The following is a 126773-nucleotide window of genomic DNA, read 5'->3' as shown; positions in this document are numbered from 1 at the left end:
TTATCTAGAAAGAAGGAACTCAGAAAGTGCTTTGGAAATGGCCTGTAGGCAAGGCTGTAGGACGTTTTCTAGAATAATGGCTGATGTAGGAGTGTCTACTCCAGTGCTACCTCTGGACAGAGAGTCCTGGAGCACATGAGAAGTCAAGCGGAGAAAAGCATGGGGAACACACCTATAACGAGTGCTCCTCCGTGGTTTCTGCTTAATTTCTTGCCTCCAGGCTCCTGACTTGAGTCCCTGCTGACTTTCCTATGGGATGGGGTTTGACCTAAGAGCTGTAAGCTGAACTAAACCCTTTCCGTTGTGGTGTTCATAAAAGCAGTAGAAACCCGACTAACACAGACAGTGACGCTGCTTCTACAGACACTGACCTCCAGTGAGACAGGATGAATCCAAGGCTGTCCTGTCCTTATATCTTGGGGAATCACTTCCTGTCACAGGGATGACCTGTGGCCAACAAACCAGCTCATCAAAAGATGCTTCCCTAGAAATGATTAAAAACTAAGCTATATTGCATTTGAAAAGACGTTAAAATAGTTTTTCAGTGAAAATATGAGGACATCCAGAATTATCCATCTTTTGTATCTAGTATTTATTTGTCTGACATTCTGTGCATTAAATATATAACTCCCTTTGTGTTACACACTTTTGAAGTGTGTCTGTTTTACTTTACCTCTCTTTGCTCTTATTTACACATTGCCCACCCTCTTTATGCAAATGTGGGTCATTTATACAATCAGTAATGCAAAATCTGGGTTCAAACACAATGCAGCCATGGGTCTCATCATGTGCTTGGTGAGGAGAACTACCCATGAGAGAAGACAAATGCAGAGCCCTCTTCCCAAACACAAACTGAAGAGAGGCATTTAGTGAAGGCAGAAAAACAAGAACACATTAATTGGCAAGAAATACACGAAGTTTCAAAGGAGAACACTTCTAAAAACTCATGCAATCTGAATAATTCAACCCTTTGGTCTCCCATTCTTATATACTTGCATTTACATGTGTTCCTCGGAATCTCTAGCCGATTGGTTATAGAACCCCACAGATAGCAAACTTCACACATTTCTAAGTCATTCACAGAGACACTGTAGTATTTGCATATAGCCTGGGCACAGGTCCCCTTTTACTTCAAGTCATCTGTATATTCACCATGAAACCTAAAAAAAAAAAAAATAGTTGCATTAGGATATGTTGACAAAATGTCTGTGTGTGTTCAGTAGAAAAAAATTAATTAAAGAAAGGTTCTTTCAATCTCTGATTGGTCACGTCTGTCTGTGACTGTAGAACTCATCAATGGGGTGACTGGATATAGAGGACAGGGATGAAAGGGCATCTCTGGGATATACCTACGTCAGGCAGCTCAGCCTGGACTTGTAAATGTAAAATGGCAGGCTAAATTCCGCCACTAGTGGGAAACCTTTCCAAGTTAAGACAGCTGTCAGGACAGAATGCTAAAGCTAGTAAAAATGACTTGTTTTACTTTTACCCTATTTCTCACCCTCTTTTTAAATCACATTAATAGCCAAAATAAAGAGAGTCAAGATAGAGAGAACACTGAGATGCCCGAAGGTGCCCCCCTCCCCATTGACAGGGACCTGCTGGCTCTGAATGAGGCAATCATGACTGTTTCTGTGGAGTCGAGCTCTTAGAAGTATGAGATTTTATCATAATATTGGGTAAAACATAAAGAAAATGAACTATCAAATTGCTGTGCAACATGACACACTTACGAAGCATGTATGATTAGCCGTACTAAGACCGAAGCTGGCGAGGTAGCTCAGCAGTTAAAGGTACTGGCTGCTCTGCTAGAGGACTTGTTCTTGGCATCACAGGATGGCTCACAGTCATCTGGGTCTCCAGGTCCAGGTGACCCTCTGTGGATACCAGGCATACATGTGGTACAGAGATACACATCAAGGAAAAGCACTTATACACATAAAATATTTTAAAAAGTAATGAATGAGCTCACTAATACTCTATATGACCACCATGGTGAGGATGACAAAGAAAGCACCTTTACGAGGAAAATGTTAGCATTGTGAAGCACCTTGAGTGGCAGGCAGCTGTGACAATCCTGCAGAAAGACTGGAGAACTCCCAGCCTGTTGTGAACAATGCGATTTCTCCTGACTTTCAGGACTCATTACCCAGCCACGGCTGCAGAGCTGAAGGGTCCCTGTTAAGTCCCAGCTGCAGCTGCTATAGCCCATTACACTAAGCCAAGGTGCAAGCAGGACCAGCTTGCCTCACTCAGCATCTTCTGCTAAGTGTCCCCAAGTGGCAGAAGAAAAGGCAGGCTCTAAGAGTGTGACAGGAAGCTAGAGAAAAGCAATCTCTCTAAAGTATGGTGTACATTCAGATATGAGAGACTGAATCGAAATTGAAGAGTTTATGGATAATTAATAACAATTATGCCAACTTTGGTAAAGGTGCAATGAGGGATAAAACAGGGTAACTTAAAGCCAATACAGCAAGCTTGTCCAAAATTTTAAAAATGACTTCCTACTAGTGACACCATGCTTACATTTTTCAGTAAAATATCATCATTAATCCACAAATCCCTTGTCTCGGTAACGACAGCATCCTCTGAGATACTGTCCTCCCATTCTCATGTGTGTGGAGGAAAAGGAAGACAGGAAGCCAAGAAATGACAGGCAGTAAGAGAATTCAGTGAGCATCCTTCTAACATTGAAACTGTCCTTTAATGGTTATTATCCAGGTGAGAGGGGAAATGGGGTCCAGATCTGAACTCGGGTCCTCATCCTTGCTCCGCACTCTACCAATGGACCCAGTCCCCTAGCCCACAGGCATGGACTTCGAAACACCAGTTTCTTCACTTCAGAGGGGTGAGCGGGGCATCCCATGTTGAATCAGCATGTCCATTGTTGTGACTGAAAGTTGTCTCTGTGCGATACACAGTATATAAATAAGGGTTAAAGAACTCTCCCACCCTCTTGGACTTAAACTTTTTTTGCATGAAGTCTCTTTAGTGAGTCAAATCTATTTGTGTGAAATCGATTGCCAGTCATATGTCAGACAATAGAATAGGGAGTGAGAGAAACTCTGGTAACAGGAGGCCAGAATGGTATATCAGACACGTCCTAGTTAGCTTTGGGTGGTGTCAGATAAGGTAGAGTTATCTGGGAAGAGGAACCTCAGCTGAGAAAATACTTCCATTACATTGCCTGTAGGGACGTCTGCGGGGGCATTTTTTTTTTATTAATGATTGATGTGGGAGAACCCAGTTTGCCATGGTCCTGTAGCCCTGGGCAAGCGTCTTGGTTGTTATAAGAAAATGGACAGGCCATGGGGAACAAGCCAGTAAGTGCCATTCTTCCATGTCCTCTCCTTTAGTTCCTGTCTTACCTCCCATGGGTGATAGATTGATATTGGCATGTGTAAGCCAAATAAGCCCTTCCCTCCCCATGTTGCTTTTGGTCATGTTCTTTAACATATCAACAATAGCAAAGTAGGACAGGACATATGGACAGAATTGGTGGACAGGACATATGGACAGAATTGGTGGACAGGACATATGGACAGAATTGGTGGACAGGACATATGGACAGAATTGGCAGACAGGACATGTACACAGAATTGTCTCAGAGGAAGTCAGTTTTGTGCATGGTAAGTAGTAAAGGTATGGATTGAAATGTAAGAAAGAATTTACCAAGAAGAAAGGGCCCAGAGATGCCCTGCAAAGGTGTGAGCGCTCGTGTCAGGGTGTGGAGTTCACTGAGTCACAGGGGCCTTATGCTGCCATTGTGAGAGCCGCAGCCCCAGAACCGTTCAGGCCAGCAGAGATCAGGCTGAATGCAGGAGAGGTCAATGGAGAAATGGAAGAGCCAAAGATGGCAAAGCTCTCCTAGCGGGCTTGGAGGGGATGACTCCTTACTAACGCAATGTAATTGCTAAGAAGATGAAAAGGAGATGATAATTTTGAGAAGCATTTAGGGAATTAAATTAGTAGGGCCTGTAGCTTGAATGAATTTGGAAGTTAGGATGGATGAAGAGCCTGGAATTACTTTAAGATGATGCTTGGGTAACCAGAAAGAAAACTCAGGGAAATAATGAGGGCTTTGCTTAGAACATAAAGAGCTCTGGCTTTGGAAGACTGTATATGCAGCACCGGTGACATTCTCTATTGTGTATGTGATGTGGGGGAGAAGGGTGAGTGTTTGAATCCAGGGACATGAACACGGGTATCCGAGGCTGGAGCTGGTGAGACAACTCTGAAGGCGCTGCAGAGACAGTGACAGAGCAGAGAAGACAGATAAGGAATGGAAGTGAATAAACAGAGGAGCAAAGCCCTGAGAAGAGAGATTCCAGTGAAGATAAGCAGTCAACGGGAGAGAGAAGGTAAGTAACATACCGACACATAGGAAGTCACTCAGTGCCCAGCATTGTCTGCAATTTACATTAGGGTTTACATCTGACCATTACAGAAGAAAGGAGATAATGAAACTGAATGAAATGTGAGCGTGACTTTCAAGTTCTCTCTTGAAGGAAGTCTCACAACAGGGCAAGCAGGGCTGTCAAGCTTCCCCTATCCTCAGGGACTAGAAGTTGTTCCTCATTTTTTATTACTACTGTGGGAATGGGAAAGCCCACCTGGAAATGATAGTCACTGCTCAGCCCTGGAGGTGAGGAACGCTCTTGCTCTGCTAGAGAAGGCTTCAGGTTCTCTGGTTGTGCACTGGACTTTCAGGGCTAGGACTGGGCACAATGGAGCAGCTTTCCTGTTTGCCCAAAGCTGTGCTTATTCCACATGAAGCCATTGGCTTGAATGTAGCTGGAGGCATTTCACTTTTTGGGTTTCTAGCTCAGAGTTTAAGTAATAATGTTTCCTTATGTCTCTTAAGGACCCATTTCTGCCCCATCCTTGAATAGCTCAGGAGAATGTGAAGAACTTCAAAAGGATACTCAAGCAGCCAGTGGATGACAGACCTTCCCATTCAGCTTTCTGCTGGTACGAAAATCTCAGTGAAGGCAGTGGTCCACACTGCCCACTCTACAAAGGGAAGGCTTCATATTACATGGCCAGTCCTTCTCCCAATCCTAAAACAACTGGTCACCCAGTACTTGGCATATCTACGGTAGATTTTGTGGACATTCTTAAACTCATCATCCCTCTTTTCTTGTATGTAAAGAATGAATAGTATTTTAACTTAATAAATGCTCATATTGATGCTGATTACTTATGTTTCCCAAACAGCTTCTGACATCTACAAAAGATATATGAGGAGATTATATATATATAGATTATATATATATATAATATAAGAATGACTTGAGGATAGTAATAGGTAATATGTTACATCTCATAGTGAAGAAGTGAATGGCAGTGAATGGGACCAGAAATGGTTCTCAGAGATTATTAGCATGTGTCTGGAAAGTGGCATTACCCTGAGATAGCGGTTACATTGAGTTTACCAACTTGGTAGTGTTTCCCTTTTCTTTTGTTATATACATACACATACATATGTAATCATAAAACAAGCTTATGACCAGTGATGGAACTTAAGAGTTAGTAACCCAAGAGAAAACAAGTGAGTGGGTTTCTCAAATCCTATACAGTACTTTGTACATGTTTTAAGACCAATAAATTCACTGAGCTTAACAGAACTTAGGATCTCAGGACTCCAGAGCAGTCATATTCAGTAACTATAATCTGAAGGCAGTGCTTGTCCAAAATATTACTTATTTTGCAACAAATTTCTTTATTATTCAGTTAATACCCAAAGTCTAGAAGCAAAAATCTTCCTGAGTGGAGGATCCTGTTTCTGGTGCATCTGTAAGGTCATTCTGACTGATTCTCACGAGAAAAAGAACTCTTCCAATTTCTAGTATTTTAGCACATGTGCCATTTAACACTAACGCTGTAGCCCACACCCACAGTGGTTATTTTAAAGGATCATAGCACAGTTCTGCAAACTTAAAAAAAATATTTGAATAGGCTAGCAGCAAAAAGAAGGAAGGGGAGAGAAGGAGGGAGGAACTGAGGAAGCAGGGAAAGGGGGAAGAGGGGAGGAATGGAGGGAAGAAGAGAACTTACAAGAGCTTCTTGGCTGAGGCAGGAGCTTTATTCCTGTTGTTTTTTTTTCTTTGTTTTAACAAAAGTGCAAACAGGGACATGTGAATAGCAGAAGGAGTAGGCACTATAAAATAATACTTTTGGCAAAGAGATAAAAGAAAAAGCAGATAGAACTGACAAAAGTACTCTCAATAACTCAGGAAAACCTGAACCCAGTTTCACTTTAAAGATAACCTTTGTTCTAAATCTATGTAGCATATTAAATCACCTCTTTGTGGCCATGGTACAAAGAATATCATCAATTTCTAAAAGCCTTTGATTTTATCAAAGCTCTTCCTATAACAATAACACATTTGGTCCTAATATCTCCCTGTTCTTCATGCAGAAAAACCCTACTTCGTTTTTATGAACAGTAGACTACAAGAGGTCAAGACACACAGCCATGGCCATTTAGTAAGTGGAGGAAGGAGAAATAGAAACTGTCTTTGACGTCCCAACCCAGCAACTTTTTCATCTTCCCAGATTGCAAGAAATAGTTATTTCTAATGAAAATAGAGTGCCCATAGGAGTACAATTAAAACCTGAGGCGAAGGCCAAGTGTGTGCAGTAACATGAAGCTGGGCTGGGCCCCGGATTCTGTTGAGAAAAACTTAGTTATACTTGTGAATCAGAAACAGATAGCAACACGAAAGCCATTTCCACAAGTTGTGTTAAAGATAAGCACCACCATCAACGGAATCCATTTAGACAACTAAGTAAGGCCAGGAATGAATGACCAATTCTGGTCATTTAGAGGGAAAGTGTTGAACATGTGAATACTGGAGTGTGTTTATTTGGGGTGGAAACAATGACCATGAACAGGATTGTGTAGCCTGTATAAAAGTCACATGTAAAATTCTAAGTGTGATAGCACTTATGAAGCTTAGATAGTAACCATTCAGAAAAGGTCCTTTATAGCTAAGAATAGGCAAAGCCTTCTTGTTACTGTTATAAAAAGAATAGTTATCTTGGTGGTACATTCCCATGAACCCCAAATTAACTCTTACAGAAACTGAGAAGTTCAGCACCCTCTCCTTCCATTGTTATGCTCTCATATCTCCATGCGATGTAAGTAAGCAATTTGGGGTTTCAGATACACACGCTTTTTGATGCAAACAACCCAACTCTTCTCTGTATTTTCATCATGAGAATATCCATTAGTTGCATGTGTTGTGCATGTACAAAAGCAGAGAGATTCCTGCAATAGGACCCGATCTTTCTCTCCACTTTAAACTTAGCTACCTTCTTCAGAATTTTCCTTTTTATGTGACCAGTCCTTCAGAAATGAAAATATGGGCTGTGTCTGAGCCTTGAGAAACTAAAACAGAAGGATCAAGAGGGAGGCCAGGCTGGGCTACACTTTGCCTCAAAACCATGAGAACTGAAGAAATAAAAAGCTGCACTAGTTTGTCTGCTCCTATGTGATACAAATCTGTGTGTGTGTGTCTCAAGCATATCTTTTAGACAAAATCCAAGAGGCAGGATGGTTTAAATAAAGTAGATAAAGTGGTATATTGGAATCACTCATTAAATTTTGGGGCACCTTTGAATTATTTCTAAAAACTGGCACCACTAAAAATTTGTTTTTCTGTTTATTTCATGTTTTTCTTTCCGTTTTTTTGTTTGATTGTTTAATTTTTGTTTATTTTAATACAGTGTCTCTCTCTATGTAGTCCTGGATATCCTAGAACTCACTCTGTAGTCCAGGATGACCTTGAACTTAGTGATCACATGCCTCTGCCTTCTGAGTGCTGGAATTAAAGTCAGTTTACTGTATACTTGATATGTGACATAATTGAGCAGCTAAACTCTCCTCCATAAGTGAGTATCCTATGTCTTCCTGGGTTTTCACAGGTTTTGCTTCATAAACATACTACATCATTTTGTAGGTTTTGAGTAATTGAATACACTGTATCATTTTGTTGTTGGCTATTCATAGCTGTTCCATCTTTCATATGAGAGAGATGCAAGACTCAGACTCAGAGCTTGGAGAGACGCATTCTGATGGTGGGGGGAGGGTCATAGATTAAGGAATAAAAGATGTTGAAAAAGGCAAGGAAGTTAATTCTTCCTCTTACAACCACAGCCCTGTCAACACCCTGACCTTAACACAGTGAAACTGATGCTGTACATCTGACCAGAAAGAGTCTCAGAACGCAAATTTGTGTGGTTTTAGGTCACTAAATTTCTAGAAGTTTGTTACACCAGCATTATTAAATTAAATAAATAAGATAAAATTAAACTGTCTCTATCTCCCTTCACTGCTCACTTTTCTTCAAGAAAATTGTATTTCTCTCACATCTACAGTACAGAGCCAGGCAGCATCTGTTCCAAAAGAGCTCTGTGGGGTCAGGTTGTGTCCTAGAGCACCTAGAAGCTCTAGACAAGGGTGAGCCACACAGTGGTGCTCCTGAAGCTTAAGACCAGGAGAAGAAGCAAGTAGGGTCCAAGTCCTCTTCCCTAGGTCGCTCTCCAGTTTTGCCTGCTTAGCTCACGGAGTTTCCCCTGAGCAGTCAAGTCCCTTGACATTTGTAAGAGCTTGGTCTTCACAGTAGGTGGATGTTCTTCTCTGCAAAGTGTGAACTGTGGTGGAAATGGTTGACTTCTGCACTCTGGCCCTGCCTTCTCTCTCAGTCCCATTCTGGGTGACCCATGCCACAGGTCTAATGGTGCTGTATATACATATATATATGCATATGTACATATACATAAACGTATATAAGCAAATATAAGTATATATACATGAAAGAGAGAGGGAGACTGAGAGAATATACTGGAAAAAAGAAAGAAGAAAGAAAACCATGTCAGAGGCAGAAAAAGTATTTTCAACAAAATAATAGAAGAAATGTTCCCTAACCCAAAGAAGAAGATGCCTAGCAAGGCACGAGAAGCATACAGAACACAAAAGAGATTGGACCAGAAAAATAATTCCCCACAACACATAATAATCAAAACATTAAATGTACAGAACAAAGAAAAGTTATTCAAAGCAGCAATGGATAAAGATCGGTGTAAGACATGTTCACTGACAACTCTGAAGCACTGTTGGGGAAAAGGAAAGACCATCAGAGTATAGAGAATATTCCTCACTCGGAAGGGTGATCTTCACTCTCCTTCCGGTCATGTCTCACTCTCATCCCAGCCCTATAACAGACCCTACAAAGGCTTGCCCTTCCTCTCTGCCTCCATTCCTGGAAACTCTTTCCTATGAGTGAATCTGTAAGAGTTTTGTTAAGTGACAACTTTAGCTTACAGCAAAGCACAATGATGGATGATAAACAGATCTCACTGGAATTAAAAACACTACTGCTAAATGTTACACAGAGGAAAAATGAAAAGAAAACTCACTGATGAATAGAAGCCATTTGTAACTCATGTGTGTTGAGAGTCATGGCCAAAATCTATAAGGAACTCTTAACAATTCAATAACAATGTTTTAAGTTCAATAATAAGTGGTCATAAGATCTAAAATAGGCAGATCCCCAAACAAAATGCAAATCAGTGACCAAGACACATATGCAAAGAGGTTCAACCTCATTAATAAATGATAATGCACGCCAAAGCCATGACGAGATACCCTTTAACACACATGTGTAATTGAAAATATGACAAGTGTTAGAGAACATACAGAAGAGATGAACTTTTTGGTGAGAATGTAGCATCATCATTCCACTTTGGACAAGAGTTTGGGAATGTAAAATAAATAATCATTAACATTTTACCTCGATCTTCTACTCCCATGTGCATGGCAAGTGGAACATGTAGCTCAGTAGTCAAGCATTTGTCTGGCTGGTCAGTGAAAGGCACTGCGTTCAGTCTCTAATATCACAAATATACATACTGTGTACTGAAAAAGATGGCATTAATAATAGCTGGAAAAGCAGAAGTAACTGAAGTCTGTGCAAGTAAGTGAGTAGAAAAATAAATTTTATATCTGTACAATGCAATATTATTCAACCAAAAAGTGAAAGAAAAATGTCTTAATATCTAATATACAATATTGTCTTGACAATTCTTGAAGACACCTCAATAAGTGAAAGAAGTTGATACAAAAAAACTACACACTGCATGATTCTGGGAATATAGAATGCACAGCATAAGCAAATCTAGTTAGACAGATCACACTGGCTGCTGGCTAGACCCAGAAAGTGCAGATTATCTCTCTCAGGAGCGAGGAAAATACTTTAGAAGCAAATCATAATTGTGACTGCTAACTCAGCAAATATACCAAAAACATTGTATTTGATATGGTAAGTGGTCTGGTTTTAATTTCATGACAATTACATTTCAGTAAGTGTGTTGCAAAAGAAAAATGGTGGAGATGTAGGGAGCAGGAGAGCCCTTGCCTCATGGAGCAAGCTTTTTATTCTATCGTTCCCTGGATCCTTTCCTGCGGGCAGATGGCCCTGATCACTCTCAGAAGATAATGTCACCTGTATTACAGTTTAATATCTCATTATAAACAACAACTCTAATCTTAGTGACCAGAGTCATGATTATGAGATAAGCACTGACAATTATTCCTTAATATATTTCTGGACTCTTAAAGCTAATGAACAGACCTGGAATCATAATCAAACTTGGACCTTGCAGACGCAAACCATATGATTGCTGCTTTTTCCATTTTCATTTTGCAACCAATCTACAACAACTGAATTCCTGGATAACAGCTGTTAGGAATTGATTACCTGTATCAAATAAGAGAATACTTTAGATTCTAAATGCTGGGTCCTACTAAAAGTAGGCATCAGCTGGGTGGTGGTGGCGCACGCCTTTAATCCCAGCACTTGGGAGGCAGAGGCAGGCGGATCTCTGTGAGTTTGAGGCCAGCCTGGTCTACAAGAGCTAGTTCCAGGACAGGCTCCAAAACCACAGAGAAACCCTGTCTCGAAAAAGCAAAAATAAATAAATAAATAAATAAATAAATAAATAAATAAATAAAAGTAGGCATCAAGCAGCACTTAAAGGATTTTTAAGAGATATTACGTCGACTGAGGAGATAGATCCATGGTTAAAAGTACTCACCTCCCCATTAGAGAACAGAGCTCAGGCCCCATCATGCACAGGCACCTGCAATTCCAACCTCAATCTCAAGAGGTCTGAGACCTTCTGACTTCCATAGGGTCATGTGGGTCTTTACACACATCACATACACACACATACACACACACACCACCACCACCACCACCACCACCACCACACCAGAAATGCAGATTGAGAGGAGTCTCAAGAGCTGTTTAAACACTTCCTCTTTTCCCCTGTCAGCCTGAATTTGTCTAATCATTAATTTTCATTTCAGACCCAGGCCCAAGCAGCAGTTCTGTGTATTGTCTCTTACAATACACCTGCAATGGTGCATCTGGCAGTGTGAAAGAGAGAATTTCGGACAACTTATTTCTCCCTATTATTTGAATTTGATTTTATACTATAAAAAAATCTACTGCCATTACTCCAAAAATTAATCACAGGTCCCAAGTCCTATACACAAAGCTCTCACATCCTTGTGGTTTAGGATTTAGTATTTTTTCAAAATTTACAAAACCAATAAAGTATACAGCCTATTCTACATAACTTCCTCATTAAGACCTTAATCAGAAATATTATAATCCAATGTTATTGTAATCAATGTATTATTAGCATCCCACCAGAGTGAAATAAAGACTCATTCACTTCAGGCCAGATTCTCGTTTCATTCTCTGCAAACATCTGGAAAAAAATTCTTTAGAGGTATTTTGCATTTTTGAATCACAAATGAGTGTCTTTAAATATGCAATTCAAATAACTAAGGCACATTTTAAAAGGAACTTATAAATATGTCTTGGATGAAAAATAATAAACTAAAGAAAAAGAAAAGACTCAATTCTTCAGGTCTAAATGAAATACCACCCCTAACTCTCAGTATTGCATCCAGCAGGGCGGGGTACTTTGCACACACTACAGCTCCTTAGATTGACATCGCGCATTGAAAACAGGAGTGCCAGGAACCCGTTCCGTCTCTCTTTCCTGAGGAGCAGGATTTTCCCCACAGTATTGACCAGTGAGCCCTCCAGAGGAGAGAGGATGTGATGGGAAGAGGGGTGAACATGAGTGAGGAGGGGATAGAGGCCTGGAGTGATTATGGGAAGGGGTGACTAGAGGGGAGGAGTTGCTGTGACGGAGGAATTGATGAGGAGTTTTTATGATCTTAAATTACTATCTTTGACAAAGAAAGAGAGGTAAGTTGGAGAGATGGAGAGGAGAAAGGGAAGGAGAGGAACACAAAGAAGTAACTGGATAATACCACCTCGATGTTAATAAAAGATGCTGATGGAGTGAATGCGGGGACTGAGACAAGGGAGAGATGGGATGTGCCTAGTTTTTTGCTGTGTTGGAATAACTGGGAAGTTAGGGATGGCAGTGACTGGTGAAGATAGGCTCATAAAACTTCAGGGTCAAACATCAGCACTGCTGCCTTAGATTACTCTTAATCATCCAAATGAAAGTGTTCGACTGGTCAGTGGTGTGGACAGAGCTAGAGGTACTAACTTAAGAGGCACTGACATTTCAATGGGTACTGGAAAGCCACCTGCAATTAGCTTGCTTGGCTTATATAGGAAGGTTCAACATTAAGAATTCATATGTGAAGGACATACAGAGCACCTGAAATAGATATCTCCAATCTGAGAGTCTTCTATCGGTACACAGGAAAGCACTGATTAAAGGGACATTGTGTTAAGTAGGCAGATAAGGATCAGTAGCCTGGGAGGCAACTGAAGATCTCTTTTTCAGGGTAATCTTTACTCCAACTTCCATCTCTGGTAACACTAGAATAGGTCATTCCAGAACATGTTACTAGAATAGTAACATGACAACTGCCCCTATTTAGGGTTTAAAACACCATAAGAAAAGGGGAGAGATCAGACTTTAAGCTATTTCCTTCAGGTCAGACGAAGGGGATCTGAGTTCTGTCCTTGGCTCTGGGTGGAGAAAAGACATCTGATATTTCCTAAAGATCAGAATGGTACATGCAATTGTCACCTCTCTTGAGAGTTAATCCAGTTGGACCTGTCAACTACATGAAGGTCACTCACAGGAAAACTGATTCACCTGAAGACATGCTAAGGATGGGGGAGGAAAAATTATCCCCTTAATGAAATAATGTACTTATATATCCAAAGCATGTGATTCTAAACCAGCCTGCTCTTCTGCGTTCTTAATGAAAGTAACTCTTCTTCCTTTCTGTCTTTCTGATACCAGCCGAAAACTTCAGTATGTTTCCCCTGGCATTCTGTGCTCTCTCTTTCTTAGAAACTCGCTTCCCCTCTGCCATACAATTTCTTCCTGATCTCCGTTGATGAATATGACGGCATGTCGAAAGGCTCTCTTGGACCCTAACTCAGATGGCACAGCTATCTCTCTTCCTCTTACTGCTGTCTCTATTCAGGACTTGAAAGATTTTGAGCTTGTCAGCCCCGTTGTTTTTCTTTCAAACACCAATAAAATCATCTTCCGCTTCTTTCTGAGTATGTTTTTATAAGATTCTTTTGTTAGTGAGACTAAGAACTCACAAGAGCAAATCCCTCCTTCTCCAGTACCAGAATTGATCATTTTCACGAGGGAACTTCATCAGCATTGCTGATCGGGCTGTCTTTATCACTTTTCTTCTTCCTCTCTCATTTGCAGCTGTTTCTGATCTCCTCGGGACTTCCATTTGTCCCTGACAATGTTCTGCCAATTTTCCAGATTGATTCCTCTCTCCTTTCCCTTCCTCTCCCTCTGAACTGCGGGGTCACAGCTTTTGCTCATGTCCCATTTCTTGTTGACAGTCTTGTTTTCTCCCTTCTTACTTGTCTTTCAGCCACCCTTGGGTATGTATAAAATTGATCTGCCTTCCTGTTCGCTGGCATTGTCATTTGCCTTGTCCACTGTGCTGCTGATCAATCCATGCTGTGAATGCTTACTTAAAATATTAGTTAAGGTTTCAGAAATATTCATTCCATTTGAGACAGAAGATACACAGAAATTAAGCAGTAAGGAACTGGTCCCAACGAGGATTTATTATCTGGGCAAACTCTCATGACATCAGCTACGGATGTTCATGGATTCGAGCCCCTTCTGCTTGATAACATTTAGATTACTGTATTAGTTTAAGACCAAGCTTTAGCACTGAAAGACAACAGTCATTTTGTGCAGCAAGAGAAGAGAGGTCACCTTTATCCCACCCTGTTGCTTGGGCAGTGTCCTCTCGTACAGCTCTGCTACCAGCCAGAGTACCTTTTTTCCTTTCTTCCTGAGACACATGTTTCTTTCTTTCTAATGTGTAGATTTTATTGTTCCTCATTCCTAAGACATGATCCTGAGTTCACAAACCAGAATGATTACAGTTTGGGGCTTTATCGGGGATCCACAAAATACCAAAATACCTGAGTATGTTATCTACCTTGGGTCATCCATCTCTCTGTCTTTGAGGGAAACTCTAGAAGTCATTTATAGAAAGTCTTCCTTATCATCTCGGAAAACTTAAAGACAATTTCATTCAGACAAAATTAAGAAAAGATAAAACAAAACCCGAGCATAATTCCCAGGAGTTCTGATCTTGGGCAGTTTGCTGATAATATAGCAGCATTCATACAAATGGAAAGTTTAACCTAGCCCAGGAATTAGGGTCACCTTTCTCCCTTTGCTGTTTTACAGATGGACAAACTCGGAGTCAAAGACCATCTGTGTTTCTTCTCCTCGGGGATACACCACCCTTAAACACTAAAATGAGTTCGACCCACAAACCCTGAAAAGTACAGGAAGATGTTTTCCTGCCAGCAGACTTGGCCAGCATGCCAGCTGAGAGATGAAGAAAGATGGCCCCGGAGGGAAGTATTAATCATCATGCTATATTGCAGTTAGACTTCTTTCACTGGGAGCAAGAAAAATGGTCTGATGTGCCATGCGTAAGAGCTTCTTTGGTTTTAGAGATAAGCGCAGTTTACATAAAAAAATGCCAAGAAGACTCATAAATCCTAGCCATGATGTGGCCAAGCCCACAAATCCTTTAAATACACCCTCTGGAGAGAAAGAGAATTTTAAAAAGCCTCCATCTAGGGTGGGACAGCTACAGTGACACTTCTCTGCCCACCCTAGGCAGGGGAGCCCAAACTCTAAACCCCCATAAACCTACCTGTTTTGTGCTTGATAGATGCACACCCAGAGACTGGTGGAAGAACTGGGTCTATGTTGTTTTTCTCTTTAAGACTTAAGACATAATATAACTGATGGGGGAATTCTAGGAGAATCTTGATAAGCATGTTAGAGATATTTTGAAGCTAGGCCCAGTGATAAGATTTAGCATGGAAAATATACTAACTAACTAAAAGAGATACAGGAAAGACCACAAGCTACAGAGCTATATGGGAACAACATATTTAAGATGAATCAAGAGGGAGGCTTACTGAAATTATCACCCTCCTGGTGAGCAAGCATTTCCCCTAAGTGACACTGAATGGTATTACAACTGCCCTTGTGGAGATGGAGAAAAGCATTATCACTATATCTTAAAAGTCTTTAAAGGACCCACACTGAACCCTTAAATAACTTCAAGCTTTTTCAAGTAATTCATGAAGCACTGTAACTTTCTTAGAAAGACTCGAGGAAGCTCTGGTCAAATGTATCGTTGTGCGCCGATAGAGAAGCTTATGATTATAACTCAGTCTGTCCCTGAGGTCAGGTGAAAACTACAAAAGGTTCCTCTGGGCCTAACAAAACCCTAAAACATGTGCTCAAGACCACTACCCAGGTGTTCTGAGGTCAAGACCAAGAAGAAACTAAGGAGAGCAATGCAATTTTCAAAAGGTCACCTTGCTTTCAGTCACCCTGAGAGCCATCAAGATCCTGAGTATTTCTGTGCTTAGACTCTCTTAGAAATGTGGGAGGTAGGGCATTTCAAAAGGGGAGGCCCAAATAGGAAGTGAGGACTGCCACCTGGGCCCTGTCTTAATTGCCAACCAAACCATTAGAATGCAGAGTATACTTGGGGCAAGGCTCATGGTAATCAAACAGAAGCCTAACCCGGTCCAGGAAGAAGATGACTGACAGGACAGAGAGAGCTGTGCGAATAAAGCCACTTGTCAACAAGCCTAACCACCTGAGGTAAGTCCACAGGAACCACGTGGTAGAAGAAAAAGACACATTTCTGAAAGTTGTCCTCTGACATCCGCAAACGTACATACCAGACACATGTGCACACTCAGACATAAATACATAAAGTTAAAAAAATACGATCAGGACTGGCAGAGTCTAGGGTCATCCTAAAATACCTTTACTCAACATCAAACATCTCTGTGTGAGCCCTAGGTTTCTCTGATGGCAGAGTAATAAGACAAACTTCCTACTAGATTCAGCTGCTTCCATTTTAGGTTTGCTTGCTCACTCTTTTTTTCTTTTGTCTACCTGGAACAAGCCTTGACATACTGGGAAGAGAGACTATCAGCTGAGGAACTGCCTCCATCAACTTGACTTGTAGGCAAGTATGTGGGCAAAATAATTTAATCTCCATTGTATCTGGAGACCTCAATCCTTTGAGAAAGCAATGAGCTGTTAAAGGGACATCTGAGGAAACTGAGCCAAGAAGTGAGCCTCCTATGAATTTCTTTATTATTTTCGACCCATGAGAGGCTACACGGAAGGTCCTTTCTCACCAATATTTTTTTAATAAAAGATTTATTAAAACATATCTAAGAGTCTCTCTCTCTCTCTCTCGTGTGTGTGTGTGTGTGTGTGTGTGTGTGTGTGTGTGTGTGTGTGTGTGAATATTCACACCCAGAAAGGCCACAGACCTTAGATCCCTCTGGAGCTGGATTATAGGAAGTTGTAGGCTGCCCAATCCAGGTGCTAGAAGTCAAGTCAGGTCCTCTGAAGAGCAATCTATGCATTTAATTTCTCAACCATTTTTTCAGTTTCACTAAACACTTCTTAATAGATAAAAGTCCAACATAGATGGGATAGATCATCTCCAGGCTCCATTCTTTACTACCAAGGTAAACTGTCCCAATGCTCTTATTAAAAAGACCATTTGCATTGGGCTACTGGCGGCCCTGCTTAGTTGCTGAGGAATCTCATCAGGACGGGTGAGTGTGTGCTATCCAGGGGCCGACTGTCCCGGAAGAGGGCACAAACCCCCTCCCCCAGCTCCTTCTGCAGGGCTGTCTCTCTTTCCCACGATCCAGCCCCCCCTGCACCCCTCCCCAACCCTGCCCTGCTGTATGCTAGGACCAGTGCTCAAGTACAGTTTTAAGCTCCTAAACTAAGGCGACCCACCCAGAGCGGTGAGTGCCTGCCTACCGGGCAGACCTCAGGGTCCCCTGTAAGGGAGCCGGGCACCTTCAGCTCTGGCGCCAGGCTTCCTGCGCGCTCCTGGATACCATCCCCCCTTGCTCCATTCATCCTGTTGGCCCTGGATCATTGGGCTACTGGCGGCCCTGTTTAGTTGCTGAGGAACCCCATCAGGACGGGTGAGTGTGTGCTATCCAGGGGCGGTCTGTCCCGGAAGAGGGCACAAACCCCCTCCCCCAGCTCCTTCTGCAGGGCTGTCTCTCTTTCCCACGATCCAGCCCCCCCCTGCACCCCTCCCCAACCCTGCCCTGCTGTATGCTAGGACCAGTGCTCAAGTACAGTTTTAAGCTCCTAAACTAAGGCGACCCACCCAGAGCGGTGAGTGCCTGCCTACCGGGCAGACCTCAGGGTCCCCTGTAAGGGAGCCGGGCACCTTCAGCTCTGGCGCCAGGCTTCCTGCGCGCTCCTGGATACCATCCCCCCTTGCTCCATTCATCCTGTTGGCCCTGGATCATTGGGCTACTGGCGGCCCTGTTTAGTTGCTGAGGAACCCCATCAGGACGGGTGAGTGTGTGCTATCCAGGGGCGGGAACGGTTCCTACTTCTACATTGAAGAGATATACCCAGAGAGTCAATCACAACAAAGACTGGACCAAGAGACCAGGCCTCTCCTGGCCCCATTTGAAGGAAGAGATGGGAAGGTGCCAATACAAGAATTCCTCCAACAACCTGAAAGGCAACATGACACCACCAGAAACCAGGGATCCCGAAATAAGAAGAATTGTACACCCTACTCCTGAAGAAATAGAAGAAATCGACTCAAAAGTTAACTATATGAAAATAATAGAGGACCTTAAACAGGAGGTGAAAAACTGCTATAAACAATTAGAGATTACAAACAAAAAGGTAGAGGAAATGAATAAATCGCTCAAAGACACGCAAGAAAACCAAGAGAAACAAGAAAAAGCAATCAAACAGGTTAGGGAAGCGGTTCAAGACATGAAGAATGAAATGGAAGCATTGAAGAAAGCACAAACCGAGGGAAGAATGGAGATGGAAAATCTGGGTAAACGAACAGGAACGACAGAGACAGGTACTAACAACAGATTACAAGAGATAGAAGAGAGAATATCAGACACTGAAGATACCATAGAGAAAATAAACACACTGATCAAAGAAAACAGCAAAACCAACAAATTCTCATCACAAAACATTCAGGAAATTTGGGACACAATAAAAAGACCAAACCTAAGAATAATTGGAGTAGAAGAAGGAGAAGAAGTGCAGCTCAACGGTACAGAAAATATACTTAATAAAATTATAGAAGAAAACTTTCCCAACCTGAAGAAAGAGGTACCTATGAAGGTTCAAGAAGCATACAGAACACCAAATAGGCTGGATCAAAAGAAAACATCCCCTCGCCATATAATAATCAAAACACAAAATATACAGAATAAAGAAAGAATATTAAGAGCCGCAAAGGAAAAAGGCCAAGTTACTTATAAAGGTAAACCTATCAGACTTACACCTGACTTCTCTATGGAAACCATGAAAGCCAGAAGGTCCTGGATAGATGTACTGCAAAAATTAAGAGATCATGGATGCAAGCCCAGACTACTATATCCAGCCAAGCTTTCGTTCACTATAAATGGAGAAAACAAAATTTTCCAGGATAAAAACAAATTTAAACAATACGTAGCCACAAATCCAGCCTTACAGAAAATTATAGAAGGAAAATCACTAACCAAGGAGTCCAACAATGCCCACAATAACTCAGTCATCTAGAGACCTTTCACCAGCGCATCTCAAAGAAGGGAAACACACAAACCCTACTACTAAAAAAGTGACCGGAGTTAACAACCACTGGTCATTAATATCACTTAATGTCAATGGGCTCAACTCACCTATAAAAAGGCACAGACTAAGGGATTGGATTCGAAAACAGGATCCAACATTCTGCTGTCTACAAGAAACACACCTCAACCACAAAGACAGGCACCTACTCAGAGTAAAGGGCTGGGAAAAGGCCTATCAAGCAAATGGACCTAAGAAACAAGCAGGTGTGGCCATACTAATTTCTAACAAAGTGGACTTCAAACTTAAATCAATCAGAAGAGATGGAGAGGGACATTTTATACTCATAACAGGAACAATTCATCAGGATGAAGTCTCAATTCTGAATATCTACGCCCCTAATATAAAAGCACCCACGTATGTAAAAGAAACATTACTAAAACTCAAGGCAGCCATCAAACCACACACACTAATAGTAGGAGACTTCAACACTCCTCTCTCACCAATGGACAGGTCAATCAAACAGAAACCTAACAGAGAAATTAGAGAATTAATGGAGGTAATGAAGCAAATGGACTTAACAGACATCTATAGATTATTCCACCCGAACAGGAAAGAATATACCTTCTTCTCTGCAGCTCATGGAACCTTCTCGAAAATTGACCACATACTCGGTAGCAAAGCTAACTTACACAGTTACAAAAAAATATTAGTAACCACCTGCGTCTTATCAGATCACCATGGATTAAAGTTAGAATTCAACAACAATGCTACCCCCAGAAAGCCTACAAACTCATGGAAACTGAACAGTCAACTACTGAACCATACCTGGATTAAGGAAGAAATAAAGAAAGAAATTAAAGTCTTCCTTGAATTCAATGAAAATAAAGAAACAACATACTCGAACTTATGGGACACTATGAAAGCAGTGCTAAGAGGAAAGTTCATCGCACTAAGTGCCCACTTAAAGAAAACAGAGAAAGCACATATTGAAGACTTAACAGCCCACCTAAAAGCTCTAGAAAAAAAAGAAGCAGACTCACATAGGAGGAGTAGAAGATTGGAAATAATCAAACTGAGGGCTGAAATCAACAAAATAGAAACACAGAAAACAGTCCAAAGAATCAATGAAACAAAAAGCTGGTTCCTGGAGAAAATCAACAAGATTGATAAACCCCTATCCAAACTAATCAAACGGCAGAGAGAGAACACGCAAATTAATAAGATCAGGAATGAAAAGGGGGACATAACCACAAACACAGAGGAAATTCAGAGAGTCATTAGATCTTACTACAAAAGCCTGTATGCCACTAAACTGGAAAATGTAAAAGAAATGGACACTTTTTTAGATAAATACCATTTACCAAAATTAAACCAGGACCAGGTGAACAATCTAAACAGACCTGTAAGTCGCGAAGAATTAGAAGCTGTTATCAAAAACCTCCCTACCAAAAAAAGCCCAGGGCCAGATGGGTTCAATGCGGAATTCTACCAGAACTTCCAAGAAGACCTAATTCCTATTCTCCTCAATGTATTCCACAATATAGAAACAGAAGGGTCACTACCAAATTCCTTTTATGAAGCTACAGTTACTCTGATACCAAAACCACACAAAGACTCAACCAGGAAAGAGAATTACAGGCCGATCTCACTCATGAACATCGACGCAAAAATCCTCAACAAAATACTGGCAAACCGAATCCAAGAACACATCCGAAAAATTATACATTATGATCAAGTAGGCTTCATTCCTGAGATGCAGGGCTGGTTCAACATACGAAAATCTATCAATGTAATCCAGCATATAAACAAACTGAAAGAAAAAAACCATATGATCATTTCATTAGATGCTGAAAAAGCATTTGACAAAATTCAACATCCATTTATGTTAAAAGTCTTGGAGAGATTAGGGATACAAGGGTCATACCTAAATATAATAAAAGCTATATACAGCAAACCGACAGCTAACATCAAATTAAACGGAGAGAAACTCAAAGCCATCCCGCTTAACTCAGGAACACGACAAGGCTGTCCACTTTCACCATACCTCTTCAATATAGTGCTTGAAGTTCTAGCAATAGCAATAAGACAACATAATGGGATCAAGGGGATTCGAATTGGAAAGGAAGAAGTTAAACTTTCGTTATTTGCAGATGATATGATAGTGTACATAAGCGACCCCCAAAACTCCACCAAAGAACTTTTACAGCTGATAAACAGCTTTAGTAATGTGGCAGGATACAAGATCAACTCCAAAAAATCAGTCGCCCTCTTATACACAAAGGATATGGAAGCAGAGAGGGAAATCAGAGAAGCTTCTCCATTCACGATAGCCACAAACAGCATAAAATATCTTGGGGTAAATCTAACCAAGGAAGTGAAAGATCTATTTGATAAGAACTTTAAGGCATTGAAGAAAGAAATTGAGGAGGATACCAAAAAATGGATGGACATCCCTTGCTCTTGGATTGGGAGGATCAACATAGTAAAAATGGCAATTCTACCAAAGGCAATTTATAGATTCAATGCAATCCCCATCAAGATCCCATCAAAATTCTTCACAGATATGGAGAGGACAATAATCAACTTTATATGGAAAAACAAAAAACCCAGGATAGCCAAAACAATCCTATACAATAAAGGATTGTCTGGAGGCATTACCATCCCTGACTTCAAACTCTATTACAGAGCTACAGTAATGAAAACAGGGTGGTACTGGCATAAAAACAGAGAAGTCGACCAATGGAATCGTATAGAAGACCCGGATTTAATCCCACAAACCTATGAACACCTCATATTCGATAAAGGAGCTAAAAGTATACAATGGAAGAAAGAAAACATCTTCAACAAATGGTGCTGGCACAACTGGATGTCAACCTGTAGAAGAATGAAAATAGACCCATATCTATCACCGTGCACAAAACTCAAGTCCAAATGGATTAAAGACCTCAATATCAGCCCGATAACACTGAACCTGATAGAAGAGAAAGTGGGAAATACCCTACAACAGATGGGCACAGGTGATCGCTTCTTAGGTATAACCCCAGAAGCACAGACATTAAGGGCAACATTGAATAAATGGGACCTACTAAAACTGAGAAGCTTCTGTAAAGCAAAGGACACTGTCACTAAGACACAAAGGCAACCTACTGACTGGGAGAAGATCTTCACCAACCCCACAACAGACAAAGGTCTGATCTCCAAAATATATAGAGAACTCAAGAAACTAGACTTTAAAAGGCTAATTAACCCAATTAAAAAATGGGGCACTGAACTGAACAGAGAATTTTCAACAGAAGAAGTTCAAATGGCCAAAAGACACTTAAGGTCATGTTCAACCTCCTTAGCGATCAGGGAAATGCAAATCAAAACAACTTTGAGATATCATCTTACACCTGTCAGAATGGCTAAAGTCAAAAACACCAAGGATAGCCTTTGCTGGAGAGGCTGTGGAGGAAGGGGTACTCTCATCCATTGCTGGTGGGAATGCAATCTTGTGCAACCACTGTGGAAGTCAGTGTTTCGGTTTCTCAGGAAATTCGGGATCAACCTACCCCTCGACCCAGCAATACCACTCTTGGGAATTTACCCAAGAGATGCTCTATTATATGTCAAAAGCATTTGTTCAACTATGTTCATAGCAGTATTATTTGTAATAGCCAGAACCTGGAAACAACCTAGATGCCCTTCAATGGAAGAATGGATGAAGAAAGTATGGAATATATACACATTAGAGTACTACGCTGCTGTAAAAAACAATGACTTCTCGAATTTTGCATGCAAATGGATGGAAATAGAAAACACTATCCTGAGTGAGGTATCCCAGACCCAAAAAGATGAACATGGGATGTACTCACTCATAATTGGTTTCTAGCCATAAATAGGGACCACGGAGTCTACAATAGGCGAATCTAAAGAAGCTAAGTAAGAAGGTGAACCCAAGGAAAAACATATAGTTATCCTCTTGGATAAGGGAAGTATACAAAATTGCCGGGGAGAAAAGTGGGATGTTGGGGGTGGGGTGGGATGGGGGTAAGGGGAGATGGGGAGAGAAAAGGTAGAAGGAAAGGAGGGGGGACTTGGGGAAACAGGAGGATCGGGATAAAGGAAGGTTTAATAGGGGAGCACGGAACCACAATTCTTAGTTAAGGGACCCACTTTAGGGTGGGCAGGAGAATTGACATTAGAGGGGCTCCCAGGTGCCCAAGCTGAGGTCCCCAGTTAGTTCCTTGGGCAGCTGAGGATAGGGAACCTGAAATGACCCTATCCTAGAGCAATACTGACGAATATCTTGCATATCATCCTAGAACTTTCATCTGGCGATGGATGGAGATAGAGACAAAGACCCACACTGGAGCACTGGACTGAGCTCCCAAGGTCCCAAGGAGGAGCAGAAGGAGGGAGAACATGAGCAAAGAAGTCGGGACCACGAGGGGTGCACCCACCCACTGAGACAGTGGAGCTGATCTACTGGGAGCTCACCAAGGCCAGCTGGACTGTTACCAAAAAAAGCATGGGATAAAACTGGACTCTCTGAACATGACGAACAATGAGGGCTGATGAGACGCCAAGGACAATGGCACGCGGTTTTGATCCAACGTAATGTGCTGGCTTTGTGGGAGCCTAGCCAGTTTGGATGTTCACCTTCCTAGATATGGACGGAGGGGGGAGGACCTAGGACTTACCACAGGGCAGGGAACCCTGACTGCTCTTTGGACTGGAGAGGGAGGGGGAGAATAGTGGGGGGAAGGGGAGAGGGGTGGGAGGAGGGGGAGAAGAATGGGAGGAGGGGGAGGGAAATGGGAGGCTGGGAGGATAAAAGAAGAAAATAAAAGAAAATAAATAAATAAAAAAAAAGACCATTTGCTTCTGGGAAAACAATATACATTTAATACAAAATATATTTTGAAATTAAAAGTAACATAAAAATGTTAAATGGTAGGGATAAAATTTCATGACTGGGCCAGGGTCCTTTCTATCATATATCATAAATTCCCTAATATGGCTAATTTTAATTTGTAATTTGGGTCCTTGATTATTTAATATTCCAGTTTGCTTTGTTTCCTCCTTGTTTGGAATTCCTCAAACTCCAGATGTTCATGCAGCCTAAGATGGGTCTTCTAGCTGACTTCTACCATGGGTCATTAGATAGACTTCTGAGCACGGACCCTGACCGCCATCAATCTTCAGCATCCCTCTTCAGCCATTCGTAGTAAAAAGGGTCCTGGTCCTGCTCCTGACTAGCAGTCATCTTCTCTGAGGGAGCAGGAGAGAAAGAACAAAAGCAGTTAGGTGCAAGACCAAGTAAGACTGGCCATCTGTAAAAACTCTGAAGGGATCAGTTCAGACGCTCCATGAATCTTCAGCTTGTGACCTTTAGATAAGTATATTAGTTCATGATTAGACCCCAGGCTAGGAAGATGACAGTCACCTCATGCAGCAGAGAAGATGAGTCACCCTTGGTCCTTACCCACTATTATTCACTTTCCTCTAAGTTGACTTAAAAGCACAGGGTTCTTGCTCCTTGGGCAGTATCCTCTCTTAACCTCTTCTGCTTCCGGAGTTTCTTGAAACTTTCTAATAAATATGCTGGTTGAACTCACGGACTGTATTTATTGTCATCTGTAGGACACGATCCCCATGGGTTCCCAACTATTGCACATGTTATTTTATAAACCCTAATTCTTTGTTGAAATATTTATAAGTCTGTTCTTCTTGAGCACTGGCATATTGATTGTCAGCAGAGGTGCAGTTGAAGATACATCCCAGAACTGTCTCCAGCAGCCCAAGGAATTTACCCAGCTTTTAGCGACCTCCACTAAAGTGACACCAGTTTTGTTTTGTTTTACTTCACTGTAGAAAAAAAGTTTAGAATCAGAGTTAGAGTTTATAAAAAGTGGATCTTTAATGCAGATTGAAGAAAGAAGACATACCTCAGGGATGGTTATAGGTTTCTTAAAGGAAAGTCATATTAAGTGTTTTACCAATTGCCAGATGCGGTGGTTTTAATGAAAATGTCCTTCATAGGCTCGTATGTTTGAATGTTTGGTTCCCAGTTAGTGTAACTTCTTGAGAAGTACTAAGTGTGGTCTTGTCAGAGGAGGTTTGTTACTATGAGTGGGTTTTGAGTTTGCAAAAGCCTACTCCATTCTGTTCACACACACTCTCTCTTCCTTTTGCACATACTGGTAAATCAGATGCAAGCTTTCAGCTCCCTCTCCAGGGACATGTCTGCCTACTGCTGTGTTCCCCATCTCAGTGGCCATGGCCTCTAACCCTCTGGAACTGTGGGCCCCAAGCTAAATGCTTTTTTAAACAAGCTACCTTTGGCATGGTATCTCTTTACAGGAATCAAAAAGTAACTAAGATAAAATTTGGAAGCAGGGATAAACTATGGTTGTAACAGGCCTGACCATTCTGATACATCTTAGAGGAATCTAGAAGACATTAGGACTCTCAACTAACAAACAGGATGAAGGTTGTTAAGTGGGGTGTAATTTGCAATTATAATAGGATCGTGAAAGATAATAATGTTGAGAACAATGTGGATTTTGTACTCCCAGTTCAAGTAGGTTCAGAAGAGAACAGTAATTATCGGTTGGGCAAGAGACCATTCTTGAGATACTTTGGCAAAGAATGGGATTAAAGTTTGCCCTCTCCTAAGAATCTGCCTGAAGCTAAATGGAAGAGTTTTGGACAAACATCATTGGCAAAGGAGATTTTAAGGCAACTTTGTATCGACTGTGTCCATGGTTGTCAGTGATTATTCCTATCTGGGTCTACATTGAAAAAGTGCAAGCAGGGTACGAAGTACAAAATGTGCATTTGAGAAGAAAAGGAGCACTAGGAAATTTAATGTTGGAGCTATGGTGACATGGTTTATGCTGAAAGAGATAAAAGAAAAATGAAATAAAATGAGTGGTACCTGCAGGGCAAAACCTCATTCAGCTAATCCTGCAACTTATAAAAAGAAAAGGCCTAGGAGTTATTATCTTATCCTAAAAAACAATAACAAGTCAAAGTTTATGCAAATATAATTCAAAGAGGATGCAAGGTCCCATTCCAAGTAGCCAACAGAACTTGGCAGTTCAGCATGTATTTCTGGCTTTATAGTCATAAAAGATATGAGAATAAAGGAGTTATGGAATCTTCCACTGTTTGGGAGAGTCACTGAGGCCAGGTATGGGACAGAAGAGTCCCTGCATAGAGATCTGGAACATCACTGCATGAAGTGGTAAAAGTGATGTTTTGGATTGCCTTGGAAATCCCAAGATGCTGGAGGTGCCAGAGCTATGGGACATCTGCCAAAGAGAGCTTTAGACAGGGAGTGAAAACAGCCCAGGAGACTGATGTGTTTTGCTGGAAGGGAAGTCCTTCCATTTAAGCCCCTTGATACCCACAGAGCTACAGGACTTTGAGTTTGCTTTCATTATATATATGTGTGTGTGTGTGTGTGTGTGTGTGTGTGTGTGTGTGTGTGTGTGTGTGTACATATACGTATATAATGCTTTAGACCATCTCAAGACAGAAAGACTATGGGGACTTTTCAAAAGTGGACTAAATGCATTTTGGTTTTTTTTGTTTTTTATTATTATTATTATTACAAATTTTTACCTCCTCCCATTTCCCTCGCCCTCCCTCTCCAGTCCAAAGAGCAGTCAGGGTTCCCTGCCCTGTGGTAAGACCAAGGACCTCCCCCCTCCATCCAGGTCTAGGAAGGTGAGGATCCAAACAGACTAGGTCCCCACAAAGCCAGTACATGGGATAGAATCGAAACCCAATGCCTTTGTCCTTGGCTTCTCAGTCAGCCCTCATTGTCAGCCACATTCAGGGAGTCCGGTTTGATCACATGCTCCACCAGTCCCAGTCTAGCTGGCCTTGGTGAGCTCCCAATAGATCAGCCCCACCGTCACAGTGGGTGGGCGTACCCCTCGCAGTCCTGACTTCCTTGCTCATATTCTCTGTCCTTCTGCTCCTCATTTGGACCTTAGGAGCTCAGTCCAGTGCTCCAATGTGGGTCTCTGTCTCTATCTCCGTCCATCACCAGATGAAGGTTTTATGGTGATATGCAAGATATTCATCAGAGTGGCTATAGTATAGGGCCAGTTCAGGCGCCCTCTCCTCAGCTGCTCAAGGAACAAGCTGGGGACATCTCCTTGGACACCTGGGAACCCCCCCTAGAGTCCAGTCTCTTGCCGACCCTCAAATGGCTCCCTTAATTAAGATATATACTTCCCTGCTCCCATATCCACTCCTCCTCTATCCCAACTGTCCCATTCCCCCAAGCTCTCCCCATCCTCCCCTTCTCACTTCTCTCTCCCCATCTCTCCTTACCCCCGTCCCACCCCCACCCCCAAGCTCTCAGTTTTTGCCTGGAAATCTTGTACACTTCCAATATCCAGGAGGATAACTACATATTTTTTTCCCTTTGGGTTCACCCTCTTAGTTAGCTTCTCTAGGATCACCAACTACAGGCTCAATGTTTTTTATTTATGGCTAGAATCCACTAATGAGTGAGTACATACCATATTTATCTTTTTGGGTCTGGGTTACCTCGCTCAGGATAGTGTTCTCTATATCCATCCATTTGCATGCAAAATTCAAGATGTCATTGTTTTTTACCACTGAGTAGTACTCTAATGCGTATATATTCCACACATTCTTTATCCATTCTTCCATTGAGGGGCATCTAGGTTGTTTCCAGGTTCTGGCTATTACAAATAATGCTGCTATGAACATAGTTGAACAAATGCTTTTGTAGTATGATAGGGCGTCTCTTGGGTATATTCCCAAGAGTGGTATTGCTGGATCTTGGGGTAGGTTAATCCCGAATTTCCTGAGAAACTGCCACACTGATTTCCAAAGTGGTTGCACAAGTTTGCATTCCCACCAGCAATGGATGAGTGTTCCCCTGTTCAAATTCCTAAATATTTCATTTCCTGGATTTTTCTTTTTTAATTCCTAAAACTTTAGTCCTATCATTTTGTCAAATGTGCCTCTTCAGATTGGTTATCTTGTTTCCTGTTCATATTTCATTCCCTTCTTCATTTATTAAAGATTCTGGGAAAGGAAAGCAATGATGCAGGGGGAATGGGAGTCTTGGTTGGGAAGAACATGGAACACTGAACTTGGACTCCGACGGAGTTCTGCTCAGCTTCACTTCTCTCTGCTCTGAGTAAGATGAATCTTAGCAGACGTTCTATAATGTGCTGTTCTTTTCCGGAAGTCTATAGCTTTGGTTATTTGAAAAATTTACCTATTTGTGCTACAGGCTTCTCTAAAAAATATGAGGACACCATATTTCCACGTCTTATTATGAAAGCCAGAGTGATGATGCCCTAGCTTGTTTTCTATTGCTGTGATAAACATCACGACAAGAAGAAATTTATGGAGGAAAAGGGTTTATTTGAATTTGCATCTCTCAGCACACAGGCATTGCTGAGATAAATCAAGCAGGAAAGTCAAGCAGGAGGAACCTGGGGGCAGGAACTGGAGCAGAGGGCATAGAGGAATACTGCGTACTAGCTTGTTCTCATGGCTTGCTCGGCCTGTTTCCATATACACCTCAGGACCACTTGACCAAGGGCAGCATCACCCACAGTGGGCTGAGCCCTTCCACATCAGTCACAACTTACTTTGCTGTAACGTGGGAGCCCTCCAGATGAGCTCATCTGCCCGAGCACAAGCACACAACCTGAATCCTGAAGAGTGAAATTCTCTGAGCAGTTTTGGTCCCCTGAGTGGTAAAGCTGGTCTGTGGCAGCCGCACTCTTTAGTCTCACATGCAGATGTCTAGATATGCAGTAGTGTTCAGGATGCTGGGCAGGGGTGCCATTGTCCACTGAGCAGCTCAGTGAGGAGCCAGTGGATCCTCAGACAGACTGACTTTCCCCTCTCCCCATTTTATTTCCCCAATTCCTCTACTCACCCTTTTCTCTGCGGTCACTTTGTAAAAGGGGTATTCCCTGACTCCAAATGTAGTGGAAGCTGGTGCTTTCTTCTTTCTTGGTTGGAGAAGGGGCTCAATCCCAACTGCCAGAGAAACTGTGCATTGGTAGATCTTTGAGAACTGTTAGTACCTGAGGCTTCATTCCTCATAGTTCCCCTACTTATGTGGACCCAAGTGTGACCCACTGACTGGTCAATATTGGAGGTCAGCAATCTTGTCCCTAGGTTCCATTTTGAACAATTCTCCAAAGCTTTCTCTAATTTAGAATTCATGGCCATCCCTGGAAGTTTCCAAAGAATCAGTAACACAGCTCCAAATCTTGTTTGCCTAAATCCACTTTTGTCATTTTTTACTCTGTGTTAATACCAAGAACTCACTAGCAAACCTGCTCAACATAGCTCAGTATTTATTTTTAAATCATGCAAGATATAAACGCTTACCTGAGGCTGTCATGATTTTGTTTGCAGTGTAGAGGGGTGGAAATGCATGGCGATTGCCCGGCCCTTCAAAGAATTCAGTGTCAGCGGGGCAGTGGTGGTGACACCTTTAATCCCAGCACTTGAAAGGCAGAGGCAGGCGGATTTCTGAGTACCAAGCCAGTAGTCTGGTCTACAGAACAAGTTCCAACACAGCCAAGGTTACACAGGGAAACTTTGTCAGAGAGAGAGAGAGAGAGAGAGAGAGAGAGAGAGAGAGAGAGAGAGAGAGAGAGAGAGAGAGAAGGAATCAATGTCCACTCACATTCAGCTCCTTCAGAAATAGTCCCCCAAGGTTTTCACTATGGGGTTTGTAGCTCAGGCATCATCATAATTGGAAAGAGGGCCATTACTTTTTAAGATGTTATTCAGTTCCAGACTATAGCATCCTACGTTTTATTTTCTAGAGACTGCAGTCTTCTCCATCTTACTGAAAAATCCTATTTCTTTAACATTATTTGGGGATGTTATAACCAGTTAGTCTGTAAGTTTATACTATTCCTTTATTTTTTCACTTCTTAGTTTTCTCTATTCTCTTGAATATTCCTAGAAATCTTTGGCACTTTGCATTTAAGCTTCTCTTTGCCAAATTTTCTTCACATTTAAATTAGCAGACTTGATACTACTTTTTCAAAGTTACTATTAAATCAGTAGAGAAGCCAAATTCAAATCAAAAGCTGATTCCCACAGATCCATTCATTCTTGGTATTTCACACCATATGCCTACACAGGAAACTAAATATTGCTTTGTCTTTGACTGTTTTTAATGATAGTATAAATGGACTAATTGCAAAAAAAAAAAGAAAAAAGAAATAAATCACAAAGAAAATGGAAACAGAATGGCGCTTGTGGCAATTTGTGACTGTCCTTTCTGTTCTTTTCAGTGAGGCACAGCAAAATGGAGAATTAAACAACAAAAACACGATTTTTCACAAGAATGAGCCATCAACATAAACACTCAGGCTTCAAAGCAATGGATTTCATTTTAATAGAAATAAATTTAAATACTATAATTAACTAAATACAATTCCCATTTTAATTTCTTATGCAAAGCTAGTTGTAATCAAAGCAAAACAAGAAAATGATTGGCTATTATTTTCTTTGGGTCTTCTATAGTTCATATAGAATAGCAATATTGTGCTCCATAGTTATGACAACTGTGTCACACAAACAATGCTTCTGAACCTCAATGAGAACTGCTTGGGTTTTATGAAGACACAAAAAAATGTGGAGCTTGCACTGTTGCCCACTCTATCTCTAGTGCACAGAATTAATCGCTTGAGCAAAATGCAAATATGACTAATCAAGGACATGTTTAGATGATGGCCAAGGCAAATTATGTATTTATCATCCCAGGTGTTCCTCTCCTAGTGACCACATGCTTTCCCTTTTGTAGGGTGGCCAGAGCATCCAAGAACTCTGTGCAGTCCCTGGGATTCTTTTTCTTTTTCTCTTCTTGAGCCATCTATTTCATGTTTCAAACTGTCAGTCAAGCCTTACCTAGACGTGACACAGATGTCCAAGTCTATGTGACACAATTGGAAGAGTGTGTTCTTTTAGTGTGAATGCGCCATAGCAAAGAGCTCCCTTAGGGCCTTTTAATTTAACTTGTGGTATTTTAAACTTAAAGTGATCTTTTTAAAATTTTGTTGACATTTGGGGGCAGTAAAAAATCCTAACATTTTTACTGGCATCTAGAGAGCAATATTAACTGAGGAAGGCCGTGGATGCCAAATCTAGATGGACATCTATGCAAAGAGGCAATTGACAATAATGCCAACCTCTGAAATAAGCTCATCTGTCTTGTGTAAATGAGAGAATGCGGCAAGGGCCGTCTGGTAGATGGGAAGTGGAACTATAGGTGAACGATGGGACATGACAGACACAAACTGATAAGATGATTTGACAGGGGTTGGAATCATGTTTGACCAAGTGCATAGCCACCACAGAACATGTCCCCTGACTTTGCAGACTTATTCTACTGTAACCTTTCCTGAACGGGGTAATTATTGACTGAATCAATATTTTTACTCTTTCAATTTGGCCATAAATCTCAAACTAAAGTGCTTTCCAGGCCTCCCAAAATGATACAAATACCTTAACAGGTAGAAGTAGATGAGGGTTGTACCATCTAAAGAGCAACTGTGTTCAGCTTCCAATTGCCATGTGACATGGCCTTTGTGATGCTGGATTTTGTTCGGAATAAGTAATGACTTTCAGTGTAAAAAAGATATATTAGCTTAATGTAAAATTAAATTGCAAGCAATTCAAGCTAGGGAGTCAAAGACATTATAGGCTAAAATTAATGATCACCTTCTGGCCATGTTAGACCATAGGTGGCCAGTCTTAGGGCCTCTGTAAGTGTAAGCAGACTAGTTCCTCTGCCTTTTGGAGCTTGGACCAGGGTCTTACCTAGTCAGAACTGGGCCTCTACTCATGTATAGTTCTAAAACCTCCTGAGAATATTCAACAGCAGGGTAACACTACTGGATCTCAGGGGGAAATTTTCTGAGATTTCTTTTTCTCCCTCACACACAAGGAGATGTAATAAGCTCTCAAATTGACATCATCAAAGTCAGAACAAATCATCTTATGAGACTTACAGCCCAGGGGATTTTATTATGTCAGTTTGGATCCAAAACATAATCAGGTAAGATAATTCTGGGTGGTGTCAAGGCTCCTGAATCTGGCTTTTCTGGACATAAATTACATCTTAAACACGTTTATGAACTAGCTTTTACCTACGTTGCTATATTTACAATTTGCTTCCCAGAAAATGTCAAGATGGAAAATTTGAAAGTGTCCTAAAGTGTCTGAAGAACTATTTGATTTTTCTGAGCATCTCCTTTGCAAGGAAATTGAAGCCTTAAAATAATGTTCAAGCTTTGTCATACAAGTATAGTACACAGTTAAAGAAATTATATCTAATATAGACAAAAAGAATTATTTGGCCCAAGAGAATTTTAAGAATCATTTTAAAATTGTTCCATAGGGGAATTTCAACAGCTTTAAAGTACTGAGTCCTTGAACTCCATGAACAGTTCATAGCACTAAAATTGTAGAAATTCCCAGTATTTTTCTTAAGCAAGTCTATGGCTAAAATTTAAACGTGATTTTAAAATATTACATATATAGCAAAAGGAAACTATAGGCAAACAATATTTACAAACATCAGTACAAAAGTATTAAAGTATTAACAAACAAAATCCTCCTATACTTTATCAAGAAAATAACAATAACTTAATGGAATCTATTCAAATTCAATGTTAGAATACCCTTGCTAGGCTATGGCATGTTAATAAACCCCAAAAAATTATTTGGTTATTGTCATAAATGCTAAGAAAAGGTTTTGATCCAGTTTGATAGACAATGTAAAACTCAGAGAAAGTAGTAACTGCAAGATTCTATTTTAACATATTTTAACTTAAGAAATCTTAACAATATTATAGTGACTGATATTGATTGTTAACTGGACAGTATTTAGAATCACTTAGGAGAAAAGCTCCTGGCCACATCTGTGAGGAATCATCTGGATTAGGTTCCACTGATGTTCAGACCTGTGAGTAGCACATTTATAAGGACTGGAATCCTAGACTGAATACAATACAGCCAGAAGAGCACAGGTGTTTCTCACATTCTACCTTGAATGCAAACACAATTTGAGAGCTGCTTCCTCAAGTTCCTGCTGCCTTACCCTCTCCACAGTAAATGATTGTATCCTCAAACTGTGGGCCAGAATAAGTCATTCCTTAAGTTGGTTCTCTCAGAGTGTTTTAGCAGAAGCAGCGTGGAAAAAGAAAGAGCTTCAGATGCTTTCTCTAGTATTAACAATAATGCACAAAATTACACACTAAAATTCAACATTAGGCTGTATATACTAATCAATTCAATAAAGCAAGTGCAAATGGAGAAGCACAGAAATTAACAAAGGGGGAGAACAATCTCCAAAAGACATAAAATTCTCCCTGTAAAAGTCTGGAGAACGAGTGAAAAGCCACCTTGACAAATAGATAATATTAGCCAGTATCTAACACACAGAATTTAACAGCCTCTGTATATTAGCACATGATTAGGTTTGCAAATGTTTTTCCTATTTTATACGTTGTATTCTCATTTGTTTAATGTTTCCCTAACTAGTCATAAAAGGTTTAATTTGATAAACCTATTGCTTTTGGTGCCCATGCTTTTGGAACCACACTGCTAAAGGGAATACACATATACACTACCACCAATAACAAAATAACAAGAATTAACAGCCGTCGGTCATTAATATCTCTCAACATCAATGGGCTCAGTCAACTAATAAAAATCTCACAGGCTAGTAGAATGAATATAAAAACAGGATCCATCATTCGGCTGCAAATAAGAAACACTCTTCAACATCAAAGATAAATATTCCCTCAGAGTAAAGGGTCAATCAAACAAACCTAAGAAACAAGCTGGTGTAGCTATCCTAATATCTAATAAGATTGACTTCAAAGTAAAGTAAATCAAAAGATATGAAGAAGAACATTTTATCCTTATCAGAGGAAAAATACACCAAGAAGATGTCTTGATTCTGAACATCTATGTGCCAAATGTAAGGGCACTCACATTTGTAAAAGAAACATTACTAAAGCTTAAATCACACATACAACTTCACACAATAATAGTATGAGACTTCAATATCCCACTATTAACAATACGAAGGTCATCCGGACAAAAATGAAACACAGAAATAATGGAAACAACGGACTAGTTATGATTCAAATGGACCTAAAAATATCTACAGAACATTTTACCCAAAGACAAAAGAATATGACTTCTTCTCAGCACCTCATGGAACCTTCTCCAAAACTGATCATATACTCAGTCATAAAGCAAGTCTCAACAGATACAAAAAATTGGAATAACTACTTATATCTTATCAGATCATCATGGATTAAAGCTGGAGGGACAACAATAACACAAACTACAGAAGGCCTACAACCTCATGGAAACTAAACAACTCTCAACTGATTCATGGAAGAAATAAGAAAGAAATGAATGACTTCCTGGATTTCAATATAAAGGAATGCGCAGCATAACCAGACTTACGGAACACAATGAAAGCGGTGCTGAGAGGTAAATTCATAGCACTAGCACCTTCATGAAGCATTTGGAGAGAGCTCGTATTAACAAATTAACAGCACACCTGAAAGCGCTAGAACAAAAAGAAGCAAACACACAAGAGGGGTATATAGCAAGAAATAATCAAACAGAAGGCTAAAGTCAATAAAATAGAAACAAGGAGAACAATACGAAGAATCAATGAAACAATGAGTTTTATCTTCAAGAAAAATCAACAAAACAAATAAACTCTTATACAAACTAACTAAAAGGCTGAGAGAGAATATTCAAATCAACAAAATCAGAAACGAAAAGGGGACAAAACGAATTCCAAGGAAATCCAGAGAATCATTAGGTCATACTTCCAAAGCCTATATTTCACAAAATGGGAAAATCTAAAAGAAGTGGAGAAATACTTTGATAAATACCACTTACCAAAGTTAAATCAAGATCACATAAATAGTCTAAACAGACATATGACCCCTAAAAAAATCGAAGCAGTGATTAAAATTGTCTCAACCAAAAAGAGCTGAGGTGCAGATGGTTTTAATGCAGAATTCTGTAAGACTTTCAAAGAAGAGCTAATACAAATATCCCTCAAAGTATTTGACAAAACAGAAACATAAAGAACATCACCAAAATCTTTTTGTGAGGCCACAGTTAGCCTGATAGACAAACCACACAAAGACTCAACAACAACAAAATAGAGAGTTGTAGACCAATTTCCCTCATGAACATTGATGCAAAAATACTCACTAAAATAGTAGTACAAAGAATCTAAGAACATATCAAAAGCATCGTCTACCATGAGAAAGGCTGTATCCAAGAGATTCTATTTTCAGGAATGTTTCTCATTGATTCACCTCACCACATGATGTTTTGAGAACAGAATGCCTGATGTGATTGTCCCTTGTCTGAAGATTACTTCACATTTATTTAAATTAGAGGCTAAATTTCCTTCTTGATTCTAATATTGATCAAGTTAAATGAATAACACCCACAGTTCACTCCTGACCTTTCAGGCAATCACAATCTAAAGTTCACGCAAAAAAACAGTTTGAGTTGGAAAAGTCAAAATCACTTTGAAATGGGAACACTTTGGTGCTCCAGAACAGCTTGGTCCTGGCTGATGAAAACTGGGATAAAGTGTATTAGACCAAAGAAAGCACACATGAATTCATGATCTCACAGCATGCAATTAACTTAGAGACTCCCTCACAAGTCCTGGGCTGCAGCAGTGCAAAGCCGATTTCCAGTCTAGTTCAAAAAGAATCCTCAGGATAAATGTGGTTCCAAACCAGTTATCAATACCTGATTCATTGCAAACTAGTATTAAAGAATTGAGCAAACCCCTGAGTTGGACTGCAACTCCAAAGGTCTACATACTGCTTGAGTGGTTGTGTTTATCTAGAACTGGTCAGGAGAAGTGGTATGACTCAAAATGGCTACTGTTTCATCAAGCTGGATCTACACAGAGGTGCTCAGCGGTGTTCCTTCCTTTCTAGACCGTTACCCTCAGAATGCAACTCAAATCTACGTTTACATTCAAGAGTACGACTGAAGAATGAATGTGCTCTGTGGCCTTTAAAAAGATGCAATATGGCTTTCCATTGGTATACTCTGCAAGTTCATCTAAGACATTCTTTTTCCAGCATGACTCAAGAGAAGTGTAACACTTTTTAAATAAAATAATCAGAACTCTAAATAATAAGGAGCTAGGAGACTTCTACTTGTGAAACACTGACTTAAACCATCCAATGTTGACAAACTCTCATCCTGGTTGTCAAAGCAGTTGAGCTGCCAAAGCACACACCAACTCAATTATCTGGTAATTCTCTGCTAAGTAGGTCCTCCTTGTCAGTTGCTGGCTAAAGGCACACGAGTAACTCTTTGTTGGTACTCTGGTGCCTATGCTGAGAATAGTGGCAGAATGAAAGGCATGAATGTATGAGGTGTTTTCAAGTGGGGCATGAACAAAAGGCTATCAAGGCACAAGAAAGAGCAATTGGGATTTATGGGCTAGTTGGGAAAGGTTTCCAGGATTAAGTGATTATAAACTGGAAGTTGATAGAAGTTCACTGGGAAAAAAAGAGTAAGATGCAAAAGTAAACAACACACTCAGAAACATGCTGTGAGCTTGGTGCTTTCAGAGAGAGAGGTACACACTGGTCGTTGTGACTGCCAGCCTCACTCTCCCCCTCCCAGCTACATCCTTAGATGGACCAGGATCCTTGGCTGGATTAGTCAAAAGTGGTTGCTCTTAGGTTCAGGTGTGCTGGTGTGCTTCTCAGCTGAACACACATTCCTGTTGGATGGCTTCTGACATGCTTGCTTAGAGAGCAATGGTATTTTATAGTTCCCAGCTCTTTTATTTTAAAGCCTTCTTTAGTCTACGTTCACTTCCTTGCATACACTAGGGACAGCTTTGGACTTCTGGCCTGATCGTTTGAAAAAACTGAAGAAAGGGCAAGCTGCATAAATCTTGCTAGCAAAATAATACCTCTCTAAAATATTTTCTGGAAAATTTGAGCAAGAGATTGCTTGTTTCAGTCATGCTATTATTTTACTGCGTTTTAAAAAATACTCATGCCCCATGGGTCTCTCGGCTGTAGCACTCAGCTAAATTTGATGCTAGTCATTTTGAACCTGTTTCCATCAAGAGGTAAAACACTAACAATGTTTAACATATGTAAAATCGTGGATTTCTCTGTCCTTTCTTATTCCATTTTTCCATGTGCTTCTTCCTATCAACATGTTGCCCACCTAATTCTCTGCCAGCTTATAGTCTCCTGGTGCTGAGTGAGACCTCACTCTGTCTCTAGGGGAACACAGTCAGAAGGAAATGGTTTGTAAGTTTCATCTGAAAAGCAGCGTAGGTGATTATCCAGCCCACAGAAACCCCAGCTCTCTCTCGGAGACTCTAACTCACGTCTTCTGCTTTGCTCCTTGGTTTCGAAGCTCATTTTGTTTTACATACACTGATCAGCTGCCACCGTGTGAAATCTCTGAGTGCTCCTAGGATCTCTTTTCAGGCTGGCAGATGTCTGGCCCTAGCTTCTCTTGTTGGCACACTTTCCCTGGTAACAAGATCTCTCCTTTTTATTATAAACAAGAGAGAAAGCATGGATGTGACCCTGAAAGGCATTTGGCAAACCTGATGACAGGATGCTTAAATGACAACTTGAAACAAATCAAAAGATCAGATTCATTTTACACTAATGCCACTCCTTATTTCATAAAGCAGAGGAACAGAAGACCTTTCCATTACTCTTTTGGTAACCAGGTCTAGGGGAATATTCCATCCCTCATTAGCAGGAATGAAGCAATACAGTCTGATACAACACAAAGCATATTCATACCTTTGTCTGTGTGTACACACATACTAAAAGGCAGAAATAATGGGTTGTTCATACTGCCTCAGTAAGAAATGTTTCTAAGTGCTCTGTGCCGCAGAGTTAAAATCTGAGTCTGAAAGAACATGGGATTAAAGAGGACAGGGCCTTTGGAGCACTTGCACTGGCCCCATTAACAGTAAAGAATTGAAGCTTTCAGAGGGCCACAGAGTAAGCCGTGCAGACTGGAAACAGTGCAGGGTACAGATGACACACAGGGAGGTATCCACAAAAGAACAGCCAGAATCAGAGCATGGTGAAAAAGAGGGATTCTGAGACTGAACGCAGTGTGCAGAGAGGTGAATGCTAGTGCTCACCCATTTTCTCATTAGAAGCCCTGAGCCAGCATGTAGAATGGAGGGGGGGTCTTCCCATGTTAATTATCCTAATCTAGATAATCCCTCACAGGGACCTACAGATTCCATTTCCCAGTGACTCTAAGTTTCAACAAATTGGCAATCACAATGAAGCAGCATGCCAGATTACTCTAGACCTTGTATTGTAGCCTATGCTTTCCTGTGTATACCTGGTGCCCTAGAGAGCAAAAGACAGTGTCAGATCCCCTGAAACTGGAGTGGCACCCAGTTGTGAGCCACTGTATGGTTTCTGAGAACCAAATCCAGGGTCTCTGACAGAGCAACAGGTGCCCTTAGCCACTGAACCATCTCTGCAGCACCCTTCAAAAGCACCCTTCAAAGCCTTTCCAGTGAAGAAACATTTTGAAGACCAACGAAATTCAACCTCATATAAAGATGGTGTGTGTGTGTGTGTGTGTGTGTGTGTGTGTGTGTGTGTGCGCGCGCGCGTGTGTGTGGTGTCTTCACTAGGCGTTCAGCTTTAGAAGCTGATAAAATTTGTGACATGAAGCATCAGGTGTGCTGATTCTGGGGCAGTCAAGCACCCCAGAGATACAGTAACTGAAAGATTCAAGCCATTATTGGGCTCAGTGGCTCAAAGGAAAAAGAGCTTTTGAATATGAAAAGATTCTAGCCATCCTCCCTAATGAATATGTAATATTAATAGAAATCACAAAGTCCCATTGACGTTTAACTACACGGATAAATTGAGATTTGCCTTTTCCTGTTTTACAAAGGTGCGTCTAGAGTCAAGCAAGGAGCAGCAGAGAAAAGGCCATGGACATAAAACACTGACTCAGATTTGAGGTTTTAATTGTTTTTCGCATCTGGAGGTGAAGACAAGAGAGGAGGAAGGGTTGTTACTTCTAAATAATTTGGTGATTTGCAATTAAATCAATGTAGCATTTTCTAAACTCATCTATTTAAACCTTGAGCCTCTAAAATTATAAAACACCATTAAATGTATTACAGTTATTTTCTTGGATCTTTCTGAGAATACTTTTTTTCTTTCCTTTTTGATAGATTTTCTAATGATGATTAAACTTCCTAAGCATCTGCTGTAATTCAGGCATTGGATGCTCATTACCACATAGATGTTCAATATTCTTCAGAGCTGATGTTATTGTACGGTACAGTAAGCATCACTAAGGTCCAGGGAGCTTAACTCATTTTCCCTAATCAGATTCCTTACAAGTCAACATTCATTCTTGCATATATTCATTCTTATATATCCATTGGTGGTGGCATTCCCTCCCTTTTTGTTCTAGCTGTATAATTTTGTGGAAGTTTATCTTTGAGAAACTGACTATTCCAGCAGTAGAGGTGAAATTGTTATTGTTATTGCTATTGTTATTGCTGCTGCTGGAGACTTTACTAACATACCCAACAAAATGATTCAATAAAATTGAAAAGTAAGTAAATAAAAAAGAAAGATAACTCAAATTATAAGAAGATCCAATATTTTAGAACCGATTCATCCAGAATTAAATTTAAAAAAAAAAAACAAACGCTTGCTAAATAGCCCTCTGGGCTTACAAAGCACACACTGTGCTCGCAGCCTATATCAGTGGGAAGTTTCATACATAGGTTCTCTCTTTCATAGGGAATTAGAATTAAATAATTACTGGTTAAATAATTAGTTACCAGTGGTGGTAAGAGCTGTAAGAAAAATTAAAAAATGGGAAGCATTGGGTGCTTTAAATTCAAACTAAGGTTGCTGGACTATGAAGAGATAGAATACAAAGACAGAAAGAATCAAAGCAGAGAATTTATTGAATCGTGTGTGAGCCTGCTGAGAGGAAGAAACACGGACAATTCTAAACTTCTACTGAAAGTCTGGGAAGGACTGTTGTTGCTTGTTCGTTCCGGTCGCCTGACTAGCTTAGACCTGAAATAACCACACAGAAACTGTATTAATTAAATCACTGTTTGGCCCATTAGCTCTAGCTTCTTATTGGCTAACTCTTACATATTAATTTAATCCATTTCTATTAGTTGTGTATCATCACGTGGCTGTGGCGTACTGGGTAAAATTCCTAGTGTCTGTCTTCAGCGGCTCCATGGCATCTCTCTGACTCCACCCTTCTTCCTCCCAACATACAGCCTGGCTTTCCCCACCTAATTCTGTTCTTCCCTGCAGGCTCAAAGCAGTTCTTTATTCATTAACCAATAAAAGGAACACACAGACAGACGGATATCCCACACCAGACTGTAGAATCACATACATATTTTTGGGTTCCTTTCTTCTTGTTTTGTTCTGTGAAACAAAGTCTTGCTCTGTTGTTCAGACAGATATTAAACTTGTGCACTCAAGGGAGCCTCATCTTTCAGCCAGCTGAGCAGAAGAGGTTACAGTTATCTGCCATCCGGCATGAATCAATCACAAATGCATTTTAAAAGTGATTCTGAAAATGATGAAGTCCTGCTGCGGCTCAGAATCGTGTAGATGTTCATGTGTTACTATGTGGATTCTCACGGTCTGTAATACAGCCAGAATCCATGTTCATGTCTTTGATCCACACTGCTGCTGATGGTCATAACCCATGCTAGAGCCAGAAACCATACGGAAGTTCTTAATCCATGCTGCCACTAACTATAAAGAGCAACCAAGTTTCTTCTGCAATGCTTATTGATGACTGCAGACTTACAGTTAAGAATGAGACAAGCTGGGCAGTGGTGGTGCAAGCCTTTAATCCCAGCACTCAGAAGGCTGAGGCAGGCAGATCTCAGTGAGTTCGAGGCCAGCCTGGTCTACAAGAGCTAATTTCAGGACAAGCTCTAAAGCTACACAGAGAAATCCTGTCTTGAAAAAAAAAAAAGACAAGAAAAAGAAAAATGAGAGACAAGGAAGCAATCTAGACAGGAAACCCTTAAAGAACTCTTAAAATTGTGATAGGGATACAATTGACGGCTACTGGCCTTCCTCCTGTCCTTGCTGTTCTTCTATTGGATGTTGGATTTTGTTATAGAAAAGGCTCCAGCCCTTTGTTGTAGAGATAGTGGCCTCTCCTGATCACAGATGTATTCCAGGTCATCACACCTACTTTGGTGGTCATCTTTGAAATTTGTTCTATGTTTAGAATTCTGTTAAAATGAGAGTGTATGTGTGTGTATCCGTGTGTTTTGTGCGAGTGTGAGAGAGTGTGAGTATATGAAAAAAATGCATTTGTGAAGGTTGTTAGATGGTGCATGTATAAGTGTTGGTGTGTATTTGTGCGAGTGTGTCTGCATGTGTTTGTAAGTGTGTTTGAAGGTGTATAAGTATGTGTCTGTGTGAGTATGTGTGCATATGTCTGGGTATGAGTGTGTATGTGTGTGTGAGAGAGACAGAGTGTGTGAATATGTAAGAGTTTACATATGAGTGTGTGTGTGTTAGTATACATATGATTGTGTGAGTATGCATGTGAGTGTGTGTCTGTGCATTTATGTGTGTGCATGAGCAAATGTATATGAGTGTGTGTGAATGTGAGAGTTTGTGTATGTGAGTCTGTCTGTATATGTGAGTGTTTATGTGTGAGTATCAGTTTGTGTGTGAGAGAGTATGTGAGTGTGTAGAGTATGTACATGTGGGTGTGTGAGTGTTTAAGAGGGTGTGTGAGTCTGCAAATGTGTGTGATGTGTGAAAGTGACTGTGTGGGACTATAACGCACCTGTGCATTCATGTGTGGAAGCCAAAGTTGATATCGTGAGTTTTTCTCTATTGCTCTCTGTCTCATTTTCTTAAGGCAAACTTTCTGAACAAACCTACAGCTTATTAGTTTGGCTGGACTGGCTAGGCAGTAAATCTCCAGGATCTGTTTATCATGCTTCACTCCGTACTGGGCTTATACATTCATTTAGCCACACCATTTTGACTTGGGTACTGGGAATCATAACTCAGTTTCTTAAGCATGGGCAACACACAATTTACCCATTGACCTTGTAGAATCAAACTGCCAAATCTTTCTGGATTCTAACTTTGTCAATTACTTAAAAAAAAATCTATTCGGACCTTTTGAATTTAGAAATGGAAATTTTGCTAGTAACACTACAGAAATAAATTTGTCAAAGTAATATACATACAAGTTTAAAAGCAAACTCGTAAGTGACTGTCACTCGTCACACCTCAGTCACTGTTAACACTGTGAGCTGTTCCTGCTATTGTTGGGGTTTGGGGTGTGTGTGATTTCCCTTTTATCCATGCAGTATCTCCAAGTACTTGAATATTTCTGCTTTGATACATTTCCAATGTTGGCTTTTCGACTTCTGGGTTTATGGCTTGTACTATTCCAGTTTATTCATTATGAATACTTGCATTTTTTAAAGCATGGCATGTTATTCTCAAATATGATAGCCAATCTTGCAAGAACTATGCAAGAAAAAATTCTAGACCACAAATACTTTCCTGAACTTATCAAAATGCAAAAGAAATGCTCTGTATATGTACGTCTTTCTTTAAGACTAAGGGCTTGGGCCTGTAGCCATGTCATTGCTACCTTAAGACAATGAGCATGACCCAAAAACACCTTCATTCTGTATTTGTCCTTTAGGTATGGTTGTGGTTGGGGTTTCTTCTGCCTGCTTCTTTTTAAGGAGCTTTTTTCACCATTTTATCTGAAAATTGTATTGATTTATGCTGTATGTTTAGAAAAATAATAGCAAGATGTCTAGGAAACCGTCACTGTTTAATGAACCTCAAGAAATATAGACATTGTCAGAATAGAAGTGTCCTTCAAAAAAGGCATTTTTGAGAAGGGATTTTTATAATATGTCCAGAATTAAGAACTCTTTTCTGTAAAAATAACTTTAAACTTTTAAAACTGTAAGACAGCAAATTTGTTACCAAGGTAATATATAAATCAGCATCTGTGCTTACTGAAAGTATCATTAGTTGCCAATGTTCTGTGTTGGCTAACGAAGGGTCAGAGGCACTGCTTCTTCATGGACATCACAGCTGAGGAGCCCAGGCTAATAAAAAATTAGGAAGGGACAATTAGAAACATGCGCTAGAGTTTCACTGCCAGCTCTGAAACAGAACACATACTGCAGAATTCCATTACCCCACCTCCATCTCCTGTAGATCTCACAGATCTCTTCCCATCTAACTTCCCTATCCACACTCATTGCTATATCTCAGCCCCAGCAGGCACCCCTGCTAACCCAAAGGCCTCCTTCTGGTCCTCGAAATCCAATCACCCTGTCTCATCCCCAGCTCTGTAGCAGAGTACCAGCTGCGGTCCCCCTTTCCTCTCTGACCACATTCCCAATAGATTGCAAAGATCTTCTCTTCCTACCTCCTTCGCCCAATTTAGGCCGTTATCACAGCCTCGAATACTAGCAGGCATTCCCTGGGAACACCCCAGCTGAGCAGGCTACAGAAACAGGTCCACAACCAGTCTTTACATTCTTCTAACATGCAGAGAGGAAATGGAAACTAAAGAACAAAACACCCACTCAACAAAAACAAAACCAGATATCAGCACCTAGACCTACAATCATCCCAATCTGAGTTGCCTAGATCCCAGTTTAAAAGCACAATCAACAGCAACAAAGATAATGTGTTTCCACTAGAGCCCAGCAGTCCTACGTCAGAAGGCTGAATCCTACCTGAAGATTCCAATGTAGCTGAAGTCTGAGAAAAAGGCCCTAAATCAGCATGTATGAAGACGACAGAGGTCCATAAGGAGGAAATGAATAAATCCCTGAAAAAAATCCAGAAAAACACAAACAAACGGTGGAATGCAATGAGCAAAGAAGTTGGGACCACGAGGGGTGCACCCACCCACTGAGACAGTGGAGCTGATCTACTGGGAGCTCACCAAGGCCAGCTGGGCTGTTACCGAAAAAGCATGGGATAAAACTGGACTCTCTGAACATGGCGAACAATGAGGGCTGATGAGAAGCCAAGCACAATGGCACGGGGTTTTGATCCTACTTAATGTGCTGGCTTGGTGGGAGCCTAGCCAGTTTGGATGTTCACCTTCCTAGATATGGATGGAGGGGGGAGGACCTAGGACTTACCACAGGGCAGGGAACCCTGACTGCTCTTTGGACTGGAGAGGGAGGGGGAGAGGAGTGGGGGGAGGGGGAGAAGGGTGGGAGGAGGGGGAGAAGAGTGGGAGGAGGGGGAGGGAAATGGGAGGCTGGGAGGAGGTGGAAAGTTGTTTTTTGGGTTTTTTTTGGTTTTTTTATTCTCCTTTTATCAATAAAAAAAGTGAAAAAAAACTGGTCAAGATTTATTCAAGAGAATGGAAATATAATCAATAAAGAGACCCCAAATTGAGGAAATTCTGGAAATGAAAAATTTAGAAATTCCAACAGAAAACACAGAGGCAAACTTCACCAAGAGAATACTAGAGACAGATGAGATAACCTCAGCCATGAAATATATGATAGAAGAAATGGATACGTCAGTTAAATACAATATTAAATCTAAAATTCTTCTGACTTCAAACTCTTAGGAAAGGTGGGACACTATGAAAAATTGAAATGTAAGAATAATAGAAATAGAGGAAGGAGAAGACACCCAGATCAAAAGCCCAGAAAATATCCCCAACAAAATCATAGAAGAAATTTTTCCTATCCTAAAAGAGGAGATGCATATAAAAGTACAAGAAGCTTATATGATACCAAATAGATTGGGCCAAAAAGTAAAGTCCCTTCCACGATAAAGCAGACATTAAGCAATCATTTGTCTGCACATCCAGCACTTCACAGGGTGCTTAGAAGGAAAACTCCAACATAAGGATGCAAATTATAATGATAAAAACACATGGAAAAAATGATCTCAGAACAGTAAAATTAAATATTGATAAAAACACATGGAAAAGATGATCTCAGAACAGTAAAACTAAAAGAATGGAATTGCACACACACAACACACCACCACCACCAACAACAACAACATTATAATAATCAACAATCATTGGTCTTTATTAATATCAATGGACTCAATTCCACAATAAAAAGGCACAGACCAGAGGAATGGATTGATTCGAAAACAGGATCTATTCTTCTTCTAGGCCTGGCTTAACCTTCTGAGACCTCAAAGCCCACCCCCCAGTGACACACTTCCTCCAGCAAGATCCCTCCTACTATAAAAGGCCACATCTCATAATAGTGCCACTCTTCACATGCCTATGAGATTCATTTTCATTCATACCACCAAACAATCTTCTATTTTATTCTGGTGTATAATATTAAAAGTTTAATATAAATTTTACTTTTGAAAAAAGATTCTTTTCACATTTGGGATTTTTTATAATTATTATGTTTGGCCTTCAAAAACAAGGCACTCCACTTTCATAGTAAAACATAGAATATAATTTTACATGTGAAAATAATATCAAGAAGTACCCTAGAAGAAAAAGCAGACAGTATTTCATCCTACAAAGCCCAGGACTTTATAGTTTAATTACAGAAGTATTTTGGAGCATCTAGAAAATTCTGAAGCTAGATCTTATAGAATAGCAAATTAAAAAAGTTTTTGCCTTCGGTCTGACAGCTACAGCAGTTAGTACAAGATTTATTAAGAATTATTGCTATAGATAGCAATTACTAATAAAGTGATTAGTATGGTTGGTATGGACATTACTTCTTTTCCTCCCAAAGGATTTGATAAAAATAGATTATTTAGCATTCATGAGGCTAGAACATTTTTTTTTTTGACAAAATAAGGATCCTGAGGTTGGGCTGATAGTCATGTGCTTGACAGCCACTGCGAGGCTCTCTTCTGTAGGACTGGGAGGATGCCTTTATTAGGCAGCAGGTTAGCTCTGGAGAGGACTGAACAATGGACCATCAAAAATAAGAGATGAAGAAGAGTTGGTGATGGTCAGCTCCAGCTTGAGCAGCTCATGACCCTGAAACAGGAGGTAAAGATAATGTTACTGGTTAAATAGCAGTCAAGATATGGTGGGAGTTAACTTCAGATGGACCAGTTCAGGCCACCCAACAAGGATGTAAAGGAAAATAGGTGGTTGTTATCTCTCCAGCTGGGTCACCTCAGCTGGCTCCAGGTGTTTCTTCACCAGGGGGTCATATATAGAGCATTGTGACTTCGTTCTAGTAAGCACACTTTGGGTATACATAAGCCCATAAATACATACGTATGCATGTACATATATATTATTGTGTCTTATACATCTACTTATAACAAACGTAATTGTGCATTAAATGGGATTCTATGAACAATGAAGAGAAAGAAAAATATATGATGTATTTATTATTTTAATATGCACTTAACTTAAGCAGACTACTGTCTTATGCTATGAAAGTTTAAAAAAATCTCACTTCTAACTTGTTAAACGAAGGCATGCTGCAATCTGCTTTTGTTTACTTGCTGGCTTCAGATGAAACCCCTTCTTCCTGCCTTGGGAGACCTTACCCTTAAAAGGTTCCTTCTTCCTTATACTTATGAGGCTATTCCCCACAAAACGCAGCTACAAAAACTGCTTTATTCATTCTGCTTCTGCAGACATGTCCAACTGTGTGGACTTTCTCCTTGGTGACCATTAAATGCAGATTCCCTCTGCAGGTGGTCACAAAGAAGGACAGTTCCACCTTCTTGTTCATCATATAAACTCTTAGAAGCTACAAATCGAGGCCACACTGCAAAGAACTCAGTTCTCCCACTCTGTGTGCTGCTTAGTTCTTTGCTGGCCAGTTACACACACACACACACACACACACACACACACACACACACACACTAAGGAGCACACAAAGGGATTACCACATGAGGAGATCTGTTTACACAAGCCCTTGCGGCCATGGTTTCTCAACAGGCCTTTTTCTAAAAAGTGTATTTTTGCTTCCTTGCAGGATTTAGTGAAAGCTTTGTTTGCTTGCTCTTTTACTATGCCCAGTCAGCATTTTCTTTGAAATCACAAGGAGCAAGGCTGCTGCTTGGGTCAAGTCCACTAGAAACTAGATGCTTCTTCATAATACCTCATTGGCAGCACCGATATGGAAACTGAGGGATGTGAGACTGACTGTTTCCCAGCAGGTTGAGGCAGGAGGTTTGTGAATTCAAGACCACAAATGTGATGTCTTATCTTAGCACGCCTACAAAAGGGAAAAAATTAAAGGCTCCGACTTTAAAGCTATAATTAAGATTTCTGAGAGCTCAATTTTTTAAAAAAGTGATAAAACACATTTCTTTCTTCATGAGTGTCTCTTCAGTGATGAAAATGTCTTCACTGTTGTCAGAAGTCACTGCCACTCTGTCACAGAACCCACATAGGTGCTGCCTGTGTCGGAGGTGCCTGTTGGCATCCTATGGGAAGGAACCTCTCATAACTTTGAGGATGGTTATATTTTCATGATTGATTTTAACACCATTCTTCCCCATCCTGCTCCATGTCCCAATATAGCTTCTAATTACCGTAGCAATTTTTCAATGCAAATTCTCCATTGATCAAGTAATGAAATGATTAACTAACTAGATCTCACTTCCTGCTTGAAATATTTACATTTGAAAGGCTACAAACTTCATTGCAGGTGTTCATTTACAAGCTATTATAGAAACAACAGAAACCAACAAATCTAGGTCAAATGCTCCTAGAAGCACTTTGTAAAGCAGCCACTTATGCACAAACAATTAAGAGAGTTAGGTAACAGCTGATCTGATGCACTAGGACCTGAACCTATTCTCCCTGTCATGAAAGGGGCTCTCAGTGGATCACCTTGTGAAAAGAAGCTTGGGAATTAAAGCATTTGATGGATTTCTGACTCTGTTTAAATTGTCGGTGTATGCTACCTTACCAAACATACCAGACACACCTTGTGCACCCTGGAATGGGCACATGTTGAGTTCAAATAGTGGCATTTTTTTATGCCAGAATGTCTCAAAATCCAGGAAAATTTCACCTTAATAGTTTATAGTTTTTTCACTAGATTTTGGCACAATTCTCAATGTTCATTAGTTACAAACAAGTGAACAGAAATCCAAACTGGATAAAATGACCTGTTGTGTCAGAGTGAGCCATCAAAGAGGGATTGCTACTTGTAGTAAGGAAGGCCGGTTGTTTGTTCCTGGCTGCTCAGCCCTGAAATAATCACACAGAAACCATATTATTTGCAATACTGTTTGGCCAATAGCTTAAGCATATTTCTAGCTAACTCATATCTTAAATTAACCAATCTCCATTAATCTGTGTATTGACATGAGGCTGTGGCTTACCTGGTAAAGTTCCGGCATCTGTCTCTGGTGGGGCTACATGGCTCCCCCTTAACTCTGCCTTCTTTCTCCCAACATTCAGTTTAGTTTTCTCTACCTAGCTTTACTCTTCCTTATCAAGCCAAGCCGGTTTCTTTATTAACCAATGGTATTCACAGAATACAGAAGGGAATCCCGCATTAGCTACTTACAGTTCTAGGTTCCTTCCTTATCCAAATTTTGAAAAATTAGTTAATTAATTCTACTGTGAAAAATATATCCCAGTTCACATGAGGAAGTTGCCTGATCCCTGGAGAGAATCAGTAGCTGACTTTTCAAGTCTAGCACTGGAAAGAATAACTTCAGTTTGCTGATTTAGGCTCACCATAGGCCCAGTTACCAGTCTCTAGTGGCCATTTTCCAGCACTGGTATGAAAAAGATACATCTCCTTAAATACCTCTGCTGGCTTTCTCCATGGAGGTAGTGTCAGGCCAAGTGACCCTTTCTGAAGTTACAACTCCACAAATGACTTTAGTTTGAGATAATTAACATTCCAACTTGACATATTTGAAATGTCATGTCCTTTACTATTTCATGTAGGCATCTCATCAGGACATTGTATTGTCAATGGCTTCTCTGCATGGTCTCTTTCACTTTTTCTATCATCCCTGTTTTCTATATAATAATATTTGAGCATTGAAAGGCTCTATATCCATACCGGGATTTTAAAAAGAAAATGAAATGACTAGTCCATTTCATGTGTAATTACTGAAAAGAGTCCAGTTTTATCCCATGCTTTTTTTGGTAACAGTCCAGCTGGCCTTGGTGAGCTCCCAGTAGATCATCTCCACTGTCTCAGTGGGTGGGTGCACTCCTCGTGGTCCCAACATCTTTGCTCATGTTCTCACTCCTTCTGCTCCTCATTGGGACCTTGGGAGCTCAGTCCAGTGCTCCAGTGTGGGTCTCTGTCTCTATCTCCATCCATCGCCAGATGCAAGTTCTAGGATGATATGCAATATATTCGTCAGTATTGCTCTAGGGTAGGGTCATTTCAGGTTCCCTATCCTCAGCTGCCCAGGGAACTAACTGGGGACCTCAGCTTGGGCACCTGGGAGCCCCTCTAGGGTCAAGTCTCCTGCCCACCCTAAAGTGGGTCCCTTAACTAAGAATTGTGGTTCCGTGCTCCCCTATCCAACCTTCCTTTATCCCGAACCTCCTGTTTCCCCAAGTCCCCCCTCCTTCCCTTCTACCTTTTCTCTCCCCATCTCCCCTAACCCCCATCCCACCCCACCCCCAAGATCCCACTTTTCTCCCCGGCAATTTTGTCTACTTCCCTTATCCAAGAGGATAACTATATATTTTTCCTTGGGTTCACCTTCTTACTTAGCTTCTTTAGATTCGCCTATTGTAGACTCCGTGAACCCTATTTATGGCTAGAAACCAATTATGAGTGAGTACATCCCATGTTCATCTTTTTGGGTCTGGGATACCTCACTCAGGATAGTGTTTTCTATTTCCATCCATTTGCATGCAAAATTCGAGAAGTCATTGTTTTTTACCGCAGCGTAGTACTCTAGTGTGTATATATTCCATACTTTCTTCATCCATTCTTCCATTGAAGGGCATCTAGGTTGTTTCCAGGTTCTGGCTATTACAAATAATACTGCTATGAACATAGTTGAACAAATGCTTTTGACATGTGATAGAGCATCTCTTGGGTAAATTCCCAAGAGTGGTATTGCTGGGTCCAGGGGTAGGTTGATCCCGAATTTCCTGAGAAACCGAAACACTGACTTCCACAGTGGTTGCACAAGATTGCATTCCCACCAGCAATGGATGAGGGTACCCCTTCCTCCACAGCCTCTCCAGCAAAGGCTATCCTTGGTGTTTTTGACTTTAGCCAATCTTACAGGTGTAAGATGATATCTCAAAGTTGTTTTGATTTGCATTTCCCTGATCGCTAAGGAGGTTGAGCATGACCTTAAGTGTCTTTTGGCCATTTGAACTTCTTCTGTTGAGAATTCTCTGTTCAGTTCAGTGCCCCATTTTTTAATTGGGTTAATTAGCCTTTTAAAGTCTAGTTTCTTGAGTTCTCTATATATTTTGGAGATCAGACCTTTGTCTGTTGTGGGGTTGGTGAAGATCTTCTCCCAGTCAGTAGGTTGCCTTTGTGTCTTAGTGACAGTGTCCTTTGCTTTACAGAAGCTTCTCAGTTTTAGTAGGTCCCATTTATTCAATGTTGCCCTTAATGTCTGTGCTTCTGGGGTTATACCTAAAAAGCGATCACCTGTGCCCATCTGTTGTAGGGTACTTCCCACTTTCTCTTCTATCAGGTTCAGAGTTTTCGGGCTGATATTGAGGTCTTTAATCCATTTGGACTTGAGTTTTGTGCACGGTGATAGATATGGGTCTAATTTCATTCTTCTACAGGTTGACAACCAGTTGTGCCAGCACCATTTGTTGAAGATGCTTTCTTTCTTCCATTGTATACTTTTAGCTCCTTTATCGAAAATGAGGTGTTCATAGGTTTGTGGGATTAAATCCGGGTCTTCTATATGATTCCATTGGTCGACTTCTCTGTTTTTATGCCAGTACCACCCTGTTTTCATTACTGTAGCTCTGTAATAGAGTTTGAAGTCAGGGATGGTAATGCCTCCAGACAATCCTTTATTGTATAGGATTGTTTTGGCTATCCTGGGTTTTTTGTTTTTCCATATAAAGTTGATTATTGTCCTCTCAAGATCTGTGAAGAATTTTGATGGGATCTTGATGGGGATTGCATTGAATCTATAAATTGCCTTTGGTAGAATTGCCATTTTTACTATGTTGATCCCCCCAATCCAAGAGCAAGGGATGTCCATCCATTTTTTGGTGTCCTCTTCAATTTCTTTCTTCAATGCCTTAAAGTTCTTGTCAAATAGATCTTTCACTTCCTTGGTTAGATTTATCCCAAGATATTTTATGCTGTTTGTGGCTATCATGAATGGAGAAGCTTCTCTGATTTCCCTCTCTGCTTCCATATCCTTTGAGTATAGGAGGGCGACTGATTTTTTGGAGTTAATCTTGTATCCTGCCACATTACTAAAGCTGTTTATCAGTTGTAAAAGTTCTTTGGTGGAATTTTGGGGGTCGCTTATGTACACTATCATATCATCTGCGAATAACGAAAGTTTAACTTCTTCCTTTCCAATTCGAATCCCCTTGATCCCATTATGCTGTCTTATTGCTATTGCTAGAACTTCCAGCACTATATTGAAGAGGTATGGCGAAAGTGGGCAGCCTTGTCGTGTTCCTGAGTTAAGCGGGATGGCTTTGAGTTTCTCTCCGTTTAATTTGATGTTAGCTGTCGGCTGGCTGTATATAGCTTTTATTATATTTAGGTATGACCCTTGTATCCCTAATCTCTCCAAGACTTTTAACATAAATGGATGTTGAATTTTGTCAAATGCTTTTTCAGCATCTAATGAAATGATCATATGGTTTTTTTCTTTCAGTTTATTTATATGCTGGATTACATTGATAGATTTTGGTATGTTGAACCAGCCCTGCATCTCAGGAATGAAGCCTACTTGATCATAATGGATAATTTTTCGGATGTGTTCTTGGATTCGGTTTGCCAGTATTTTGTTGAGGATTTTTGCATCGATATTCATGAGTGAGATCGGCCTGTAATTCTCTTTCCTGGTTGAGTCTTTGTGTGGTTTTGGTATCAGAGTAACTGTAGCTTCATAAAAGGAATTTGGTAATGACCCTTCTGTTTCTATATTGTGGAATACATTGAGGAGTATAGGTATTAGGTCTTCTTGGAAGTTCTGGTAGAATTCCGCATTGAAACCATCTGGCCCTGGGCTTTTTTTGGTAGGGAGGTTTTTGATAACAGCTTCTAGTTCTTCGCGACTGACAGGTCTGTTTAGATTGTTCACCTGGTCCTGATTTAATTTTGGTAAATGGTATTTATCTAAAAAAGTGTCCATTTCTTTTACATTTTCCAGTTTAGTGGCATACAAGCTTTTGTAGTAAGATCTAATGACTCTCTGAATTTCCTCTGTGTTTGTGGTTATGTCCCCCTTTTCATTTCTGATCTTATTAATTTGCAAATTTTCTCTCTGCCGTTTGACTAGTTTCGATAGGGGTTTGTCAATCTTGTTGATTTTCTCCAGGAACCAGCTTCTTGATTCATTGATTCTTTGGATTGTTTTCTGTGTTTCTATTTTGTTGATTTCAGCCCTCAGTTTGATTATTTCCAGTCTTCTACTCCTCCTAGGTGAGTCTGCTTCTTTTTTTTCTAGAGCTTTCAGGTGAGCTGTTAAGTCTCCAATATGTGCTTTCTCTGTTTTCTTTAAGTGGGCACTTAGTGCTATGAACTTTCCTCTTAGGACTGCTTTCATAGTGTCCCATAAGTTCGAGTATGTTGTTTCTTTATTTTCATTGAATTCATGGAAGACTTTAATTTCTTTCTTTATTTCTTCCTTAATCCAGGTATGGTTCAGTAGTTGACTGTTCAGTTTCCATGAGTTTGTAGGCTTTCTGGGGGTACCATTGTTGTTGAAATCTAACTTTAATCCATGGTGGTCTGATAAGACACAGGTGGTTAGTAATATTTTTTTGTAGCTGTGTAAGTTAGCTTTGTTACCGAGTATGTGGTCAATTTTCGAGAAGGTTCCATGAGCTGCAGAGAAAAAGGTATATTCTTTCCTCTTTGGGTGGAATATTCTATAGATGTCTGTTAAGTCCATTTGCTTCATTACCTCCCTTAATTCTCTAATTTCTCTGTTAGGTTTCTGTCTGATTGACCTGTCCATTGGTGAGAGAGGAGTGTTGAAGTCTCCTACTATTAGTGTGTGCGGTTTGATGGCTGCCTTGAATTTTTGCAATGTTTCTTTTACATACGTGGGTGCTTTTATATTAGGGGTATAGATATTCAGGATTGAGACTTCTTCCTAATGAATTTTTCCTGTTATGAGTATAAAATGTCCCTCTCCATCTCTTCTGATTGATTTAAGTTTGAAGTCAACTTTGTTAGAAATTAGTATGGCCACACCTGCTTGTTTCTTAGGTCCATCTGCTTGATAAGCCTTTTCCCAGCCCTTTACTCTGAGTAGGTGCCTGTCTTTGTGGTTGAGGTGTGTTTCTTGTAGACAGCAGAATGTTGGATCCTGTTTTCGTATCCAATCCCTTAGTCTGTGCCTTTTTATAGGTGAGTTGAGCCCATTGACATTAAGTGATATTAATGACCAGTGGTTCTTAACTCCGGTCACTTTTTTAGTAGTAGGGTTTGTGTGTTTCCCTTCTCTGAGTTGTGCTGGTGAAGGGTCTCTAGATGTCTGAGTTATTGAGGTCTTTGTTGGACTCCTTGGTTAGTGATTTTCCTTCTATTATTTTCTGTAAGGCTGGATTTGTGGCTATGTATTGCTTAAATTTGTTTTTATCGTGGAAAATTTTGTTTTCTCCATTTATGGTGAACGAAAGCTTGGCTGGATATAGTAGTCTGGGCTTGCATCCATGGTCTCTTAGTTTTTGCAGTACATCTATCCAGGACCTTCTGGCTTTCATGGTTTCCATAGAGAAGTCAGGTGTAAGTCTGATAGGTTTACCTTTATAAGTAAGTTGGCCTTTTTCCTTTGCGGCTCTTAATATTCTTTCTTTATTCTGTATATTTTGTGTTTTGATTATTATATGGCGAGGGGATGTTTTTTTTTGATCCAGCCTATTTGGGGTTCTGTATGCCTCTTGAACCTTCATAGGTACATCCTTCTTCAGGTTGGGAAAGTTTTCTTCTATAATTTTGTTAAGTATATTTTCTGGACCGTTGAGCTGCACTTCTTCTCCTTCTTCTACTCCAATTATTCTTAGGTTTGGTCTTTTTATTGTGTCCCATATTTCCTGAATGTTTTGTGATGAGAGTTTGTTGGACTTGCTGTTTTCTTTGATCAGTGCGTTTATTTTCTCTATGTTATCCTCAGACTCTGAGATTCTTTCTTCTATCTCTTGTATTCTGCTGGTTATGCTTGTTTCTGTAGTCTCTATTCGTTTACCTAGATTTTCCGTGTCCAGCCGGCCCTCTGTTTGTGTTTTCTTCTTTGCCTCCATTTCATTTTTCAAATCATGAACTGTTTCCATTATCTGCTTGATTGTTTTTCCTTGCTTTCCTAGGGTATCATTCACTGATTTACTCAATTCCTCGAACTTTCTGTTATACTTCTCATCCATTTCTATAAGGGCGTTTTTTATATGCTGTTTAAGGGTGTCAATCCCTGTCATGAAGTCAGTTTTTTCTCCTTCTTCTTGATTAAGCTGTTCATGTCCTCCTGTTGTGAGGTCGCTGGCTTCTGGTGGTTTCGTGTTGTTTTTCAGATTGTTGGGTGAATTTTTGCATTGGCGTCTCCCCATCTCTTCCTCCCAATATTCTCCTATGGATCTTCTTTTACAGGATCAGGTCTTCTTGCCAACTGATGTACCTTCCCAGTGATGTCACTCCCTAGTGATGTTTCTCCTGGAGTCCAGTTCGGATCCCCTTGCTGCTTGGTTAGCTAGCAAACAAAGGGCCCACCCTGCTTGCTGCAGGCAGGTTATGGAGACAAAGGAGCTACCACCTTCCCCTTTGCACTCACCTTCGGGTTCAGTCCCAGCGCCCAGGCAGGCTGAGCAGGGAGGCGCTCTGCCCCAAGAAGGGAGGGATGGAGGGAGACAGGGGGTAGGGGGATCTGGATGTAAGCTGGATGGGATAGGAAGAGAGAGGAGGTACCGGGCAGTGTAGCCCTGTAGGTTGATCAGGAAGTGTAGGCGGGCTGTTCCCGGGTGCCGCAGCACTCACTCACCACAATGATGTCTCACTAGGTGTCCTGATCGAAACTCCTTGCTGCTTGGTTCGCTCGCAGACAAAGGGCCCACCCTGCTTGCTGCAGGCAGGCTATGGGGACAAAGGAGCTACCGAGCTCCCCTTTGCCCTATGCTTTGGGTTAGGACCCAGCGCCCAAGCAGGCAGAGCAGGGAGGCGCTATGCCACCAAGGAAGGGAAGGGGGGGAGGGAGACAGGGGGTGGGGGGATCTGGATGTAAGCTGGATGGGATAGGAATAGGGAGGAGGTACCCGGCAGTGTAGCCCTGTAGGTTGATCAGGAAGTGTAGGCGGGCTGTTCCCGGGTGATGCAGCACTCACTCACCACAATGATGTTTCACTAGGTGCCCTGATCGAAACTCCTTGCTGCTTGGTTCGCTCGCAGACAAAGGGCCCACCCTGCTTGCTGCAGGCAGGCTATGGGGACAAAGAAGCCCCCGAGCTCCCCTTTACCCTACGCTTTGGGTTAGGACCCAGCGCCCAAGCAGCTAAATTTCCAGGTTTTTAAAAATGTTTCCTTTGTCCTTATTCTAGGAAGTTAAGGGAAGGAGAAGCAAGATGAGAGAAAGGGCATCTATGAGGGCTAAAAGGGCACACCTGAAATCTCAGAAGCATGAAGATTTGACTCGGTTTGGTGGCTTAAAAGAAAATGACCTCCAAAGAGCATGACACTATTAGGAAGTGTGGATTTGTTGGAGTAGGTGTGGCCTTGCTGGAGAAAGTGTGTCACTGTGGAAGCAGATTTTGAAGTCTGATGTGGTTCAGACAACTTTGTGTTGCCTACACAAGACGTAGGACTCTCAGCTCCAGCATCTTGACTACCTGCATGCCTCAGTGTCCCACCATGATAATCATGGACTAAATCCCTGAAACATTAAGCCACCCAATTAAATGTTTTCCTTTGAAAGAGTTGTTATTGTCATGTTGTCTCTTCACAGCAATAGAAACCCTTAAAACAGCCGGGCGGTGGTGGCGCACGCCTTTAATCCCAGCACTTGGGAGGCAGAGGCAGGTGGATCTCTGTGAGTTCGAGACCAGCCTGGTCTACAAGAGCTAGTTCCAGGACAGGCTCCAAAGCCACAGAGAAACCCTGTCTCAAAAAACCAAAAAAAAAAAAAAAAAAACCCTTAAAACAGAAGTTGATATCAGGGAATGGAGTATTGCTGTGATAGGCTGGACCAAGTTTTTGTTTGGAGGAGGATGAACCTTGGGACTATAGATTTTAAAATCAGTTGACAACTTTAAGTACTGCTTAATGGTTCATCCTAGGAAGAACATGGAAGGCAGTAGTGCTGAGTGTGACTTCATTGTAGGGGCTTGGATCAAAGGGTTTCAGAGAAGACTGCTAGTATGTGGCCTAGAGATCAATCTTGGGATATTTTGGTGAAGAATGTGATTGCTTTATGGCCTTGTCAGAAAAGTCTGCCTGAGGCTACAAAGAATAGTTTTGGATTAATTCCATTGGCAAAGAAGATCTTAAAACAGCATAGTAAAGACTGTTATGTGGTTATTACTCTTATGAAGATTTAAAATGAAAAGACGCAAACTGAGCAAATAAAAATACAAAATGTATATATTGAGAAAAGGAACACCAGGAAGTGGAATAGAGCAAAATCCCTTGTTCAAGGAGATAAACATAAGAAATGGAATAGAGGGAGTGGTGATATCAGAGCAAATCCCACTCAGCTGAGTTTCCACCTTGTGAAAATAAATTGAAGAAAAATTTAGAGCTGGGTGTGGTGGTGGGCTTTGAAGTCTCAGATATGTTCGAGCCATGCCCAGGACCTCAGACCACTTTCTGTTGCCTTTGCAAGATGTAGGATTCTCAGCTCTAGCACCATGTCTGCCTACATGGTGCTATGTCCTATCATAATGATAAGAGACTAAACGTCTGAATTGGTAAGACACCCCTTAAATGTTTTCTTTTATAAGAGTTGCTATGGTTATGGTGTCTCTTCAAAGCAATTAAAACCTAAAATCAGACATGCCGTCTGTTCCTTTCCTCAATATCCCAGGCCTGTCTTGGGTCATTCACCTGGCTGCAGCTCAGCCTCTTGAGTGAAGCAGACTTTCACTCAACTGTATCAGCCCAGTTGGTAAATTCTCCAGATTCCCACCTTCGTACACATTATCACATTCCCAGCCCTAACTTGGAGCACCTTATAAACTAGCTCCGCAGACACAGTTGTGGTAGGGTTGGGGGTGGGTTCTCACAATCAAGTACTTTTTTTCTGTGGTGGCTATTCTTGGTTGTCAACTTGACTGCAAGCTTCTGGGCACACCTGTGAAAGATACTTATTTAATTGGATCATTTGAAGTAGCTCCCACCTTAAATGCAGAAATTTTGAAATTAGAAAACCTACCTTAAGTCTGGGCCATGCCTTCTGGTTGCAATCTACATTAAAGACATGGAAGAAGGAGCCTTTTGCTCTTTGTTTGCTTACCCATACTCTCTCTGTCAATTTCATTCCTTCGCTATCACTAGGGCCTACATCTTTGGGATGCCTGCAAATACTGAAGACCTTCTGAGACATCTAGCTTCATGGACTGAACAGCTATTGGATTCTTGGACTTTCCATAAGGAAACAGCCATTGCTGAACTCACTAGACCACAGTCTATAAATTACTCTAATAAATTCCATACATAAAATCTCATTATAAATTCCATAACTGATAAAATTAATTATATATTTTCATTTGATATTATATTAATTCATTTAATATTGTATGAATTACATAATTATATATATGATTTATTTCTATCAGTTATGCACCTCTAGAGAACTCTGATTAATATATTTGGCTACCATGAAATCTGAATCATTCCCCATCAAAATCAAAATCACCTCTGAGGGCTAGAGAGACAGTCAGCACCTAAGAGAGCATTTTTTTTCTTTCGAGAATCTGCATTCAATTCCGAGAACTCACATGATGACTCACAATTATACAAAACTACAGTCCCAGGAAATCCAAAGACTTCTGACTTCTGATGGAACCAGATATGCACATGGTATACATACATTTATGCAGGCAAACCACTTATAAACATGGGACAAAATAAGTGAATCTAATATTTTTAATTAACATGAAGTATAGGGAGGACCAAACTACCAACTATTCCTATTTCATGCCTGAAATCACTGAAGCTTGAGTTACAACAGAAACTGAAAAAAGCTCACAGAGGCAGACCAGAATCTCATCAGATACACAAACAAGGAAAGAAATCTTCATTTTCAGGCCTCATCACAAACATGAAGTAAATGTTAGACTGAGACAATATTGCCTCAAGCCTATGAGTCCTATATCAATGTTCTCCAATGAGAATTAGTTAGATGAACCCCAGAAACAGAATTTAAAAGAACAACTATAAAGTTAGTCCAGAAATCCAAGGAGCTTTAAAAATATTGAAAATATCTGAACACACTTAAAATACATAAAACTAAATTCCTGAATGAAGCTCCAAAAAATGAAAATATGTGGTTGAATGAAATGATAACATTAATTTAATATTTGAAAACTGAATTCAGGAAAGAGATAGAAATAATAAAGAAATCCAAAGAAGAAATGAAAATGGATTGAAAAACTCAATAACCCACCTAGAAAACACAGGAGAAAGCCTTAGTAGGAAAATGGATCAAGATAATATATCAGTGTTATTGGATATCCACCAGAGAAGACTACTTGAACATAGGGTTAAGCCAATTAAAAAGTCTTTATTAGCTGTCTGGCAACTACACTAGATGTTCTGGATCCCATTGTAGCCCAGAGTCTGTCTCAGGATGAGATTTTAAGCACAAAAATTCCATGTCCTGGATCAATATACTTCAGTTAACAAGAACAGTTAGCCAGAAAGTAGAACTAGTGAAGCCAAAAAGGAAGGTTACTACATTTAGAGACTTTCCCAGAATTATGGACTTGGATGGATTAGATCTTTATTTTCTTATTGGCTTGTGGTACTGTCTACACGCTGAGTTTTACAGCCTGGAAGGTATTTCCATCATGGAATCAATTGTTCTAAGATCTGGGTAGATGGGTGGGGCCCTCTTATCATTAGAAACTTCAGATAAAGCAGAGGAACTGAATCACTCAAGCAAAGAATATGAAAAACTGTTTAAAATACATGAAAGTAGCAATCAGGGACTTTGGGACAACATAGAGACCAAACCTACAAATTATAGGCATAGAAAAAGGTCGATTTCATAGACCAGATCTTTCACAGTACCATAAATAATGTTCCTAAATTAAAGAAAGAAATATCCATGCAGATATAAGAAGCATGTAGATCATAAAACAGGCAGGAGCAGAAAAGAAACTCCATGGCATATTGTAATTATAACACTAAATATGCAGAACAAAGATAAAACCCGCAAGAGGAAAAGAACCACACATCACATATAAAAGAAGACCTGTCAGAATTACAGCTCACTGCCCTACAGAAGATATAAATCCAGAAAAAAATCTGAAGCAAGGTACTTCCAGTTGTAAAGGACCACAGATACCAACCCAGGCTACTTCAAATGATAAAACTATCTTTCATAGTTGAGGAGAAAGAAAAATGCTCCATGATGGAAAAAAAGAAACAAACAAAAAAATCTGCCTCCATGAAGCAAGGCCTAAAAAGAATATAGGAAGTAGGTAGTGGTGGTACATGCCTTTATTCCCAGTACTTAGGATACAGAGACAGACAACAATACTTCAGACTGAAGAGAGAAATTTTGTAGAGTAATTTGAGAAGTATTGGTATCAGCTCTTCTTTGAAATTCTGGTAGAATTCAATGCTAAAATCATCTGGCCCTTTGCTTGTTTTGACAAAGAGACTTTTGGTGACTGCTTTTATTTCCTTAGAAATTATTGGTCTATGTAAATTGTTTATCTGGTCTTGATTTAATTTTGGTATGTGGTACCTATCCAGAAAATTGTTCATTTCTTTTACATTTTCCAATTTTGTGGCGTACATACTTTTCAAAGTATTACCTAGCAAGTCTCTATATTTCTTCAGTGCTTGTTGTTCTGCTCCCAATTTTTAATTCTGATTTTGTTAATTTGGATATTCTTTCTCTGCCTTTTGGTTAGTTTGGATATGAATTTGTCTATCTTGTTGTTTCTCTCGAAGAACCAACTCTTTGTGGCCATTGATTCTTTGTGTTGTTTTCTTTGTTGATATTTTATTGATTACAGCTCTCAATTTGATTATTATCTGTTATCTACTCCTCATAGATGAGTTTGCTCTCTTTTGTTACAGAGTTTTCATGTATGCTGTTGAGTCACTAGTGTGAGATTTCCCAAGTTATTTATATAGGCACCTAGTGCTATAAAGTTTCATCCTACTTCTGCTTTCATAGGGTCCCATAAGTCTGGGCATGTTGTGATTTTGTTTTCATTGAATTCTTGGAAGTCTTTAATTTCTGTCTTTATTTCTTCCTTGACCCAGTGATGATTCAGGTGAGCATTGTTCCATTTCCATGAGTTTGTGGGCTTTCTGCAATTAGTGCTGTGGTTGGCTGATCAGAGTTTTTAATGTCTCAATCTTTAACCATAATAGTACATAATGTTGCAAACTGGCATTTTGCAGAAACTGAATGAGATAATTACTGTCCTCATATACACAAGTCAATAAATTTACTTGAAAGAGGAAATTTGAAGCCATTAAAACCACAGAACCTAAAGTCTGATTGTTGAAGTCAAAAATCTCAACTGATAACTTCCTCACAATATGACTGATATCTGCCTTGGTTTCTCATCTAAGATGAAGAGTCTGTGACTGTGTACCTCACACACAAATTTGGTTAATTAAATTTTGTGAAGATCTTAGAATATTTCACAATAAACAAATTATTTTGTTTTTTGAAATAATAAACTTTCATACAAAGTTTCCTTGTAAGAATTTAAGCTGTGCCTAGCACTTGATCTTGGTTTCTATTTCCATTCTTCAATACGGTTTCATGAAGTTCTTGGTAAAAATTAGTTTTAGTACTAGTGCAGGAAATACAAAGATGAATCTATAGGATTTTATAATGTCAAAAGTAAGTGAGTATTTAAACATACCACAGAGGGAATATATAATCATAATGATGAGCCATACGTATTTTTGTAATTTTGACTTGGGGCCTTTCTTAAGAAAAGTGACTATTAAACTCTAAACTTTACCTGATAGTGCTCCAGGGAAGTGCAACAGACTGTAATAATGCATCTTTTATAATATTTTCATGTACTAGGGAATAGTCCAGTGCTTAATCATCCATCCTATGACCAAGCATCCTCTCAATAAAGTTGTGTGTCTATCTGCCTGTATGTGTGTGTGTGTGCGCATATGCATGCAACATATTCAGTAAACAAATGGAAAATGAGAATAGAGATGAATCAATGACTTGAAATTTTATTGGGTGATGGGGGAGTGTCATATATCAATCTGTTGATTTCATTAGCTAAGCAATAAAGGAACTGCCTTGGCCCATTTCATTGGTTAGAAGATAGGTGGGAGGAGTAAACAGAACAAAACGCTGGGAGGAAGAGGAAGTGAGCTCAGACTCGACAGCTCTCCTCTCCGGAGCAGACGTAGGAGAGACGCCATGCTACCTGCTCCAGGGAAGACGCACGCTATGAAGCTCCAACCCAGGATGGACTTAGGCTAGAATCTTCCCGGTAAGCGCACCTAGGGGCGCTACACAGATGATTAGAAATGGGCTAAATTAATATGTGAGAATTAGCCAGTAAGGGCTAGAGCTAAGGGCCAAAGCAGTGTTTAAATGAATACAGTATCTGTGTAATTATTTCGGGGCATAAGCTAGCCGAAGCCGGCGGCTTGGGTTTTGGGGACGCAGCCCCGCCGCCCATATTACTACAAATGACGCCCCACGTGATGGACTAAACCCACTTAAAAAACCTGAGAAGGCTTAAAAATAATGGAGAGAGAGTTTAACACAGATTTTTGCTGTTTGTTGGTGGCGTGCTGTAGAGAGATTTCCTGATTCGGCAACAGCAGCAGAAAAAACGCTGTGTCATTTTAAAGTGTGGCTTCCTGGGGCTGTGCCACCAGTGCAAACTCTGGCTTTATGTTTGTGTTCCCGCTTGGGATCTGAAGGAGAGTGCTCTGAGACCTTGACAATGACTCAGAGCTCCCCGCCTGCTCCTGGGCAGAAGGCAGAATCAGGCTTAGGCAGGCGGAAGAGCATGGCGGATTCCTGCTGCCATACAGAGATGTGTTTTCAGACTGCATAGTGCTCTGCGTGTCAGATTTGGATGTAACTTGGATGAAAAGAATTTCTGTGCTGCACGCTCAGTCTCAGAATTAAAGTGCTGAGTGCCGCTCCTACCTGGTAGCCCCAAGAGGCTTCCTGACTCAGCTTTAGCTGCAAAACCCTGTGGCTCATTAAGAGGTCCTGCCACAAAACACTTAAACAGTGTTGATGAAAAGCTGAACACATGCTTTTCGGTTTTCAGCCGTAGCAGGAAAAAAGCTGTGCCGTTTAAAAATGCCGGCTTTCTGGGCCATCCTGCCAGGGCAAACTCTGACTGTTTGAGGCAGGAGGGCCGGCTACCAAGAGAGGACTTGAGTGTTGTCTGTTGTAGCTCGCTGGCTGGCAGGGACCTTGAAATGCTATAAACATGGCTACAGCCAGTACCTCAGCCATGAGGCTGGAAAGCTAAGGAATGGGCTACATCTAGCCAGCAAAGCCACGCCTTTAATCCTACTGATATTGCTTGGTAAATTAAAGGCTCTTGTGGTCAGAAACAGAGAAAGATACAGTAAAGAGAACGTCAAAGACAAAGAAAATTTTTAAATGATTTACAATGTTAAAATATATGTAGACTAAAAGTTAAAATTCTTAAAGTAAACCTCTGTGACTTCAAGGTGTGGTAGCACACGCCTTTAATCCCAGTGCCTAGAAGGCAGAGACAAACAGATCTCTGTGAGTTCAAGGTGTAGTAGCAAACACCTTTAATCCCAATGCCTGGGAGGCAGAGACAGGCGGATCTCTGAGAGCTCAAAGACAGCCTGGTCTAGAGAGTTATTCCAGGTCAAAGATACACGCTCAAAAAGCAAAAAGTTAACCTAGGAATGTCACAGCTTAGATTCTTAAGCGCCTAGTGATTTAAAGGCGCAAATCAAAAGTGCTCCTGGACAGTAAAAAATTGCAGATTCACAATAGGACAGATTCAGACCGCTAAACGAGTCATACTGTTGGATGAATGTACGTAGGCTTGGGAGAGAGAAGAAAAAGAATATAGAGAATAAAGTTAATGGTTAAAAAAAAAAAAGGTAAAGTCTTTAAAGAGACAGAGTACAGATAGTTATAGATATAAATAAACATAAGCCGCGTAAAGATGGAAAATTCACAGAGAGTCTGGATTATGTACATTGTGTTTTCTTTAAAATTTTTGACTGTGAAGGAGCTAAGTACAGAGAGACATTTCATTATATGGGCTGCCCAGTGGAACCAGAACGGATATCATGAGGGTATGATTTCAGAATTTGGATCTAAGGATATGATACTTTGGAAAAGAGATTCTTCTTTTGTTTTCACAGAGGATGAGACTCTATGGATTTCTTCTATTCCGATTTGGTATGATGGACCACGTCCTCCTGAAGGGTTGCTGTGAACATCTTCAGAAAATTGCTTTGCTCAACTGCCAACTGAGATGAAACTAGCACACAGGTTATACCATGAAAGACCTAATTAACGACGCCCCCATTCAGCAGGAAGCAGTTTGGAGAGAAAAAACTGCGCCCATATTCCCAAAAAATGTTTATAAATGTTCTTTTACATTTAAAGGGGGAAATGATATAGGTATGAATAATTTGCATTGATAGAGATTTAAGGTCAATTTTGTTATATGTATAAGTGTTTCTGATTTTGATTAAGGTATTGTGATTGTGTAGTTCATTTAAATATTTACTGTATAATTAAGAAATATAGGTTGTTAAGGGATAATCATCGATAATAGTAAAGCTTCTAGTCATGTTACTTAGATTTTCTAGATATATAGAGATATATTTTAGATAGACATTTTCATGTCTTTCAAAGATTATAGAATAGGACATTTAATGTTTTAATAACTTAGGACTTTTCATGACAATGAGACACTCTGCTCCTGGCAGCACCAATCTACTTCAAGAAGAAGATGGGCATCGAAGAGGATCCTTATGGAGTTTGATAGCCATTTGGGCAAGAAACTGCTCTTGCCTGGACTATTGCATAAACTGGACAAAGAGAACCCGCAGAGAGAGGATTGCTGAACTTGCCTAAGGTGAGATGATCTTTTGGGGTTCCTGATTCATGAAAGAGTCTGCGAGACATTCTGCAGGACACAACAGATAGTGACTGAACTGACTTTGAATTTTCCTGCTTTATGGAAATGTCTGCTGGATACCATGGGCCTGAAGGCTGAAGATGGATGCCCCAACGGTACAGAGGAACTTTGGGTGACTGTCCAGGCAGCGAGATGTCTCTGTCATTTCTAGAGTTTTAAAAGTTACTTTTTTCTTGTTTGCTTAGGTAGTATTGTATCTTTTTGGAGTCTTTGATGAAGTTAAGAATAGTTAGTTATAGTTTTCCTTAGTTATGATAAAGATTATTGTAACTTTTACTTGATAACTGTTTTGTTATATGTAATTTTGCTAGGTTGAAGTTAAAGCCTTTCTTTTTTGTTTAAACAGAAAAAGGGGAAGTGATGGGGGAGTGTCATATATCAATCTGTTGATTTCATTAGCTAAGCAATAAAGGAACTGCCTTGGCCCATTTCATTGGTTAGAAGATAGGTGGGAGGAGTAAACAGAACAAAACGCTGGGAGGAAGAGGAAGTGAGCTCAGACTCGACAGCTCTCCTCTCCGGAGCAGACGTAGGAGAGACGCCATGCTACCTGCTCCAGGGAAGACGCACGCTATGAAGCTCCAACCCAGGATGGACTTAGGCTAGAATCTTCCCGGTAAGCGCACCTAGGGGCGCTACACAGATGATTAGAAATGGGCTAAATTAATATGTGAGAATTAGCCAGTAATGGCTAGAGCTAAGGGCCAAAGCAGTGTTTAAATGAATACAGTGTCTGTGTAATTATTTCGGGGCATAAGCTAGCCAAAGCCTGTGGCTGGGGTTTTGGGGACTCAGCCCCGCCGCCCATATTACTACAATTGGGGACTCTAATTCATTAAAGCATACTTCCCAGAGTAAGCTCTATTGATGGATTTAGAGCAAGTGAGAATGATTTCTGTGTAGTCACAGTGTTCTATACAGTCAACCCATTGTATCTTTGGAATGGTTCTTTTTCAGATAGGTTGTACCTTGTACCAGATGCCACCAGTTTTACATGGCAAATATCTGGATTGATCACACCAAGGAACTTCAAGGGGATGAAGAACTAGAAATTAGGTTGAGAATGTGAAAACTCTATTCAAAATTGATGATAAGGCATGATAAAATTGTAGGAATTCAGTACATGATAATGTATCGTGGAAAAAAAGAAAGAACTAATGTTCACATATTCACAAAAGCTCCCAGCCTTTCATTGCCATACAAAGTAGAAATAAATAATTAAAACCCCAAATTGATAAGAATACATGATCAATTTGAGAAGATACAAATCTTCTATGCAGAAGAATCCCAAAATAATTGATCTAAATGTTCTGCCTTAAAGAAGTAGAAAGTAACTCCCAGTCCCTTAATTATAGACTATACAAAATGACTTTCCTCTAAACCCCATAAAATGGGCAAAGGCAAGAGAGTAGCTTCCCAATGGACAAACCTGACCACATTGGCCAGATCAATGCCAACTTCACTAGTGAGAAACTATATTGATGGTGCATGCTTTAAGTAGTATATGCCAAAAGCACACTATACCACCGTGTTCTTTTACCACAAGTTCATGACAAAGTCTGACCATAAGAACATCAGATAATTCCAACAGATAGACAAAAATATAAATATCTACCCTATCCTCTTTTATTTTTATTTTTTATTTTTTTATTATTGTTATTTTATTTATTTATTTATTTATTTATTTATTTTGTTTTTAGAGACAGGGTTTCTCTGTGGTTTTGGTTCCTGTCCTGGAACTAGTTCTGTAGACCAGGCTGGCCTCGAACTCACAGAGATCAGCCTGCCTCTGCCTCCCGAGTGCTGGGATTAAAGGCATGCGCCACCACCACCCGGCCCCCTATCCTCTTTTAAAAGACAAAGGATATTAAAAACCAGCCTCAGCAACTCTGGGCAAGAAAGATCCCAAGTTATGAGATGTGGAGTGTGGTCCAGGACTGGATCCCAGAGCAGGAGGGCACAGGAAACTAAGGAAAGGTTTGTATTCTATGAAATTTAGTGAGCAACAGTGCATGAATTCTAGCCTATTAATGTGCTACCAATGTATTTTGGTAAGGCAATCAATCAATGGTAAGTGAGGCCATGAGGGCAGGAGCAGGGCTGAAGGAAACACCCTTTATCTTCAACTGGAAATCTGACATTGCTCTAAAATGTATTTAGCAATAAGATCTGTACCAGTCCTTCATTTAAAGCTCTACCAGGACTACTACAGAAGACTAATCTTCTTTCAAATGATCTTAGGAGCATACTTGTTAAAAGATGCCCATCTCCACATCCTCCAGTTTTTAATGTGCCCTCCGTAGATCTATAGATGTGCCAACTTTTTCTCAATGTTGTTTGTACGTATCCAACTCTTTGCTTCCACTCTCTCTAAAGTGAGCAAGCTTTCATCAGTGTAATCAGAGTGGACAGAAGTTAAGTCTTTGACCCATTTTCTTCAAGTCTGGGGCCTGTACTTTTAAAACACCCATTGTTCTCATGTGTGTCCTTAAGAATTTTGCAAATGTTCTAACAAACACTTTCTTCTCCGTCAAACATACCCTTTATAAAAGTCAGATACGTGATTCCCAGTTGTTAAAAAATATTTAAACAAGGCACCACCTTTTTCAAACATTACAGGAATGAAACAGTACGTGCTTCATTCTCCTCTTCCTCACACTCGTCGCCCAGATGATTCCATCTGACCTGAAGCAGAGACTAGCTTCTGTGAATGCATTGCCAAGCACGGCTGCCCGTATGCCACCAAGGCCAAGGTCCTCAGTCTTCTGTCTGTTAAAATGCTGCTCTGGCTTCCAGATGCTGTTCACATTGCAGATTTTTAGCCTTCTTCTCCCTCTGTGTGATCTCCGATCCTCTTCTGGAGAAAACTCCACAGTGAATTGAAGCAGATTGTTTGAAGTAATTTTTCATGATGGGATGTTCCAGGCTTCACTGTCACTTTTCCTAGAAGTGACAGTGACATATTTTCCCCCCGTGTCCTCAAATAACTAGAAAACACAACGGCCTTCCCGTACACCTGGTCAGGCCCCTTGCAGAAATCTGAAGTCTCAATTTTAATCTTTGGGAAACAGCTTCAATTGTAGAAGTAGGTCGTAATAATCTTAAATGGGTTCACTTCTTAACCATTTCAACACTTCATGGTATTTCTCTTACCTTTCTCTTCAGGGAAGATATTTCCCTCAATGAGCTTCAGGACTTCTAGTCCAGTTCAAAATGTCAGTAAAATTCATCTCTTAAATGCCATTCATTCATTACCTGACAGTAGTTATTAAAAAAAGATTTTAAACTCAAAATTCTGTAGGCTTCCATGTTTATGTAAGCAAAATAATTTGAAGTTTGTCATAGAATAAATCACTTTTAAATGGTTCCCAAATTAGTACAAATGTCATCAGTCTAGCCTCATTTCTTGGATTTTGCACATTCACTATCAGTCTGGAATAAAATTTATGTGGTTTTTTTTATAAAGAAAGCAGAGTACATGTACAAATACCACCATAGAATTATAGAAAATGATTTTTAAAGGTTAAACAATTCACCGTCTGTTTTAGCAAACACAGCTGGTAGTATGAAATAATATCTCACAAAATTAGGAGTAATGAATTATATGGCTGTCACAAGTCTTAAAAATTAAAATCTGAAATCACTAGCTCTAGTCAATCCCAGTTAACCAGAATGTGAAACCTTTAGATAACTGCAATCCCTATACCCACGTCACCATTCTTAGATAAAAACACGTCTTCCACAGCAGCTGTTGAAATAAGACCAGAGTTTTGTTAGCTTCTAAGTTGGTTACATAGTTTCATTAACAAAAATTATATTTTTAGTTGGTCAGGAGAAAAAATAATTTTTTTCAAGTGAGTAACACTTGTTTGAACTATGCAGTACCCAACTATCTCATAAACTTCATTCCTTAATATATTTATGAGAGTGGTTTTTGGTGAGATTACTATGTGAGCTGATGAAATGGGGAAAGAAAAACTGCCCTCATCAAAGTAGGTGAGCATCATTCATTCGTAAATAGGAGTATTAGTCAGGGTTTTATAGAGTAACAGAAAATACAGAATTAATCTATTTATATAGAGAGAAAAGGGATATGTTAGAGTCCTTTACAGGCTGTGGTCCAACTCGTCCAATAATGGCTCTCTACCAACCAAATCTAAGAATCCAGCAGTTATCTAGTCCTTGAGGCTGTATGTCTTAGCTTGTCTTCAGTACAAACTGGAAACCCAAAGAAGAAATGAACTTGCTATGCAGTGAAAGATAAATCAAAGACTGAGCGAGCCATAATATCAGGCTGTAGGCAAGACTGTAGCATGTTTTCTTGGTGATTTATGTGGAAGGCCACAGCCCATTGTGGGTGGGGCCTTCCTTGGGCAAGTGGTCCTAGGTTCTATAATAAAGAAGGCTTAAGAAACCATAGGGAGCAAGCCAGTATGCAAAATTCTTCCATGGCCTCTCTATCAGTTGCTGCCTTTAAGTTTCTGCCCTACTTGAGCTCCTGTCCTGATTTTCTTCAGTGATGAACTGTGCTATGGAAGTGCAAGCAAATAAACCCTTTCCTCCCTAAGTTGTTTTTTGGTCTTGTTATTTTATCACAGAAATAGGAACAGCAAGGCCATACCCAAAACTATTAGATTTCTAAATCACTAAGTATATGGATCCAGCTAACATACTCAAGTGAGAAATGTGCTATCTTCAGAATACAAATAGTCCCACTAACTAAATGTTGGAGGAGGTCTCATAATTATAGTTATAGTTTTCCTTAGTTATGATAAAAGATAAAATAGATATAAATGCAATCCACTGTGGCAGAGAATCATGCAGCTGAAACACCTGGCAGCTATCAAGAAGCAGAAAGAGAAGAGAAAAACCCTGGTGCTCAGCTCATCTTCTCCTTTTTACTCAGTCTGAAACTCCAACTGATGAAATTCTACTGTAGACTTTTAGGATGGATCTACTCCAATTCAATTAACCCAATCTAGAAACTGTCTCGGAAACACAAAAATTAGTCTGTCTTCTAGGAGAAGCTTGATGTTGTAAAGATGACAATCAACATTAACAATATTCGTCATCATGATGTGTTAACACCAGCACCACCACAAAAAATGACGAAGCCCCAAACTGTGTAACTGCTAACCCAGCATAAGTTTTCACTAGGATGTCCTGGCTGTTAAATCCTATAGGGCCACCATCATTGTCTACAGGCAACCAAAGTATTGTAGGAGACACGACTTACTGAATTCATATAGTTGTGGAATTGAAATGAGATCTTGTAGGCAAAGCATCTGCTGAATGCCTGGCACTGCCTGGAGACCCAGTGTTGTCACAGGTGGGTGTGGGATCCCAGATGCTGACATGCTCCACTGAGCCAGGAAAACACCTGCCTCCTTTCAATCACCCATGAGAGTCTGCCAGGCTCTGGGAACTGAGGGGAAATAATTAAGCCTGTTGACAAAGACATTTTCTCACTTTTTTCCCTTGGGTGGTTATTAACGGCTGTTTGTAGCTACCTCTTTACTCCTAATGGCAACTTTTCAAGTGCGGAAATACGCTGGAAAGATTCTTGTGTCTAAGATCTATCTTTTGACATGAGGTACAATTTCTGTGGTGACAAAAAGGAAACACAGGAAAAAGAAAGGTCAAAGAGTATGTGGCAAAGGTTCATGAAGGAAGCAAACTCTGCTTTTATAAAATAATCAGAGTGTTTTAAGCAATTAGTTTATTTCCTGGTTATTCTATCATTCCCAGTAATAACTATATATATACAGATATATATCAATGAATAGATATTATTTTCAAAGAACCTCAGTTTTCCTCTTTGTTCAGGCTTTTATTCAACTATCATCCATAGTACTTAGATGAAAGCACAGCAGAGACTGGCAAGGTATCATGAAATTTTGATTTGATGGAAGTATTCCAAATAGACTCCAAAACAGAAACCATGAGAGGAAATGTGAAAACAGAGGAGACTAAATCTGGCAGGGGCCTCCCTCCAATATCATCCACAGTGATTCACAAGGAGTGAATGCAGTGAGCGTGTATCACCACAGGCAGCAGAATGAGCCACAAAAAGATGAGAAAAAAAAACTTGGACTTATTCAACCTGGATCAAACTTTGGGGAGTCTGATCCCAGATAGTTTATTGCCAACATATTTAAACACAGCACAATTTGGGGGGGAAGGTTTCCAGGCAACAATTACCCCAATTCCAAGTGCACATTAAATCTTAAGGTGACTACATAGAAACTTCTTCACAAAGTACAAGTGACCATGAACATGGGTTCTGTAGGTAAGAGGCCTAGAATCCAGGGTCACCACTGATCAAGATAGCATAAAGAACAACGAGCTAGAAAGTACGTGTGACAATTCCCCTAAGAATCGGTTCTATTGACTAGGAGCTAAATACAACAGGTCTAAGGAGGGAGAGTTTGGGATAAACATTCTGGGGAATTTGGGTGAGGTGTGACTCTAGAGACAGCAAAAGATGGGTGAAGTCTGCCTCCACAGACAGCAAAAGTCATTAGCCATTCACTCTCCCCAGGCTTCTTGGAGGAATACAGGTATTTCTTCCTTTGAGAAGATACTCTCGCATAATTAACATGCCTAATTTCCATAATGATCTGTGGGCACAAGGGTCTCTATGTTCCCAAAAGTACAGGAAGTGTGTCCTAGCTCCCTATTGTCACTCGAGTTTGTCCTACATGGTCCCAAATGAAATCCATCTGTTCCACTGCCAGATACATGGACTCATCCATGCTTGGCCAGATAGCAAAGGATGCACCTCCATATTTATTCAGAACTCAGCTATGCTGTATGATGAATGAATAAGGAAAAGCCTGGTTCTGCATTTTCCTTCCTAACAGGGAATATCCTGTCTCCTCCAGGTGACAAGCATTTGACTGTATCTATTTGAAGTTTATCATTCTAATAGAAACACTGCCAATTAATTAGAAGAATAACATGAAGTAAGGATTCAAAATAAGCAACAATAAAGGCAACTTCTCACTCTAGTTATATACTGTAGAGCACCTGATGTCATGTATTGTGGAATATTAGTTTAAGATGTGTCACATCTGTTTATGCTGTGGAGCATTTGCTTAATGATGCAAAGGTGTGCTGCGTTCTTTACATTGCATTTCTTTAACTCTGTGAAGCTGTGTTACTGTGACAGTCGACAATGCCTGGTTGGTCTAATAAAGAGCTAAATGGTCAATAGCAAAGCAGGAGAGATTAGGGGGCTGCCAGGCAGAGAGAATAAGAAGAAGGAGAGATGTAGGAGTGAGAGAAGGAGGAATCAAGGTAGCAGCCACACACACACACAGCCAGCCACACGGTAAGAATACCAATAACACAGGAGTCACCCCTAAGTAGCAACAAATGGGGCTTCAGAACACTATATGTTCTGTATAGCAAAGGAAACAATCAGCAGAGTTAACGCACCAGCCCTCAGAATTAGGGAAAGTCAATGTGCCACTCCACAGAAAGGGGCCGACAGAGAACTTACAAGACTTACGGAAGTGAAATGTCATGAAAATAAAACTGCCAATCAACAAACGGACAAATGAGCAGAATACTAAAGTTTTTTTTAAAAAAAAATACCACAAATGGCCAAAAACCTTTTAAAATGTGATCAGTATCCCTAGCTAACAGGGAAATCCAAATTAAAACTACTTTTAGATACTACCAACACTCTGACAACAAGTGTTGGAGAGGATGTGGAGGAAAATGGACTCTCATTTACTACTGATGGAGGTGCAAACTAATTACCCATTGTGAAAACGGTTTGGAGACATCTCAAGAAGTCAAAAATAGTATGTCTTTGCTTCTGTTCCAAATGGCAATTCTAAAGGCATAGAAGTTCATTAAAATGTATGGACTTTGGGTCTGTTGATTTTGTTGTGTGATGTTTGCAAGGTTTTTTTTTTCATAATAAAGTTTGCAAAAATTAGAACTACTTAGGAATGAAGTATCGGCACATGCATTGAAAGGTAAATCTCCAAAGTACTATGCTGGATGAAAAAAAAAGAGACACAAAAGAGCATATTCTGAATAATGTAGGCAAAACTTTAGAAAGCATAACACAAATGTCTAGTGACAGAGAATGGGCAGCGGTCAGAGAGAGAGGTCGACTGTAGACACGTGGGAGGAAACCGTTTCACTGAAGGACTTGCTTTACAGGCTCTCTCAGGTGACTGTGTAGGCACAGATGTTAGTCAGAATCCACACACAGTTAAGACGGGAAGTTTTTAATAAAGTACAGTATACTTTTATCAAGTTTATTCTGAGGATGATCGTACAGAAACATAACTCATATGGATGCATGTTTTTCATTTGTTTTCATTGGTTGGTTAGCACAGAATCTTCAGAAAGCAGGTGTTCAATCTATACCTACTCCTGCTCCACACTGCTGAATGCCCTCATCTGGTTATATCATTTTAAGATTAAGATGAGACAAGGCTCCAATTATTACAGTGGGTTTACAACTGTAGAACTGAGCTGTCCGTCAATGTAACAGGGAGTCAAGTGAACTGAGATTGTCTCATTTGCTTTCTTAAAGCTAAATGGGAAAATTTGAACACTGCTTTTCATGCATATGATCAACTTTTATAGGTTCTTTCCTTTTGTTTGTTTGTTTGCTTGCTTGTTTGCTTTTAAGAAGTGGTCTTACTATGTGGCCTGAATAGGTCTGAAACTCACTATATATCTGAGATGGTCTCACATATCAACTCCTCCTGCTTCAGCCTCCTGAGCACTGATTAAAAGATATTCTATCATTACTGACTATAAGTTCTATTTGGTTAGACTTTAGGTGGGGACTGGGGATTTTGACTTTTTAAAACTGTGAAAGAAAATCTGTTCTACGTGTATCTTTTGTAGCAGGAATATTAATACTTATGATGCAAAGTTTAAATATTTCCCTGCTGTTGAATAAGGCTCTTGTACACTGTAAAGTTTTGTCACTCATAATAATTTAATAAAACACTGATTGGGCAGTAATTGGCAAGCTAATAAGACTAAGAGAATTCTGGGAAAAAGAATGGCAGAGACACAGTTGCAAACAAGACACAGAGAAAGCAAGATGAGAATGACTTACCTGAGAAAAGGTACCAAGTCACATGGCTACACATAAACAAAAATTATGGGTTCATTTAAGATGTAAGAACTAGTTTGTAATAAGCCTGAGCAATAGGTCAAAAGTTTATAATTAATATAAGCCTTTGTGTGTTTATTTGGGACTGCATAGCTGCAGAACCTGGTGGGATAGAAACTTCCCTCTACATTTCCCATTTTACTTTATGCATAAATTTGAAAACTGTTTAAATTGGTATATGGTATGTGTCAGTGGTAGTAGGAGGCTCTGGGTTCATTTTCAGTACACACACACACACACACAAACAAAAGAAGGAAAAAATAGAACAGGTATTATCAAACCAAAGGTACCACGTTTCATGAGACATTTTGATTTTGAATCAAGGTTATGAAAATTCTTTCTACTTCCAGGATGTAAGAATTAAATAAGATGATTGTTTTGTTTGGCTTGTTCTCTTTTTAATATGGTAAATATCACAGTTTTGCTTTTACTGTAGGTGAGAGATACTATTGTAAGTTGTAATGTTGACAGCTACCATCTGGTAGAAAGAAATAGGTCAGTAGTAAGAAAAAAGTTGCTGTGTAGAAACACAAACCTACATGAAGGGAAATAGGGTCTATTCAGATGATAGAACTCCAATTGTTATTTCAGATGTGTGCAGAAACAAAGCAGAGACAAATAGAGGGTAGAAAAGAAAGCTTTAAGAAAGAGGCTGAAGAGCTTCTGCTTCTGTAAAGAAAAAACACACTGCCTTCAGTGTCTTAAAGCATGAAACATAAACACTGAAAACTATCATTGTTCGTTTAAAAAAACTCAATTTTTTTGAAATTCGCATAACATGTAAGCAATCATTTTATCTGAGCCTAGTGAAGCACACCAATAATCCTAGAATTTGGGGGGTTCAGGTCTGACAATCATTTTTAATTTGAGACCTTCCTAGTCTTCACAGTAGCAAGTTCTAGGCCAGACTATCTCCAGAATAAAAGAGGAACCATATTAAAGTGAAACATTCAGTGGTATTACCTATATTCATAATTGAGTTTTTCAGCTTAAAAATTTTTCATATAATATATTCTGATCATGCTTCCCCTTCCTCAACTATTCCCAGATCCTCCCATCCTTGCCACCCAGTCTAAACCCTTTCTTTCTTTCTCTCAAACAGGCAAACAAGCAAAAAAAAAGCCTAATAAACAGACACACCCACAAAAATGAAACTCCAAAACTATAATATACAAGCAAAAGACCAATAAGACAAAAAGAAATAACCCAAAGCAATAAGAGACAAAATGTTAACAAAAATACAATTGAATTTGTTTTGTGTTTGCCATCTACTGCTGGGCATGTGGCCTACCCATAAGTGTGCATAATATGCCCATGATTCATTTAAACACTAACTAGTTCAAAGCAATTTCCAGCACCCACTCATACAGCCAATGCTCAGAAAACCATCTCTCCACTGGGATTTCTCCTTTGTCTCAGGCCTTGGCAAACATCAGATTGGTTTCTGTCTCTATGGATTTACCCACTTTTGATATTGAATGCAATGAAATAATATAATGAAACTGTTTGTGTCTAGAGTCTTTCATCTCGTATAATGTCTCTAAGGTGCACCCACGTTGTAGTGTATAGGAGCTCTTCATTTCCTCGAGGCTCAATAATATTTCATTGAAGAATTGAACTGTTCACCCCAACTCACCCCAATTTTCTAGTCTCCAAAACCAGCCAGCATTTCCTGCAAACAGACCACTGAGAAAGTCAGGGAAACAGCCCCCAGCTCCAGCAGGACACCCCTGCTAACCCATAAACCACACCTACCAGAGAATCAAATAGGTGGACCACAGACCTTCACCTCTCCGTCTCTTCCTCCCGATCCACTCACTCAGTCTCATCCCCAGCTCTGCAAAAGAACTGAGGCAGCCTTCCCTGTCCACCTTTCCTCATCTACTGTGCATCTCATAGATCCTCTCCTAACATCCTTCCTTCCATCACTGTTTTATCCCAACCTGCAACTCCAGCATGCAACCCCTGCTAACCCAAAAGTAACTCCAGATATAGAAGCAGATAGGCTGATTGTATATCTCCAGCTCTCCATCTGCTCCTTCAGTTCCAATCCCCACAGTGTCATCCCAACTCTGCACCACAACTCCTGCTGCACTCTCCCATTCATTTTAGACCCCACACACCATGGTTCACAAAGATCTTCTCCAACCTTCCTTCCCCCAGCTCATCCAAGTTTCCTGACTCCAACCTCAGCAGTCAGTCGCTGTGAACACACCAGCTGAGCAGTCCAGGGAAACAGGAAGCTAACTCAAGACCTTCACTACTCCCTGCTCTCCTCCAAACCCAACTCTCCAGTCTCATCCCTAGCTCTGCAACAGAACACCTGCTGCAATCATCTTTCCCCTGTGTCCACTTCTCCAGTGGATCCCATAGAGCTTCCCCTCCTAACCTCCTTCTTCCCAGTGGCTGTGTTATCCCCAACTGCAGCAGGCACTTCCCACTAACCCACAGACCACTCCTGCCAGATAATCAGTTAGGCTGATTGTAGACCTTTCTGTTCCTCCAAATTCATCCCCCAGTCTCATCCCCAGGACTATAGAAGACCCTCTGGGGGAACCTCTCTTCACTGTCTCCTCCAATTCCAAGGAGACAAAATAAGGGGATCCAGGTTGAACCCTCTGCTCTCTTCCCTCTTGTGAACCATTTTAAACCTCTACATTATTCCTATTCCTAAGTGTCAGCTTCCAATACCCAGAAACATGTGTTACCTGGGACTCCTAGTGACCAAAACTATAAGGTCCAAAGAAAATTTCCTAGCAGGCCAGACACCATCATCATAAAAAAAAAAAATCCAGAGAGGAAACAGAAAACAAGGAATAAAACACCCACCCAACAAAGACAAACCTTGAAGTCCCAATCAAAGATGACTGCCCATTGGACTGGAGAGGGAGGGGGAGAGGAGTGGGGGGAAGGGGAGAAGGATGGGAGGAGGGGGAGGGAAATGGGAGGCTGGGAGGAGGGGAAAACTTTTTTCCCCTTTTCTCAATAAAAAAAATAAAAATAAAATAAAATAAACATCAGCATAAGAACACAATCAACAGTAGCCAGGGTGATACGTCTCCACTTGAGTCCAGCTGTCCTACCACAGCCCAAGACAAGGACCTTAAAAACACCTACATAAAGATCATAGAGGTCTGTAAAGAGAAAATTAGTAAGTACCTTAAAGAAATCCAGAAAAATACAAGGAAACAGTGCAAGGAAATGAATAAATCCCTTTTTAAACCCCAGGAAAACACAAACAAATAATAGAAGAAAATAAATACCACTATTTAAGACATGAGAAATGTTGGACACAGGGGAAAGATGATTGCAGCAGGTGTTCTGTTGCAGAGCTATGGATGAGACTAGAGAGTTGGGTTTGGAGGAGAGCAGGGAGTAGAGAAGGTCTTGAGTTAGCTTCCTGTTTCCCTGGCTAGCTTTAACCTGAAATAATCACACAGAAACTGTGTTATTTAAATCACTGCTTGCCCCATTAGCTCCAGCTTCTTATTGGCTAACTTTTACATCTTAATTTATCCCATTTCTAGTAATTTGTGTATTGCCTCATGATTGTGGCTTACTGGCTAAAGTTCTCAGCATCTGTCTCAGGCAATGGATCCATGGCTTTTCCCTGACTCCGCCTCCTTTCTCCCAGTATTATTTAAGTCATTGCTTGGCCCATTAGCTCTAGCTTCTTTTTGGCTAACTCTTACATCTTAATTTAACCCATTTCTATTAATCTGTGTATCACCATGAGATTGAGGCTTACCCTCAAGGTTCCAGCACATCTGTTCCCAGCAGCTGCCACATTAGTCTGGAAGGATTCCACAGATTCTCATCCTTTGTGGAAACAAAAGAAGAACTTCTTTTCCAAATTTTGGGTCTCCTTAGACCCAAATCTGAAATCAAGATACCTTTATGTTAGTTTATCTTAGAAGCCCATTCAATAAAAGGTCTCTCTTTAGTTAGCTTCTTCACAATCAAAAAATTCAAAGAAAATGCAATAATATACATAATCCAGACTCTCTGTATATTTTCCATCATTACATGGCTTATTATTTTTTTACTCTATTACTTTTTAATATTTATTTTATTAATAAATTCTACAAGAGATTAGTGCTTCTTCCAGTTGTTATCAGAGAGGTTTTCTCTGGCAGCAGATAGGAGCAGGTTCAGGGACCCACAGCCAGACATTATGTGAAGAAAGAATCAACATTGAAGGTCTCCATTGGGCCCTTCTCCTTGGAGCTCAGGGAATCCCGTGGAAGAGGTGGTGGAAAAATTCCAGAGGTCAGAGGGGATGGAGGACACCAGGAGAACAAGGTCCCTTGGATCAACTAAGCAGGGCTCACATGGACTCACAGAGTCTGAAGCTGCAAGCACAGGGCCTGCATGGGACTGTACCAGGTCCTCTCTGTATATGACTGTTAATTTGGAGGTTTGTGGGATTTTTTTTGTAACCATAGGAGCAAGAATACCTCTGACTCTTTAGCATCATCTTGGGACTCTTTTCCTACTGTTAGGTGGCCTTGTCCAGCTTTGGTGTGATGGTTTTTGCCTTACTGTATCTTCCTTTGTCATGTCTGATAGTTGTCTCTTGGAGACCTGCTCTTTCTAATGGGGAAGTGGTGGGGCAGGGGAAACTGTGTTTAGAACGAATTTTATGAGAGAATTTAAAAAAAAAAACTTTAGAAAAATAAAAATAACATAGAACTTACTATCCATGTATACTAAAATATTAGTATTTTGCTGTAGATTTCTATAATCTTTTACCTATGCATATCAAGCCATTGTAACTGTGATGTTGAAGTGCTAGTCATACAGGCCACCAGACTTCCCCATTTTGAGGTAAGGTCCACAGAGCACATTATATCCTGCCTCTATGCCATTGCTTAAAGCTTTTTACATTTGCATTGGCAACCTATCTGGAAGTGAAGGTATCTAGAACAAGATAATGAAATGTCAAATGCCTATCTGATGTTTCATTAATTACAGCCCTATTTTCACTCAGAAAGATTTGTATAACTCTCAACTCTTAATTCTATATTTGTAAAGCACTCTGAAATTCACAAAGCAGTGTATTTTAACTAGTCTTACTGTAAATGAAATACTCAGAGCAAGCATTATCATCCTGTTTTAGACATGAGAAATATGAGGTTTGACGAGGCAAAGGAACGTCCCCAAGATCCCACAGCTAATTAGCAGTAGAGACAATGTTCTACTCAAGGTCCATCTCATTTTTAATCATAGACTGTTTTTTAAAGCCACATATCTTTAAGTTATTAGTCCTTATTTTAACTAAAATGTTTCTAGTTCTATCTTGAGATTACTTTAGGGCTTAGACATTTGTGTAAAATACATATCTCATCCTTTCACCTTCTTGGGGATTTTGGATGAGTTTGTACATGCTCGGAGTAGTATAGCCATTGACTTTATCGAGGGTTGTAAAACTTTATTTGCTGGAGCAAAATGATTTTGTAGTTTTAGAGAAACATAAGTATATAAGACTTCTGCTTATTTTTTCAGAGGAGAGCAAATACAAGTTTATGGAAATCAGTTCTTATTCAAGTTCAGATAACTCGTTAGTATAATTAGAATGAGAATTTTTGCTTTTAGTATTTACATTTTTCTACTCTACCCTATGAGATTAATCCATATGCCACTTTCACATTAATATATATGTTTACAGATAATGTGATTAGAAAGTCTATATTTTATGCCTCCTCAGTCCATATTCTCCCCTATTTATTTCTTACTTTATAGAGGAACAATTTTTACAAACAATAGATCCATGTGTTAATATGCTATTATTAGTAACTGAATACTACAGTTTATACTGGGGTTCATGCTTTGTATTGCACATTCTATGCATTTTGACATGAGTGGCATCTGTGCATCTTCATTGTCATAAATCATTGTCACAACCCTAAATGTCCCCTGTAGCCAATGTATTCATCTTCCCTTTCTTCTCTTCCTTTGTCCCTCCCTAAAAAATACTAGCCCAGCTAATTTATTTTTTCTAGAATATGATATACTTGATGTAATACTGTATAGCTTTTTCAGGCTGGCCTCTTTCAATTAGCAAAATTCTTGAAGATTACTTTGTAACTTTTCATATCTTTAAGGCTTCGTTTTGTAATAAACATTGTGTGGACATCCAAATTGCAACAACTATGAATAAGTGTACTATATTTATGAAAAACAATAGTCTTTTTCAAATACATATTGAACATATAAATCATTATCTTAAGAATGAGATGATTATTGACTTTAAAATGATGGCTACATTTTCAAATATTAATTTTAACAATTTTTAACCAGCTATTTATTTCATTTCACATTACTGTTTTATAACTGACTTTAGAATACAAAGCAAACTTTTTTCCTTAGGTTAAATTATTTGTCACAGCATATATATTTTATACTGCTGGATTTGGTTTGCTAATAAAATAGATTCCAGGGACTGGAGAGATGGCTCAGTGGTTAAGAGCATTGCCTGCTCTTCCAAAGGTCCTGAGTTCAATTCCCGGCAACCACATGGTGGCTCACAACCATCTGTAATGGGGTCTGGTGCCCTCTTCTGGCCTGCAAACATACAGACAGACAGAATGTTGTATACATAATAAATAAATAAATAAATATTAAAAAAATAGATTCCAAAGTTTCTTCAATGTATCATATGAAATGGTCAAACATCAATCACAATTATGAGTTACACAAACAAATTAGAAACATGATCCCACTCAGAAAAAGCAGAAGTTTATTAAAACAATTGGTTTGAATTGCCCTGAACATTACATTTAACAACATTGGTAAAAGATGCTGGTATATAACATTCAAGGACAGCAACACATCTCTGAGTACAACAGCATCTGAGCATGCACGAAGCCCCAAGTTCAGCAGCAGTGGCTGAGCATGCGCCAAGCCCCAAGTTCAGCTGAAGTGGCAACCACATGGAGGTAACCCCAAGACCATGAAGACCCAATGCCTTTAGCCTCTCTAGGCACAGAAAAAAATACATATGCAAAATAAAGTAAATCTTAAAAAATTAAAAGCAGACATAGATCAAAGTATTCTGATAAGGACAGGAGAGAAATATCCTAGAAAAGCTAAGAAATAACAGAGCTTTTCTAGAACATATTTAGCCTGGCTGTGTGCTCTGATTTTCTTGTCAACAGGTAAGTATCTGCTAATAAATGGAGTAAGTATAAAATGTTCTACTTGCATACATGATACAGTTTTTCTATTATGATAAAACCAGATGCCCAAGGACCAAATCTACCTTAATTTCCTGTCTCCTATACTTGTGACATTGATTGCTTCCTTCAGACTCCTGATATATATGTGCAGAACAAGAAGTGATATTTGAGACAGAACTTTAAGGTGTGTTGTAATATAGAGTGTATTTGACCTATTTCCCAAACCTTCTAAAGCTCTTGGATTTTCTCAGTGAGAAGAGCATTATCTATTTTTCATTCTTAACAAGCGGATTTGTATCTGAATTTATGTTAATGGTACACTAGGTAGTGGGACCTCCAGATAGCTAGATGGGGCTTGTTGCCAGAAAGATTTGTTAGATTCCATGGGCTTCTGCAATGCCAAACTCATGAGGATGCCTGGACAGTGAGGACCCAGCCAGGGCATGGACACCGTGTCTCTTCTGATTCCTTGCCCTGTGAATCTTTTCCATCTGGATATCTAGCCATATCCTTTGCAACATTGCCTATAAAACCCCATGAACCAGACATTTCTTCACTTTCCTTGCAAGTTAATTAAATCCAAAGTAAGAGGAATGAGAACTCCAATTTGAAGTTGCTCTGACTAAAGTACACGTGACCACATGTAATGTAGTGATGTCGTAAACAAGGGAAGTCTTGTGTGACTGCATTCTTATCTGGTACCATCTGGTACTTTCTTCAGTGTTACTATTAAAATTGAAAGGGAAGAATCCAGAGAGTGTTCACGGCAGAATAACTGGGGTTTTATTATATTTTAAGATTTCTGGGATAAAATAAGCTAGCAGAGCCACTTAACAGGAAAAGGCTTTATTTCAGTTTTCCTAAGGGTGTAATCCATCACAGTGGGGAAGTCTCAGCAGTGGGACCTTGAAATCACCTGGTCACATTGCATCCACAGTCTAGAAGCAGACAAAGGCATGCCAGGGCTCATCAGTGCTCCCTGTTAGAGAGCTCAGGAGGCCCTGCCCTGGAAAGGGTTCTGCCCAGAATTAAGATGGGTCTTCCCACATCAATTAGCATAATCCAGAAAATCCCCCACAGGTGTGCTCAGAGGCCCAAATTGCCCACAGGCACCCTCAGATGCCCAGATCTCTGGTGATTTTAGATTCTGTCACAGAAAATAAAACCACTAAGCATGAGGGATTGGAAAAAATATCACACTTACATTTTGGGTACAAAGATGTATTATGTAAAAAGGTATATGTTTTTTCTATCTCTTACAAGAAGAAAACAAATTAAGCAAATAGAAACATACATATATTGCATAACAAACACACTACAAAAAAGCATTTATATAGGCAAATGACAAGAACAAATACAAAGTCAAAAGGATATTAAGAATATTTAAGCTTCAAAGTGAAATCCCTTGGGCTAGTGAGATGGTCCAACAGGTGAAGGCCCTTTATTCAAGCCTGACGATCAGTGTGGTAAAATGAGAGAACTAATTCCTGCAAGTTGTCCTCTTATTTCTATACATGTGCTTTGTCACATATGTGTCTACACACATAGATATACGTGGGGATAGGATAGATATGATAATTTATTTAATGTGATAAATAAATTCCATTTTGACTAGTAACCTACAGGATATTGTTCTTAATCTCAGACAACAAATCCAGCAATATACATTTTTACTATTAGTTAGAAGTTATTCACAAGTGCCTATGCCTCTCAGGAAATTATGTTGCTATTGATATGTGTGTTATGTGTGTGAGTGGCAGTCCATGTGTGCCACAGCAGTGATGAAAGTCAGAGGACAATTTCAGGATTTGGTCTGTCTTGCCACTGTGGGCTTCAGGTCACACTCAGGTCATCAGGCTTGTGTGACAAGTGCCTTTATCTATGAAGCCATCTCCAAAGTCCTTAACCTTTCCTCTCAAGTCACTCTCTCCTTCAGGAGAAATAGGACTGGTTGCTAAATATCTTTATGTCAGGGAGCCAAAACTGCCCTTCAGCACTGGTGAGCCAATAGATTACTCCCAAAATGAGGACAATTATCTGTTATCACCCTGGAGCAGGATGATGATGTTGTGGGAAATAGTCTTCTCTCCCTAGAAATGACAGCAATGACCACTTTGAACTTACTTCAGTACTACAAGATAATGATCACTCAGACCACAGTCTGACCAAGTCTGCATCATATATGTTTCTTATCCTTACCCTAATTCTTCTTCTATTAGCCTAAATCTCATTCCAGAATCAAAAGACATTCCTGGGACTATTAGATGCTTTTATCTGATCTTTTCAATTTGCTACATGGACTAAACCTCATTCCCCCTTATTTTCATTGTTACTCTTTTCTTTAATTGGTGAATTGAGACTTGTAGACAAATCTTTGGTAATGCTGAAGTCAGAACTTTGACCTAAAACTCCATTAACATGGTGGGATGAAAGAGAAGAAGAGTGCAGACCTGTTAGGGTAAACTTTAGGAGAGAATTAGATTTCATTAGCCTCTGTCATTTCCAGTCCATTTACGTACTTGGCAGCTTGTGTTATGCAGATAAAAGGAAAAATGTCTTTGAGGTTCGTGATCAAACATTACATAGGACTTATATTTATATATTTTCTACTATGTTAATGTTGGAAAGGATTCTTCAGGATTACCTAGTTTTAGTGGGTTGATTGCTAGAGAAAAAGAAACTCTAAAGTAAATTTTTAATAAAAAATATTCAATTCCTAGTATTTTGTTTATACTTTCTTGCCAATTGGTCAATTATTTTATTAAGAGATCACTGAAATTTTTGTGGAGGGCATTACTGTTTTTAAATAGATCAAAATGAGCAGAAGAGGCTAAAATTTTAATCCAAACAATGACCCTTAAAAGTGAAGAAAACACAGTCATGTGTTACATAAGTTTGGGATGAATAATATTAGAGTTAACAGAGTTAACTCACAAAACCATCAAATCCTGAATTTTCTGGTTTTTAAAGCACTATTGTGATGTCAATAGGACAGAAATAGACAGAAATCAAACAAGATGTTCATTACACTCACGATTCCATGAGAAAGAGCAGAACTCAGGGTCCCAGGGGCAATTCCCGGGGCATGGCAGAACCAGAGAGGAAGAAGTTGCTCTGTGCAACAGACTCCAAGTGGTTTCCAAGGGAACTGCCAGCTGAGGGGATAGAGGCAGGGTTGGGATTCATGAGTGTGAGTGATCAGCAGTCTCTGTAGGATGGGAGTGATGAGGGACAGTAGCCCAGAGCAGAGGAGTCTGGTGAAGGAAAGGGTTGGGTCCAAGCTCTGCAGTGATTTGTAACTAAGATGCACATTCCATGATGTACATTCATCCCAATGTCTTGGGTTTCATTCAGAAAACTATCAACCAAGATGAAGTGGTCTGCAAATATTGTATCATCTCATTGTTCAGCAGAAAATGTTTGTCAAGCATGAATCGGTAGGGAGACATAGCATCAGTTAACAGATGATACAAGCATGGCGAAACATGATCTATACTTCAATAAAAACTGTAAATACTTTAATATTATGCAAATTTCAGATGTGTCCGGATGTAAGGAAGAAACATAACAAGCAACTGGAATGAAGCTACTCATGTACCCGCAGTCCTTCTGAAATGTGCAGCTATAGTGTGTGACAGGTAAGCCTGGGAGGTCACAGTCACGTCACCTGCTTATGTTCAGGGAAGGCTGTTGGTAAACAAAAGCTGCTATTGTAAAGTCTAACATTCAAATCACTAAAAAAAAATGTGAGTCCCTAAAGTAGTAGTATTATAGGATTGATTGTTTGGGTATTTTAGTAATTTTTTGGCTTGGGATACAATGTGGACAGTCTGGGAGTATCCTTGGATGTCAAAGCTCTTTGAATCTCACTTGCTATGTTTTAGCCAAGCTGTCATGGTGGCAACGCAGATGGCATATCTTCCTCATCATAATCCTTCTCCCATCCTCTTCTTCTTCCTCCTCCTCTTCCTCTTCTTCTCTTCCTCCTCCTTCTCAAATTTGTCCTTTAGATAACTTTCAGATGGCAACATAATTCAAAATAGGAGTCCTGATCTGAGGAAATAGGTAATGTCAAAGAGTGTGGTTTCTTTAATATCACGTGATTTTGACTGATATGAAACTTCTCATAAATGACATGACATCTCAAGCTGAAATGTGTGAACCTTAGAACCCTAGCCTGAAGGGGCCCCACCTACACAGCTCACTGTGTGGGTTCTGGGAAGAGCAAACGGCATATGTGGAGAGTTTCCTCTTTGACAGCTGAAAAAAGATATTCTTCGTTGGAGTCAAAGAAATGTCAACTCTGTGTTCTGAGAAAAACAGTTACAGAAAGATTGAGTGGCAAGAGAGCTTGTGTAATTTCTCAGTGACAGCCTCCAACCAAAGCTAAATTCCACCCTCTTCCCTGTGTTCCTACATGGTGACATAAGGAACATTAGCACTAAGAGGGTTTCAGCACCTCCATGTAGACTTAGCTCCTCATATGAAAGGAGACTACTAAACCCTGGGAAACCATATAAGCTTAGATCAAGTCATGAAGCTGGAGATGCTAAGCAAAGAAAAAGTCCAACAACAAAAACTTAACAAATAGTAGTCAGTCTGTTTGTGTGTTTGTTTGTTTGTTTTTCGAGACAGGGTTTCTCAGCACCACTGAATCTTATTGGAGACACACTAGAACATGAAAATGCCTACTATTACAAGTGAGTGCCAGGCATGCCTGAAAATCAGGGGAACTACAACCACCTCTCAATAGCAGCAGACAGCAGAACTCTTAGTGCAGAAAACGAGGTGGAATGATTCATAGAAAACAAAAGACAAAAGGAAGAAGAGTAGGGAAATCAGACCTGACCCTCAGGAGTTCACAGAAATAGAAGCTACTGATTTACCTCCTAAGATCAGCCAGACTAACTTGGCTTACGTATCTGTTGAGGAATATTATTTTAAGAGGTGTTACATTTGTTTATTCTGTGGAACATTTGTTTTAATGATGCAAAGATGTGTTGCATTCACTTATGTTGCATTTGTTTAACTTTGTGAACTGTGTTATTGTACCTGTCTAAAACACTTGATTGGTCTAATAAAGAAATGAATGGCCAATTGCAGGGCATGAAAAAGGATAAGTGGGGCTGGCAGGAAGAGGGAATAAATAAAAGGAGAAAAGGAGAGAAAGAGATCAAGAAGGAGCAAGAGAATAAGAAAGGGACATCAGAGGCCAACCACCCAGCTACACAGCAAGCCGTGGATAAAAAAGTAAAGGAAAATAGAGAAAGATAAAAAGGGCAAAAGATAGCCAGGATAATTTCAGTTAAGAAAAGCTGGCTGGAAATAAACCAAGCTAAAGCTGGGCGTGCATAATGAATAGTAAATCTCTGTGGGTATTTATTTGGGAACTGGTAGTTGGGGCCCCAAAGAGTCAAACAGCAAGAACAAACATTTTGGTGCCCCAGTGTAGTACCATATTTCCATTTAGGGCCTGAGAAAGCTGAAAAAATGAAAAGGACACAGCTCCTTTAAGAGGTACTGTTGTTCAGGCTTCAGGGCAGCACTAAATAGAAACAGCAAGCTAAGTAAAAATATACTTTTAGCAGCAAGTAGGTACCAGCTTCCTACAGCTAAAAAAGTTAAATGCAGTTCCTGGTTATGCACCTCTGACCAGGCAGTGAGCTATACTTGGCTTTCACAATCCCCGGAGCCAACCATTAGAACTGCAGGGAGGTCCAAGCCACTTAGTATTTTAAAGACTCATGCAATCAAAAAAGACTGAAGATACACAGTAAAAGAGGTCCAGATAGAAAAAAAAAGAACTTAACACATTCCAGTGGGTTTTACAATGTGCATAGGTTTAAGAAAGAATATGGGAATAGACAGTGATAGAAAGAAAGAAATAGTTTGAAATATAATAAAGTCTTTAAAGAGAGAGTAAAAGTAAGAGAAAAAGACATGTAAGATCGGAAGCACACAGGGAGTGTGGACCCTACATAGTACTGTTGTATGAGCTGCGGCCTGCTTTTCGTCCCGCCTGGCTCCCGGCCGCCTGGCTAGCTTATGCCCCGAAATAACAACACACAAATTGTATTCTTTTAAACACTGCTTGGCCCATTATATCTAGCCTCTTCTCGGCTAACTTCCCTGGACTAGCCCATTTCTAATAATGTGTGTAGCACCCCAAGATGCGCTTACGGGGAAAGATTCAGCATGTCTGACCTGGCAGCTTGCTTCATTGCGTCTGCCTGGGAGAGGGGAGCATGGCCTCTGAGCTCACTTCCTCTTCCTCCCAGCATTCTGTTCTGTTTACTCCTCCCACCTATGTTTTAACCTATGAGGGCCAAGCAGTTTCTTTATTATAATTAACCAGTGACCTTCCTCCATCATTTCCCCTTTTTCTGTTTAAACAAAAAAAGGAAGGCTTTAACTTAACATAGCAAAATTACATATAACAAAATAGTTATCAAGTAAAAATTACAATAATCTTTATCATAACTAAGAAAAATTATAACTAACTATTCTTCAACTCCATCAAAGACTCCAGAAAGATACAATATTACCTAAGCAAACAAGAAATAAGCAACTTCCAAACTCTAGAAATGACAGAGACATCTCGCTGCCTGGACAGTCACCCAAAGTTTGTCTGTACTGTTGGGGCATCCATCTTCAGCCTACAGGCCCATAGTTTCCAGCAGACATTTCCATGAAGCAGGAAATTTCAAAGGCAGTTCAGTCACTATCTGTTGTGTCCTGCAGAATGTCTTGCAGACTCCTTCATGAATCAGGAACCCCGAAAGATCATCTCACCTGTAGGCAAGATCAGCAGTCCTCTCTCTGCGGGTTCTCTGTGTCCAGTTTATGCAATAGTCCAGGTAAGAGCAGTTTCTTGCCCAAATGGCTATCAAACTCCATAAGGAGCCTCTTCGATGCCCATCTTCCTCTTGAAGTAGATTGGTGCTGCCTGGAGCAAAGTGTCTCCTTGTCATGAAAAACCCTAAATTATTAAAACATTAAATAGCATATTTTGTAGTCTTTGAAAGATATGAAGAATGCCAATCTAACTGAAATATATATCTATATATCTAGAAAATCTAACTAACATGACTACAAACTTGACTATTATTAATGATTATCCATTAACAACCTATATACATTACATTTTTACATGAACTACACAATCACAATACCTTAATCAAGGTCAGAAATACATATACATATAATAAAATTGACCTTAAATTTAAATCACTAAAGCAAAATCCATATCAATGTAAATTATTCATACCTATATCATATCCCCCTTTAAATGTAAAAGAACATTTATAAACAATATTTGGGAATTTGGGCGCAGTTATTTTGCTCCAAACTGCTTCCTGCTGTATGGGGGCGCTGTTAATCAGATTCAGGGGAAATGATGGAGGAAGGTCATTGGTTAATTATAATAAAGAAACTGCTTGGCCCTCATAGATTAAAACATAGGTGGGAGGAGTAAACAGAACAGAATGCTGGGAGGAAGACGAAGTGAGCTCAGAGGCCATGCTCCCCTCTCCTGGGCAGACGCAATGAAGCAAGCCGCCAGGTCAGACATGCTGAATCTTTCTCGGTAAGCGCATCTTGGGGTGCTACACACATTATTAGAAATGGGCTAGTCCAGGGAAGTTAGCCAAGAAGAGGCTAGATATAATGGGCCAAGCAGTGTTTAAAAGAATACAGTTTCCGTGTAATTATTTCGGATAAAGCTAGCCATGCGGGAGCCAGGGCAACCGGAATACAGCCCGCAGCTCCTACAACATAGTACCATGTTGAATTTGAATGTTTTGAATGTTGGTAAGCAAATGACAGCTATTGACAGATATGGGATTGTGACTAGGACTGAAAAACTGAACCAACCTAAATACTTTAGGGCTTTCTTAATTTTTAGAAAGAAGTCAAAAAATGTAATTGTCCAATGGAAGTCAAAAATGCTTTGGAGAATCAGTTTTGCTTCTGTTTCCATAGGAAATGAGAGACTATGGTTTTATTCTAGGTTAATATGAATCAGGTTTGATCAAAGGAGAACTCCTGAATCTTGAGATTCTTGTCTTTCCAGGAATTAGCAATTATCTCAGTTTTCTCAGAGACCCCTAAAGATGCTTTCTACCACAAACATCAGTTAGCAGTCTAGAGAAAACAACATCCACATTCCCAAGAGATGTCGTGAGTGGTCTTTGATTATTAGGCGGTTCATGGGTGTTTGTTATCATTTAGGGGATTATAGAGGTAGAGAATAAAAGACAACTATTAATCTCAGATATTTTGAATTGGCATGGATTTTGGTTTATTGATACTAATTTAAAGTTAGTTTTGTTATACTGTGTGTTTCTACTCTTGTTTGAGGTATTGTGCTCACGCGACTCACTAAAAATGCAATGTATAAAAAAGAAATAAAGTTAGTAGCTAATCTTTAATAATAAAACTGGAAGTCATTAGAAAGATTTTGCACCTCTATAAGCCTCTCCACTGATGCAATAATCCAAATCAGACCAAATCAAACTGAATTAGGAAGATTCCAGATTTAATGGATACCACGCTTCTAGATGGCTGTACAGCCCCCCAGAAGGAGATGGTATAAAGAAAGACCAGATAACCACGTGTCTGTTTTCTGCAGGGCAGTTTAAATACCCTGTGGAAGTGGTCTTGAGCATCTCTGGGGAGGGGTCAAAGTTTGACAGGATTTCTGAGATGCAGGAGGGTTTGGAAGGAGATGGGAGAAGGGGCTTAAGGTGGAGCTTCCAGTTGAACACTCCAAACTCTGGATATATGGTTGACAGGGGAGCGAGGGAGGCTTTCACCTGAACATTCCAGATTCTTTGGAAATAAAGGCACTGGTTCAAGTCTGGCTACTTCCTGAGGACATGGGACGATGCAGGGAGGGGGACAGTTGGGAGTTGGTTGGCTCCATTTCGCAGGAAGTATGGGTGGAGAAGCATCCAGTTAACTGTCATCTTGGAGACCTTAGGCTGCTGCCAATATATTAAGTCAGTCAAACTGAATTAATAAATCCAGGTTTATTCTGAGCACAGTATTCCTGGGTGGACCCAGGGGAAGTTGAGGAGACCACAAGAGGAAACCACAAGGTGGGGGTTTTAATAACTTTGAAGGTATAGCCTCCAATGGCAGGCTTTCTCGGGGCCAGAGTCCAGAATGAGGGAACTCCAAGGGAGGGGTTTGGGGTGGAGCCCCCACCTGAACAGTCACATTAGGTATATTTTTAGGTTAAATAGCTATATTTTAGAAAGATAAGTGATCTTTGAACACTCCAAAGACCTATAGAATATGGCATTTAACCTATCTTATTAACGTAAGTTTTTTCATAACAATGAGACACATTTGTTCCTTCTAGTACATAAAAGAATGATGGGTATTGAAGGATTCCACAAGAGTTTGCTTTCATTATGGAAAGATTGATCATTTGGGCAAGAAACTGCTTTTGCCTTGACAGCTTGACAGTAAGCTGTATAAACTGGACAAGCAGGATCCACAGGAAAGTTACTGTTAAAGTTTGCCAAAACAAGATAGGACAGTTCTTCAGGGTTCTTGTTTCATGGAAGAATCTGCCAGACATTCAACGGGACACAGAGGAAAACAACTGATAAACTTTGTCAATACAAAGAGGAATAGTCCTTCAAATTTCCTGCTTCATTGAGAAGTCTTTCAGATACTCTAGACGTATAGGCTGAAGATGGATGCTCTAATGTTGCAGAGAAATTTTGGGTGACTCTCCAGGCAGCAAGATGTCTCTTTATTAGGTAATACTACATCCTTCTGGGAGTCTCTAATGAAGTTAAAAATGAAATAATGAGAGTTATTGTCTTCCTTAGTTATGATAGAAAGTAAATTAAGTATAGAACTTTGGAATCACTAATATACTATATATAATAGAGTGTTTTTTCTGGATTTGCTAAATACAAATAAAACAAATGTTGCAATTCTTGATAAGTATTTTGTTGTATAGAGTTTTACTATGTTAAAGTTAAAACCTTTTATTTTTATTTGGACATAAAGAGGAAGCATCCATCCCTGTCTGGACTTAACTCTGTTCAAGTTCACCCCAGGTTTGATCTACATCATCCACAGAGCACATGCTGATCTTCTTGGAATTTTGTTTGGGTCTTCTGGGTGACAGCATCTAAAGTCAGAACTTCTTGGGGCTGATTATGATGAACTGGCCTAATGTTTTACATGGGAAAAAGAACCAAAATATAAAGCCTTTCAAGCATACTTTTTAACAAATTCAGGAACACAAATCTACAAATGAATATTTCAGAACAAAATGTGCAGTTTTTAAACCTAAGATTCCTCTTGCATTCTCCAGAGAAAGCCAATGAACAAAACAGATGCTCATCAGTCTTAACATAACCCTAGGACAGATTAACCAACCCGAGGGATGTCATGTTCAGGCTAAGGAAGCAAACACAAGCAGAGGAAAGTACAGAAAACCTTCAAACCACCAGTTGGGTTTTTTAAAGTTAAATGGGAAAGAGAATTGTTAAGAGAGTTCATCTGAGGATTATGCCAGAAGAGTGGACTTTTTGGTGAAAAAGCCCAATTCTACTGAAAATATTTGATTTAAAAAGTTTTAGAACTGGGTCTAATAAGTGGCCAGGTAAAAGAAAAAGAGATTATTGGCACAGTACAACCAAATAAGCAGAGAGTAAGGTGTGGGGGTGATGTCAGGGTGAGGAGGTGATGTTGGGCTGAGGAGGTGATGTCAGGGTGAGGGGTGACGTCAGGGTGAGGGGTGACGTCAGGGTGAGGAAGTGACATCAGGGTGAGGAGGTGACATCAGGGTAAGGAGGTGATATCAGGGTGAGGAGGTGACATCAGGGTGAGGAGGTGACATTAAGGTGAGGAGGTGATGTCAGGGTCAGGAGGTGACATCAGGGTGAGGAGGTAACATCAGGGTAAGGAGGTGATATCAGGGTGAGGAGGTAACATCAGGGTAAGGAGGTGACATCAGGGTGAGAAGGTGACATCAGGGTGAGGAGGTGACATCAGGGTGAGGAAGTGATGTCAGGTTGAAGAGGTGACTGCAGGGTGAGGAGGTGACATCAGGGTGAGGAGGTGATGTCAGGGTGAGGAGGTGACTTCAGGGTGAGGAGGTGACTTCAGGGTGAGGAGGTGACTTCAGGGTAAGAAGATATCAGCTGAAATCAGAACACTAAGAGATACGGCTGTATGTAAGCCAAGTCCAGGAACTTATGTCAGCAAGACACCTGCAGGAAGCCATCATCCAAGGTTGACCTGCTCAAATGTCCAAAACCTCAGCAATTTCACTGAATCCTGCTCAGATAAATATGGGGTAGGGTTAAGAGACATGGTTATAAAAAGCACGGGGGAGGTGGTTTGGGGCTAGAATTTAGCATGGCTTCTCCTTGGGAAAGATGTCAATTCTGAGCATTTCTCCTTTCTTACAGGGTGCCAGATGTGCCCAGGGCAAGGGAGCATACCAGCCATGTTTTACAGCAATCAGAGCCAGGCAGGCTAAGCAGATGCTAGGACACTAGGGATTCTGGCATGCAAGGGGGCAGAAGGACATCCACAAGCTTCACCATCCAATCTGGCCAAAGGTTTCAAAGAGAACCTCTTTGTTGATGACTCCAAAAAATTCTGTCTGTAGCCCTGACGACCTCCCTGCCTGTCATGCCCAAATGCCAACTTGAGATTTCCCCTGGAATGTCTCATCCTCATTGTTAACCATGACACAGCTGAAAAAGACTTGGTTTTTCATCCCCTCTCCAGCCTGCTTCTCACCCCCACATTCCTGCTTCAGGAGAATGATCGCCCTCCACCCACATGCAGAGCTAGATGCCATTTTCCTTCCTCAGTGAACTGATGTTGAGAGGGATCTCCACTATCTCCCTGTTTTCCACCTCTCCATGGCTGATGCTCTGGTCCTTGGCACCATTCTCTCCCAAGGTGATTATCTTTAGTTAGGGTTTCTATTGCTGCAAGGCAACACAATGACCAAAGATAAGTTGAGGAAGAAAGAGTTTATTTGGCTTACACTTCCACATTAAAATCCATCACTGAAGAAAGCCAGGACAAGAACTAAAAACAGAGTAGGAACCTAGAGCCAGGAGCTGATGCAGAGGCCATGAAGAAGTGATGATTGCTGACTTTCTCATTATAGCTCATTATAGCTTGCTCAGCCTACTTTATAATAGACCCCAGGACCATCAACCCAGGGACGTCACCAGCCACAACGTGCAGGTCTCTTTCCCATCAGTCACTACTTAAGAAAATGTTCTATAGCCACATCTTATGAAGGAATTTTCTCAATTGATATTCCCTCCTTTCAGATAATTCTGCCTTGTGTCAAGTTAACACAAAATTAGCCAGCACAATTGGCTTCTGCTGTAGCTTCCTGACTCTCCACTCACTTCTATCTCTATCCCCAAATCCATTCTCCCACCTAAAAACAAACCAGTCTTTGACAGTGAAAGTCAGACCATGTTCCTCCCCTGCCACATAGAACTTTCTTCACCCAGAGAACAGAATCCCACAGCCACAAGGCACTGGTGACTGTCAGGCTCCATCAGACCACCTGATGGAATCTACCACGTGACCTGTCGCACTCATACCATGCCTTCTTTTAGGAATGTTCTCCTTAGAGTTAGGTGCTCAAAGCAGCAACAGCAGCTTTTGGAAGGTTCCCTGGGGCTGCATGCTGAGTGGGAATCTGGGCCCCAGCAGTACCTGCGGGTGACAGCTTCTCGGGTGCCCACAGATAGCTGCCATCTTCAAGAGGTCTGGCCAGCCACACGATCTTCACACCAGCCCCTCCCACTCACTCTTTCATGTTGGTTTCTCCATTCCACTGTCACTCAGAGATATTTCAGCTGCACTGCCCCCATTTTTTACTGCCTGTCCCCCGTCCTGTTCTCTTATTTTGAATATAGTTTCGGTAAAAGTTGAGACTCTGTAGCGTGGCTCATTGGTGTTCCCCACCCACCCACCCACAAGAACTCTGCCAGGGGTAATCAGATATAAATTATCAAAGAAGTTGGTTTTAAACTGGAGTTCTTAGAGAAAATTCAATTCAGTGAATCAGTGAGACCTCAGAGAGCTAGCTTGTGCTACATATGGCCGTCATCCAAATGAGGTGTGTCAGAATCAACACCATTCAGTTAGGAGTTGCTGCCATTACAAATCTGAGAAGACTAAACCCCAGGAGAATATTCCAGAAAAGGGACATCATGCATGTCAAGACTTTAAACCTTTGGGTAAGAACAAAGTAAGTCAGTCCAGCTACAATGCCTGTATCTTTTATTATTAATTTTGGGGAGAGACTTAATATATTCCTTTGTTCCAAGTAAGACTGGCATTCCTGGCCACCAGGTGATAGTTTGGATATCAAGTCTAAGCTATCCCCAAGAGATCATTAGGAATACTGTAGAAGCTATACCGTCTCTTAGGATTTACTGCTGACATCATGCAGAATGCCTGGCTATATTCTTACATGAATCTTACTAGGTAAAAGGCTAATATCCTTCACTTTCTCTGTGACTTAGGACACTTCAGTATGAGAAGGCGACCCCCAGGAACATGGAGGCCACTAGGCAGCATAGCCACACATTGTGGGAAAACATGTACAGGGAAGCTGAGCATCTGGTCAGCATGGATGGTGTTTGAAATGTAAAGAACGGATATCACATACAGCAAAAAAGAAAGTCTGTTGAAATCCCAAATGATCAGATGTGGTCACAGAATGTTTTCTATCAGGTTAAAGTTTTTAAAAAAATTAAAAACAAAAAAGAAAAATATATAAACATAGAGACAAAACAGAAAGAGAGAAAGAGAGAGAAAAATAGATAGAGAGAAATCCCATAAAAACACAAAATTAGAAACCATACTGTATAAGCAAAATGTCTGTAAATGTAAAAAATAATGGCAAATCAAAGCATTATGAAACAATACCCTCCAAAATACCACTGAATTCATTGCGTGTTGGCCATCTAACACTGGGCACGGAGCCTGCCCTGAAGTGCGGTCTGTTTACCAGTGAAACTCTGTTGGTGAAAACTCATTTTTCCTTTGCAAGCAGCTGTCAATTGGAGAGAGCTTCTGGGCTAGGGGTGGAGGCTTTTGTCCACTTCCCTCTCAGTGATGGGACCCCATCTGGCTTAATCCTGTGCAGGCCATTTGCATGCTGACCCAGTCCCTGTGAGTTCATATGAGCATCAGCCCTGCTGTGACTAGAAGGCATTGTTTCCTTGGCGTCTTCCATTCCCACTGGTTCTCACAAGCTTTCTGCCTTCTTTTCCTCCCAGAGAGGAGAGATCTGATGGAGACATATTATTTAGTACTGAGTTTCTATCCTAAATTTTTCCTAGTTCCAAGGTTTCTCACTCTCTTTGCAATGTCTGGTTGTGGGTCTTTGTATTTGTTCCCATCTGCTGCAGGAGGAAGCTTCTCTGATGATGGCTGAACAGGGCACCGATCTATGAGTATAGTAGAATGTTATTAGGAGTCATTTTATTGTTACTTTTCTTTAGCAGAACAGTAGCATTTGGTTTTCCTTTACATCTGTGGTCTGTCTAGTCTCAGGTTCTTAACCACCCAGGCAGTGTCAGGCATGGGTTCCATCTCATGGAGTGTGTCTTAAATCTAACCAGACAGTGGTTGGTTACATCCAAAACTCTTGTACCACTGTTCCATCATCAAATTATGCTGGCAGGCCACCGCTGTAGATCAAAAGATTTATAGCTGTATTGGTGTTTACATCATAGTAGTGTGCATTGGACCATCTAGCCAGTAAGGGTAGGCAACAGTTCAACTTCTCCACGTTCATTAGGTTATGTAGATTCTGTCTTCAAGCAATGGTGAATTACCATCAGTTGGTGGTGATCAACCAAGAGTGTGGCAGTAATCTGGATTTGGGGAAAGGCATCAGCTAGATTTTTAAGAGTTTAATGCTGAGTTCAGAGAGTGTTACATTTCAATTTGGTATAACAAAGAAAAAGAGCTCAGTTCTTCAATATTTGTTTTGTCTCTTCTAGAAAGTGTCATTTTGAAAATAGTAGCATCTGTTGGAGTCCACAGCAGATTGTAGATATGCAAACACACCTCCTGGAGTGGTCTCATTTCAAAGCGTTCACTTCATTTATCTAAAACTGTAGCCCACAGCACTTCCAAGGAGGGCAGGGGGAACAGGAGCCTTGTGCTGCAAACACATCATTTTATTTTTAACTTTTAGCAGAATGTAGAAAATGTGTTTTGAGTAGAATTAAAATCATACTATAAATGTCAAACTTCACAAAATCCTAAGTACATAAAAAATGCGGAAGGAAAAAAGAGGAGGGCATATTAAGGACCTTAGATTATACTCTTAAAGCCTCACATATTTCTTTGCTATGTTAAAATTTTTAACCATAAGAGCCAGGCAGTGTTGGCACACACCTTTAATCAGTACTCGGGAGGCAGAGGCAGGCATATCTCTGTGCGTTCAAGGCCAGCCTGGTCTACAAGCGCTAGTTCTAGGACATACTTCAGAAAGCTACAGAGAAACACTGTCTTGAAAAAAATTAGTCATTGGTATGTATATGGGTGTATGTATAATGTTTATTCATTTATGGGGGTGTGGTGTGTGCCAGGACATACATGTGCAAAATCAGGGGACAACATGAGGAAGTCTGTTCTCTCGTTACACATTGTGAGGCCCAATATCAAACTCAGGTACCCAGACCCAACTGCCACTGAACAATCTCAAGACTCAAATTTTAATATTTAATTTATTTTCAGGAAACTCTCAAGTCCTTTTTTATTTTAATATCATAATTGGCAGTCTTATACGTTAAATCATTTTGTTCCCATTCACGGCCTAAGACTTCCTGGCTAGTCTGCTTCTGTGGCTACTGTAGGTATTGCAGCAATAGGGGCCAAGACCTGACATTCATAGAAGCATCTATACATTATTTAGGGGTAGGGATTTTTAATTTCATATATGTAATATATTTACATCATCTTCACCTCCTCCCTGGATATTCTCCCCTGCTCCACCCACAACCTCTTATATTCATAGACTCTTTTTCTTTTATATTATTGGTACACATATAATGAATAAGTATAAATGAAAATTTGGTGCTGCTCATATGCATGCACTTTTAGAATTGACCACTTGATTTTGGATAAACAAATATGGGATTCGTCTCTGGAAAGAATTGATTCTACCTCTTAGCAGTCATTGTTTGCCTGTAGCTCTTCAAATACACATGGGGCCCATCCACGTTGGCATGTTCAGGTGCTGTTTAGGCAACCATAAGAGTGAGTGATTAAATAATAAAGAGCTATGGAGAGGACCTTGTAGCTTGTCATAGTCTCAAATGATCAGAAATGTCATTAAATTCATAGGCTGAGTTCAGAGCAGAAATTGATTTGGTGTCTTCTTGAGGAACTTGAATCTGGCTTGCAGATGCATTATTTGCCTCTTTTCTTCCTGATCAACACCCTAGGGGCCAAGACTGTTTGAATCTATTCATCACACCACCTGCCCAAGAGTTTCCATTCTCCCCAATCTTCCTCTGTTATTTCCTCTCTCACTAACTCCTTTCCCTGTCTTTAACTAAGAGCCATGGAGCAACTGAAATGCTCCTGGCATTCCATCACATATATAGAAAGGAAGGCCCCTGAACTTCTCTGAAATGAACAGGTTATGGCAACAGGTGGTGAGGGCGGAGCAGATGGCAGTGGCAACCTGCCTGAAACGTCATGAAAAAGTGCAAGGCTCCAGGTGGCAAAGAACTGTAAGGCACAGGAAACAAGTGTGTCTGGCACAAGTCCCTGAAGCAAAGGTACACGTGAGACCAGCTTTCTGCCAAGACTGAACTCAAATATGTAGTGCCATTCTGCTTGTGGTGCCCCAGACTCACTATTTTAACCCCAGGTGCCACCATGGAATGGCAGTTTTAATGGATATAAATTTGGTTGTAATTTCATTGCCATGGAAAAACATGGAGACTGGTCTTTTGTATTAGGTCTTGAACATAGCTGCAAAGGACTCCCCATCAGCTCCCTTGTAGGTTCTGCTCTCTTTCTCAATGCTTGAGGAATGCATATGTTCTTAGCAGAGTAGATAAATGATCATAAAGACAGACCTCTGGCTCAGAAATCTTTTTGTTTCCATTAAGCTTGGTATCCTCTGCCAACTTCACACACATGGTACTTCATCTGGGAAATTTTAATTTCATTTTACATTATTTTTTATGTCTTATTTGAACCATGTTCTTCCAGAACACTACTTGACTTGGATTATAGAAGACTGTCTTGTATAAAAATTAACTTTGCTTGTAAATGAGTTCATCTCTAAAGAATGTCTGAGTTCACTCTGATACCTCAGGCCAGTTTCTCGTCATTCATCCATGCTTATTCTCTCTGCTCTTCTCAGTAGAGACCTTATCACGGTAATGATGTTCAGTTCTGGTACTGGCTTGTAATTCTATGATATTCATCACAGATTTATGGACTTTTCTTTAGGTCTCTACCTTATTAAATTTCTCCTTCTCATAGTTCTGTAAAGTATAGATTGCCAGTGTGGAACTGCTCCCAGGTCCCAATGTTTCCTGACATGCTATACCAGAAATCTTTTGTTTTATTTTTTGTTTAAATTTGTTAGCTGAAGTAATAAAAAATTAGCAGCATTAGCAGTAGTGAACATAATCTTGCTGATAACTCATTAAATCAAATATGTGTGCATTACTAATCCAAAATATAATCTATCAAGTTATAATCTCTAAAGAAGCCAAAATTCTACAATGGAAAAAAAAGCATTTTCAACAAATGGTGCTCGCATTACTGGATGTTGACATGTAGAAGAAGGCAAATAGATCCATGTCTATCACCATGCACAAAACTCAATTCCTAGTGAACCAAAGACCTCAACATAAATCCGTCACAGAAGAAAAGTGTGGAATAGCCTTGAGTGTATTGTCACAGAAGACTACTTGCTAAATATAACACCAGCAGCACTAAGATTAACAATAAATGGAACCTCCTGAAAATCTCATACCATAGAAAAAATAAAATACCAATTAAATAACTCAGTTACCTCTGCTGCTGAGCCTAAGGCTCAGGGAACATCAAGAAAGAGAGGACAGAAAGATTGTAAGAGCAAGAAGACCAGGATATCTGCTGCAAGGTTGTTTCTTCTATAACTGATAAGGAAGCTACGCCCATGAAATCTTGGCAATATGGTTTTAAATAATAAAAACACCAAGCGGCATATCAGTGTGAGTGGTAACTAATGGCTGGTGAGAGAAGGGGAATCAGTCTTCTCAAGGAATGAATCCCCTAATATCTAATCCCAAGATTCCAGTTCTAAATAAGCGATATGAAATAAACAGGTTATATTTATAGAATTATGTGCATGCATTTATGTAATAATAAAAATTGATTATGTAATAATAAAGATAAGAGGCTGTGTTTGAGAAGGAGTGGGGGACCTGGTAAGAGTTAGGGGCCTGGAAATGATATAAATACAATACTCACAGGAAATTCCTTAAGAATAAATTTAAAAAGAAGAAAGGTGTATGTTGACTACTGTCATTTTGTTGTTTGTTGTGGGTCTCCCTTTCCTCAGGGGTTGTTGGCTCCTGGCCCAGGAGGGCAAAGGGAGCAGATATGGTGAGCAGGGTTCAGAAGGCCATGACCATGGCAGAAAAAGCTTCTGGAAGTCAGCTTCAGAAAGACAGCTCATTTTGTTGTTCCAGGGGTAAGGTATGTAAGCTTCTTAGCATTATGGGCAGGAAGGACTGATTAGGCATGACACAGCACCCAATTATCATGCGTGCAGGAGAAAAGAATGAGATTTAAGTGCTGAGTCATACAGCTGAATCATATAGAGTTTGCAGGTAGCTCTGTGCAGGGTGATCCTCCAAATAAGGTCATAGAGGCACGCTCCAATTAAGGTTAGACAAAGAAGAGGAAGCCCTCTAAAAGATAGAACTTTTCTTTCTCCTTCAACTGTTGCAAATAGTTTTGCTGGGTTGGCATCTGTGGTCTTTCAGAACATGGGCTGTTATTCTGACAAATTTGCCCTTGTAATACGATTAGCAACTATGAATGATAGGCACAGAGAAGAACCAGGTCAGCAGCAAACATCAGGTCTTAAACAGGATCATAGAAAAAATTCCCCTAAACTGAGGAAAAACAAGAAGCACACAGAACACCAAGTAGACAGGACAAAGAAATAAACTCCTCGTAGTATATTGTAGTTAAAACACTAAATATACATAGCAAAGAAACTGTATTGAAAGCTGCAGGAGAAAAGCTGTTAACTCAGTGGCAGCCCCAGTGATGCATGGCGTCTTATGTGGGATGAGACTGCTTGATCAAGTCCAAGAAATTCCCTAGTGGGGCTCTCACCTGGTCTAGGCCTAGAAAAGCAGCATGGGACAAGGGGCTAGGCAGCCTTTCTGAAAAAAATGAGAGCATGGCACCTGGAAGAACCTGGTCTGGAGTGGGTCAGATTCAGCAAAAGGCACAAATTCCAGCTGAGCCCAGAGGGGCAGCACAGGAGACTGTGAAAGGTGAGTGTTCTGAGCCACAAGTGGCAAAAGGGGAGGAGGGTATGGTTCCTGCTTAGTTCTGTACCAAGAGGGGTGATGGAGAGGGGCGCTGGTGACAGCTCCAGGTGAGGCTCCTGGATCACAGTGATCAACAGTGTGAGTGGATACAATTCCAGCTCTACTTGGGCCTTGGGTGGGGTGGCAACATGAGGGCAAGGAACCGAGTCAGACTCAGCAAGAGAGCTCACAGCTGTGGCTCTTACCTGGGGCTAGAGGGTTAGCACAGAGGGCCAGGTGCCACAGGGTGAGTGTCTGGGTCAGACTAAGCAAGAGCATGCCAAATTTGACATAAAAATGGGAAAGATAACATCTAAGTGTGGAAGTAGTTCGAACCTGTAGCCCCAGTACGTGTCAAGTGGAAGCAGGATATGGACTATAATCTCCTCCTTATCTACATGGTGAGTTTGAGGCCAACCTGGACTCCAGAAGACCCTATCTCAAAAAAGAAAAAGTTGTGATAATGACAAAGTTAAAATAAACACAGAAAAGGAGTATCTAAAAGCTTATTGTTACTAATATTTTATTCCAAAAAATATAAGCATGAAGATCTCTAGCAACAGAATAACAACTAAATAAATTTTGGTATAGCCTCACTAAGGTGCTATCATATAATATATAATAAATGCATAGTATAAAATATGATTAATTAAATTACCAATATATCAATAGTTATAGTTCTATGGAATATATAAAATATAAATATGGAAATATAAAATTCCATGACCAATACAAAGGTAAGACAGACAAGCAGTCTAAAATTTTTACTGATAGTAATGTTTTAATTATGAAACTATCTCTGTTCAACAATTTGCTCCAGAATCTCTCCTGGAGGAAGCTCCTTAAGCTCTAAGGTAAATAACTCAACATAGATTCAGGAAGCCCCTGAAATTTACTAGATTCACTAGACCCCTCCCTGCCAGAGTAAACAAGAAAAGCTGAGACTTCTCACAGAAAGTGAAGCTGGGGGCAAAGAAGACATGGAGAAGCCAACCTGCAATTTGGACCAACTGAGCCACATGGAACTAACACTCTCCATCCTGTTGGCCTGCCTGCAGGCTGTGCACTGTGCCCAGGTTCCCAGCTTTGTCACCCACACCAGGGTGAGCTTGGATGATGCAGTTGTCTGAGTCAGTTCTGCTCCTTTAGGTACCCGCTCACCCATAGTCCTGTAAGTAACTCAATAAAACTCACTAGTTCACCAAGCTGCACTTCTGTGGTGTCTGTACTTTAGTCTGACACAGGCTTCCTATTTGGGGAGAGTAGATGTGGATTGGGTCTTCCCAGGAAAGGTTTTGTCAGACACCATGGTGTCTATGAGGAAAAGAACAAAAGAAAAACAAACACTGAAAGGTGGCCACACTGAAAATATAGTGGTGTTTCCATGTTTTAATTTTGCTCATGATTTGAGCAGTAAATTAGTTTTCTTTCTTTTTTACATTTCTGTCCAAAATATTTTTGAGACAATCAATGCCTCTGTGTAGACTTATCTGTCTTGGAACTCAGTGTAGACCAGGGTGGCTTCTAACTCACAGAATCCCGCTTTGCCTTCTGAGTACTGGGGTTAAAGGATGCACCCCCATGCTTGATGGCATACGTTTTCTGATTAGCATATTCACCCTGGAGGTCTCTGTCTGTCTCTCTCTCTGTGTATCTCTGTGTCGCTGTCTGTCTGTCTGTCTCTGTCTGTCTCTGTCTCTCTGTCTCTCTCTGTGTGTATCTCTGTGTCGCTGTCTGTCTGTCTCTGTCTCTCTCTGTCTCTCTGTCTCTCTCTCTGTCTCTCTCTCACACACACACTCAGACACACACACTACTTAATGTCCTAAAGTTAGTGACAACTCAGCCAAGTGGAAAACCTGCGATGCCTTTTTTTGGATGGTTAAATAAACAAAATATACCTCCAGTCATAAGTTAAGGAAGCATTGTCATGTGTTAATGGAAGTGGGTGCTTGTCTTGCTTAGGCACATCTTTGGTGTTCTGTAAACGAATTGTTTCCTTTAATAGTTGGATATTCACATATTCACTGTTTTAGAACAGAAATAGAATAAAAGGCATTGCTCTGTAATTATACTGTGGCCTCTTCCATCCTGTTGACCTCCCACCTTCCACACCTCCATTGGCATCTTGACTAAAGTAACCCAGAGTGTCCACAGTTCACTTGACCTGCCTATGTCATACTCAAAGCCCTGTAATTTGAGTTTCTGTAATGCCAAATACAAATGTTCAATCCATACCCTAGGATAAAGGTCAAGCTTTCTTAACTCAGACCACAGAAAGGGGTCAAGAGGCTGTCACTTCAGCCAGCCCCAGCTGACACTTGTGCCACTGTATTCGTGTGCAGAATATGAAGCTGTCCTCATGTGCTAGGACAGTTCTTAGGGCACCCACCACTTATGCTTATTTTCTCAATCCGTCTTAAAATGGAGGTTTTAAAGGTCAGAGATAAGTCCTCAAAATCAGGTAATTACAAAATTATCCATCGATACAGAAAGGTGACTAGTAGTGGCAGAAGACTGCGGCGGGACTCAGCTGCTCTCTCGATGGCACAAACTTGACTCTCCCCGAAATTTTGTATCAGAATCACGAGGGATTAGGTAAACTTCTCTTGTAGGTTTTGTCTGCTGGGTATTTTCTTTCCACATCACCTCATCTCTTTTAATTTATCACATTTTCAAAAAGACCTTGTCTAAACAAATATTATCCTGAACTGCTTCCTTTGAGGACAAACATTTCAATGGATTCTTTGCCATACATTTTCTTGATATCCTACCTAGTTATATCCTACCTAGTTAAATCTAGATAAAATGAACAATTTAAAGAGACCCATAACCTCTAGTGAAATAGAACTGGCAACTACCCAGGATAGCCAAAACAATCCTGTACAATAAAGGAATTTCTGGAGGTATCACAATCCCTGACTTTAAAATCTACTACAGAGCTACAGTACTGAAAACACCCTGGTATTGGAATAAAAACAGACAGGAGGACCAATGGAACCGAATTGAAGACCCCAGTATTAATCCACACACCTATGAACAACTGATTTTTTGACAAAGAAGCAAAAAATAACAAATAGAAAAAAAGAAAGCACATTTAACAAATGGTGCTGGCATAACTGGATATCAACATGTAGAAGAATGAAAATAGATCCATATCTATCACCAAGCACAAAACCCAAATCCAAATGGATCAAAGACTTCAACATAAGACTGAACCACACTGAACCTCATAGAAGAGAAAGTGGGAAGTACACTTGAATGCATTGGCACAGGAGACCACTTCCTAAATATAACCCCAGTAGCACAGACACTGAAAGAAACAATTAATAAATGGGATCTCCTGAAACTGAAAAGCTTCTGTAAAGAAAAGGACATGGTCAACAAGACAAAACGACAGCCTACAGAATGGGAAAAAAATCTTCATCAACCCCACATCAGACAAAGGGCTGATCTCTAAAATATACAAAGAACTCAAGAAATTGATTATCAAAAAAATAAATAAATAACCCAATAAAAAATAATGGATTACAGACCTAAACAGAGAACTCTCAATGAATCTAAAATGGCTCAAAGACACTTAAGGAAATGTTCAACATCCTTAGCCATCAGAGAAATGCAAATCAAAACAACTATGAAGTTCCATCTTAGACCTGTAAGAATGGCCAAGATTAAAAACACTGATGACAACTTATGCTGAAAAGGATGTGGGGTAAAGAAACACTCCTGCAATGCTGGTGGGAGTGCAAATCAGTACAGCCCCTTTGGATATCAATATGGATTTCTCAGAAAATTAGGAGAAAAGGGGAAATGATGTGCGAAGTCCTTCTTTGGGGTATCTATAATATAGCTGTACTGGTTGGGTTTTACAAGTCAACTTGACACAGGTTAGAGTCATTAGAGGAAGGAGCCTCAGTTAAGGAAACGCCTTGATGAGATATAACTGAAAGATAGGTGGTAGTTTGAATGTATTTGACCTCCATAAGCTCATAGGAAGTAGCACTAGTAGGAGGTGTGGCCTTGTGGAAGGAAGTGGTCTTGTTGGAGGAGGCTGAATGACACACCTTTAATGTGGGCCACACCTTCTGTTGGAAGTGTGTTACTGCGGGAGCAGGCTTTGTGGTCTTTTTCTCAAGATTCACTCAATATAATTGTCAGTGGACTTCCTGTTGCCGTTGATTCAGGATGGAAGGACTCTCAGCTCCAGCACCACATCTGCCTGCACACTGCCATTATCTCCTCCATGATGATAATTGACTGAACCTCTGAAACTCTAAGTGAACACCTTAAATAAATGAGAGTTGCCATAGCCATGGTTTCTCCTCACATCAACAGAAGCCCAAACTAAGACAAGGCATTTTCTTCATTAGTGATCAATGGGGGAAGGCCCAGTCTATGGTGGGTGGAGCCATCCCTGCGTTGCTGGTGCTTGGTTCCATAAGAAGGTGGGCTAAGCAAGTCTGGAAAAGGAAGCCAGTAGACAGTTCCCCTCCATGGCCTCAGTTCCTGTATCCAGGATCCTGTCCTGTTTGAGCCCCTGTCCTGACTTCCTTCAGTGAAGAACATCATTGCTGAATTATAAGCCTAATAAACCCTTTCCTTCCTGACTTGCCTTTTGGCCATGATGTTTTGTCACGGCAACAGAAACACTAAGACAATAACATACTATTCAACCAATAAAAGAGAATTAACTATTCACATATGCACAACACGAACAAATCTCAAAGTAGTTTTTCCCAAAGAAAGGAACTACATACAAATAGATAATGCATTTTGTGTGATCACAATTGATTTTTTTAAAAAATCTAGACATCACAAACTGCAATGACTGAGTAGGTAGTGGTTGCCTGTGGGCAGAGAGTGTCTGAATGGAAGAGAAGGGTGTGGGATGGGCCTTACAAGGGGGTGGGAAAATGCTTCCTGCCCTGAATGGGGGTGGTGCAGTATGTGCCAACATGACAACTCTTATCAAACTATACTCTTTAAATATGTTTAGTTCATTGCATGTAATTACACCTCAGTGAGACAGTTTCTGTTTTTACTAAAACAGAAACAAAACACAAAGCTCTCCAGAAGTTGCCTGCCCACTCAGAATAAAATTCAATATTCTTTGATTGGCTTGTAACACACTGAAAAAAAAATCTTGTTTTCAAGGCTTCTTGCCCACACTTTCTCTTTGCATATATTAGCTTTCTGTTCCTCACTAGAATAACTGGGATTTGACCAGAAAGAGCATCTCATTCAACTTAAAGGGACTTTTTTCAGCATCCTTACTTTGACTTTGGTTTGGGTTCGTGCACGTGTGTGCATATGTGCACTTACTTGTGAGGCTGTTCATGTGCATGGTGAATTCCTGGCGGCCAGAGAACAACTTCAGGAGTCAGTCAGTCTTCAGCCTGGCCTGTGAGTTTCCAGATCTCCCTTATCTCTGTATCCCAGGTGCTGCAATTGGGATTATGGACTCACACCACTGAGCGAGCTTTATCTGTGTGGGTTCTGGTAATCTGAATCCAATTCCTCATCTTCGTGAATCAATTCCCTTATGACTGAGCTATCACATACACATCCCTATTTTCCCATCATTACACTTGGATATGGCATTGAAACACTGCCTTGAAAAAACAAAATAAATAAATAAATAAGCTGAAGCTTCCAAATTCTGCTGCTTCCTGGGTCTGGAACATGGCTGCTTGGTTCAATTATATCTTCACTAGCTTTCTATCCTCCACAGTTTAAGACTGGCTGTCCTGAAACTGGATCTGAAGACCAGGTTGGCCTCAAACTCAGAGATCCCCCAGACTCTGCCTTCCAAATGCTAGAATTAAAGGTGTGTCCACACCCTGCTCTAAGCATTTTTAAAATTTCTTTTCACAAGTTGTAAATTTAGTTGGGAGAGATCTTGCCATGAGATCACCACTCCCTTTTTCCATTTCTTAGTCTGTTAATCTCCTTGAATATAGGACTTGGAGGCATTATGCGTCCTGGCACTCCTTTTGTCCTCAAATAATTTTCCTTGCTCAGATTGCTCTTTTTATGATAAATCTTCATTAGAATTAACATTAGTAACCACAAAACAGAGTCTAGAGTAGGCTGTTTTGAGATTTCTCCTGCCAATAGAATTTATCCAAAACTTTTCACTTTAGTCTCAGGAAAATTTTTTGGACAAAGACAAAAGCAGTCACTTTCTTCACCAAAATATCACAAGAACAATTTCTAGGCAACATATTAAAATTCCCTGAAACCTCTCGAGCCAGGCTCTAACAATTCAAATCTTTATCAACAGCATTGTCTTCCATATTCCTATTAATATGGCCCATTACGCCCAACCTGAAGCATTCTACTCCTTCCCTCACCCAAAGGTCCAAAATTCAAATTCCTCCAAACACAAACATGGTCAGCCCTATCCCAGAAATACCCCAGCCCGTGGTATCAACCTCTGTCTTAGTTAGAGTTTCTGTTGCTATGAAGGAACCCCATGACCACAAAAACTCTTATAATGGAAAACATTTAATGGAGATGGTGATTTACAGCTTCAGAGGTTTAGTCTATTATGATCATGGCAGGGAGCATAGCAGCATGCAGGCAGACATGGTGCTGGAGAAGGAGCTGCTAAATGTTGATATGTAAGTAACAGGAGTAGACTGTCTCACTGGCAATATCTTGAGCATAGGAGACATCAAAGTCCACCTCCACAGTGACATACTTCCTCCAACAAGGCCATATCTACTCCAACAAAATCACACTCCTCTTTGGAGCCATTTTCTTTCAAACCACCATAGCAGGTGACCTTAACAAGTTTTAAATAGGATGCAATGGATTTTTATGGGTGTATCTCATATAGAAAAGTGTAAATGCACACACAAAGATAACATGCCAACTACAAGACAATAGTTATTTCAAGAGAGGAGATAACTAAGAAGAGGGTAGTTTATCTGTATGCATAAATTTATAATTTAAAAAATTGAATAAAATACAGCTTAAATGTTAGCTTTATTAAATATGTATGCTAGGTACAACTGTGTATATATTATTTTTTGTATTTCCTACACATAAAATATTTTGTGACTTTAATAAATGATTAGAAAATTGGGACTTTGCATATAAAATACCCTTCCATGAAGAAAACTTTGACGATGAGAAGTCATATGACGATACTCAATTCTAGAGAAAATTAAGCAAGATGATATCAATTCGCTCAGCATATAGAGTAATAGAACTTTAAGGTTCCGATATGTATGATCTCTTGCCGCCTTACTTCCTCTGACTTTAACATGAAAATCTGATCATCTCTTTCCCCTGCCGCACATCTTCAAAACTTTCTGTGCCCTATGTAAAAAACTCCAAATTCTTTTTTCAATAGTAAGGCTCTTTACACATTTGTTACTCTCCTTTCTTTTGTTATCCATTTTCAACCCAGGAAAATGCTGTAGACACACTGAGTCTTAATAACCCTCACTTGTCCTTCTCCTTGATGACTTCATGTTTGAGACCATGCAGTTGCCTTTTCCGAGCCTGTCCTTGCCCTATCTCTAGGCTACAGCTTGAATCTTGAACATCCCCCAAAGGCCCAAGTGTTGAAAGTGCTGTGTTTAGCCCATGGTGCTACTGGGAAGTGGTGGAACCTTTAATGGGAAATAGAAGAAGGTTGGATCATTGTGTCATACTCTTGAAGGGTATACTGCTAACCTAGCCTCCTTTCCTTTCTTTGCTTTCTGAGCACCATTGAGTAAGTAGTCTTCTTTACCACATGGTTATCCATAATGTCCTGCTTTACCACATGCTAAAAAGCAGAAGGTCAAGTGACCCTGGACTAAAACTCCAAAGCTGTGAGCTGAGAGAAACCTTTCTTTTTTATAAGTCAATGTAGTTTATTATAGGTATTTTATTGTAAGATATATAAAAATATTATAAATATAAAATGTTATTATAAATTGCATATAAATCTTTTTAAAGCTACCATGCTATATTCAAGCAAATCAGTAAAATCTGCCATAATCCTAACCACCTGAGCTCCCCATCCCCTCTTTCCTATCAACACTGCAGTGTCTGATAACCAACCAGGCTGAATCAAGAAGAGTTGCCTACTAGATTTTGGTTCCCCTGGATCTATCAGAGACCTGGGTCATTATAGACTATCTATCTGCAAAATAATAGATGAATAAAGATACCCCCGTTTCTACATGTAGTAATTTAATCTATGATTATCTCTTAGAATTCTTTTTATTAATTAAATGTATTCACTTATTTTACATCCCAGTCATGTTTCCTGTCCCTCTTCTCCTCCCATTTCCTGCCCCCCTGCCACCTCTCCTCTTTCCTGCTCCGAATCCATTCCTCCCGTTTCTGTTCAGAGAGGACCAGGCCTCCCATGGGTATCAACAAAGCATTATATATCAAATTGAGGTAGGACAAAGCTCCTCCCTTGTTTAAAGACTGGGCAAGGCAATTTAGTGTGAGGAGTAGGTTTCCAAAAGCCAGGTGAAGTGTTAAGGACTGTCCTTGTTCTTATTGCTACTAGTGGGAGACTTATTTTTAATCATTATTTTATTACATGTATTCTTGAATAAATTTTATTAAATGTATATAATGTACTCTGGTTACTGTCATTCTCCAACCTCCCATGTTCTTCTATCTCTCTCCCACTCCTGAAGCCACTCCCTACACGTTTCTTTCTCATATCCATATCTCTTTGTTTGTTGTGACCTGCTGAACTTAGTGAGGCCATCTGTGTGAAGCTCCTCCTGTCTCATCCATGCTCCAGGGTTTGGATGGGATACAATGACAGAGGATCACCTTAGCTTTTCAGCAAACGTGTGTATAAGTGTGCATATATTGAGTGTGTATGAGTATATGTGAGTGTGTGGAGAGGTGTCTGTGTGTGTGAATGTGTATAGGAGTGTGTGTGTGTGTGTGTGTGTGTGTGTGTGTGTGTGTGTGTGTGTAGTTAGTGAGACTTGCCTTTGGAAATAAGCCTGCTGAGCTGTTCGGCTTCTGTGACACATGGCTATTATTTCAGTAACTAATTTTTTTTTATAAGGGACCAGCAAAGGTTTAGTTTTTTATTAAATACCATTTTAGCAGGAAAAATATATATTATGAAATAAGCTTTTTAGAAGGCAAAATTTTCTATTAACATGTTTCCTAATTATATTCAATTGTTGGCTTAGAACTATTTATTTTTTTTAATTTATTTATTTATTAAAGATTTCTGTCTCTTCCCCCCCCACTGCCTCCAATTTCCCTCCCCCTCCCCCAATTAGGTCCCCCCCCATCAGCCCGAAGAGCAATCAGGGTTCCCTGCCCTGTGAGAAGTCCAAGGAACCCCCACCTCCATCCAGGTCTAGTAAGTTGAGCATCCAAACTGCCTAGGCTCCCACAAAGCCAGTACATGCAGTAGGATCAGAAACCCATTGCCATTGTTCTTGAGTTCTCAGTAGTCCTCCTTGTCCGCTATATTCAGAGAGTCCGGTTTTTTCCCAGGCTTTTTCAGCCCCAGGCCAGCTGGCCTTGGTGAGTTCCCAATAGAACATCCCCATTGCCTCAGTGTGTGGGTGCACCCCTTGCGGTCCTGAGTTCCTTGCTCGTTCTCTCTCTCTTTCTGCTCCTGATTTGGACCTTGAGATTTATGTCCGGTGCTCCAATGTGGGTCTCTGTCTCTGTCTCCTTTCATCGCCTGATGAAGGTTAATATTCAGGAGGATGCCTATATGTTTGTCTTTGGATTCACCTTCTTATTTAGCTTCTCTAGGATAGCGAATTATAAGCTCAATTTCCTTTATTTATGGCTAGAAACCAAATATGATTGAGTAAATCCCATGTTCCTCTTTTTGGGTCTGGCTTACCTCACTCAGGATAGTGTTTTCTATTTCCATTCATTTGTATGCAAAATTCAAGAAGTCCTTGTTTTTTACTGCTGAGTAATACTCTAATATGTATATATTCCATACTTTCTTCATCCATTCTTCCATTGAAGGGCATCTAGGTTGTTTCCAGGTTCTGGCTATTACAAACAATGCTGCTATGAACATAGTTGAGCATATACTTTTGTTGTATGATAAGGCCTCTCTTGGGTATATTCCCAAGAGTGGTATTGCTGGGTCCAGACTGAGCTGAACAGAGAATTCTCAACAGAAGAACTTCAAATGGCCAAAAAACACTTAAGGTCATGCTCAACTTCTTTAGCGATCAGGGAAATGCAAATCAAGACAACTTTAAAATACCATCTTACACCTGTCAGAATGGCTAAAATCAAAAACACCAATGATAGTCTTTGTTGGAGAGGTTGTGGAGAAAGGGGTGCACTCATCCATTGCTGGTGGGAATGCAAACTTGTGCAACCACTTTGGAAAGCAGTGTGGCGGTTTCTCAGGAAATTCAGTAACTAATTTTAAGTCAACTGCTACATGCCATAAATCACAAGGTCTTCTGGGCTCTGGAATTCATGAGATTTGATTCACAGTACTGTGTCTGAAAGTGTAAACTTTTTTTGAATGATTAAGAAGTTTTCTAGACATATTGACTGTTTTCCATATCCCTGGGCTCTAGAACAGGAAATGTATTATTTTTATTTTCCTTATGTCCCTGCATTAGTTTCAAGAACTCACTGTACATTTAATGAGAAACTGTTAATCATGTGAATAAGGACAGTGTTTTTCCTCTCAACTGGATCAAGTAATGAATGTAATTAAGAATGGTACAGAGACCTGCTTCTTAGAAGGACATTCACAGGCTGTTTTCAGTTTAATGAGTTACAAGTCTGTTCCATGAAGTCAGAGTATTACAGAACCACCAAACTGAATTTTGGATGGGTTTGAAACTTAATCATATGAGATATGCTTCATGAGGCTTGGTTTCCTGAGCTGATTAGTTATGAGTTTCTAGTCCACATGTAATTACTAGGAATTATAACTTGGCAGTGGCACGGGCACTGATTTTTTCTAAATTTATTACCATAAAATTATGACAGAAATCCTCATACATATTCATGTTTCCTGAACATACATCCTGGTAGTGTGTGTACCATACGTGCTCTGTGGGATTACATCTTGGTAGTGTGTATACTGTATGTTCTCGGCAGGGCTATTGTTGGCTAGGTTCCATATTCATGACTTCACTTGACAAGTAAAGCATTGTCTATATTTCATGGGTAGAAAACATAAAGCAAGGATAGAGAGTTTACAGAACTTGCTCAAGTTCAAATACAGAAGCGGAAGAACCAGGATTTGAACTCATGACTTGTGTCACAACTACACCTCATGCTTTCTAGGCATTGCTGTACCAAGAGGATCATTAGGTGAGACTCTGCCTTGCTTCATCACTGTACCCACCACAGCTCACATTGTTGTAGTCAGCGAGTATTAAGTGCTGAATACTGTGCTACTGAATACATGAAGGATTAAAAAAATTGTAAAATAAAAATATATGACAATATGGGAATTCTGATAACAAATTTGGAATGTAGATATGATTATTTGTCCAAAACCTAGCCTGCAAAAACAAGAGATAAGTACAAACAGTAAAGGAATGTCTGTGAGCCATAGCAGTCTTTGGCCCCCACCATCAGTTCTGTCTTCACCTCATCTTCCCTTATACCCCTCCAACAAGAAGAAACCCCAAAACAAGGCCCAGAGAAGATGTCAGCACAATACTGATGAGGTCAACAGAGAAGTCAGCACAGTACTGATGAGGTCACAGAGAAGTCAGCGCAGTACTGATGAGGTCACAGAGAAGTCAGCACAGTACTGATGAGGTCACAGAGAAGTCAGCACAGTACTGATGAGGTCACAGAGAAGTCAGCACAGTACTGATGAGGTCACCAGAGAAGTCAGCGTAGTACTGATGAGGTCACAGAGAAGTCAGCGCAGTACTGATGAGGTCACAGAGAAGTCAGCACAGTACTGATGAGGTCACAGAGAAGTCAGCACAGTACTGATGAGGTCAGGCTTTGGTACCAGTACCCTTTCTGGTCCAACCCAAATCCTTCCTTCTGGTGAAAGAATCTAAACATGCATTTCAGTCATCCCTTGTTAAACATGAGTAATGGAAGCTTACCACAGCTATGGAAAACAACACAGGAGATACCACGGCGGCCTCACATCCCAGTTAAACCTCGGGATACATCTCTCACCATCTCACTCACTCTGTCTGCTGTAAGAACAGGACTTCCTGATGTGATAGGACAGTGCCACCACTGCCACACACTGACAAGTCACTCCTTTCTGTACATCACTAAATTCTTGAAAATAAAGCAAAAATAGTTCTCTCCTCACTTCTGAACCTAACCTCTCTAACAAGGAAAGTTCTGGTATCCACTGGCAGAAACGACAGGGATAACCAAAATTAAACATCCTCTTTTCTTTTCATTCTAGGCATTTTATTTCATACATGTAGGATATGCATACTAAGGATAGTTTTTTGCATTTGACATTAGAAACACATGAGTGATAAAGGTTACTATTAATCAAAAATAAATAAATGCTGCTTCCAAGAAGGCCAAAGACATTCTCATCCTCATTCCTCCCACTAACTAAGCTACAATGCCAGCACACTACTCACAGGTACAGGACTAACGCCTGAAAGAAGGCAGACAGGCCAGAAGCTCGGAGACTTGAGAAGTGACAGACCACATGTCATGTGTTTACCTCACCTATCCAGGCTAAATACTAAAGAATCAGGCAGACTGAAAATGTCAGTGGTCTACAAAAAAATGTCCCACTCAACATCTTCTCTCTCAGACTAGGGAAGAGTCAGTACAGAAAAGAGAAAACATTTAAAGAAAAATTATGTTAGTAACCATTTTACTCCAGGAGAACACTACAGAAAACAGCTCCAGCCATGCCTGCACCCCCCAACAAAGTTCAAGAGGAGACTTAGACCCAAGCCAGGCTGTGGAAAAACATGAGCCCCACTCCCTTGTCCCTAGGCAATAGAGACAAGCACGTTGAGAATTGTGTCTTCCACCCTGCATGCTTCCCTAAGCCACTGCCAGTGAAAACACGCAGGCAGCTGACAATCAGGCAACATAGTCCATGCGCTAGGGAGTCCACGGAAGCCCAGTGAGAGTCAGCATTAGCACACTCAGTGATGAAATGTCAGGAACATTATGGTACCCAATCCTCTCCGGGGATACCAGCAGAATCACGGTAGAGAACCTGAAAAGACTCCCACAATGCAGCAACAGGCCAGTGCCCAGTAATGGGAACAAGGCCTCAGTGGAACTTCCTCGAACTCAGGGTGACACCCAAATTCAGAATTCACATGAATCCCTATATCAGGAACTTTGAATTTCTTAAACTGAAAAAAAAAAAAGAAGAGCATCAAGTGAAGCCAGGAATAGAATGCAGTAAGAGACAAGAATTGAAAGTAATAATTTTTAAGTGTTTTTTTCTTTTTTTTCTTTTCTTTTCATTTCTTTCTTTTTTTTTTTTTTTTTTTTTTGATTTTCGAGACAGGGTTTCTCCGTAGCTTTTTGGTTCCTGTCCTGGAACTAGCTCTTGTAGACCAGGCTGGCCTCGAACTCACAGAGATCCGCCTGCCTCTGCCTCCCGAGTGCTGAGATTAAAGGTGTGCACCACCACTGCCCGGCTTTTTAAGTGTTTTCTTAAGCATGCATTAAGCATATGGAATAATGGGGTTTGTTGTGACATTTCCTTATTTTGATCATATTCATCCTCTCTTGTCCCTCTCCCATTGATCTTTCCAATTAGTCTGCTTTTGTGCCTCTTGTGGCTTGGGGTTTGCGTTGTTTGGTTTTGTTCATTTGCTTGCTTTTGATGTCCTATGAGACTTAATAAGGTTGTGTACAGAACGCTGGCTAAAGGAAAATTTTCAGGAGTAGTGTCACCGTGCAAGAAAACACCTCCCTCTCTCTCTCTCTCTCCCAGTAATCATCAACTGTAGACATTTTCCAGGATGGGCAGGGACTCCTGAAGCCCTCTCCATAGCTACCATTAACTACTGATAAATCCTCAAGGAGAAATATGTCCTTGTGAGTGTTACAGCTCTGAAGGGAGAGGCCTCGCTCTTCCCCTGCAATGAGTACTCCACCTCCATGGCCTGATCTAGCGGAGGTAATGGCACTGTCGTCTCCAGAACATGGTGTTCCACGACACTCTACTCTTTCCTCAGCTCCTCTATTCTTTCTCTCCTTCATCCAACATGTTTCTAAGCCTTGGGTGATAGCGGGGACCTAGAAGCATCTCATTCGTGGCTCAGCATTCAACAGCCATTTGGTCTCAGCGCTCTCTGGATACTGCTGCTCACTGCAAAATCAAGTTTCTCCGACCAAAGCCGAGAGCAGCGCTGGTCCATGTGCATGAACATCATTATTCAGAAGGCAATTTGACAGGTACATCGTGTCCATCTGGCAAAACAGCAGCGGCGGCAAAGCAAGGGTTTCTTTTTAGCAGAACAGTAGCAATGGTGTAAACACATCTTCCCGCAGTGAGAAACCAAGACTCATTATGGGAATGAAAGACGGTAATATGCTTTGCAAATATAAATATCTATTCATTCACCTATATGTATGATAGATGCAAATATACATGGTAAGCCAGGCATGGCTGATTATGCCTGTGAACGCACACTTGGGAGACTGAGACCACAAGTTCAAGGTCATCCCATGCTAGTGATTTCCAGATCAGCCTAGGCTTCAGAATGATAAAACAACACTCTTTTGCACCATTCAATGAAGTATATGGGTGATTGCCCTCCGTATACTATGAATATGTTTTATTATCTTTGGTTAATAAAGAAGGTGCTTTGGCCTATGGCAAGGCAGAACAGAGCTAGGTGGGGAAAACTAAACTAAATGCAGGGAGAAAGAAAGTGGAGTCGGGAAGATGTAAAGTAGCTGCCAAAGAAGAAAGATGCCAGAACCTTACTGGTAAGCCACAGCCACGTGGTGATATATAGATTAATAGAAATGGGTTAATTTAAGATGTAAGATATAACTGGAAATGCACCTGAGCTATCGACCAGACAGTGCTGTAATTAATATAGTTTCTTGTGAATATTTGGCTCTGGGCAGCCGGGAAATGAATGTGCAGACTCCATTTACAATTTAAGGGCAAGTAGTGATTTGAGAGAATGCTGCAATAAAAGGTACAATCTTTACTATATTGAAAGTTCTTAAGTGTTTTCTCCTGGAAAAGAGAGAGACTATCTTAAGACTCGAGTAAAATAAATGACACATACAAGGTCCAGGGTACAGACTTATAAGAAAGGGCTAGGGAGTTCTTGTCTTGTGATCTCAGCACTCAAATGGAAAAAGGAGGGTCAGAAGTTCAAGGTCATCCTTGGTCCAAAGTCACACTCAGCTACGTGTAGAGTCCATGGCCAGCCTGTACTGCATGAAACCTTGTCTCAAAAAATAGTAGTAAAGTAAAATAAAAATAACTGATTTCAAGGCAGAAAAGCTGCTTTGGTGGAGCTCTCTGCATGATGCATAGAAAGCCCCAGAGATGTGGCATGTGAGTCTTTACCCACAACGTGGTGGCTCCCTGGTGCTACAGCCACTTTGAGTCATCCGTGCTCTTAGAAGTAAGCCAGACACACTCACTGGTTCAATAAGCTGGACGTGAATAGAATTGTCCTTTTGGCCTGTTGCCAGCACCTTACCTGGGGTGAATACACATCTAGTCTTGTCATTGTAATCTGAAAAAGCAAGCAACATAAAAGAGAAAGGATTTTCTTTGTATCCTTTAAAGAAAAAAAAAAGCCTTTTCACACATTCACATATGGGCATACATACACACGTACACACACATGTGCACGCACACACTCACACACGTGCACACAAAGAGATGCGCATGCACACATACACACACTCATACACATGCACACACACATGAGTGCACACATTCACTCTCACATACACACACATGCACATACACAGATGTGAATGCCTGCACACATACACACATTCACACACACGCACACACATATGCATGCACACACAGGCATGCACACATACACACACTCATACACATACACACACACATGAATGCACACATGAATGCACACATTCACACTCTCACATGCACACATACACAGATGTGCATGCATGCACACACACTCACACATGCGCACACACATGTGCATGCACACACATGCATGCACACATACACACACTCACACGCATGCACACACACACACACACTTCTGATGAAGGTTTGGAGATAGGCTGCTCTAATGGTTCCCGAGCTGGTAAAGAGGTGATGGAGAAGGGGCAGTAGGCAGAGTGTCTCAGAGAAAGGTTGATGGAAGCGGCCATGATAAAACTTAGTAGGTGGCAAAGGTCCAGAGCGTAAGGACTTTCAGAATCTCCAGCCCTTAAGGAGGGGATAGTCTTGGACTTTCCAGATCACCCTCTGCTTTGCAGTAGGCTTGCATTCTGTGTGCCTTACTGCTTGTATTTCCTTACCCTTCACAAAGGTCTTTCTTTAACGGAAAAAAATATGAGCAAGACCAATTTGTGATGTACAAATATTCTTGGATGTGTGACCTTTAACCTAGTGAGTGTGAGCCTTTGTCTGAGTACTAAAGTTTGTGAGAAGTTCTACACGAACTGTTTTCCTAAGACAGCACCCAGTCTAATTTGAGCCATTTTCCCACCCTACCTGCTATGTGGGAATCTCTTGTCCGGCCTCCCCCAGGCCCATGTCAGGAGTACTGGGAGAAAGGAACCATGTCATGCCAGGGCCCCTCTGCCTCCTTTAGCCTTATGAATTAAGGAATACTCATTGTCCTATTGCATGTCCTTTATGTTAATACTACCACTGCAGCCGTGTGTCTGCCGGTGACCCCACCCAACATGTTGCCTCGCCAGTCTTCCTTAGGTACTGACCTGGGCTCTGCTGCCCAGGACACACAGAGCATATAGCCCACATCCTCTTCTTCCACCTCTCCTTAGCCCAAAAGAACCACTCAAGTCCAGAAAAGACAACTCCTTTGTACTTCTACCAAGGCATTTCCTCTATTCTTCGGCTTCCTCTGGAATATTTACATCAAGAGCTGAAGATTTGGAAAGCTCTATTCCAGATTTCCCACAGGAGTTCCCTCAGGTAATGGGTTTAGCTTCAATCTAAAGAAAAGAAAGAAAGAAGTGGGGGAAAAGTAATGTGCAATATGGTATAGAAACCTTTGCCTTTCTAGTAGGAAAATTCTTTCTAACACAGGTCTTTTTTTCCAAACAAAGGACCTTGAGTCTTATGTTCAAAATAACCTTGTATTTATTTAAAAGACTGATCTATTGTTCATCTAAGAGTCTTTTAACTTAAATTTAGAAAAAATGATTCATCTAGGCAAGGCATGTTAGCACACAACTTCACTGCTAGCATTTGGGAGGGAGATGCAGATGGATCTCTGTGAATTCAAGGCCAGTCTTGTGTCCATAGCATGGCCAGGGCAGCCAGAGTTACTTACATAGGGAAAAATCTGACTCAAAAGTAGAATCAGTAAATTAGATTTTTCGTTTGAAAGGCATTTATCATGATGAGTTAGTACTGATCACAGAGTTTGCTGCCACCCAGGACAATCTCGGACTTTTTCATCCTATGCATTTCGAGTCCAAGTGGTCCTTAGATCCCAGTTAGCTATGGGGAACAGCTGAGCTTCTCCCTGACAAAAAGCTGACTTTCCAATTCACTTATTTATGAGGAAAATGTTCTATCCCTGGCTAAGTTTTCAAGACTTTCCCATTAGTAGCCAAGTGTTAATGCCCTTTAGGTCACCGCAGACCCCAAGGTCCATTTTATTTGAAATTTGTGCTGTAAAACTATCTCACAGAAAAGAAAATCATTTGTGCCCTTTAATTATGTTCAAGCTGAAAGTGAGCAGTGTTTATTGGCTTTGTACATTTTAGAAAATAAAGCTCGTTTTTTGGGAGACAGGACTGCAGGTAGCCTAGGCTGGCCTCAGATCTGATTATGTCGCAGAGGGTCACCTTGAATACATGAACCTCTCTGCTTCCCCGGGTGCTGGTATTGTAGCACAAACCACAGAGAATGGTGAACTTTCTGCCCAAATAGACGAAACTGAAGGTACTATATTTTTAAAGACAGGATTTTTTTTTATGAACTGCATAATTCCAGGAAGAAATAATCTTGATGAAACAAGCTTTGTTCCTACAAGTGAAATTGTAAAGAACATTTATAAAACCATAAATCCCTCTTTCAGGGGTATAAATAGTCAGAGTAGCAGTCACATATGGCCAAATAAATAAAACTGGCCTAAGGGTATAAGAAATGAGCCTGTGTTTAATCACAGAAAAACCAGGTAGCTAACTGAGACACTGCGGTACTGTAGACTTTGGGAGGTATTCCTTGCCTTGCCCCAGAAAGGATTTAATGATCCTAAAAAGAACATAAAATCCAGCCAGACAGCACAAATCATAGCAGGAGACAAAAAGACAAAGCAAAGCCAACTTTCAGACTCAGCGTGGCCAGGAACCATTGAATCGCATCCTCGGAACAACTGACAGTGTGTGTCACCTTCCTCGGCTTTAGCTTCCTCTCTGCCGTGTGAGGTAGAAGGGAAATTTACAGAGACCCTTACCGTGATAGAAATCCAGAGACGGTGCAGTTACCAAGATGAAGGAAAACCTGGTGTTCTTCTTCTGGCCTCATGACCTTTCTAACTTCTGCTTTAACCTCAGGTCCCCTCTCTTCTTTCTCCCTTCCCCCACCCCAGGCTGACATCACGATTGATAACCACTGGAGCGGAACTAGAGGAGAGCAACAGAGAAGCAATATACTGGCAGGTACCGCAGAAGCCAGTTAGTAGTCATCAGTGTGTATTTGAAACACCAGCTGCACAGACCCCTACTTAGCAGGATAAGCAAAGCATGCCAAAGGAATAACAGCAAGAAGAAACACCAGAATCACGCAGCTGCTACATTGTTGCAGATTCAGGTTTATCAAACAAACAGGACTTCTTAAAATGAAGTCTATTGATACATTTAGATGTGTTAAAATTTTCTTCTATAGTCTTAGAAAATGAAATGCCCATCTTAGCATTAAGGCTTTGTTACAGGTGCAGTCATATATTCTTAGCACACTTAGTAAGAGATTTATGCTAACTCTGGGGAAGGAATGCAGATGTTGACACGATTCAATAACAAATTAGACACCTGTCTACATTACATGATCCCCACTATAAACAGAGGCAAGAAAGACAGAGTTAATTTTTTTTCTTACTTTTCCCCATTAATGTATATTCCCCGAAAAGGTGGAAAGGGAACTAGAGACAATTTTATCTGTTTGTGGAAGCAGCAACCAGCCAGAAAAAAATGTCCTTACTGTTGCCATAGTGAACATAAATTATAGAGCCATTCTACTAGAAATCTCCTTCACTGGGCAATTGAAGTTCCCTAGTGACAATAAGCTGAGAAAAACAATATCAGCTGGGCGAAGAGGACATTCCTAGTCTAAGACACAGCAAGACAGGGAGACAAGTGAATGTTTCAAGTTGATTGTGTCTCTGGTCACAGGATGGGTGGACACATGCTTAGAACTTAATGTTATAGATGAGGTCACCTCTGTAGCTGTGAAATCTTGAGGAAAAGTGATGAGAATAAAAGTTACTGAGGTAGGTTTTGCTTCCTCTTATCAAGTGGGTTACCTCAGGATGTGCAGGTCATATATTTAATATTCTCTCTCTCTGTCTCTCTCTCTCTCTCTCTCTCTCTCTCTCTCTCTCTCTCTCTCTCTCTCTCTCTCTCTTGGAGGACCACAGAAGCAGTAATTGGGGCTAGGGTTAGAAGTGGAAGGTAGAGTCCTTGGCAAATCTGCTTGGGGTCTTGGGTTCAATCCATGGCACGACAAAAAAAAGTTAAATTTAAAAATGTATCAGATTACAGTTCACACGCACTGATGGCAAGTTTCAGATATACAGATTAATAGAAATTTATATTTTATACATAAGGAATATGACCTGCCGCAAGAAAAGTAGGAAGGAGGGAAACTGAGTTCCTGACAAAGACAGGAAACATGTTACAGAGGCAGTTGCACACACCTCCCTAACTAAAACAGTCCACTGAGGTTGTGATGTCTTCAACCGTCTTACCTTAGAGCAGTTGCGCTCCTGCTCATGAGGTTTATAATCTTTAAAAGAAAACAAACTATCTACTATCTGAAATGTCTTACTTCCTTAAGTGAACTAAATACAACTTATCACTTATCCTTATCTTCATGTTTCCTAACTTAAAAGTCTTAACTGTTTGAGAGGCAACAAAGTCATTACGTGAAGAGAATTTAGGTTGAGATCAAGAAATGTGAAATTCAATTTTAAGACTGGTATTAAAATGAGAGTGAATGGGAGAGAGGCTTTTTGCCAGCCTGCGTTTCTGTTTCCAATATACAAAGTAACAGCTTTGGGTTTGATCACAACACATGCTTCCCAGACCTGGAATCCGTGGTTCCCTCCTGAGACATTAACTTGAATTTACTTAGAAGAGAGAAAGGCCACAGATGTTGTCGTTTGAATGCAACTCCCAAGAAGTCTCTTTCAGGGACTTAATCCCAGTGTCCTGGTGTTAGAAGACTGGACCTAAGGGCCCCCTTCCATGAATAGATATATGCTGATTACAAAAGAAGCTACAGGAACTGTCTCACCCCTGAGATGCCTACCTCGGTTAAGACACAGCAGAAAGACCTTCACGGGATGTCAGAGCCTTGATTCCAGAGCCATCAGCCTCTCCAACTGAGGAAGCATGTGCTTTGCTTTACACACGACCTGTCTGGGAAATGAGGTTTGTGGACCCAGACCCGCCTGAGACTTCTGACTCTCCTGCGGAACGTCTTCCTCACCTTAGGTACTTCTGTCTTCCTTTCTTCCACAGACTAGGGAGAATGCTGTGAGCATTATTTAAATAGTTGTAAAAAGAACTGTACAGGATGGTTAGCACCTTCCCATAGCTATCACCTGGAAAAAGTAGAAAAAGAAAAGAGATGCAAGGGTGTGGTAGAAGTGAGTGTCTGAAAGCCGGGGAGCAGAAGGGGAATGGGACACAGGCTGCAGGACCTGGATGAAGTGGGGGGAAGATGAGAGAACCTCTGCATGCAAACTGGCAACCTCCTCTTATGTCACCAGCTCCCTGCAGACCGGCTCTGTCTTCATTAGCTCAGATGTGAGAAGCAGACGTTTGATAGATCACTTAATTAAGGATTTAGTTAAAACGTGTTTTAACCAAAATAATTTTAATCCTAAAACAAATGGTGCTTTAGGCTGGAGAGATGGCTTGGTGCTTGAGAACACTGACTGCTCTTCCAGAGGTCCTGGGTTGGATTCCCAGCACCCACATGGTGCCTGACAATAGTAACTCCAGTTCTGGGGAACTTGACATCCTCTTCTCGCAGGTGCAGGCTCATGGTCCATAGATAGTCATGCAGGCAGAACACATAATAATAATATTTTTTTAAAAGAACATTTACTGTTTTTGCAGAAGACCCAGGTTTGGTCTCCAGCACAGATCGGGTGGCTCATTGCTGTGGCTAACTGGAGATGCAGGTGTCTTCTTCCCTCCTCTGGCCCCCAAGCGCACTTGCACTGGTGTGCATATACCTACACAAATAGAATCTTCATGTGAAAAGCCACTGGAGACACTCTGGAAACACGAAGTCATGAATGCTGCTGGGTTTCAAGATATATGTCACGATGTTCCTGGTGCGAGGGATCTCCCAGAAAGTGACCTTCAGAAGGTCTGTTGTGAAGTCATCTGAAACATTGGTTTAGATATAGAAGCTTGGTTTGAGGGACAGCATAGTGTCAGCAAGAATGTGTTTAGTGTGCATGAGGCCCCAGGTCTAAAACTCAGAACAACAATGAAAAACAAAAATGCAGACTCGTAGGCTCCACCCAGACTTCCTACTACTGCATGGCCTGTGTGTACAATACTGTGGGGGCCCCTATGCTCCACCCAGACTTCCCAATACTGCTTTGCCTGTGTGTTTGATACCGTGGGGACTCCTGAAAGACAAGGGTAGCAAGGATCTAATGGCCACACTAAAATTTCTAACAGAGCTGCCATTCTGTCTCCAACACCACGCTTAGGACAGCAAGCAAGGGTGCCTTCCGGTCACCTTCCTCACACTCTTCTTTTAGTGTACAATGTCACCAACACATTATATGCCTGGAGCTTTTATCTGTTTACTCAAGAGAACACTATTTCAGATCTTTAAGCCGGATTTGTCCTCTCCTCCCAAATTAGCAGATGTAATTATTTACAACTAGTTAGTTACAAAAAGAAGTACTTCATCATAGGGAACATTAAAAAAAAAAACTCAAAAATTACCATGCCTGGGATTTATATAATGCTGCTGACTTCACAGATCGTGTGGGGTTTGCAGAAAACTGCATGTGGAATTTTCTCAGGAAACTAGAAGAAATTCTCAAAAGGTCACAGCCCACAATGCTGCCTTCCGCTTGACAGAAGTCACAGCTGGAAGTAGGAGTAATCAGCCTCAGGGAGGAGGGCGGCAGCACCGACTTCCAAAGACTGTGGCAGGGAAAGCTGATTCCAGAGGAAGCACACTCATGCCTGTGGCCACAGCACCCGCCAGGCAGGAGGCAGAAAGGCCGCTCTTTGGGGGAGGCCAACTTGAAATTGCCAGTTTTTTGTCCTATGCTCTGCCTTCAGCCACACGAACTCCATTACCTGTCGTCAGGGATGGTGTCTTCTAAAGCCATCGATCCCATGACCTTCAGAGAGGCTCTGGGTTTTACCTTGTCATTCTCTCTGAGAGAAAATGAAAGGCTTGTTCTGGAAGACCCACAGAAGAGGCTTACAACTATGTAAAGCAGGCTTAGGAAGCAAGACATTGAAATGTGAACCTAAGCATCCGTATACAGGTAACTGGGGCGCAGTGACAAAGCATTCAGCTTCAAAGTCTGTATCGTCAAAATGCCCATGCAAACCGTGGGTCGCAGGACACGGACAGCCACTTCCCACTCCATGTCATCTTTGTCATCCTCTCGTAAGGTTTAAGATTAAAATCCTGCTCAAAAAAAGTCATTTCAAATTCAGAAGTGCTCAAACTTGAAACACGTTTGTCTTTTTTTTTTAAAGAATAAACTGCCTGACTTTCGGTACCATCATTAGGAATCACAGTGAATCACTGTACGTCTGCCTCACCCATTACGCAGCTGCAGACTTTAATTCAAAGAAAAATTTATTTATTTATGTATTTTGGCTTTTAGAGACAGGGTTTCTCTTTCAAGAAAATAATAAGTCACTGGGCCACAAGCTGAACCCCAGTGGGTCTTAGTTCCTTCCACAAGCTGAGCCCACGTTTGAGCTTGGACTCTGGGCAAGGACGTGGGACCCTGTCCAGCAGCTAAGACATTCTCCATACTTTGTTTGGGAAGTTCACCAAACTGTTACTTTCTGGAACACTCATCTCTTTTTTTTCTTCGTCAAATTATATACATTCTTCCAGGTCCAAAGATATCGCCGCCTGACCTCCTGCCTCTTCCGATGTATGTCCACTTCCGCTCTCATTCGCTCCCCTCTCCCTAAATCCCTGCAAACACACAGTGCTCAGAAGATTTGGTCATGTGTCCCTGTTTAACAGCCTATCTTTCCCTTAAAGACAAGCTTACTTAGGGGAACGTTCCCAGCATGTGTTGAACCCAGTCAATAAATACCACTCAGTTGTCAAGAAGACAAAGGCAACCCAAAGGAGAAAGCCTATCGAGTGAAATGCAGAGGGCAGAGAAGCTCTTTTGACTCTGAACAGCACCCGGGATACACAGAGGAGGAGGACTGGAGACGTCCATGACCAGAAAGCACATGACCACGACACGAGGGTCCAGATACGGACAATCAGCCTGTGCCCAGTTTAAGCACAAACCCTTCGTTTGCTATAACGCATTTAATCCTTGTAGAAATTCAGGAAAGTAAATGTAATGAAAATGCCAATTTTGTAGATTAGTATAGGAATTCCTACCGCCAGTAGCCTTTAAGTTACCTGCCCACTTGGGCGTGGCCTCTTATACTGTATGTGCCGATGTAAACTGCGCATCTGGCCTCTGTTCCGGCTGTGGGATTCGGTAGCTGTTCCCTGTTCCAGTAGAGGATTGTGATCTGTGAGTCTACCCCTAAATAAATAACCCTCTATTATTCTCAGTTCTGAGTTAGTGTGGGATTTCTTTTAAGCGTCCTTCTTCAGTAGATGAGTACATTAAGACCCAGAGAGCAATCAGACTGTGAGAGGAGGAAGAGCTAAGAAATCTCAGAGCCACAATTCAACCCCAAGTATTCCAGCCCCTGGGTCTCTGCTCATTACTAAACAGGAAGGGAAGCAAGAGAGCTGTGAAAGGCCAGGCTTTGTGGCAAACTCTGATTAGTGGTAGATTTTAAAACTCAGTTAAAGTTTTTTCAGACAAGTACAGAGAATAAATACAGCTTGCTTTTACTTTTTGTCTCACAAGTAGAGAAGTTTGGAGAAACATGCATGTCTATGTGAACCAAACCGTAGACATAGCATATTACATACATGGAACACTGATATATTCAGAGTCAATAAATATCACATATATATCCAAGCACACACTAATAATATACCACACACAACAAACATATACATACCCCACGTATAAAACGCTACATGAATACACTATTGGAGTGAAGATGAACTGGGAAGCGAGCAGAAGGGAGTCCTACAGGAAGTTCAAGTCCTGCCTCTTGTGGTAGGATTACTCTGGCCAATAGGAGTGGGTCATGGCTGTGATTTTTTTTAACTCTTATTCTCTGTGAATTTCACATTATGCATCCTGATCCCACCTACCTCCCCATACCCTAAGTTCCATCCTCTGCCCGTGCAACCTCCCACAAAATACAAAAACAAACTTTAAAAAAAAAACCAAAATCAAACAAAAAAAGAACAAAAAAAAGGAGAAGAATCTCATCTTGGAAGCTGTAGTGTGGCCCTGTGAGTCACACAGCTTACCCTTTAGTCCATTCACCTTTACTTGGAAGTGTTCGTTGCTGGTTCAAGGCTACACTATCGATTATGGGCTTTCTCTGGGGCTCCTCTTGTATATCCTGTTGTCTTATGGTATTGAGATCCTGCAGTATTGGATCTGTAGGTTCATCCCTTCACATGCTTTAATAGTTCATAGATGGGGTGGATGTGGGGGTGGCCTACCACAGCCCTGGTTCTGGGCCTGGCTGGTAGCTGGATTGGTCAGCCCGCCAGCTTTCTCTCATCATCGCTACCCAAATGAGCTCTCCAGCACTGCCTGGGCTAGCTCACCTAATGCAGCCTGCACAGGAGCTGGGCCACTTCTCTTACTCTCAGGGCCTCAGATCAGGCTCACTCACACTTCTGCCACCAGGGCCAGCTTTACTGTTTTGCCCAGGCAAGGAGCAGGGCCCTCTCTCCCAATTGCTGTAGATAGCATACAAGGAGGGGCAAAGTCATCTTTCCTGCTCTCATGTCCTCAAGGCTGGCTTACCTGCACCCCTGACAACAGACAGGGTCAGCTCTAGTGTGCTGTCCATGCAGGGCGCAGGATCCACTCTCCTGTGTGCTGCAGCTGGTGAAGGGCGGGGCTAGTTCTCTCACCCAACTGTCTTGCCTGCCACAGGTAGCAAGGGGTGGAGAGAGGAGGGCATCTTTTGCTCACCCAGGCCACCACATGGCAGATGGAGATGGGGGAGGGGGGGTCATCTCATGTCCTCAAGGCCAGCTTACCTATATCCTGAACAGCAAGCTCTAGTGAGCTCCCAGGTGAGTTGTACACCCATCTTTCTTGAGTGCAGGGGCCAGCTTTCTCCTGAGAGGTAGGGTCTGCTCTCCTGCTGCAAGGGGCAGAGCCAGCTCTCCCAGAGCCGGTGAAGCACAGGCTGGCTCAGCAGAGCCTTAATTTTCATATGTGTGGTTCCTATGACCCCATGTGCTACTGGGGTTCCATAGCCCCCAGATGCAATAGGACCACAGACCCAGACACGGCCCTTGACAGCAGCTCAGGCACAGATATTACCATGGCCCTGGTGGCAGCACAAGCCACCCAGAAGAGTATGGCCCTGGTGGAAGCATGGCCCTAAGACACCAACATGGTCTCATGTGACTGACCAGACCACATGAGCATCCACAGAGCCCTCACTGGTAACAGGACCCACGGACATCACCCCAAACCTTGGCTA

The 126773-nt window shown here is 40.6% G+C and overlaps 1 long non-coding RNA gene across 1 annotated transcript; it reads right to left on the bottom strand.

Annotated features, from left to right (window-relative positions):
- Nucleotides 1–80375: 80375 nt before the first annotated feature.
- LOC142847391 (uncharacterized) lies at nucleotides 80376–117529 on the bottom strand. The gene is made up of 3 exons (XR_012910159.1): nucleotides 117474–117529; nucleotides 116246–116281; nucleotides 80376–80434 (listed from the first exon to the last, which is right to left on the bottom strand). It is a non-coding gene; the product is annotated as an uncharacterized LOC142847391 (long non-coding RNA).
- Between the last annotated feature and the right edge of the window lie 9244 nt (nucleotides 117530–126773).

This window comes from Microtus pennsylvanicus, chromosome 3, assembly GCF_037038515.1.
Source record: "Microtus pennsylvanicus isolate mMicPen1 chromosome 3, mMicPen1.hap1, whole genome shotgun sequence".
Taxonomy (NCBI): domain Eukaryota; kingdom Metazoa; phylum Chordata; class Mammalia; order Rodentia; family Cricetidae; genus Microtus; species Microtus pennsylvanicus.
Note: the sequence above shows the minus strand (reverse complement) of the source record. Positions and strands in the feature narration are given on the sequence as shown.